At 40.3% G+C, this 111540-nt stretch overlaps 4 protein-coding genes and 1 pseudogene across 8 annotated transcripts; 2 read left to right on the forward strand and 3 right to left on the reverse strand.

Annotated features, from left to right (window-relative positions):
• Positions 1-645: 645 nt before the first annotated feature.
• On the forward strand, positions 646-1702 carry LOC129547545 (ribonuclease H2 subunit B-like; annotated as a pseudogene).
• Positions 1703-6071: 4369 nt separating this feature from the next.
• On the reverse strand, positions 6072-62391 carry KIF15 (kinesin family member 15). Of its 2 annotated transcripts, none has more exons than XM_088831693.1 (35): positions 62310-62391; positions 54770-54812; positions 54084-54267; positions 51131-51207; positions 47377-47414; positions 43891-43988; positions 42443-42622; positions 40818-41027; positions 38951-39076; positions 38491-38613; positions 35335-35458; positions 34714-34790; positions 34280-34489; positions 33064-33241; positions 31453-31594; positions 30582-30723; positions 28878-29075; positions 27967-28074; positions 27595-27700; positions 25547-25712; positions 22909-23059; positions 22662-22747; positions 21611-21680; positions 21146-21232; positions 20219-20323; positions 19272-19394; positions 16338-16484; positions 15720-15821; positions 15256-15420; positions 13283-13392; positions 12161-12233; positions 11058-11095; positions 7326-7491; positions 6955-7086; positions 6072-6684 (listed from the first exon to the last, which is right to left on the reverse strand). In XM_088831693.1, exons 1-35 carry the CDS (start codon positions 62329-62331, stop codon positions 6622-6624), a joined length of 4170 nt encoding a protein of 1389 aa, XP_088687819.1. In that variant the 5' UTR covers positions 62332-62391; the 3' UTR covers positions 6072-6621. The 2 variants fall into 2 exon arrangements, with proteins under 2 accessions (XP_088687819.1, XP_088687818.1); XM_088831692.1 differs by having other exon boundaries at positions 31453-31618.
• Positions 62392-62515: 124 nt separating this feature from the next.
• Positions 62516-67026, forward strand: KIAA1143 (KIAA1143 ortholog). Its single transcript, XM_055414467.2, has 3 exons — positions 62516-62697; positions 65753-65897; positions 66783-67026. Exons 1-3 carry the CDS (start codon positions 62590-62592, stop codon positions 66998-67000), a joined length of 471 nt encoding a protein of 156 aa, XP_055270442.1. The 5' UTR covers positions 62516-62589; the 3' UTR covers positions 67001-67026.
• A 9199-nt stretch (positions 67027-76225) lies between these two features.
• Positions 76226-82204, reverse strand: ZNF501 (zinc finger protein 501). Its single transcript, XM_088831981.1, is given in 3 exon segments — positions 76226-77370; positions 77373-77988; positions 77990-82204. Coding segments are annotated over 3 exon segments (810 nt in total). The 5' UTR covers positions 78032-82204; the 3' UTR covers positions 76226-77218.
• A 398-nt stretch (positions 82205-82602) lies between these two features.
• ZNF502 (zinc finger protein 502) lies at positions 82603-100232 on the reverse strand. 4 transcript variants are annotated; one of them, XM_088831979.1, is made up of 3 exons: positions 100098-100232; positions 93041-93153; positions 82603-92549 (listed from the first exon to the last, which is right to left on the reverse strand). In XM_088831979.1, exons 2-3 carry the CDS (start codon positions 93093-93095, stop codon positions 90997-90999), a joined length of 1608 nt encoding a protein of 535 aa, XP_088688105.1. In that variant the 5' UTR covers positions 93096-93153; positions 100098-100232; the 3' UTR covers positions 82603-90996. The 4 variants fall into 4 exon arrangements, with proteins under 4 accessions (XP_088688105.1, XP_088688104.1, XP_088688103.1 ...); XM_088831978.1 differs by having other exon boundaries at positions 100022-100157; XM_088831977.1 differs by lacking the exon at positions 100098-100232 and adding an exon at positions 99515-99649.
• Between the last annotated feature and the right edge of the window lie 11308 nt (positions 100233-111540).

Raw genomic sequence — 111540 nt, forward strand, 5'->3', positions numbered from 1 at the left:
AGTTCCAGGCTGCAGCAGTAACATTCATGGTAGTTTGAATCACTTTTACGGGGCATTTCTTCTGGCTTTTTTCCAATCATCTTGCTTTGCCTGAAATGAATATATACCAGGCAGAGCAGGGTATGTACCTGGTGTATCTCAGGGGCCTCCCATATGTGAGCACAAATCTCTTAGCCAAGATGGATTCTAGTGAAGAGGCCTATGGGTAGGTTGATATCACTTAACATGAGGTGACGCCCCCTCCCTTTTGGCCTCCAAGGAAACTTTATGTGCATGTATAGTTGGGAAGGTCTCACTGACCTTGAGAATGAGAAATACGAGGTCTCTTATCTGGGCAGGGCTCAACTCTTCTCTAGATCTTGCTACTTTAGAGTATCTGTCAACAGGGAACAATTCCAGCTGCTGAACCTGGGGCCCATCTATCTCTTGCCTCAGAGTCATTGCAAATGTAGTCAAATTAAGGTCATTAGAGTGAGTCCTACTCTGACTAATGTTCTTAGAAGGACATATGTACACCTGTGGCTGATTCATGTTGATGTTTGACAGAAACAAAATTGTATAAAGCAATTACCCTTCAATTAAAAAAAAGGAGACAGAGGTGGGAGAAAGTCACGTGGCCATGGAAGCAGAGACTGGAATCATACATCAAAAAACAAAGGGACCTTCTCCCGCCATTTGCCACCGAGCCCGCACTCCGAGGGCTGAGGCCTGCAGCCACTGGGAGCAGAGCAGCAGCATGGTCAGCGGCACAGACAGCAGGGACGGGGCTCACACCTGGCAGCACGTGTTCCTGCTCCCTGCATTCTCAAAACAGATTAGCAGTTGCCCGGGATTAGAGAATATTTAAAGGATGCTTCAAAGAAGATGAAAAGTGGGCTTGTGTTTGTAAAACTGGCTAACCCATGTTCAGGGGAAGGAGCCATTTACTTGTTTGATATGTGTCTACTGCAGCTTTTGAAATAAAAGTTTTCAAGGAAAAAAAAAACTTTCTTGGTTTATAAATGAATCTGTTCCATCAGGAGGTCGTCTTCACTTTGCCACACCTATGGACCCGCTGTTTCTGCTTCCCCACTACCTTATAAAGGGCTGATAAAAAGGGGACGTTTCAGCCCCTGGATCAAGTTGTGATGGATGACATGTTCCCAGATTGCATCTTGTTGCTGAAATTTCCTGAACTTGAGAAGTTACTTTGACACGTGACAGAAGAAAAAGAAATAGATATGAAGAAATACAAGTACAGCAAAGAGAAGACATTAAAATGGCTAGAAAACAAGGTTAATCAGACTATGGCAGCATTAAAAACCAATAAGGTAAATGTCAGTGCCCGGTACAGTCTACTGCATTTCTCTCTGGTGGCCAAGTCTCCAGTGACAAGGACGAGGATTATGTTTGTTCTGCCCATGGTCTGATATCTGATTACATCCCTAAACAATTAAGTGATGACATCTAAATATTTAAAGCTTCCAGAACCTCCAGCTTCAGTGCCGAACCCTCCATCAAAGAAAGCAAAGTTATCACATGAGCCTGTAAAGGCAAAAGAAGATTACACTAAGTTTAACTCCAAAGATTTCAAGACTGTAAAAGAAAATAGCAAAATGACTGCAGCTCAGAAGGCTCTGGCTAAAGTTGACAAGAGTGGAATGAAAGTATTGATTCCTTTTTTGGTGCAAAACATGTTAAAAAATTAGATTTGAACCTCTGAAAGTGAAATTGAGCAAAAATACCTGCCTTCTTCATGTCCCACTTTCTTCCTTCTTCCTTGCTACTGTACTTCCGAACCCTTAATTACCACCTTTTGAAAAAAGATAGGATGAGGGCAATTTTCAGGTTCACTCAAACATTTCTTTGTATTTGAATTTTGTGTTTCCTGAATATGGGAAAAGTAATTGTGAAACATCGTGGCTTATAGCCTTTAGAGTTTATTTGACATCATGAAAAGTAATCACGTGAGTAGAATTAACTTTTAGCATCATAAATTCCTCAATAAACTGACATGTGACAATGAAAAAAAAAACAAAAAACCAAGGGATGCCAAGGGTTGCTAGCAAAACCACAAGAGAGGAATGAAACATTCTCCTCGGGTGCCCTCAGTCTTGACAACACCCTGACTTTGAATCTCCCGTTTTCAGAACTGTGCAAGAATAAATTTGTTGTTTTAAGCCATCCAGTCTATGATACTTTGTTGCAGCAGCCCTAGGGAACTCATACAGATTGTTGATGAATAACTAAATCAATATAGAAAAGAAATGGAAAATTTTGTTTGAGCCAAAATTGAGGATTTATAATGCGGTAAAAACATCTCAGAATGCTAAGAATTGTTCTACCTGTTAAAAGTCAAGGCACAGTTATAGGTTTTTGAAGAAAGAGGGCTGTACATCAAATGATGTATTATTGACAGTTTAACCCAGAACTAAACACCATGTGATCCCTTATGAAATCAAGAAGGAATATTATTTCAAGGAGTTGTCTTCCTGATGCTAGAATATTGGCTTTTTATGGTTGAGCAGCCATTTCTGACAATAGGGAAGGTTCGGCTGACACACAATGCAGAATCAAGGCAAAAGATGTCAAAGAACAAAGATGTTTTTGTTTATTGTTATTTTTCTCGTCTTGCTGTAAAATGTGAATTTTATTTCAGGAGGTGGTAAGGTCCAAGTTTCTTTACTGCCAGCCTCACTACACTACGTTCTCCCACCTCCAGGGCCGTCAGTGTCTGTATGTTACCTTACACTGAATTTTTGTTCGCTTCTCATTTCTGTCGCTTGGGGATTTACTAGTATTATCCGTTGAGAATTCACCATGCATCAGTCTTCTATTTTTTTATTTATTATTTTTGCTGCATCAGGACTTAGTTGCAGCACACAAGGTCTTCCTTGGGGCATACAGGATCTTTCATTTTAGTGCACGGGCTCCAGAGCTCGTGGGTTCACTAGTTGTGGCACACAGGCTTAGCTGCCCCACAACATGTGGATCTTAGTTCTCTGACCCTGGTTTGAACTAACATCCCCTACATTGGAAGGCGGATTTTTAACCACTGGACCACTAGAGAAGTCCCTGCATTAATTTTCTAGAATTGTTTTTCTGTAGCATGACTGAGATATAATTTACAAACCATAAAATTAACCTATGGTGCAGGTAGTTGCATTTTTAGCAATTTTATGGAGTTGTACAATCAGCTCCAAAAACCACGTTTACAACATTTCCATAATATCACAGAGTTTCCTTGTGCCCATACAGAAATTCCCACTTCCACCTCCAAGCAACCAATTATTTGCTTTCTGTCACTTTTCTGGGCATTTCACATAAATAGAATCATACAATATGTGGTCTTTGGGGTCCCTCTTCTTTCACTTAGTATTTTTTTCCCCAAGGTTCATGCATATTATAGTATGTATCAGGTTTTTTTATTTTCTATCATATGTAAAAAGTGTTCAATATCGTTAGTCTTTAGGAAAATATAATTGATACGCTACTTCACACCTGAGAAGATGACAACAGTAGAAACCTGACAATAACAAGTGTGGGTGGAGATGTGGAGAAACTGGGACACACTACTGGTGGAAACGTAAAAAAGCACAGTCAAACGGGACATTTAGAAAACAGGCAGTATCTTTAAAAGTTAAACACACACTCACCACATGACCCAGCAATTTCACCCCTAGGTATCTCCTCAAGAGATGTGAAATGTATTATAGCAGCATTATTCTTCGTAGCTTCCAACTGCCAGCAGTTCAAATTGTAACTGAGCAGGACTCTAAAGGGCCTTCTGGGAATAGACCCTTCCTCTGCTTTAGCTCCTCCCTAAGTCCCTAGATAATAGGATCTGCTGGCATATTTCCTGAGGTGTTTTATAGATACCAAACCCCCTGCTAAATGGAAGGAATTAATGACCATGAGTGCATAGTCCCCGACCTTCTGGCACCTAAGGATTGATAATGTGATGTGATACCACCCTGTTATCTCACTATCAGCCAATGAGAGTTCAGTTCAGTTCAGTTGCTCAGTTGTGTCTGACTCTTTGCGACCCCATGAACCGAAGCACACCAGGCCTCCCTGTCCATCAACAACTCCCGAAGTTTACCCAAACTCATATCCATTGAGTTGGTGATGCAATCCAACCATCTCATCCTCTGTCGTCTTCTCCTCCTGCCCTCAATCCTTCCTAGCATCAGGGTCTTTTCAAATGAGTCAGCTCTTCGCATCAGGTGGCCAAAGGATTGGAGTTTCAGCTTCAGCATCAGTCCTTCCAATGATCACCCAGGACTGATCTTGCAGTCCAAGGGACTCTCAAGAGTCTTCTCCAACACCACAGTTCAAAAGCATCAATTCTTCGGCGCTCAGCTCTCTTTATAGTCCTACTCTCACATCCATACATGACCACTGGAAAAACCATAGCCTTGACTAGATGGGCCTTTGTTGACAAAGTAATGTCTCTGCTTTTTAATATGCTGTCTAGGTTGGTCATAACTTTGCTTCCAAGGAGTAAGCGTCTTTTAATTTCATGGCTGCGATCACCATCTGCAGTGATTTTGGAGCCCCCCAAAAAATAAAGTCTGCCACTGCTTCCCCATGTATTTGCCATGAAGTGATGGGACCAGATGCCATGATCTTAGTTTTCTGAATGTTGAGCTTTAAGCCAACTTTTTCACTCTCCTCTTTCAACTTTCATCAAGTGGCTCTTTAGTTCTTCTTTACTTTCTGCCATAAGGGTGGTGTCATCTGCATATCTGATGTTATTGATATTTCTCCTGGCAATCTTGAGTTCAGTTTGTGCTTCCTCCAGCCCAGCATTCCTCATGATGTACTCTGCATATAAGTTAAATAAGCAGGGTGACAATATACAACCTTGACGTACTCCTTTTCCTATTTGGAACCAGTTTGTTGTTCCATGTCTACCTCAAACTGTTGCTTCCTGACCTGCATACAGGTTTCTCAAGAGGCAGCTCAGGAGGTCTGGTATTCCCATCTCTTTCAGAATTTTCCAGTTTATTGGGATCCACACAGTCAAAGGCTTTGGCATAGTCAATGAAGCAGAAATAGATGTTTTCCTGGAACTCTTTTGCTTTTTCAATGATTCAGTGGATGTTAATTACTTGATCTCCGGTTCCTCTGCCTTTTCTAAAAAGCCAATCAGAGAATGGGGCACAAACTGACCAGAAACCCTGGGACACCTCTCCCTCACCTTACCTTTAAAAATGCTTTGCTGAAATCTGTAGGGGAGTTGGGCTTTTTGAGCACTAGCTGTCCTGAACTCTTTACTTGGTGCCCTGCAATGAACCCTGCACCTTTCTTCACCACAATCTGGTGTCAGTGGATTAGCTTTACTGCGTATGGAGATGTGGGTGAGCTAACTCGTTTGGTTTGGTAACAAAATGTCCAGTGAGAGGTAAGTAAATAAAATGTGGCATGTCTACAAAATGGAATATTACTCCCAATAAATAAAAAGTGCTGATACACATAAGTTCTTTAAGGGTGTTACAGAGTCCAAGCTTGTTCTGCTCGCTGCATGACAGAACAATTAACCAAGAGACGATGTGTTGAGGCAAGGAATATGACTTTATTTGGAAAGCCAGCAGACTGAGATGATGGTAGACTAACATCTCAAAGTAACCATCTTATTGGGCTCTGGATGCCAGGTTCTTTTATAGAACACAGAGTGGGGGAGGTGAAGAAGTAAAGTAAAAAGGCCATTATTCTGGCAAATATCTTCTGGAATGGCCAGCCCCGGGAGGGGATGTGTTAATTCCTTCCTTTCTGTAGTCATCCACAGGTAGACAGGATCCTGAACAAAGGCATTTTGGTTTAACATTCAGGCCAGAGGGACAGGGTTCTCTGAGGCAGGCTATTATGTATGGACAATATCCTTTCAGTGAACAAAACTAACGGGAAGCAAAGGTTAAAGTGAAAGGAACAGATCCAACATGGAGTCAATTCTTCCCTGTAACAAGGGCAGGGTTTCTGTTTGCTTTGATCACTGATGACCAGTGCCTGGAATATAGTAGCTGCTCAATAAATATATATACTCAATAAGTATATGATGAATGAACACTATAAATTACATTATTAAAATGTATATTTTTAAAGTATTTTATTATATTTTAAAAAAGGCCATATTTACAGTCACAAAAAAGACTCCTGAGAACACTTCAAGGAATATAAAAATAACCTATATTAACAAGTTTGCTATCCATACACACTGCAGAGTCACTAACTTCACTGGAAGTTTTGAAACCCCTGTATATTGTTGGAGTTTCTGATGCAAGACTCAAAGGAGATTATGGCAGTATAGAAGGAAAAAATTAAATCTGGCCAACATCCCTGTTTCCTTGTAAAGCCTCAGTTACAGGCTTTTATTTTAAAAAGGAAAAGGTTTTCCAATATTTACAGGTAACTTAAAAGCTTTGAAATGGCAGCCTCTAACTGCAGACTGCCAGTTGCCACAGGTATGTAAAGATTTGGTGTTCAGAAACTTGAGGGTCAGCCACCCCACCCCCCTGCCCCCACATACACAATTAATAGTCATGGCTCTTAATTCAGCTCTGCTAAGTAGGCATGGGTAGCTCTTACTTTTATAAGAGGGGAAAAAAGTCTCCCAACAAGGTAGGCAGTTGATCAGGATCTTTATGGCTCATTCTTTTTCCTTTCTTTCAAAAACAAATTTTCAGCACGCAACTTTTCTGACTCCTGGTAATTTTTAAGAAAAAGAAAAGAAAAAAAAAATTTAGGCTCTAATTCTTACAGGAAGAAGTAGTCTCAGTATTCATTAAGTTTAAATTTCCACTGATAAACTACTTAACAGTAAACAAGAATCTCATGGGTATGATCACCGAATTACGCTTGGACTAGCAATGGCCAATTTTTTCTTCAAGCAGTTAAGTGATTCAATAATTAAATTTTAATTAAATAATCATTTAAAAATCATAATGAGCTTATTTAGAACAATCAGGAGTTTACCTCAGTAAGCCTGACGTTTTCCTTCTTCAACCGCACTACGTACTGGATCTTCTGGTGGAGGTTTTGGTGACCCACCAACTTTCCATTCTCCTCGGCCAGACATTCCACCTGTTTCCTTAACATTTCCATCTCCTGTAGGGAGATCAATCCAGGCAAGGTAAAAATGAGCTGCTTTGAATTTTTCATTTAAAATAACATTATTGCATGCCTTCCAGGAGGAGAGGGAGGGAGAGACAGAGCCCAGGCTCCCAGCTTTCATGACCACACCATCTCTACGTGCTCTAAGCAAATCTCAACTACAGGGTGCCCAATCGCAGCCAGCACCCTTATGCTGATCGGCTCTGTTCATAAAAACCAACACATAAATGCACCTGGCATGTTCTCTCTTTTTCTTCATACAGCTCTTCCAACTTTGATCTCAGCTGTTCCTTTTCTTGGAATGCTTTAGACTCCAACATTCTGACTCGTTCGACTTCCTCAGTCATTGTCAGGTAGTCAGTCTCTTTGTTCTGAAGGGTGCTCTGGAGCTGCTCCAGGCTGTAATGGTAACTATCGAGTTATAATATTCCAAAGGGACACAAGTATAAGACAGTACTCAAATCAGACATTTGTCACCCAAGCCCAGGATTTTGATTTGAAAGTATCACTAATATTCAGTCCTCCCCTTCTGACAGAGAACAGGAAGATAGCAAGAGCTGCATATAAGCTTTTTTTTTTTTTAATGCTTGCTTACCCCAAACTTACATTTTGGAAAGTTCCATAATCCATTTTTTTATACAACAAAAAGTTAGAATGCATATTTTTAGATGTAGCTCTTGGAGGAAACTGTTACTTAAGTATTATTAGCGTCTGCAAGATTTACTCAGTGCCCCTTAGAGTAATCATTTCTGGTTTCAAAAACTGGTTCTCAGACGATGGGAGAGTAGTCATTTCTTCAAGGATGTGCACTTTATGCAACTATCACTTGAAAATAAACATTAAAAAGAAGGGTTACCCTGGATAGACCTAAAGATTGTCATACTGAGTGAAATAAGCCAGACAGAGAAAGACCAATAACCTATGATATTGCTTATAATGTGGAATCTAAAAAAAAAAAAATTATACAAATGAACTTACTTATAAAACAGAAACAGACTGATAGACTTGAAGAATGAACTTATGGTTACCAGGAGGAAAGAGTGGCAGAGAGAAATAGACAGGGAGTGGATGGACATGTATACACCACTGTATTTAAAATAGATAACCAAGAAGGGCCTACTGTATAGCACAGGAACTCTGCTCAGTATTGTGTAATAATCTAAATGGGAAAAGAATTTGAAAAAGAATAGAAACATGTATAACTGAATCACTTTACTGGACACTTGAAACTAACATAACATTGTTAATCAACTATACTCCAATATAAAAAAAAGTTGAAGAAAAAGTGTTCAAAAACAACTAAGTGTTCAAAAAGGAAAGAAAAAAGGATTACCAAAAAATTATACAGAATTTCACAAAACTAACTTAATCCTATAACTTTCCCAAAGAAACAAATACTTTATTTTACAATGCATACGGAATACAACACTGATAACTTAAATGACGTAATACACAGAATACATAACACTAGGGCAGTGTTTTCAGACGACATTCCATGGAACCTCAGGAGGACAGTGTGGGGGTGGCACTGATGTTTTCCTAATTCACCTGGAGCTGTTCTGCATTTGTCTTATGTATTTTGCTTTTGTTTGATCAAAAGGCTTTGTGGCATGGCAGATACTACAGTCTCCTACCCATTTAATTTTTATAAAAACTCAGTTTGGGAGAAGAAAGGCAAAGGAGAAACAGACCCAGTTCCCCAAAATTAGTAAATGATAACTGGTCTGAGCTGAGCATGGTTATCTCTATGCCACTGCCAGATACTGGTTTTCTCAACTTGCCCTGCAGGCATGCTAATTTTGGCTAAGGAGACACAATCTTGAGCACTCCTGTGAGTATTTTTCCCCTGATAAAGTCCTTTTGAACCCACCACATTGCAAACTGTGATCCTCCTGTGTATGTTGTTTGGAGCTGCAGCAGCCGCCTTGCAGCCAAGAGGTCACAAGCAAGGGTACCAAACGCAGAAGAGTGGAAAGAGTCAACGATGGCATCACTGAGTCAGTGCAACTCCAGAAATACTGCCTACACCACTGTTGGCTTGGTATTCAGTTCTCTGTTGCTTTTTAAAAACATTCTCACATACACATACGGATAACACAATATTTAAAATCACTGCTGTCAGTTGGGACTGATAAAACTGTGTGTGCCATTTTCTGAAGACTGCATCACTTGCCACAGTTTGGGCTCCTATAGTTCCAGGGACAGTGTATCACTGGAAACCCTTGGTTACTAGATCATGAAATAAATTACACATCAGCTTAGATGCTTTTATTCTTTTTAGCTAGAAGGTCTCAATTGGGTATTATTTCTAAAATAGCTACACTTTTACAAACTATACAGCTGGATTATCATAGAGCTAGTAAGGGATCCAGATCTTTGTCCTAGCCCTGCAACTAACTGGCTGGGAACCAGTTGCCAAACTGCTCATATATAGATAAAAGTGTTGAACAAAGCTCCATTCCAAATCTATACTCTGTTAAGTATATGATTCTATGAAGCAAATGACTCAACAACTGAGTCACAAATCTTTAACAAGTTAAGTGGGCTTTGTCAGCTGATCATTAAAAAGAATTTTTGATGAGAAATCACTATGTAATTTTTGGCATATTAACTTGAACTAGCTCAAATAATTGAATAAAAATATTCTAACAAAACTTCTTCCATTGACATTTAGTTACTATGTGAATAAGATTTCTCAACATTTATATCAATAGATACAAAAAGTAGAACTAGAACTGATAGTGAATACTGTCCGATTCCAAAATTAAGTGTAACAGAATGAGCTAAATAAAGAAAAAGCATCAAGATAAAATTCATCCAGCGATGAAGTTCCAACAAAATTTTAACAGTATAAGAATTATTTGTACAAATTTATAATAAATTCAGGATACTTTAATAATTATAATGAAAACCCAATCCATAAAAAATATAACTCTTAGAACCATATGAATATGATCCACTTTTACAAATTACTTATAATTTCCATACATATTTTCATTGCTAACTTATATGATTGGGCCGTCAACAAAAAGTTTTCCAAAGACTGTATTAAATTAGCATATAATTCTGCATGGGAACAGAATGGAAATAATTTCAGAGGAAAAAAAAATGTAAAATTTTAGATTCAGGAATTTCTTCATGTATTTTTTAAATGGAGAGAAAGTATCAAATCATTTGAATAACTTTTAAAAGAAATCAACAAGAGCTTTATTTCTAAATATCATTATTTTCTGTGCTGAAACTTCTATCCTTTGCAATAATTTAAACTTAAAATGAAAAATTTTAAAGTCAACTCCAAAAATGTGCAAGAGGGTAGATAATATTTCAAATGTTTGAGAACCTCTGTTCCTGATGAGATTTATTATATTCAGAGCACACAATAGCTTTCTAACGTTTTATCATTTTGTTAGTAGGAACTGGTTTACATATTTTGAACCTGATTTAACAAATGCCCTTTATCATATTTAGCAAAGAATGAGGCAGTTTATAAGATTACATAAGTTAAAACATGAAACTATATGAATAAAATAAAATTATGTCCATAGAGAACATATGAAGAGATACAAAGTCAAGACCAGAAGAATTCGGAGTATTGATCTATGGGTCTGAGAGGGCCTCAAGGTTTTAAATGAAGTGAGAAGGAAATCTGGTCGGTTCTCATTGCTCACACTGTCCAAGAAGCGAAAACCCATCAATTGCCCCAGGGAAACTAAAGTTTTCCTGGCACTTACTTCTTTAAGATATGTATATATTTTTAATGGCTTCACACGAGGAACCCCTTTAGCAAGAGGCATTTAAGGCAAGAATTTGTAACCATCTACTGTGTTCACATACTATGTTCACTATTAAAGAAAGGCAAGAATTTTCTTACCTTGTGGTTATAATAATTATCTCTTCCTTTAGAGGAATACTGCTTGGTATTAAGAAAAGGTCAAGAACAACTTGAATTACAAGAGTGTACTTACTCTCCTTTCATTTTCAGCATTTCTTCCACCAGTTTATTCTATAAGAGGATTAAAGAAAGAAAAAAGAGAAAATGGCTTAAGTTCTTAACATTGCTAAACAAAACACTGCAAGTAACCAGTCCACTCATGGTAATAAAACCATGATAATAACAAAATATTATTTTATAATAATATAAAATACTGATAAATAATAAAATAATAATAAAAGCAACATCCTCTTTAATATAACCATACCTCAGTGTTTATAGGAGCACTATTTACAATAACCAAGACACAAAGCAACCAAATGTCCATCAATAGAGGAATGGATAAAGAAGATATGGTACATATAGACAATGGAAATTACTCAGTCATAGAAAAAGGACAAAATAATGCCATTTGCAGCAACATGGATGGACTAGAGATTATCATATTAAGTGAAGTAAGTCAAACAAAGACAAATATGGTATCACTTATGATAGAATCTAAAAAAATGATACAAATGAGCTTATTTATGAAACAGAAACAGACTTAGAGACATAGAAAACAAATTTATGGTTACCAAAAAAGAAAGGGGGAGAGGGATAAATTAGGAATTTTGGATTAGCAGATATAGACTACTATGTGTAAAGTAGATAACAACAAAGTCCTACTGTATAGTATAGGACCTATATTCAATATCTTATAATAAAACACAACGGAAAAGAATACGAAAAAGAATATACATACAGACATAACAATCACTTTGCTGTATACCAGCAACTAACACAATACTGTAAATCAACTATACCTCAAATCAAAAAACATGGGGGGGGATATCCCTTTCCATAATCCCAAATACACACATGTACTGTGCCCTTTAATGCTTCAAATAGAATACTTTCTTTTAAACAAGAACTCTATGTTAACAATATGCTTACTATTTAGGCATGAAGACTACTTCACTCTCAATTTTCAACTATAGCCAAAAAATGATGGTAAATATCAAACTTAACAGTTGGAATATAAAAAAGACAAAATTTCAATAATAAAATGATTTCTAAAATATATAACCATGAATGCTAACTATAAAAGCATGTCTCAGACAAGGAAAACAACTATTATGTAAAAAAAAAAATTCATACTTTAGCAAGTCTTTCTTTGATCACTTCTTCTTGTTCATTCTTCAGCTGTTGACTGTCTGAATGATTCTGTTTGCTGCATAGATTCGGAAGGGAGGATGGGAAAACACTGTCAAATTTATTCAAATTTATCAATTTCACATCTACTAACATACAACAATGCCAAAGTTTATGGTATCTGAATGAAGGAATCTGACTGCTCCAGTGAAACATCAGTTATCAAACAGGCTGACCCCTGGGCTGTAACTTTCCTCTAATCTTTCAACAAGAAGGTTCTGTATGGCTCCTCATATAAGGAACACAAGGCTATGAAGTATTTTAAATTGTGGTTTTATAAATGATCTGAAAATGTTCTATGTTCCATGCTTAAACTAACTCTTGATAAAAGACAGTATACGATGCATAATGCTTTTCTTTAATATGCCTGGACAAGAGGGTGGAGCATATGAAAACTAGGTGAGCAGACTATGAGCTACCTGCACCAGAATCACTCAGAAGGGGAAGGTAAATCCCTAGAAGAGGATGCTTAATAAAATGATCATCTCCTTTGCTCACTAAAACTTGAAAGAACCATCTAGGAGGAACTCCCTGGTGGTCTAGTAGTTAGGACTCTCTGCTTTCAGTGCTAAAGACTCAGGTTTAGTCCAATATCACACAACTTTCAAGCAACAGAGAGAACATAGCCTGGGTGTGGCTGCCCCAACAAGATGCTGGGCCATTAGCAGATACAACTAGAAAACTGCCCGAGTCAAAACCCACACACACACACACGCACCTACCCAGACCTAAGAGAACACCCCTCTATAAAGTTCTTCCCAGAAGCTTTCTCTCCACTGGAAGCCATGAAGCAAAACCAAGGAAATTCTTTTTCTGCAGGCAGAACCTTGAGCCTTGTCTTGTTGACATATCTGCTCCCTGAGCTCCAACCCCTCTTTCAGATACAAGTAGACAGTGTGTTGATGGAAAACCCCCTAATTAGACCTGATGGAGAAGCAAATGATGAAGCAGCTCCTGGATCATCGAGAAACATCACACATGCTGTGAAACCTACTCTGACCTCATTCACTCACCAGTACCCAGGCAGGCCAAGATTCAACCCACAGAGTTCCTGAGGCTCTTTCTTACCTGTTGTCCTTCTGTCTTTTGATATCGTCCAGTTGACCCTGCAGGAGCCAGTTTTTCTCTCTTAACTGCTCAGCCTCCAGGCGTAGGTTTTCCATTTCACACAACTGCTCCTAAAAACATCAAATCAGGTCTTTTCAGAAAACACATGATAGTAGACATTATTTTCCTCCCCAGGCCATATTAAGACAAGTATTCTGTTTTAAGTTCCCTCCACGCACTGAACACTGTTCTGCATATCACTAGATTAAAAAGCAGACGATGAGAAGCTCTTGGGGGCTCAGAATGTGACTGATTTTCATACCCCTACTTGTCTTAAACATAGTCCTTTATCAATATCACATAAATCAGATTTCCCTAGTGGTCTAGTGGTTAAGACTCTGCAGTTCCATTGCAGGGGGCATGGGTTTGATCCCTGATCGAGGAACAAAGATCCCACATGCCATGGGGCAATTAAGCCTGTGAGCCACCACAACTAAACATAAGGACTCTGGAGCCTGCATGACACAACAAGAGATCGCGCATGCTGCAAGGAAGATCTTGTGTGAGGCACCAAAAAAAAAAAAATCACATTAAAATTCATTAAAATTCCTTTATGAGAAAAGATGAACAAAAGTTATCTACTTTGGTAAATATTCTATTTGATTCTATTTCATAGATTCTAATTTTTAAAAAAACTGACGTGCCACAGCCTCAAAATACTTAACTGTATTCTAACTTGAAAATCATGAGCACAACCATCCAGAAGAAATAAATACTTGTCTGTAACGAGTGTTCTTTTTTATTTTATTTAGCTATTTTTGGCTGCGCTGGGTCTTCATTGCTAAGCAAGGGCTTTCTCTAGTTGCGGCAAACAGCTCCCTAGTTGCGGTGCCTGGGCTTTTCACGGTGGAAGTTTCTCTTGTTGCAGGGCATGGGCTCGAGGTCACATGGACTCAGCAGTTGTGGTGCATGGGCTTAGTTGCTCCGCAGCATGTGGGATCTTCCCAGACCAGGGATCCAACTTGTGTCCCCTGCATTGGCAGGGGGATTCTTAACCACCGGACTACCAGGTTAAATCCTGGAGCAACCATTTTGATTTACTTCTGCTTATCTATTTTTTTTATTTCTTTTAACCTGACCCAATTTCTTCTAAGTACCAAGATTTTATCAATCTGGGTAATAAAAATGATCCCTTCTATCCTATTCATATAGTAAGGTAATTTTGTTCTAAAACAAATACTCACTGCAGAGCGATGAGCTCACAGACGATCTTCTATGGAGCATCACACCCTCCCTACCCGCCGCCCCCCACACCCACACTACACTTACCCAGGCACTCCTTCACACACCTTCCAGCCCTAACATCGCCCCAAACACACTCTTCCACACACAAAAGCCATACCCTCCACAAGTGAGGTGAAAAACCTTAGAAAGAAGTTTAAAGAAATGGCAGACAAGAGAAAAGCACTTTTTCACTATCACAAAAGCAAATCTCTCTAATATATAAAGAACCCCAATAGCTCATTAAGAAAAAGTTCAACAACAGAAAAATGGGTAAAGGATATAGACCACAGAAACAAAAAACCAAAAGATGCTCAATCTGACTCCTAATAATATAACCACAAATTAAAAAATACGAGATAATGTGTTCCAGCTATTAAACTGGCAAAGATCTAAAAGTCTCACAGCACTGTCATGAGAGTAGCTGGTACAGCCTGTATGATATGACACCATCACAAGGGAAAAAAAAAAAGGGACAGGGAGACTGTGTTTAAACACTTGGCTAGGGATGCATTGAAAAGCTCTCAGAAACTGACTACACCCAGAGCTTTCTGGGAAGCAAACCAGGTAGCTTGGAGTTGGGCTGAGAGGAAAGCTTTTCTGCATCTTACACTTCAGTTTTGTTCCTTTTGAACTGTGGATCCTCAGTCACCATGAAAGATACTGCTTATTTTGCAACATTAAATTCATTGAAAAAAAAATTACCCAGTTACCTTTATCCTGAGAATCTCAGCATTTTTGACTTCTCTCTCTTCATTGAGTTTTGTTATAAGGTGTTGCAAAGAAATCTTAGAGGCTCTCCAATCTTCTATCTCTTGTTCTTGTGTTTCCAGGAGTTTTGCCAAATGTGTTTGAAAATGTGGTGGTGTTTTAGGGCTCTAAAATAAAATCAAATTTCATCCAAATACCTGACGAAGTAGTTACAAAGATTTCATGGTAAATGTATATGCCACCCATGAAGAAAATACACAGGCCACACATAGTTTGTTATCCTAATTCTTGTCCAGGTAAAACAAATAAAAACACTGGTACCTTTTCATCAAAAACAAAAAAACAGAGAAGGTGTTAGTGACAATCTTTTTCTATAAAGACAAAGCTAGTCTTAGCAATTTTCAGCTTTCATCGTTGACAAAATTGCTTATTCCTCCTGAAATGCACTCTTGTTTATGAATAGTACCTGGGGATAATTGGCAGCAGAATCCATCACATGTTCTAGTTGCCTCATTTTGAAGTTATATTCATTCTTCTTCTGTTCTACTTCCTCTTTCTTTTGGTTTAGCTGAGGAAAATTGAACAGGAGGTTACAAATTAGAAAACAACATGGGGACATGATCCAATTAGAATAGACAATCTTCCCTGGGCATGTGGAAATGGACTTCTTATGTTATTTTTTTCATGACCTGTTTGATAATTTGAAATTTCTCTCACAAATTTATTTCCACTTTAAAAGAAACTTTCTTTTTAAGCTTCACAAGTAATCACAGGGTCATCTGAGGAAAACTACAAAATATAAAACCACAATAGCCAAAATGAGGATGGAAGTCAGCCATAACCTTCTGCCATAGTAGTCAGAACTTGCTGGCATGTGTCAAGGGTCGAGGATGGGTAGGAAGACAGCCATGCAAGTCTGAACACAAAGAAGCAACCTGTTAAGAGCCCACCTACACACCCTGCTAGCCTGCTTTTCTGAATGTGGAGAATTACCAAGGCGGGGACCTCATGAGCCCAACCACCATGCAGCCCTGCTTCCCCCACCCCCATGCCCATCCCAAGTAATGCTCCCCCTGCATCTCACCTCGTGCTGAAGTTCCTGGATGAGGGCATCCTTCCTGGTCAGCTCCTCCTGGGCCGACTGCAGAAGCCCTGAGTGCTTTTTCGAGGCCTCGGTAAGCATGTTCAGTTGCTCAGTGGCATGAGCCAGGTCCTCGCAGAGCATGTCTTTCTGTTAGGGGACAAGGCCCATGGAAGAAGACTCTCTAAGAGAGTGTGCTGCTCCAATACCAATTTACAAATCATTACTATGCAGGATTTTTAAAGTGCTAGGAAAGTTTTAAGTGAGAATTTTTTTTGGCTTGTATGCTAATCCATTATAAGACAAACCCAGCAGTTAATATTTAAGTCATCAGGTCTAGAGATAAATATTACAGTAAATTAATTTAAGTACCCAGACTGAAGTCTCACTGCTCTCTGCTCCTCTCTCTCCTCACCCCCATGTAATCAAAGCTGATCTCTCTTGCCTCGGGAGGACTCCAGGCATTGGTCTCTAGTTTACCTGTTGTCTCTCCAACAGATTCTGTTTATACATGGGAAGGTAAACAGTTATAAAGACAAACACCCCTCAGTTAACTGTTAGAATGTCACAGGCCATCAAAGTTTCAGGGGAGCAGCTTGATAGAAAATGGCAGAGAGGATTAGAAGTCCCATAGGTTGCATGCACAATTCCTACGTCCACAGTGTATGTAATCTCTACCAAATTCGAACAGAATCTGTCCCACCTAACTTTCCAAATGTGCATGTATGAAAGTGAAAGTGGTACTTGCTCAGTTCTGTCCGACTCTTTGGGACCCCATGGACTGTAGTCTGCTAGATTCTGTCCATGGGATTCTCCAGGCAAGACTACTGGGGTGGTTAACCATTCCCTTCTTCAGTGGATCTTCCCAACCCAGATATCAAACGTGGGTCTCCCACATTGCAGGTGGATTCTTTACCGTCTGAGCCACCAGGGAAGCCCTGTGCATATATGTGTGTGTGTGTATAATAGTATGTATTACATATATATTAAACATAAAATATTACATATACATCATAGTATGCACACATATACTTGGTAGATCACAGTATCTCCCCATACACTTATTTTTATGATAGTTCCCTACATATGAACAGTCAAGTTGCGACCTTTCAAAGGTGTAAATGTATATTTGCGTGTCCAGTCATGGAAGTTAGTTCAGGTGTCTGGCATACACTGTCACATGTATGCATCCTCTGCAAGTGGCTGTGTTTTTGTGTACTTCACTGTATACTCCCGTATATAGTAGTAGTACACTATCTTTATTTCAAGCCCAGGATGTCCAGAAGCAAGTGTGAAAGCAGGAGTGATGCTCATGTGCAACAATTACTGAAGCCCAAACACCCTAGAGCTCAGGCTCTGCAACAAGAGAAGCCACTGCAATGAGAAGCCCAAGCATCGCAACTAGAGAGTAGCCACTATTCGCCGCAACTACAGAAAGCCACATGAAGCAATAAAGACACAGCACAGCCAAAAAGTCTTTGTTGTCCTTAAAAACGCACTCTCGAAACGGAGCTCATTCATATGTAGGTGACTTACTGTGTATCATTTTCATTGAGTGGGCTCTATTTCATCTTATAGATGTAACATTTAACCCTCCACTACATATTTCAATTGATCTGAATTTCTTACTATTATATGCATCTTATTCTCATATCTAGATTATTTTGTGCTGTGCTTAGTCACTCAGTCGTGTCCGACCTCTTTTCGACCCCATGGACTATAGCCCGGCTCTTCTGTCCATGGTGATTTTCCAGGCAAGAATACTGGAGTGGGGTGCCATGCCCCACTCCAGATCTAGAGTATTACTTTAGACTAAATTTCTAACTGCAAATTTGAAGCATATGCAAAAAATTAAAGGCTACATGTTATTACCAGATCACCTCCCAAAAGGCTGAACTTAAACTTCACCAAAAGTTCAAGTGATCCTCTTTCTCTGCATATCTTCAAGTCTTAATATTCACCAGTTATAACATCAAAAAATAATTCTTATTTCAATTTGCATTTTGCTGACTTCAGAGCAGTTCCTGGGTCACTATAGTTCCCCTTTGGGAAACTACTTCACCTAAGCTCTTGCATCTCTAGCCACTCATAACTATTCCCCTTGATGGGGATCCTCCACAAACATTCACAACTGCCACGATTCCCTCCCTAGCAAAGTCTTGTACAAATACTATCTCCTTCTGGAAGCTCTGAGGAATTCTCCAGGCATAACTGCTTCCTTTTCTGGGTTCCCAAGTCTTTTATTACCTCATAACACATCTACCTCTTAAGCTAGACTGCATGCTTCATGGTAAATAACTGTGTTTCAATCTTTCTTCTATTCCAAATGCAAAACAAGTACAGGATGTATGACAGGTGGGTTCAATAAATAACTCGTTGAATTTGTTTCATGGGTAGCAAGAAAACTATTTGTAAATCAAGTGCAAAGCAGTATACATAGTGGGCTCCCATCAAGGTATATAGGACTAACCAAAAATATTTCTGGAAGGATACACAAGGATATTGCTTTATATAATTTGAAGTTTGAACCACATGACAGTACTGCTTAATTTTTAAAAAAATACATTTACATCAATAACAAAACAAAATCTGTTTTAGCTAAAACACAAGAAGTCACTCTGAGGTTAATCAGCCCTTTCTTTGATCCCTGTTGCTGCCATTACATCCACGTAAGTGTAATTTCCACTCTGCTTCCTTTTTAGAAGCGGGTCAGTTATAAGAACTTAGCATGGTGTTAGCACAAATGAATGAAGATAAATCAATTAAACAAAATATAACAAGCTTAGTGTTATCTACCAATTGCGTAACTACCTTAGGGAAAATGGTCCTAATTTTGACTTATTCCTTTTAAAAAGTCTTACATTTATTCATGAATATACACATAAACATATTGACAACTAAAAAAAGCAAATAGAGTCATGATGTGTTAATATCTACCTCTATGTCCTCAGAGAGTATTCTCAGTCTCAGGGCTTCTTTGAGATCCAGAATGTCCGCTTCCTGTCTGTTAATCAATGCTTTGCTCTCTTCTTTGTCAGCCAAAGCAGAGTTGTATTTGCCCTACAGAAAAGAAAATTATGATACAAGATCTGTCTGCCTTATTATCAGTTTATTTTTAAAGGAATAATACTCTAGTGACTGAAGAATTTGAGTCTGAGTTCTAAGATGTTGACCAGATTAACACAAATTAGTTTAATAACTACTTGTTGAATGAAGGAATGGAACAGTAAATGTATTAATTCCAAAAGAAGTGGGAAAGTCCTGCAGGTATCAGTGAAAATACATCTGGTTCTGTAGTCTTTATCAGAAATCAGTATGGAGCTCAACAAGGTCCCTTTGGAGCAGAGGAGTGAGGGACATTAACAAAAAAACTTTACCTTGACCCAAGGCATTGAGGAAGCATCACCATTTATATGCAGAAAGATTAAGTATTTACTTTAGGAAATGATAAAGTCCAATAATAGAAAAGCAAACTCATTTTTCAAGTCACTGACATTTCTGAACATCACTAAAATATACTTTTTTTTTTAAGCAATTAAGGAACATCACATACGCTTAACCATCAGAGACAACAGCCAATCTGTTTTTGATCTGGTCTGGATCAGCAATTCCCTAATGTGCAGAGAGTGCACTCTCTCCAGGTCAGTGAGGTCTGAGAAACACTACAAGTGACTTTGCTTCCCTGAGAAGCACACAGCATGTCAGCATACTAAAGGCTCTGCAGGTTCTGCAGATACCCAAGCATGCTGAGCTTCCACCAGTACATATTTCCAAACCTGGGTGAACACAGAACATTGCTTTTGTGTGAAGCATTTGTTAACCTTTTGAGTCTGTGAACTGTGTCGTGTGCTCAATTTTAATACCTTGATGGCGAAAGAACTTACATTGATGTCCTCCAGTTCTTGCCTGAGGGTATCTATTGTTTCTGTTTTCTCAGAGACTGAGGTTCTTAGCTCCTGGATCTGGCTCATGAGGTCAGTTACAACTTCCTGACAAGTACAGAAAGGTATCTTTATACCAAGTGACAGCAAAGAGATCATTCTTTAATGATAAATAGTTTACCTTTCCAAAGGACAACAGAAGTCAATTTTATTTTAGCAGAATATCATATATCACATTATATTATTAATATCATCACATTATATTATCAATTTCAGTTCAGTTCAGTCGCTCAGTCGTGACTAACTCTTTGCGACCCCATGAATCACAGCACGCCAGGCCTCCCTGTCCATCACCAACTCCCGGAGTTCACTCAAACTCATGTCCATCGAGTCTGTGATGTCATCCAGCCATCTCATTCTCTGTCGTCCCCTTCTCCTCCCGCCCCCAATCCTTCCCAGCATCAGTCTTTTCCAGTGAGTCAACTCTTCGCAATTTATATTCTAATTATTTTCTAATATTTTCATCATTTGCATTGGTTTTATGAATGAATAAGAGCTAGACATAAAAGGGATGTATATCTAATTATACGTTCAGGCATACATACTCTAGTTAAAGCCAACACCAGGGATTTGAGTATTCACATCAGGGGACTGACAATCAATGAGAAAAGGCTGCATTAATGGTATCTTAGTTAAAGGGGGTAGGGATGTGTTCTACAAACACTGCAGTTGTGACGTAACAGTTGGCACTTCAAGTTATGAGGAAAGTTAACTTAAAAGACCTCATTCTCCAGGAACTTTGGAAGATGAGCACAGCCTAAATGCATAGAGAAATGCTGGCTACCCATTAGCTTGGGAGCAAGAAACCAAAATGTGAAGGCAGCATTTATAAGGAATACACAGGGGGCTATAACCTTAACCTCTACCTACCTTGTCAGCGTCTCTAGACTTCTCCAGAGAACTGATTACTTTTTCATTAGCACACAAACTCTCTTTTAGTTTCTGTACTTTTGCCATCTATGGGGGGAAATTAATATTTTTAGAAAGATAATTAAATCACAAAGTTAACCATGCACATATATATATATATATAAAAAAGTTGAAATCTTCTTTTCATATTAAACAGTAAACACTAAGGTGTAATATTTGAAAATAAAAAGTTGAGCCAAAAGATAATAATTTTGTGGTCTCCATCAGGAAGCCACCAACAAATTAATATTACAGCCATCTGGGGTTAGAAAAAAAAGAGCTGAAAATAATACAACCAACTCCATCTTTTTATTACCAATATTCAATATCTGAAACCTGGAACAATTTTTATAACAAAACTATTTAGATATCAGGAATAAAAGGTACAAACTTCAAACTTCATAGCTAAGAGTATAGGATACTCACCTGCTGCTCACACTTGGCCATCTCTTTCTGTTTCTCCTGACGTACAGCTTCAAGTACTTCTAAGATTTCTCTGGAAAAAGAATTATCTTCTAGTCATGACGCATTCAATGGAAACGGGAACTGAGTCCATTCATGAAAAAGACATTCAATGCAACTGAACTTCCTACACAGTGTTAGGAATTGCATTCCACTAGGATCAGAAATTTGAACTAGTTTCTTCAGTAGTTATTTAACGAGAAGCCAGTTTTGTGCCAGGACAGTTTATTTTTCTCCAGAGTACTTAGGACTCCCTAATATAACATGAAGCATTTATTTATCATCTATCTCTCATTTAAACCTCCTAAGGGTGGGGATATTTTGTTCACTGTCTTACCTCTAAATGTCCTGGCATTTACTAGATAGAATAGTGCCTGGCTTGCTGGCTATCACTAAGCATCTGAATGAATGACTAAATGTTAACTGTCTTTCCCAAATAGGTAAGAGTCACTATTGTATACCAGGAACTAGAAAAGAATCTGTCTCACAGTAAGAACTCTACCAGTATCTGCTGAATAAACTAACACAAATTCTTCTTACTAGAGTAATTATCCTACTGTTGGCGGAAACGAAGAGACTGAGAGAGATCGCCAAGGAGAAGGACTCTGAGAGAGGGAAGAAAGACAACGGCATTCATTTTAAGGACCAGAAGAATAAAGAACAGAGAGAGAAAGAATAGTAGAAAAGCACAGAAATAATTTCTACTGGTTTATAGTAGAAATAAACCAGTTCCCATCTTCCAATAATAAATACCGTGATTTATTTACAGAAGGTCCCGAGTTCTGATCACCACCAATTGCTATTCATTTAAAAAATACTGTAGACAGTTATTAAATGTTTTGAAAAATTTTCTCTACATAGCTATTTATACAAAAGAATCTGATATTCATTTTGAAATAAAAAAAAAAAGATAACCTAACAGGCTATAGCAATTTAAAAAAAAGGCCCCACAAGATAAAGAATGTAGTAGCAAATGATATTTTAGTCAACCATGGGAAAGATAAATAGCACTCACTTAGAACTGTTTTCTTTATCTTCTTCAAATTGTAATAATAATTTGTTATTGCGTTCTTTTTCTGCCTCAAAAAGCTCCATCAAATTCTAAAAGACAATGTTACATTAGATTTTAACGTGTAGTCAACAAACACACAGAGTATCTTCCACGTGGTAGCCACAATGGGCCATTACACAAGTCAGGAATAGTTCAAATAGTCATACATCCAGGACAAATTCATCAATAACCAGTACCTTTCTTAACTTACATTCAGATCAGATTTCAGAGTTTCATTTTCTTTTTTGCAGTTTTGGAGGCTTTTTGAAAGTTGGTCAATTTCAAACTTCATTACTTCTTGTAAGTTGTCATAGGAATCCTGTAGGCAGGTTTTGCTCTCAAGCAGTTTTTCATTTTCTAATCTTTATCAGGAAAACATTTTTACAAATGTAAATAGAAACGTTAAATGTAGTTCTGCTCACCAGACTTATTTGCAGTTCACTGATCCCATTTACAGACCATTCCCAACTTATAGAAGCCTGACTGATGTAAAGCTTCTCACAGTCTTGTGTGAAATGGTCATGATGCACAAACATTAGTGTGAGGGGGATGGAGAAGACAGGGTGAGTGTGTCAGCCTGCAGCCACCTATTTCCTCATTTCTTCTCCCATGGAGTCAACCAGACATGCTTAATTGATTGGTAATTTCGGGTGATGAGACTCATTTAGGGAGGTCCAGATCTAACCCCTTTGTAAGCCAAAGACTGGCCACTGACTTAATTTTGTTGCTAGCTCAACTCTATTCACTCAGCACATATTCTCCAATTCCAGGAAGACTTTTCAAGATGACAAATGTGGCTTCGACCTGAACAAGAGAATAAATTCCTTCAGGATAAAACTATCTTTTTAAGTCACATGATTATTATTTACTGATTTTTAGGTTTTCACCCTCTTATTCTGCTTTGCAACATACTGTGACACACTCAAACATCAAGAGTTCATCCAAGAACTAGTAAACAATGAACTAATCTCTGGACCACTCAAAACAGATGTCCCAGCTTGTATACAGAAGGCTAACAGATCTGGAACTGTCTGGTTCCACAAACTCCAAGCAGAGCAGAAAGAGCAAATTATAAATTGCTAAAGACCATACATGATAGGGAAGGGGAACATATGTGTTTATGATACAAATTATATATATAAAACAGATCAAATAATTCAAGAAATATATGGCAGTTGTGCTGTTTCACTTTGAGTTCTCAACAACCTGTGAGAGCCATGATGGTGTTTAAGCAGCTCAGTAAGTGACATACTCAATGTACAACACATTGAGTGCAAAAACAGCACATAAAATTAATTGATGGCAGAGCCAAGATAAGCTTTTGTGATTTAGATGTTCAAAACAAATGCCAGGTCTAAGAAAAAGGAACAAGTGCACCAGTGTTGATAAATGGCCACTGATCACCAGCCTTGGTGCTGGCAGATAGTGCAGGGGAGTGGAGGTAGCACTAACTCAGCACAGGGTCCCACTCCATTAAAAGATAGCTGCCAGGCAAGAATGTGGGCCCAGCATCACCCACTTGTTGGATTTTTAAAAAAGTCACACTGAGGAACTTTCCTGGTGGCCCAGTGGTTTGGACTCAGCTACAATCCTTGGTTGGGAAACTAAGATCCCACATGCTGTGCAGAGTGACCAAAAAAAAAGAAGTTAAAAATTAAAAAAAAAGACCTGACCACCACACTGGTTAGGTCCAACAAAAACATGTCCAACAAAAACATGATTTGGCCTGCAGGCCTCAAGTATTTGTCCTCTATTTTTAATTCCTTATTGTATATTCAGAAACTACTCAAGCATTACAGATTTTAGTCTTTGCAAAGTCTATAAAAATTAAATTCAAGTTTGTCTATTAGTAGCCTTTCTCGAGTGAGGGGTTACACTCATACCACACTCAGAGTATCATGATCAAAATGTCCACTACTAAATTATTGCCATACTCAGGAAGTAGCATCAAAACCATAGGATAGCTTTAAGTTATATTTTGCAAAAGGCTGAAATTAGTTAAAAAAAAAAAAAAAAAAAAACACAGTGGAAACAAGCAGTTTACATCTTTAAGATTACTTTGTTTCAAGATGACCAGCACTTGACTAACTAGCCAGCCTCTGGCGTTCTGGTGAACAATGGGGACTACTACTGATCTGGTCTACCTTGTACTGTCCAGTAAGAGCACACCCTTCCCTCTCGAGAGGGAACAGGCACATCACCCAGGCTGGGCCAACCCTTGGCAAATGACTGCTCCAAAAGTAAGCAGATGACTCCAGCAAGAATAACCGCAATTTTCTCTGGGATTGATATATGGCAATTGAGAGACACTATTTCTTTGCAGGGATTGTTACACTAGAAGACAGAAGATGGAGCTGTCTGAGGCAGTCTGTTTCCTGTCAAAAAGAGGAAGGTTCTCAACAGTAGAAGAGAATGAGGGTGATACACAGAGGGAAACGGAGCACCGAAGGAGGGAGGAAGAGAGGAAGAAAAGCTTGGCAGGGCTGGCGGGCAGAGAACGGATGCATACCGACAATACTGTTTGAGACTCAATCTAGTCTGTCCCTGAGACCAAAATCACCTCTGGGCCTTCCCAGTATTAATAAATTACCATTTTCCCCCTCTGTGGCCCCACATGCTGGGCCCCATCTGGAACAGATTGCTGGGCTTAGTTCTCTGAGCAGGTGTCAATCCTGGGCCCTCGGCAGTGAAGGCACAGAGTCCTAACCACTGGACAGCCAGGGGAGTCCCAGTAAATTACCCCTGGATTTTGTAAACTAGCCTGAGTTGGGTAAACAGCACTTGTACTTTAAGTAGTCCTAAGTGACAAGCCAATCAGGCAACTAGAAAGCAGAACAGAACAACTCTACCTGACATTATCCAGTTGAAGCTGGACCTGCATGTGTCTTTCGGAAAGGCTGTTGAGTTCTTTCTCTTGACTCTCTCTGAATAAACTGTACTCCATTTTCACTGAGGAGAGCTCCTTGTCTGCAGAATGAAGAACGACTCGCAGGTCATGTACCTCACTTTTCAAAACTAAAACAAAGAAACACAAAATAAATCTTAACAGGCTTTTTGTCACATGCGATTTTACAAAATAGGCAAATAAATTTGATAGGTACCCTTCACACAATCAGCAAAAACAAGCTGAAGAGACCATTTTGAGTGTAAAAATGCTGAACTACTAAAGTGGGAGTTATCCAGGAACACTGAGATTTCTATTTTCTTCCTCTCCCTCACCCATGGAGTTTGATATGTTGTCGTTTTAGTTGCTAAGATGCATCCGACTCTTGTGACCCCGTGGACTGTAGACAGCCAGGGTCCTCTGTCCATGGAATTTCCCAGCCAAGAATACTGGAGTGGGTTGCCATTTCCTTCTCCAGAGCATCTTCCTGACCCAGGGATCGAACCTGCATCACCTGCATTGGCAGGTGTACTCTACCACGGAGCCACCAGGGAAGCCCGAATTTTGATATATTCCTACCCCAAAAAAAGCTAGTATCTGATCCTCACATGTAGGTCATTTGATTTTTCTACATTTCTCCTATAGAATGTGCATCAAAATTCTTAATATAAGAAAAAATGCAAGAGATTTTAATGTACTTTAGGTGACCTAATCTTTACTTATTGAAAACCCTTTGGAGATGTACTAGAACTTTCCAACATAGGTTAAACACTCTGGTCTTCTAAAGAAACTCCAAATGGAATTAAAACTGGGCAACTTTTTAATAGATCAAACAAAAGAGAATGGTTCTTTTTTGTCTTAGTAAACTACTGTAAATACTTTGATAAAAGGAGGCATAAACTGGAAAAACTGGGAATTAAATGACATTCCCACATCTACAAATACATACAAATATATAATTTATGCTTTTTCTGTCACTCCTAAAACTCTTAAAACATTTGTCATATGCATTTAAGACACTGCATTTTCAAAGTGGTCTTAAAACTTCAAACAAACATTTGTATCATTTTTTTGAGAGCTGTCTTGGAGAAAATGACCCTTTATATTACTATTACTCATCTAGTCTAATTTAAAACAATTACCAGCTACTTCATCTGAGGGGGTTATTTTACTTTTCATTTCCATTTTGTTACCTATAAAACTGGCTCATAAGGGAGGCTAGCTCAAAGGGTTGTTGTGCTAAGTGGTCAAGAAGTGTTATGAAGTATAAGATATTATTTACAGGATCACTTAGATATTGTTGGGGCTTCCCAGGAAGGGTCAATGGTAAAGAACCTGCCTGCCCATGCAGGGAAAGTGGGTTCAATCCCTGGGTCAAGAAGATCCCCTGGAGTAGGAGATGACAACCCACTCCACTATTCTTGCCGGGAGAATCCCAAGGACAGGATAGCTGGTAGGCTACTGTCCATGAGGTCGCAGAGAGTCAGGCATGACTGAGCATGCATAGGGATTGTCAGGTCACAAAGTAGAAGTGACCTCTAGTGAAAAGAACTGTGACCCATAAGAGCTAGAAGATAAAAGATGACTAGTGGGTTAGTAATGGAAGGAATGCCCTAAGGATTTGGATTAATGAAACCTTGTCCATGCTGAGAGACCAGCTGTAATGACATGCTACAGGTACCCTGTCTATCCTATTCACGTTTTAGTCAACCTGGATGAATGCTCATGAAATTTGTAAATGGCACGACACTGGAGGAGCTGTGATGACTTGGGTTGCTATTTTTCAGCATCCAACTGATGTTGATTGGCTAGCTGAAACAAATTCCTTATATTTGACAACACAAAATTTCAATTTGAGCATGAAGAGTATAAAGTTCTAAAAAATAAAAAAATAAAACAAACAGGACCAAAGGGCCAACCAACTAAACACACAGACACAACACTAAGCCATATCAGTAAAAAGCTACTGAGTTACAGCATTCAGATTAGGAAGCTCCCAGTGTTCAGACTCACAGTCATTCTTGGTCTGTGTGTCTTGAAGCTGCTTTTCAAGGACGTTCAACTGAGAGAGATGCTCCAGCTGCTGTTTGGTCCAATCAGTTCTTTCTGATGAGAAAAGCTTTGGGAAAGAGATCAATTTACTGGAGGAGGAATACTGACAAGCTAAAACACACACCAAACAATCATTTTGTTTCTGTTTTTCAAACGCAGTTTTAAATTCAGACTAGGGGTGTGTGTCTCCTTATCAGAGGAGTTGCTGAAATAACAAAGTAAGAGAATACAACTCAAATAGACCTTGGCCCAAACTTCCTAAAGTCACTTCCTTCCTGGCAGGTTCTTTCTCAGAGGTTCAGACATTTTCGGAGGTCATGCTTGCAATCTCACCTCCTGCATCTGAGTAGAATGATGTTCCAGTTTGTCAATCTGCTGCTGAAGCTTTACATTTTTATGCTCTTCTTCATCCAACTTGACTTGAAGGGCACTCATTTGTTCCTGCAACACAAGAACTTCAGGGGTCAAAAATTCTTTTAATGAACATCCCAAACATTCCATCATTTCTCCTGCATTAAAAAATACACAACACAAAACCTCATACAGACAAAGGTATCAAAAGCCAGTATGGAGTCAAAAAACAGACTATACTGATGATTTCTCACAGTTCAGAATTATACTCGTGGGCTGTCAAAGTCGGTAATTTGAAGCACAAAGGAAAGAAGCGATTAAAATTAAAATCAAAGACTAAATCAGAGCCATCTTAGGATTTCTTTGATGCTTCCTCAAGCCTATATCGAGTGACCTCACCAGAAAGGCCTCCATATCCGTGAAAGGTAAACTTTCAGAATTTGGGGTGATGTAGCTTCAGGTCTTACTAGACAGTAGAAAAACTTGTACAAAAAATAAATCACTGAATTCTGAGGTAAACAAACTTCATGTGTTATTTCAAATATACGGAAAACTGTCTAAAATTTGAACTATCATAAGATTCTTTCAAACTATTTCATCTTCTTTAGCATATATAACAGGGTGTCTTATAAATCAGTTCTGGAACTAGAAGCTAGACGCAAATTGGTCTTATACACAAGAGAACCAAACCCCAAGGAGAGCAGAAGGTGACTTGCTAAATGCTGGATTAAAAGAACAAGAGTAGGCCGATTTCTAACCCAAGGACCTCACATCCTTAAAAAGATATGATTTTGATATTAAACAGGTTCAAACTCGGCAGATTACCAAAAGTTAAAATGATAAAGAAAATTTATTGAAGTGAAGGTCTATTTGTTTCTAAAACTGAACATTACCTGCACCATTCTCAGCTCTTCGGAAATGGCTTCAAAAGCTTGCTCACTCATCTCGGGAGGCACTGGTTCATTTAAGATATCATTATCCAAGCTGCTAGAATTCTGGGTTTGTGCAGAGCCAAAGTTCTCTGGTTCAGGGCTAAACTTCGGCAGTGGTCGAGACCTAAGTTGATAAGCCTTGGTTGGTGTTGTTATGATCTGCAGCAAAAAAATTATTAGGAAAACAACATTAGCACACATGAAAAGAATAACTTATTTAGTAATTGTGTGAACAAACGATAAAATTAAAATCTATTCATCAAGAGAAAAGAAAAAGTATCCTGGAGAGCCGGCACAGAAGAAAGGCCCATGTGGAAACAAATTTATCAATTCAAAGCAGTCTCAAGCATAACTGTCATTAGATTTTTAAAAATAAAACTTGAAAAGTCAACACAAAAACTTCATACAAAAAAATACATGTGCAACAAGTCACTATTAAAAAGAACAATTTAGGAAGACTTCCCTGGTCAATATAAAAATAAAAGGGTATGGTCATTAAAACAATGCATCATTATCATGTGAACAGTCAGAACTCTGGAAGAAAATACAAAGCCCAGAAATAGAACCAGTTATATATGCAAAGTTCAAATTAGTGAGGAAAGTAAGGTTGATTTAAAAAAAGGTAAACCCAGAGGTTATGCCACTTTAAAATAGCAGGGACATTTACAAGAAACTTCACAACAACTTACTAATGTAAATATTTTCATTTGTTATCATTAATTTTTGGCTAATTTGGTAAGCCAAATTGATGGTGAGCCAAAAAAGATATGTTGTTTTTATTTTAATTATTGGTAAAGAGAATTAATTTCTCGTTTGTACTTGAATTAACACTATATATTACTAAAGCATGAAACCATTTATAGTTTATGACCAAGCAATTTTACTCATTAAATTTAGTTTGAACAAATGGCCCATACTTAGAAGAACTGAAGAACTATACTTAAATCAGAAGATAGGTATGGAAGTATTTTTTTTCTGGAGTTATTATAACATTGGAAAACTGGAACCAATGTTGAATGAATGGAGACTTATTGTCTAATTATAATAAATTTATTTATTAACTTTATTGCTGGCCCTCCCATGGCTGCTATATTAAGTTTATATGCCATCATGGGTAACAGGGCAGGAGGAAGGGGTGAGAAGACTAATAAGTGTAAAAAAGGTTTAAAAAAAATGCACTTTGAGTATATTAAGATTTTTAAAAATGCATTAAAAAGGCCAGAAGGAAATTCATCAAAATGTTGATCTTGGTTATATTAGGGTCACAAGATTACAAGTACAATTTTTCTTCTTTAATTGCTTTTTTTGCTTTAATTGCTTTATAGAAAAACTTTTTCTATAAAGAGGTTATATAACTTTTTCCTTGTAAAGAAAAGTGAAAAAATAATTTCATATATTCCACTAAAACTTTTGAACTCATTAAAAATTCTTCATTATTCAGAGCTAAAAATAAATAAATAAATAAATAAAATAGCAGGGACATCCCTGGCGGTCCAGTGGCTAAGAGTCAGCCCTCTCAATGAAAGGGGCCCAGGTTCATTCCCTGCTTGAGGAACTAGATCCCACATGCTGAAACTAAGAGTACAAATGCTGCAACTAACACCTCCAACAGTGAATAAATAAATGTAAATTAGACACCACTGATTTAAGCTTCAGATTACCTACCTTCAGTGTTTCAGCATGAATTTTACTCAGTTGAGAAACTTCTTGCCGCTTGCAGACTTTTGTTGCTTCCAAAAGGTTTTCAAGATTAAGGTTAGCTTTTTGCAAAGACTGAATCTCTGATTCTAATTCCACCTGCCTTTTTCTAATAGATAAGATAAAATGGGAGTATTTCAGGTAATAAGTAATGTCATACATGTGTAGAGTAGTTTATACGCTCACATAACTTTATAATTATCCCTTTAGTCAGAGACTTTGGCAGATTATTACCCTCATTTTCCAATTGGGTGAGGTACAATTCAGAGATTGATGACTGTTTAAAGTATTCAGCTAGCAAATGGTATGCTCCAACTCAAAGCCCAAATAATTCAACAATTCCATGTGACACATTATTTTTAAAACAGATATTTCTTTATCTTTTAGAACAGGATTAGTCTTAGTTACATATAATATGAAGGTGGTTTATCTGTTTTCTTTTACACAGTATATCAAGAATATTAACAAAACTGTAATTTCTAAAAATACCAATATAATTCTTAACAGCAATGATTTAAATTTTGTGGTGAGATAAAGAATTCACAAATACTCATCTCAATAGGTATATCCCTCAAAAGATTTGTATCATCTAGCTTACTAAATATATTATTAAAAACTAGAAGTTTAGGTCAATTGTACCTCAGTTTTTAAAAAATGAGTGAAGAAAAAGAAAAGAGCAAGATGCAAGCCCATTTGCTTCATGTCAAAACAAGTTAGCCGCTATATTAGACTATTTAAGGTAAATGCTCAACTAAAATCCTAACCATGCTAAACACTTAGACAATCCAACGTTAAAGGCTATTGAAACAGTAAGTATGAATGTGTATTTATACTTTACCTAGTTAGCTCTTTGAATTCTTCGTACTCTTGCTTTGAATTATTCAGCTCTGTGTGAACTTGCAGGAGTTGTGCTTTTAACTTCTCAGTGTTCGCTAATGAACACGGCTCTTTCAGAGCTTTTGGGGAGAATCCTTGCTGACCTGATAATAAGGAAACAACCTGGCCTTTGAAAGACAGAAAATGACAGAATACAATTTCTAAGTTCAATGCCAAGTATCAATTTTGAAGCACAAGGAGGAAAAACGAGAAATCATTGGAAAATGAACCCTAAAAAACAAGAGCCTGTACCTCAAGAAGAGACTATAAGACACAGCAGGGTGTATTGAAGAGTATTAAAAGTTGTTTTTGTGAAGTTGTGAAGCAACAGGATGAAGAGGCATATTTAAAGCAACACTTTTTTTTTAAGAGAAAAGAACAAATAATGACTGAAGTAAAACACCCACACTGCTGGATAGAGAAGCATCACCAGTTGAATTTTGCATGAATTAGTGTCAACAGTCAATGAATTTTTAGCAAAGGAGATAAACAGCAAAGGCAGCCAGTTCAAAGAACTTGGTATCATCTACCAGATAGAAAATACTAATTTTTAGGAATTTCTTGGATGACTGAATTTGTTGAAGACAGTGCCGCTGAGTTTCAGTATGGGAAAATACTACATACAAATTGTTCAGAGAATGATGTTTAGAAGATAGTGAGGTCCAGAAATTACCATTAGTATCTTTGGAAGACGGTAAGTTAAGGTACTATTGAGGCCAAAATGGCCAGTGAAATACAGAGCACTGTAGGATATATAACATAAAAAAATCTGATTTTAACTTTGCATCTAAAATCACGATCTCTCTACAAGCCATATTCCAAGAATTTTACTCTTTTGTTAATTCATAAGAGAACGGAAAAAAGGCTTGGAAAAGGAAATTTAAAAAACATTTTTTTCTTTATCACTGCAGTATAAAAAGATTAGAAGTATCTTCATTTCAACTAAATTCATTTCAGTCTAAAAAGAAGCAAGGACTGAAACAGTGTATGATAAAAGGCCACGAAAATACTCAAAGAATGAGCAAACACAGACTGTCACCAAATCCCACAGCATTAACACCAATAGCTGCCAAGCCTGTAAGTTAGATTAGTACTAACTAAACCACTTTTCAGACAGTAACAGTAAACTTAAAGAAGTAATGTATAACTAACAGAACCAACAGTGGCAAGGTGACCCACAAACAAGACATCAGGATCAAAAACTGTGCTGGCTGGACCGTGAGTCTGACCGCTCTGACCAATCTCTCATACTGTATAGTTGTTCATCGGGGGAGAAGCATCTCACCTCTACAGTCATTCAGACTGTCATTAGTTAAGTACTTTGCAAATACTTAACACAGGAAAATTCCATTTAATAAAAATATAAAGTATCAAGATCTGCAAGACAGAGTTATAGGAGTATTCCCTTGCTCATGGGTATCTATTAGCCTACAGGAAAATAAGTATGTATATAGGAAATTTGCACACCAAGTCTGGAGGTTAAAGTGCAAACCCTCAGGGGAAGGCAATATCAAGGTCCTTATAAACAATCTCCCTGCCCCTAGAAGACATGTTTACAACAGTCATGTCTTACTTTTGTCATTTTTCTCTGTTCCAGATACTTCGAAGAAGGCTTTTTCCAGGATTGCAATGGTCTGGGCATCCATCTCGTGGGCTCTTTTCACAGGCTCTAACAGTCTCAGTCTTCTGTTCTCCTCCCTGAGGGAGTGGTTTTCCATAGCGTATTTTGCCACTCTGGGGTGGTGCTCTATCTGTGACATGGAAGAATTAAGAGACATGTATTTACAAACGTGACCATTTTAGGGAACAAGTTTTTCTGAAAACCAACAGAAAACACTGGACACCACAGGAACTATGGAGAGCACCTCAGTTTTTACGATCAGACTGAATAGGTGCATATCCTACAACTCTCAAGTCTACGTCTGGGTCTGAAAATTTGAAACTTCTCCATCTACTCTTGACACTCACCCAGACACCTTCGATAAGCATATGGGGTGTACCCTGTGGCAGACTCCTCATGCAAGGGAGACTGCTTCAATTAACACACTGAAAATAGTAAGAAAACTCTCTACTGACGACAGTGGAATGCCCCTCAAGATATAGTAAATGAAAAGGGGGAGGCACAGAAAAGTATATATGGTCAGCTGTCTTTTGTGCACAAAAGGAAAAAAAGCCAAAGTATCTGTATTGCTTTGAAAATGCATAAAAACTTCTTGAAAAATGTACACTCTTATAAGAGATTATCTTTGTTTCTTAATAATGTGCCTGGTGTCAACTATCCATCCTCCCAGGGAAAAGGAAAAACAACAAAACCTTGATGAGCTCAACTGCAAACTGACTCTGATAACCACAACTGCCCCCTGGAAGGAACTTCACCTGGCCTGCCAGGGCTGAATGCCATGGCAGCAACATCACAACTTCCTCCCTTTTCCCTTCAGGCTTTACTATTTTAGAAAAATGGTGTGTGTGGGTGTGTATGTGTGTGTCAGGTTTTACTATTTTAGAAAAATGGTGTGTGTGTGTGTGAGGTTTTACTATTTTAGAAAAATGGTGTGTGTGTGTGGTTTTACTATTTTAGAAAAATGGTGTGTGTGTGTGTGTGTGCGCGCGTGTGCGCATATGTAGTGGGGTGGGGGGGGTGTTTGAATTATATAATGATACTGTCAGTTCATTTAAAACACTTTCTCTTGCATTACATCACAAGAATTTGCTGACCAGTCTGGTGACTGATTTTTACTTGTCCTGAATCTCTTTTATTTTTAGAATTACTGTGAATGCCAGGTACTCACTTGTTCTCGCAGAGTTTGAATCTCATCCCTCAGTTCCGACAGCAAACGGTCCTGCTCCTCAGGCAGAAAACTTCCCCGGGATTCCTTGTGGAGCCTTTCCAGGCGCATTATTTGATCCTCTCGGAATTTCACGATCATTTTATTCGACTGAATGAATTTTTCTTTTTTGAGGGTGAGATCTTCCAATTGCGTAACTTTTTCTACCAGAGACTTAAGAAGTCAAAATTTGATTAGACATAAAAAAATAACTGGGCTTCCCTAAATTTTCACAAACCAAGCAACAAACACAAACTTCACATTTAATCTCAAAGTCAAAATTTAAGTGTTTCAGTCTTCCTTTGTTTTACTGACTTTGCCATTTATTTCACTGAGAAAAGTTCCATACAGTGAAAGCCTAAAATATCTTGAATCCCCTTTATAGTAAAGTTTCCTACCTTCTTTTCCTGTTCAGATTTCTTAAAGAATAACATTGCCTCTTGGAAATACTTGATGTAGTTAGTCTCATCTTTATCTGCAATGGTCCAGTAAAAAAGAAAAGGAAACAGGAAAAATGTTTTATCTCTCAAATTTTAAGAATAAGCAATGAAAAAAAAAAGAATAAGCAATGAGCTGGAATAGGCTTTGATGGACTGCTCTCTATTACTTTAAAAGAATCAGACTCTCATCACCACATGAAGAATTTCAAATTAACTCTGTCTACAAATTAGCTATTCTTTGAAGAAAAATAAGTCTCAGATATCCAATTTAGTAAACATATAAAGATTACATATGACAGAATCTGGAAGTGGATCTGAGTGATTTACTAGTATCTCTTTTTTTAGCACTTATGAGGGATGCATTTTCAAAATTACTTCTACACCTCTGTCCCACATCTCACCGAACTCCGCACCTGCAGGAACTGTGAATTCAATATCTGTAGTAACCACGTCTGGTTTCTATGCAGGTGAAATAAACAGGAACAGATACTTGTGGGAAATCTGGATAGCCAGACAGTGCGGTCATACTACATCCACACCTAGATCTCCTCAGCTTAAAGGACACTGAGCTCATCTTACCTACAGTGCGCAAGCTTTCTGGTAGCATCTGCCCTGCAGTAAGCTGGGCCAGTTGCTCTTTGAGTCTCTTCACTTCAGCTTGGAGCTGGGTCACGTTTCCTTGTGTGTCTTCATTTACCACTGCCTGTTCAAGAATTTTTTTTTTTTAACCATTAAAAGAATGCTTTTTGAGTCATATAATCTTGTGTTTATATTTGTTTGTATGGTTTGGAGTGATGAAGACCAAACAAATTGACATTTGCATCTCATCAAGAGTCCGAAGGCTTCCAGAATTGGTGTGCTGGAGGGGAGGGGAGGCTTCTTTTCCCTGTGCCATCAGGCCTAGAACCAGAGACTCTTTCCCTACCCTCCCTATGCCCCATTTAGGTCTGTAATCTGTTTACTAGCCCTGGGCCCTGCTGGGCTGGTTCTCTCATGAAGTGAAGTGAAGTGAAAGTTGCTCAGTCGTGTCTTGACTCTTTGCGACCCCATGAACTATACAGTCCATGGAATTCTTCAGGCCAGAATACCGGAGTGGGTAGCCTTTCCCTTCTCCGAGGGATCTTCCCAACCCAGGGATCGAACCGGGATCTCCTGCATTGCAGTTGGATTCTTTACCAACTGAGTTATCAGGGAATCCTGGTTCACTACTGGAGTCAGCATATATGCACCTAACACTGCTTCTTCCTGCGACTGACAGCCCCAACCCATGAAGAAGGGCAAACACCTCCCTTGGTGTCACCTCCCCCTGTCTTTGCTCACTAAAGAGGGGTGAGGAACTGCAGGGCTGGCCTGAGCTCCCCTAGCTCCACCCTCTCCAGAGAAATTCAACCCTGTGTCTTCCTAACAGTCCTCATAGAAGGGGGAGGTGTTTTGACAACTCCATTTGTGTTTTATTATCACAGTAAATGCTCTTTCAAAGAAGTGTCTTCTATCAGAAGACTTCTAAGGAGTTCACAGTCTCAAAAAACCCACACGGTGTTAACAAGACTCAAGAGCTAACGGGGACTTCGCTGGTGGTCCAGCGACTAAGACACAGTACTCCCAATGCAGGGGGCCTGGGTTTTATCCCTGATTAGGGAACTAGATCCCACGTGCCACAACTAGGACTTGGCAGAGTCAAAAAAAATTTTTCAATAATAATAAAAAAAAGGCCAAGAGCTGAGTACTAACCAAATCAAATACCCAATACTCCAGAGTGAGGCGGAAATCTCTGACAGCCCCAAGCTTCCCGTATTCCTCTCTTAGGCTGGGTCTTCCCACTGGGAAGGAATGTTCACTCTTAAGTCCCCAATATCTGAGTCACTTTCCCCTCGGAGGCTGCAGCAGAGGACTTACCATTGATAGTGACTAGTATAAGGTTCCTAGTTTTCTAATTTCATATGTTAAGAAGTCATTTCCAGTTGCTTCTGCCTAAGGACAGCCTCATCACAAGGCACTCCTATACACTATGACATCACAATCTCACATTGGTGATGTCATAATTCTAATTATCCCTGCAGCTTTCCATTCTCCAAAAACTTTAAGTAAGTCCCAAGAGATAGGGTCAGGAAATGCTAATGATTTCTCCTCCTTGTATTACAGATATCCTACAAAGAGGTCGTAATCCAATAAAAGGAATGAATAACCAGACCCATACTCTTCTGACTTACCCAAGGGAAGAGGCATCATGAACCTCTTTGCTTTTACCACGATGATATGATCAGGGAGTCTATTTTGTGGGGAAAGAATAACCACTGTCTCCTTTGAAAGAAAGAGGAAATTAATTTGCCAATATATGCATTTTGATTCTTCTGTTCAGAAACAAAGAGGCCTCCAACCAACCTCTCCAAAACAAGTAGGGAACTCCTTGGTCTTTTGACAGTCTGCACCAGGGGTTAGCCAAGTGCTGCTTGACCACAGCCGTGCTCATGTGTTTACATCTACAGCTCCTTTCTTACTAAAAAAAGCAGAGATGAGTAGTTGGGGCAGAGACCATACAATCCACAGTCCAAGAAGCTGGAATTATTTATCACTTCGACCCTTTACATGAAAACTTTTTGGACCACCGATGTACAAGAATATCAAATAAACTTTTTTTTTTTTCTCCTTTCTTTTTGGCCATGCTGTGCAGCATGTGGGATCTGGTTCCCGAACCAGGTATCAAACCTACATCCCCTGCAATGGAAGCAGAGTCTTAACCACTGGACTGCCAGGGAAGTCCCAGAAACTTCTGGTATAGAAAGAAAAACAAGGAATCCCTGGAGTTACAGACAACTTGAAAGACAAAGTTTGTCAAGGTCATCAAAATTATTTTCATAGTGGATCCTCTCACCCTTAGCACCCAGCTCTGTCAGCATGGTTTAGGTACATAAATTTAGTCTCCAACTTAATTACAAAGGAAAAACTTTCCCTTCCCTTAAGAAAAAACAGGCCAAACAACAATGACCATAAGACCTAATCTAGGTCTCAAATTACATGATCTATACAGAAGGCTAGGAAAGATGAAAACAGAAACCTTGCTTACAGTTAGGCTTTCACAACAGAGAAATAAACAAAAGCTAATCATGAAATTAAAAGACGCTTACTCCTTGGAAGGAAAGTTATGACCAACCTAGATAGCATATTAAAAAGCAGAGACATTACTTTGCCAACAAAGGTCCGTCTAGTCAAGGCTATGGTTTTTCCAGTGGTCATGTATGGATGTGAGAGTTGGGACTGTGAAAAAGGCTGAGCGCCGAAGAATTGATGCTTTTAAACTGTGGTGTTGGAGAAGACTCTTAAGAGTCCCTTGGCTGCAAGGAGATCCAACCAGTCCATTCTAAAGGAGATCAATCCTGGGTGTTCATTGGAAGGACTGATGCTGAAGCTCCAATACTTTGGCCACCTCATGCAAAGAGTTGACTCACTGGAAAAGACTCTGATGCTGGGAGGGATTGGGGGCAGGAGGAGAAGGGGACGACAGAGAATGAGATGGCTGGATGGCATCACCGACTCAATGGAGGTGAGTTTGAGTGAACTCTGGGAGTTGGTGATGGACAGGGAGGCCTGGCGTGCTGTGATTCATGAGGTCGCAAAGAGTCGGACATGACTGAGTGACTGAACTGAACTGAATGTTCATTTCAGGGCAATTACAAAAGTGAGATACTGCAAGCTTCCATATATTTTAAATTTACTTAAATATACTCAGTATTTTACCTTATTTTTAATCAGCTTGGCTCTATGAGCAAAATTAAGCGTTGACAAGGTTTCACCAAAACACCTAGATCCAGGATGAACATTTGCAATTATGACTGTTTTGGCGTTACCTCCAAGGGAATCCTGTTTAATGATATAAATGGCACACATTTCAGGGGAGAAACCAAAAGATATGGCATAAATGAACCTATCTATGAAACATAAACAGACTCTCAGACATAGAGAACAGACTTGTGATTGTCAAAGGGGAGGGGGTGGGGGAGGGAAGGACTGGGAGTTTGGTATCACCAGATGTAAACTACTATACGTAAGATGGATAAATAACAAGATTCTACTATACAACACAGGCAACTATATTCAATACCCTGTGATGAACCATAAAGCAAAAGAATATAAAAAAAAGAATGCCATAGTGAGCATAACCAAAAAAGGGGCTCAGGAACCCAATGATCTACTTTACCCGGAGTAAGAAGGTAAGTTTGGAGTCTCTGTAGCAAATATGTCTCTGTTTTCCATTACCCACATCAACAAGCGCAGTAATCACCTGGCCCAGGCAGCTCAATGATCGGTTTATGTTACCTGCTTCCTAGGGTGTTAAGGAAAAAGAACAAAAATTGAGGTGCACTGATTTCTTTTTAGTCTTTTGAATTAAAATATACCTAGCAGGGTGGTAAGTTTGAATGGAAAGGCAAAACAGGGACAACATTAGTTAAGGGTAAGTAACTTTTCAGCAAAAAGATGTCCTCAACTGTCCCCTAACCTTTTCCTATTGAGGCACACACTGCAATTCTAATACTATTCAAATTCAAACACAAAAATCACTGAAAGAAAAAAATACTGTTATCAACTCATGATTGTAATAGTTTTCAACTGATTTATAGGTAGGGATAAAACCAAGAGGAGAATAGAGGAAAACACGTTAAAGTAGTAAATTATAAGCATATTTTTCAAGCCTTTTATGTTAAAATGTTTGCTACATTATAAAGGTATGGTAACTAATGTCCCACTCCCATGTCCCACAAAGGTATTAATGAACATATTATAGATAAGAGAACACTCACTCTAATTCTGTAAATTAGAATTTACATTTATCAAATATAAATTAGAATTTACATTTATTATATGTAAACATAAAATTTCTTTAAAAGAGTGGTTTGGGGAGAAAAATGTTTGGGTTAAACCTTTTACTTTAGGCAGCGTATTTTTGGTAACTGAGTCTGCAGAGATGGGAGTATAGAAAAATGAGAGGAGAAATGGAAATTATTAAGCAAGATGCACTGAGTTCAGAGTTGCCACTGTTACCATCCTTAAAAGTGGTTTAGGGCCACAGTTGTGAGCACAGTCTGTGGAGCTGGACTACTGCCTGAATCTCAGCTCAACTCAATCACATGCCCCTGGAAAATTTACTTCTGTTTCTTCAAAATAGAAAGGATAATAGAATCATGTCCTAGAATTCTTAGGAAGGTTAAATAGTTTTATATGAAGCATTCAGAATAGACCCAGCATATATCCTATTATGAACATGTGCTATTTTTCTTTGCTTTATGTCACCATAGAAACACAAATGTGTGCCAACCTGAAGCTGTCTGAGAGCTCAGGAGGCTCAAATCCTTGTTTTCAAGGCAAACAGCACATTCTCCTCTACCATTTCTGACTCTTCGCTATCTGTACCCATATATCCTAACATGTAGAATCCACACATTTTGTTGACAGTACATGTTACAATACATATGCATATGTGCTCAGTCGCTTCAGTTGTGTCCAACTCTTTGCGACTGTATGGACTATAGCCTGCCAGGCTCCTCAATCCAATGGAATTCTCCAAGCAAGAATACTGGAGTGGGTTGCTGTACCCTCCTCCAGGGGATCTTCCCTGACCCAGGGACTGAACCCATGTCTGCATTGCAAGCAGATTCTTTAACCACTGAGCCACCTGGGAAGACCACAATACGTATATACATTAATAATTCATATTACCGAGAACCTCTGGTAATGCCTTAGCCTAGAATGAAGTCCTTAACCCTTAACTCAAGAACTACTTCTTTCCCACGCTTCCCCCAAGTAAGGGGCATGTCATATTCTTCTTCCTCTGAACCCTGCTACCACTCATACCATCGGCCGTTTGGGTGACAGTGAATTCAAATACTCTTGCTCCTGACACCTGTCATATCCCATGTATGTTTACTGTCCTTACACAACAACAAAATTTTCTATACCTTTAGGATAGAACCAATTTCTTAATGCTTTGTACCCATCAAAATACTGAGCTTGGTATTGACTTCTAATTCTCAGTCAAGTTGAACTGAAGACCATAATTCCAATCTTACCTTTAATCTCATGCCTTCTGCATGGGTGTCCTTTTGCCTTTCAGATCCTGCCAAATCCACTAGATTGAGAAGGGAGGTCCGTATATTCACAGTTTCATGGCTTTTCTCCATTGACTCTATTGTAATTGTAAAGACTGCATGAGACCTAGAGGATTCTCTATTCATCGACGTTGAGGCAACACGTCTGTTTCTCCACCCTCCAGACAACACCTAGGCAAAAGGAAAATACATGATCACAACTTTCACATTTTCACAACAGCTACAAATATCAGCAGGAAATCTGTAAAGGGTGGCGTGAGACTACTGGTCTACTGAGGAACGTACGCAAGCAAATTTTCCTTTCCCTTTCCTTTTTTGTTTCTTCTCTAGGTCATGAGACCGAAAAAGCAGGAAATCAGAAGGCATAGGATCTATGATGGGTTTTGCCATTTCTCTACTTGTATTAATGCAAGTCGTAAAATCTCTCTAAACCCTTTTCTTAACCAAAACTATGAAAGTCAGATAAAGTAAATCTCAAAATTACCTTCAAGCCCAAAGCTTTGTCAGTCCTTCTGGTCTACAGAGTATTTGTTTTTACTTCCTATTCCCTGTGGCAGGCAGGCTACATGATGGTACAGATAGCAGACTCTAAAATCAGATGAATACCAGTACAACCCTTGGCTCCACTATCTACCAGCTGTGTGGTCTGGGGCCACATGACCTTTTCAAGGCTTGGTCCCATATGTGTAAAATGGGGATGTGGGTACCTCCCGCACAGTGCAGAAGACCTCAAACGGTAATATGCATGCTAACCACCTAGTCCCATTAAAATTCAGATTCTGATTCAGTAGACGTGAAGTACAGGCTGAGATCCTGCATTTCTAACAAGCTCCCAGGTGACACTGATAATATGAGAACTATATTTTTGAGTGGTAAGGTCGTAATATGTATTGGATAAATAAAGAAATTAGTAGCTGACCTCAAAAAGCAGATAAAAAATTAAATGAAATAATGTACACAAAGAAGTTAGTATAGGCTTCAGCACATATACTCAATGAATAGAGCTGTTATAACCCTATTAACCAGTCACAGCATAAAAATGAAATTGTTTATATCTTTTATTTTTTGGTTAATAATTCATGCTTCCTTTTCATAAGACAAAATAGTGTATATTAAATATTAGATAAATACTGACATTTACACAGCTGCAAAGAGAAAGAGCAATCCTCATTCAAACATGAGACAAATTCAAAATACTATTAGCTTAAAAAAAGTGTGGGACGTCCCTGGTGGTCTAGCGGTTAAGACTCTGCACTCCCAGTGCAAGGTGCCCAGGTTCAATCCTTGGTCAGGGAACTAGATTCTGCATGCCACAACTAAGACCCGGTGCAGACAGATAGATAGATGGTGAATGAATGGAATGAACAATACCAAGCTAACCCAACATCAAGGGGTCAAACATCTCTTTTAACAAAGGGGAAATTTATAAAATATGGTCACACTCTTTTTTCTCTCCTTCTCATGAACATCCTGGCTATGGCTTTACAAAATATCTTTAGTAACACAATTCTTTCTTTTTTTGAGGTCAAGGCATTCTTCACAGCATGCTATGTTGTCTACGGATCAAATCATTCAAAGTAGGGTACCTGATAGGCTTCAGCCGCTGAGGTCACCACCTGTTCTACTGCACCAACAACAAAGACCCCCTTCTTAATATGCTCCCTTATGTACAGTCCAGCCGATGCAGAGTCCAGCAGGTCATAGATGTGCTCGTTGTAGATCTCAATAAATGAACACTTACAAAGAAAACTCTTTCCAACTCCAGCCTGTAAAAGAGAAGCCTGGTTTAGTGATACTGTTTTCATGAGTTCATCTCTACCTTTCATGAGCACTCATCTTTCACTCACTTCACAATATATAAATTTCCTACAATATTATCCTTTACACAGATACTTAAAAGTCAGTTTAAAAACATAGGTTACTAGTTTCAACACATCATAACAGTTTTAAGCAGCATCAAACTGTGGTCCCAGGAGCCCTGACGCTTCCAACCAAGACAGGGCAGGAGGACTTGAGCATGCCAAATGGGCAATTCCATTTTTTGCTTAATTGAGGTATAATTGATATAGAGCATTATACTAGTTTCAGGCATACAACATAATGATTTGATATTTGTATATACTGCAAAATGGTCATAAGTCTAGTTAACATCCATCAGCATACATAGTTATGTAACTTTTTTTCCTTGTGATGACAACAGCAATTCCATTTTCATCTGTCATATACTGGACTTCCTCATAAGTGTATCTGAATCAAGTGTTATATTTTTCAAATGACAGAAAATAAGGCATTTTAAAAGCCTCTCGCAAAAAAATAAACAAAAAGCCTTGCTATAGGATTTTTAACCACAGAAATGCATGTCACTAAATCTATTTCACTGGCATGTAATATGCTTATCTAACTGCAATGGTAAAAGAGAGTTTCTGCAAAAGGGGTTAAGTGGTAACTCAATGTTATATATCAGTCTCCCTGGCACATAGGTAATAGAATACAGAACACTACAGGCTCTTAAGCCTGGAATTCACTAAGGTAATGATGCACAATAAAGAGAATGGCCCAATCTGGGAGCTAATGCAAAATGGAAGCCCACGGAGCCAGGACAACAGAGCCATGTCAAGTGTGAAGCAAGATCGTGGTCAGATGGCAGCGGGTAAAGGAGGTCAAGTTGGCCCGTTACTACTGCCAGCCTAGGTGCAGGCAGGTGATATGGCTTCACCAATCTGTTTTCCTTGGTTATGATTTTCTTTACACTTTCTCTTTTGTAAAATCTGAGTGTCTAAGAAGCACTACTTTCTACTTTCTTTTAATGTCAGATCAAGGAAGATGCATATTTTATAGACTAAAAGCCTTTAGAAACAGAAAACTCAGAATCCTTAATTTTATCTTGAGAACTAAAGGACTTTTTTATACCACTCTAGCCTATCCATGTGTAGATGACCAATTACACCCCTCCATGTATCATGAACTATTAGTAGTTAACTACTCAAAACTAGATATTGCATAGAATTCCCTTTATTTTTACAATAAGTTTTACCTTCTCTTTTTCACGTTCAATTAAGGAAAACAAATATTCAAAACTTCGAGGGATTACACCTCTCAGATTATGAGAAAAATTATCAGATTCAGATGGTCCTAAAGAAAAACAAAAAACACAGATATGAAACTGTTCATCTTTATTCTGTAACAGGAGTCCTTCAAAATGGCAACAGTGAAAGACAATTTAACAGAAGACACATTGTATAATCAATTTCTTCTGGGCTCCCAAACAAGTTAATTTGTGGTAAGAGATGGCATAAGAGAACCAGCCTATCAACAGGTGCATGATAGTCACTAAGCCATTTGAAAAAGTAGCTGCTGTTTGATAAATTTAAAAATCCATTGAAGTCCCAAGCTTGAAATGTTTCCTTCTGCAGATATCAAAATTAGCAGAAATAACAAACAATTATACTTTACTGTTGCATAAGACATTCAGTCGTCTAGGATAACCTTTATACACTGGCAATGTGGCCAAGGGCTAATTAAATACTTAATCTCTTTGAGTTTTTCACTATAAAATGGAGATAATAATGGAAATAACTATCTCACAGGGTATAAAAATTAGCTGCTGCTGCTACTGCTGCTAAGTCACTTCAGTCGTGTCCGACTCTGTGTGACCCCATAGATGGAAGCACACCAGGCTCCCCTGTCCCTGGGATTTTCCAGGCAAGAACACTGGAGTGGGTTGCCATTTCCTTCTCCAATGTGTGGAAGTGAAAAGTGAAAGTGAAGTCGCTCAGTCGTGTCCGACCCTTAGCGACCCCACGGACTGCAGCCTACCAGGCTCCTCCATCCATGGGATTTTCTAGGCAATAGTACTGGAGTGGCTTGCCATTGCCTGCTCCGATAAAAATTAGCATTAGCTAGCATTTTCTTAATTGGGCAATAAAAGCCAGCGTGGTAACAAAGATACTGTAGGAATACGTCACAAGATTTCTATACAGAGAGAAAACTGAAGAGGAATTCTACCCTTATTTTGTTAACACTGGAGAAAGGGGGAAATGTAGTAGATATGTATGTAGTAGGAGTTTTTGGAATATTAATTCAAACCAGCTATATTTACCAGAAAAAAGAATATAGCTAGAAAAGATCTAAAAGTTACTATATGTATTAGTTAATTATACCTTACAGACCAAAGGAACTAAGAAAATGCTGGTGTATGCAAGAAAGCTACAGAAAATAAATTTTAAAATATTATCATCATCTTGATGTGCTATATCTAAAATATATTAAATGGACTTTGTAAACTGTACCTTAAATGTGTGTGTGTGTGTGTGTGTGTGTATGCATATATACACAAACAGCAGAAAAATGGAAGTAGAGTACACAGAGGACAGAATATTAGAGTATGTGCAGATCATTTAACATTTTCCTGCTAAATCCTATACAAAGATATTTAGCACACTCGTTACAGTTACTTTATCATCTCTTGCCTAGTCTCCTGACTCGGTTCGCAATCCTGCTTCTGTTCTAACCCCTTCTTATAGTCTCTACTCCATTCAGCTGCCTGAGTGGTACTTTTAATTTAACATCACTTCGTGCAATGCTTCTTAAAAAAACACAAAAAACAAACCTTCCCATGACTTCACATCCCCTCATAAAAAAAAAATCCAAAATCCATGACTTGCCCTCTGGCTACAGTTCCAACCTGCCCGTAATTCTGGAAAATTCCACTCCAGCCCCATGTGTCTTCTTACTGTTCCTGAATACTTTTCCGCATACTCCCAACTCGGGGCTTGCCTGTGAGTTTGCAGGGACAGCCCCTCTGCAGAAGATTCTTCTCCTACAGTCTCAAGGTTCCTTCTCATTTCATTCATTAAGTCTCTTCAAATGTCACCCCAAGAGGCCTCTCTGACTCACCAACCTAAAACAGTACCCCCTGCTCTTTTTTATCCCCTTATTTTTCTTCACAGCACTTATTACTGCAGCTGTTTAGTCACTAAGTCGTGTCCAACTCTGCAACTCCATGGGCTGTAGCCCACAGGATCCTCTGTCCTTGGGATTTCCCAGACAAGAATATTGCAGTGGGTTGCCAATTCCTCTTCCAGAGGATCTTCCTGACCCAAGGACTGAACCCACATCTCCTGCTCGGCAGGCAGATTCTTTACCAATGAGCCACTAGGGGAGTCCATAGTACTCATTACCTCTTGCATTACTAGATATTTGTTTGCTTTCAATTGTACATCCCCCCCATGAGAATTATAAGCTCCAAGAGAGCCTTGACATTGCCTTTTATTTGAACAGACCACCAGAGCCTTGAAGAGTGCCTGGCGTATTTTCAGTACTCACTTATATGTATGTTGCTGTAATTTCAGAGAAAGGAAGACCTTTCTTACTAAAACTCACAATTCAGAAACCATTAAAAAAAAAACAACCCTGAAATTCAACCATATAATAATAAAAATTTTAGCGTAAGAAATACTTAAGTAAGCCAATAGAAAAAAACTAGAGACAAATCTGTCATCTATATCATAGACAAAGAGCTAATCTATTTTATGAATCCCCACAAATGAGTAAGAAAATAATAAGCTAATTTTTAAATAAGAAAAAAAGCTTGAATGTGCATTTAACAGTGAGGCTATTTAAACGTTCAATAAATGTATAAAAGGTGGTCAATGGAAATCAAGGAAGTGCAAATAAAAACATAATGAATCAGTACTACACACACTCCAGAACAACTAAAATTTTTAAAAAGGACAATACGAAGTGTGGACATGGACATAGAGCGCTGGGAAATTCCACGTTTACACATCTCTATCACGGCCCTATCTACAAAAGCTGAACGTACACAAACTATGACCCAGCAAGTCCGCTCCCGGAAGTTTAAAGTTCAATAGAAATGAATTTTAAAAGACACATACAAGAAAAAAATGTCCATAACACCATTATTCATGGGGTCTAAAACTCTATAGCAACAGCAGAATGGAAAATGTGATCTATTCATACAATAATGTATTATACAGTAACAGAAATAAACTACTACTACATGCAATAACATGAGTGAATCTCAGAAACTTTATGCTGACAGAAAGACTCCAGACATAAAAGAGTAAACACAGTAAAATGTCATTCATGGAAGTGCAAAAACAAGCGAAACTAGTGATGACAGAAGTCAGAGTAATACATACATCATGGGGTGGAGTGGGAGTAGATACTGATTAAGAATCTTGGTCAGAAGAGTGGTTATACGGGTATATAAATATGTAAAATTTCATTAAACCCTCTTCAAAAGTTGTTAGTTAAGCACATATTCTGTGCTAAGCTTTGAACTGGAAACAGCCAAAAACACAGATTACACTGTTATATAATGGAAGTTGCACTCTGACAAGAACGTGGGAAATGACCCTAATTTCATGAGTTCAACATCATACACAGAAAGTATGACTTTCCAAAAAACATGCCAAGTTCTGTTATCACAAAAGAGTAGACTAAAAAAAAAAAAGACTAGACTAAGCCAGTAAATGTTAATCTCTAGTTTACTTACCCATCATGGTAAATGTTTTCCCTGAACCAGTCTGGCCACTGTAAAAAAAAGAATGTTTTACATATTATTTTCACACATGAAATTCAGAAGACTACCTAATTTTAATACGGTCTGCTAGTATATAAATTTTCCCCACAAAGAACTAATTTTCTTTCTAAAATTTATACCAGGTAAAAAGTGAATGATCCATTTTCTTTCTCTCCTATTCTACTACTAAGAGCTCACTGCTCTTAATTGTCTGATAAGTCCTTCCAGAGTAAACAAGCACAGCCATCAGAGTTTTCATTTAATTTTTATTTACAAAATTGGAATGTCATTCATACTTCTCTGCAACCTGTTCCCCCCCCTTTTTTGTGTGTGTACACATTTAGTTTTATTGTAACAAAGCAACTTGTACACTTTTAACGTTTAAAACTGAGCATCATCTTTCCTTTCCAGTGAAACAAAAAGAAAAATTTAAAAATAAACAGGAACAAAATTACAAGAGAGAATGTCAATTGCAAATAAGATCCTACAGGTTCTGCTGATTCTCCCATCGAGTCCCCCTTAATTTTATTTCAGATATTTTTCTACATGGGTAAATAGAAATCTACCTCTTAATGTTTAATGGCTACACAGTATTCCATGAAGGTATCATAATTTATTGAACCAGAACCAATTAGGATTTTTGTCCTAATTTTTTCTGTTCTAAATAATGCAGCAATTCTCCTCCTAAATTCTGCCTTTAAAAGATACTAAGACATCGTCATACTAAAAATAAAACAATTAAAAACATCCTTATGCGGTAGGCTTATTTTGGGTAGTGTCATAATTTCTCAGGTACCCTGAGAAACAGGGGTATCAAAAAAAATACAAAAATAAAAATTTAAGTTGAATATAGTTGTCAGGATGATAAATGTGTTTAGCTTGGATTCATAGCACAAACATACAATTTTGAGTTTACTTTTTGGTTCAATGCCCCAGGAGCTAGAAAACAGCATAATCTACTTGTTACCTATTTCTTTTGGAAGCAGGTTGGAAATAAGTTCTTTAGTTAACTCAGAATGAGAAATAGATATTGCTGAGTGCCCTACTTGAAAGTGAAGGGGACACTATTAACAATAACTTTAGGAACTTCCTTGGCAGTCCAGTGGCTAAGACTTCATGTTTCCAATTCTGGGAGCTCACGTTTGATCCCTGGTCAGGAAACAAGATCCCACATGTCGCAACTGACAACTGGTGCTGCCAAATGTATTAAATAAACAAATATCTTTTAAAATAGCTCATAAACCAGAAAGTATGCTCATTCAACCAAAAAATCAATGCTCACTTCTCTCCATGTACTTCTCCTTTCTACCCTCAACTACCAAAAGTAATTTCCAAAGTAAATACTATGATTAGTATGCCTATAGGATCTTCAAAGAAAACACTTTGAAGATACATAATCTCTGGTTACTGGGGATTTCATTTTCGAGCTTTACAACTCAAAATATTCTGTGAGGAAAAAAATCCTTTCTTCTCTTGAGAAGAAATATGAGAAAATGGTTAAGAGCTTCACTGATGAAGAGAAAACATTTAGTTCTGCTGAACACAACTGAAAACCAAGCATGAACAGCAAAGGAAATTTTCAAGCAAGAAAGTGTGTGCAAGATGAACTCAAGCTTCAGACTTTTGGATTTTTATTTTTATTTTGAGCCTGGCAAGCCACTCCAGTACTCTTGCCTGGAAAATCCCATGGATGGAGAAGCCTGGTAGGCTGCAATCCGTGGGGTCGCTGAGGGTCGGACACGACTGAGCGACTTCACTTTCACACATTGGAGAAGGAAATGGCAACCCACTCCAGTGTTCTTGCCTGGAGAATCCCAGGGACGGGGGAACCTGGTGGGCTTCCGTCTGTGGGGTCACACAGAGTCGGACACGACTGAAGTGACTTAGCAGCAGCAGCAGCAGCAACATATACACACACAAAAATCAGCTATTCAAAATGAACTATATAATTCACTAAATTCACTGTATTCTATTAAAAACTTCTGGTTCTAGATAAAATTAGGAAGTCTGTTGCTAGAAGAAAGGGAAAAAATAATTATAAAATCCACCTTGTATACCTGCCAAGATTGTCAGCTTACATTCTAATATTAAATCTAAAACAATATTTGAAGGCTGCCAATATTTAGAAACTCCAATACTTTGGCCACCTTATGCGACGAGTTGACTCACTGGAAAACAGTCTGATGCTGGGAGGGACTGGGGGTGGGAGGAGACGGGGACGACAGAGAATGAGATGGCTGGATGGCATCACTGACTCGATGGACATGAGTTTGAGTGAACTCCGGGAATTGGTGATGGACAGGGAGGCCTGGCGTGCTGTGATTCATGGGGTCGCAAAGAGTCGGACACGACTGAGCGACTGAACTGAAATGAATATTTAGAAATTCACAATCATTGTGCACTTCATTTATTTTGGTCACACTGAGGGGTTTACAGTATCTTAGTTCCCTTTCCCAGGCCACTGCAGTGAAAGCACCAAGTCCAAATAACAGGCCCACCAGGGAATTCCCATCATCATGCACTTTCAATACATGTCGTGAAGACGTCTGATAGTTTCTTATACTACAGGACCCAGCAACTGTATCTCTAGGTATTTACTCAAGTGATTTGAAAACTTATGTTCACTTAAAACCCTATATTCAAATGTATGTACTAACTTATTCATAATCACTAAAAACCGGAAGCAATCAGAGAAAGAGAGAAAGAAAAAGCTATTGATGCATGCAACAACACAGAGAAATCCCAAATACACTTTACTAAGCAAAAAAGCCAGATCCAAAAGGCTACATATTGCGTGATTTCTTTGGAAAAGGCAAAACAACAGCAATGGAAAATATATTAGTGTATCCAGCGGTTGGGAGAAAAAGAAGTGGTTTACTATGAATGCAACAAGAGGAACTTTGAAGAGGAAGGGGCTGTTCTCTTCTGTAGGCATGCCAAAAACATGACTCTGCAACTGTCAATACACTATGCAACCGTACATCACAAAGGGTGACTAACAAACAAGCAAAACACATCAAACTAGGATGTCAGAGACCCCGGGATGAAATGCATCTAACTGAATTACAAGTTCATGACACACTGCAATGAAGGCAGTAGGCAGAAAAGGAGCTGACCTAAGTTGACAAAATGAGGTTTTGATTAGAAATTGTAGGATTTAAGGGGAAAAAAAGGATCTGTGCATCAACAATGTACTCAGTAAAATTGTTTCTCACAGGGATCCAGGCTAACAACTTGGAAACTGCTTTACATGTGTACTGAGGCTGAACAAATACATAAATGGATGATAGCAGCAGGAATCCAGGTTTCTGTCAGCTAGGAAGTTACAGATAAAAAAGAAAGGAAGGTTAGAACGAACCCACGTGGATTCTCAACCCTTGGATTAGTCAGACAGTAGCATGAACTCAAGTTTAGCTTACTATATATATTCAAAAGAAACAGATAGGAACAGAAACAATTGTAGATATGTCTCCACATGACCTAGCATATGTGCATATATTATCAAGCTCTGTCTGCTGAGATGGCCTAGAAGCAAAACACAGTCCTGCTGACACCTTTATTTTAGCTCAGAGAGCCCTGTCGGACTTCTGACTCACAAAACTATAAGATAATAAATTTGTGTTGTTTCAAGCCACTAAGTATGTGGTTATTTGTTACAGCAGCCATAGGAAACAAATAGAAGCACTTACTATTGTAACCTTGTATAAGAACACAGGGAAACACTTACTATGCAAAGATGGTACCATTGTAACCGCTCATGCAAGACTCCACAATGCTTTTGGCCACAGTTGAGAACATAGACTCCTATAAATGTAAGCACCAAATATGTTAACATTTCACAAAAATGAAAACATTTTTCCTAAACTACATTCTAAAACAGAATAACACTTGTGTGCAAATTTTCATTTGCAATGTGAAAATTATATCCACTATACAAAAAAGGGCTAAAATATTTAAGATGATAAAATGGTAAACATAATTATATCCATTAATCTGCTATGCAATTATAGATTTAAACCCCACGGCTAGACATTATATAGAAATTAGCATGCTGCACACAATATTATACTGGTATTAGCATAAAATACATACCCCTATATGTTCTTCAGTACTTTCCCCACAAACTTTTATCTGATTTTTACTTTAATTTTTATACACAAGTAGATGCATCATTAGAAAAGATCCTGATGTTGGGAAAGACTGAAGCTGGGAGAAGGGGACAACGAGGATGAGATGGTTGGATGACATCAATGACTCAATGGACATGAGTTTGAGCAAATTCCGGGAGATGGTGAAGGACAGGGAAGCCCGGCGAGTTGCAGTTCATGGGGTCGCAAAGAGTTGGACACGACTAAGTGACTGAAAACAACAGATGCACTTGTATTAACAGAGCAAGAATTCAGATACCTGCACTGTCCGGTATTAGTAGCCATGAGTCACATGTGGCTACAGAGCACCTGAAATGTGTCTAGTTCAATTTGAGATGTAAATATAAAATGTGTTGTAAATATAAAACAATCATCAGTTTTGAAAGGCTGAACATGAAAAAAAGAAAGGAAAATATCTCATTAATAACTTACTTTATGTTCATTACATGTTGAAATGTATTTTAGAAATACAAGGTCAAATAAGATATAGAATTAAAATCAATTTTACCCATTTCTTTTTAATTTTTTAAGCATGTAGTTACTAGGGAATTCCTTGGTGCTCCAGTGGTTAGGACTCGGTGTTCTCACTGCTGAGGGCCCAGGTTCAATCCCTGGTCAGGGAACTAAGATCCTGCAAGGTGTGCAGAACGGCCAAAATTGTAGCTATTAAAAATTTTTTAATTATTTATATGTGACTCACTTTCTATATCCATTTTTCAGACATGTCCTAGATGAAAAAAAGATCTAAAAATCTATGTCTCACCAAAAACGCAAATCATGTGTATTACAAGGGAACAATCAATATGTGTGATGTCCAATGCAATAAACATTAGCCATATGTGGCTATTAAAGTCAGGTCCTCAGACACACTATTCATATTTCACATGTGGCTAGGACATCTGAGAAACTAATAAACTGAAAAGGTGAGTTTTAAATTTTAATTAAATAACCATGTGTGGCTAGAGGCTAATGCAATGGACAGCACAGATACAGAACATTTCCATCACCACAGAAAGTCCCAGTGAACAGTGCTGACTAGATTTTAACCAAATTGTTCTTAATTAGAAAAAATTATTGAAAGCATAGTAATTATTTTTTGGCTATGCCCTGCAACATGTGGGATCTTAGTTCCCCCACGAGGGATCAAACCCACACACCCTGCAATGGAAGTGCAGAATCTTAACCATTGGACCATCAAGGAAGTCCCAACACCATAGTAATCTTACATTGATCACTCTCAAAGTGGTTTTAGTTGCTAAGTCATGCCCAATTCATTCTCAACCCAATGAACTGTAGCCCACCAGGCTCCTCTGTCCATGAGATTTCCCAGGCAAGAATACTGGAGTGGGTTGCCATTTCCTTCTCCAGGGGATCTTCCCAACCAAGGCAGGCAGATTCTTTACCAGTGAGCCACGTGGGAAGCCCTTGAATGTCTGTATCCTCCCTAATATTCCCACATTGAAATACTAAGCCCCAGTGTGATGGTATTTGGAGATGGGGTCGTTGCGAAGTAATTAATCATGAGAGTGGAGCCCTGCCCTCATGATGGCGGTATGGCCACACCTTGGAGATACTGTAGGTTCATTTCCAGACGAGCTCAATAAAGTGAATATAGCAGCAAAGCGAGTCACATGAACTTCTTGGTTTTCCAGTCCATATCAAAGTTAAATTTATACTATACTATAGTCTATGAAGTGCGGGACAGGTTATTTCTAAGAAAACAATGTATTTGTCTTAACATAAAAATACTTTATTGCTAAAAAATGCCAAGAGTTACAACAGTAACATCAAAGATTTCTGATCACAGATCACCATAACAAATATATAGTCCATGGGGTCGCAAAGGAAAAAGTACGAAATATTTCAAGAAATATTGACCACAGTGTGACAGAGACGTGAAGTGAGCAATGCTGTTGGAAAAACGATGGTAATGGAGCTGCTCAATGCAGAGCTGCCTGCCACAAACCTTCAACTGTATATAAATAAACCTAGTATCTGCAAAGTGCAATAAAACAAGGTATGCCTGAGTTCATTTATAAGAAGACACACACAGAATTCTCTCTTTCCACCATGTGAGAACACAGTGGAAGGAATCTAGGGAGTCCTCACCAGACACTGGATCTCTAGCACTTGCTCTTGGATTTCCCAACCTCCAGAACTTTGAGAAATAAATGTTTATTGTTTAAACCATCCAGTCTCCTATTTGTGTAACAGCAGTCAGAACTAAGATATTCTTCTTAAACTAGGCAGTTCAACTTTACTTATTAATCATCCAGGGGCTCTCAAAAGTATACCTTCAATAATCTCCATCACTGGTTGGAGAGGGAAAGCAAAACCGGCTTGTCATTCTGTTGCAAACTTTGACGGAGGCAGAAAAATATTTAATGAAATTAAATCTAAAATGCTAATGGAATATTTGAGCTTCCTTACTTATTTGAGATCTATCAAGCTGATGAAATCAGAAATGAAATTCTCCCAAGTAACAGAATCTTGTATCCAAATGAAAAGTGGAGTTCCCCAAATTATCATTACCTGAGTGGTGTCCATGTTGGCCACATGATCAAAGACAAAGGTCTTAGGCTCAGGGTTGGAGTGCAGCCGGAGAGTCGTAGAAGAGAGCACAGATAAGCATAAGCTTTGCTCTCCATCAGCTGATCCAGAACCCTCTGGAGGTGGGCGTATTCGTACGAAAACTTTGATAGCATCACCTTCATTACTAAAGACAAAAGACGTAGCAGCTGAAGTTACAGGAGAAAAAGAATCTGAGCCTCATATTGCCTCTAGCGTTCCTATATCAAGTTTCCCCACAAGTCCAAAATCTGTCAATTGACACTGACCTCTTTTCAAGAGTCACACATGACCCAAACCCTTTACTGATCTATAACTTCCTCTGATCTCTTCACAATTGCCACTTTCAAGACTTTACTACTTGAAACTAACTGAAAGGTAGTTCCAAACTCTGCTTATCTCTGGTTTCCCTCTTAAAAGCAATAAACTAAGTCATTCTAAAGGAGAATTATGTTATTGATTCCATCTTTTAACCCGGAAAGTGAGAAGACAGGGCTAGAGAGGAGACGTGATTTTTCTGTATTTCCAAGTAGCTGAAGACAAAGGTTAACGCTGAAACAAGGATCCCTTACTTACTATGCTAAATGGTTTCTTTTGGAATACTACATCCTTAATTCTTTTGGCCTCATTCTTAATATTTTTTTCCTTACCTTGGTTGGTTAGACTGACAGTTTGTCACACTGCGTAACTCAGCTAGAAAAAAAGATAAGAAGTCATTAAAGATTTTTTAGAGTGCAACATAAAAACCCCATTCTTCTAGCCTGTTCTTCAGTTGCTCACATTCATCAATCTCCAGATTCCCTGGCCTGGGCATGACAGGGGACAGGCCTCGATCTTCCTACCTATTCTAACTGTGAGCAGGCTGGTTAAGGGGTCCCTAGAGAAAGTGAACCAAGAATGGCTTTCTCAACATAAGAGAACTCATTGTGGCTTAAGCCATTTTGTGATCTAAGCCTGGCCCAATGTTTGCCTTTCAACAGGTCTCAGTAATTAATGATCTTAAGGGAGGGAATGTAGAAACACGGGAGGAGCAGTCAAGAAACAATAGTGCAGTCTTGGGGCACCCTCCTGGCTACTCAAGGGATACACATAATATACATTTGAGTTCTTGAGGAACTAAGGCCCCTACCCAGGGAGAGGATGGAATGATGTTGATCCTCCAGACTTCAGTCAACTAAAGCTTGGACTTTGTTGACCTCTGCCCTAACTCTATGCTAAATTTCATCTGTTCAATCAAGTGCTTTCATGAATATACATACACCCTTAGCTTAAAATCTCCCCAATTTTGCTGTTCAGAGAGACTGCTTTGGAAAGATTCTGGTGTTCTTATTTACTTATTTGAGACAGCTTACATGTTGGTATCAGGAAAAAGACTTTAAAGCAGCCATTACAAAGATGCCTGGAACTAAAGGAAATCATAATTACATTAACTTTGAGCTGAAAGAAAAAAAGAACAACCAAGCTCTAAGACAGATCAATAGAGATTATGAAGGCCAAAGAATACAGAGAGAAAAGAATGAAAAGTGAAGTGAACCTTGCAAAAATGTAGGCCCACATTAAGCATACCAAAACGCATAAATGGGGAGAAGAGAGAACAGAAAACAGTCAAAGAAATAATGGCCCAAACTTCCCAAAAATCCATTAAAAAATGATCTATATATCCAGGAAGTTAAACAAATCCCAAAAAGGATAAAAACAAACAGACCAACTGACGCATCCCAGTAGAAGTGTTGGAAGTCATTACTGAAGAGAGAACCTAATTTAGATTAACTGACTTCTCAGTCAGACAGGAGGGAAGGGGGCAGGGCACAGCCTCTGACAGAATGACAGACACTGGACGTGACAAAAGCTGGTTAGAACAAACTCAGTCAACGATGGTGGGAGGTCTGGCTTCCGGTGGACCTTGATGCTCTTTCTATGCTTCCTGTAATAAACCAGCATAAGCTAACTGACACACCAACCAGCACCATGGTCTTTGAGGCCAATCATCAAACAAGGAGGGCAAAGTGCTCATCTGAGGAGGCCTTACAGGTAGCTGAGGAAAGAAGAAAAGCAAAAGGCAAGGGAGAAAGGAAAAGAATACTCAACTGAATGCAGAGTTCAGGGAACAGCAAGGAGAGATAAGAAGGCCTTCTTCGATGAACCATGCAGAGAAATAGAGGAAAACAATACAACGGGAAAGATCAGAGATGTCTTCAAGAAAATTGAACACATCAAGGGAACATTTCATTGCTTGCAATGAATTTCACACCCATTTCAAGGATGGGCAGCATAAAGGACAGAAATGGTATGGACCTAATAGAAGCAGAAGAGATTAAGAAGAGGTAGCAAGAATACACACAAGAACTGTACAAAAAAGATCTTAATGACCCGATAACCATGATGGTGCGGTCACTCACCTAGAGCCTGATATCCTGGAGTCTGAAGTCAAGTGGGCCTTAGGAAGCATTACTAGAAACAAAGTTAGGGGAGGTGACGGAATTCCATATGAGCTATTTCAAACCCTAAAAGATGATACTGTCAAAGTGCTAAACACAGTATGTCAGCAAATTTGGAAAACTCAGCAGTGCCCACGAGACTGGAAAAAGTCAGTTTTCACTTCAATCCGAAAGAAGGGCAAGGCCAAAGAATACTCAAACTACCACACAACTGTGCTCATTTCACATGCAAGCAATGTTACGTTCAAAATCCTTCAAGCTAGGCTTCAGCAGTACATGAAATGAGATCTTCCAGATGTACAAGCTGGGTTTCGGAGAGGCAGAGGAACCAGAGATCAAATTGCCAACATTCGTTGGATCACAGAGAAAGCAAGAATTCCAGAAAACACCTGCTTTACTGACTACAAGGAAGCCTTTGACTATGTGGATCACACCAACTGTGAAAAATTCTCAAAGGGATGGGAATACCAGATCATCTTACCTATCTCCTGAGAAATTTGTAGGCAGGTCAAGAAGCAACAGTGAGAACCCTACACAGAACAACTGACTGACTGAAAATTGGGAAAGGAATACATCAAGGCTGCATATTGTCACCCAGCTTATTTAACTTCCATGCAGCACAAGCTGGAATCAAGACTGCTGGGAGAAATATCAACAGCCTCAGATATGCAGATGATACCAACTCTAATGGCAGAAAGTGAAGAGGAATTAAAGACTCTCTTCATGAGGGTGAAAGAGGAGAGTGAAAAAGCTGGATTGAAACACAACATTCAAAATACTAAGTCCCATCTGGTCCCATCACTTCATGGCAAATAGAAGAAAAAGTGGAGATAGTGACAGGTTTTTATTTTCTTGGGCTCCAAAATCACTACAGATGGTGACTGGAGCCATGCAATTAAAGACACCTGCTCCTTGGAAGAAAAGCTATGACCAACCTAGACAGCATATTAAAAAGCAGAGACATCACTTTGCCTATAAAGGTCCATATAGTCAAAGCTACAGTTTTTCCAATAGTCATGTATGGATGTGAGAGTTGGACCATAAAGATGACTGAGCGCTGAAGAACTGATGCTTCTGAATGGTGGTGCTGGAGAAGACTCTTGAGAGTCCCTTGGACTACAAGAATATCAAACCAGTCAATCGTAAAGGAAATCAACCCTGAATATTCATTGGAAGGACTGATGCTGAACCTGAAGCTCCAATACTTTGGCCACTTGATGCAACCTGATGTGAAGAGCTGACTCACTGGAAAACACCCTGATGCTGGGAAAGATTGAAGGCAAAAGGAGAAGGGGGCAGCAGAGAATGAGATGGTTGGTAGCATCATTGACTCAATGGACATGAATTTTAGCAAACTTCGGGAGATAGTGAAGGACAGGGAAGCCCAGGGTGCCACAGTCCAGGAGATGGCAAAGAGTCTTGGCAGACTTAGTAACTGAACAACAGCCATAATCAAAGAACAAACAGTGGGCAGTGGCCCAGTTCATGGAAATCTCCACCCTTTCTGTGAAGTAACTGAAATAATCCTCCCACTCAATAGACTATGAAATTACCCTGCCCGTAAAAACTAACCACATGCCACATTTCGAGGCCCCTCACCTTCTGAGATGGTCCACACTCCATTTGTGGAGTGTGCTTGTATTTAAATAAATTCAATTCTTACCTATCACTTTGTCTTTCACTGAATTCTTTCTGTGACAAGACATCAAGAACCTGAGCTTCATTAAGTCCTAAGACCAGGTAAGTAATCACAGACAATAAAATTCAAATTCACATGGAAAAAAAATCAAAAAGCATCAAGTTACAGTATAATTATAAAAAAAAGAAAAAAGTAGAAATGTTTCTTTTCTCCTGTTTATTTTTAAAAACTGTAAACAAAAATGTATAAAATAATATGTATAAAAGGTATCAGGCTTCCCAGGTGGCGCCAGTGGTAAAGAACCTGCGTGCCAATGCAGGAGATGTAAAAGAAGTGGGTTTGATCCCTATCAGGAAGATCCCTTGGAGAAGTATTTTTCACTTCACTCCAGATTCCCACTGGATCCCATGGGGATCCCCAAGATCCCCACTCCAGTATTCTTGCCTGGAATATCCCATGGACAGAGGAGTCTGGCAGGCTACAGTTGGTAGGCTGCAAATAGTCAGACACTACTGAAGCAATTTAGCATAGCATATAAAGAATCATAAGCCTTTGACTGTGTGGATCACAACAAACTGTGGAACATTCTGAAAGAGATGGGAATACCAGACCACCTGACCTGCCTCTTGAGAAATCTGTATGCAGGTCAAGAAGAAACAGTTAGAACTGGACATGGAACAGCAGCCTGGTTCCAAATCAGGAAAGGAGTACGTCAAGGCTGTATATTGTCACCCTGCTTATTTAACTTATGTGCAGAGGACATCATGAGAAATGCTGGACTGGATGAAGCACAAGCTGGAATCAAGATTGCTGGGAGAAATATCAATAACCTCAGATATGCAGATGACACCACCTCAGGGCAGAAAGTGAAGAAGAACTAAAGAGCCTCTTGATGAAAGTGAAAGAAGAGAGTGAAAAAGTTAGCTTAAAACTCAACAATCAGGAAACAAAGATCATGACATCTGGTCCCATCACTTCATGGCAAATAGATGGGGAAACAGTGGAAACAGTGACAGACTTTATTTTCTGGGCTCCAAAATTACTGCAGATGGTTACTGCAGCCATGAAATTAAAGGATGCTTGCTCCCTGGAAGAAAAGCTATGACCAACCTAGACAGCATATTAAAAAGAAGACATTAGTTTGCCAACTGGTCAAAGCTAGTCCATCTAGTCAAAGCTATGGTTTTTCCAGTAGTCATGTATGAATGTGAGAGTTGGACTATAAAGAAAGCTGAGTGCTGAAGAAGTGATGCTTTTGAACTATGGTGTTGGAGAAGACTCTTGAGAGTCCCGTGGACAGCAAGGAGATCCAACCAGTCCATCCTAAAGGAGGTCAGTCCTGAGTATTCATTGGAATGACTGATGCTAAAGCTGAAACTCCAGTACTTTGACCACCTGATGCGAGGAACTGACTCACTGGAAAAGACCCTGATGCTGGGAAAGATTGAAGTTGGGAGGAGGAGTGGACGACAGAGGATGAGATGGTTGGATGGCATCACCAACTCAATGGACATGAGTTTGAGTAAGCTCTGGGAGCTGGCGATGGACAGAGAAGCCTGGCGTACTGCAGTCCATGGGGTCACAAATAATCAGACAAGACTGAGCGACTGAACTGATAAGGTATCATTGGATGTATAACATATAGAAACGTAATATATGTATATTTGCCAAAATATCACAAAGAAGGTGAGTAGGAACAAACCTGTAATAGACTAAGGAAATGAATGAGATGTAAAGTAACATACTGTTGAGTTTGTAACAATACACATTAATGTGTTTAACAATAATACCAGGAATTCCCTGGCAGACCAGTGGGTAGGACTCTGTGCTCTCAAAACAGTGGCTGGGGTTCTATCCCTGGTCAAGGAACTAACATCCCACAAGACATTACAGCCAGATAATAACAATAGTAATAACACCAAAAAAGAGGATAAAAGGGACTAGATCTACACAGGAATAATGTTTATATCACTGGAATTAAGCTAGTATAAATCCGAAGCTGACATTGTTAAGATGGATATGTTAAACACTAGAGCAACCGTTAAACAAAAACACAGTGAATGAAGAACAGAGGAACATAAAAGACATGAGACACACAGAAAATGAAAAGTAAAACAGCAGATGTGAATCCAACCAAGTCAATAACAACACATGAGTAGATTAAACAACCCAGTGAAAAGGCAAAGATTGTCAGACTAGAGATTGTCAGACCCAATCAAAAGGCACAGATTGTCAGACTCTGTATTCAGGAAAACACCCTTTAGATTCAAAGATACACTTTCACTTTGAGAGTGAAAGGATGAAAAAAAGATTATCTCATGCAAACAGCCATCATAAGAAAGTGGGAGTGGCCACACAGGTCTCAGACAAAAAAGACTTTAAAACAAAGATACTAGAGATAAAGAGGAACATTTTATAATGATAAAAGGGTCAAACCACCAGGAAAATAACGCAGATAAAAACATATCTACCTAATAACAAAGCACCAAAATATAAGAAGAACTGACAAGAAATGAACAGAAAACAGACAATTTTAGTTGGAGACTTCACCAATAATAGTTGGAGACTTCAACATGCCACTTTGAATAATGACGACAACTAGACAAGATAGCAAGCCAATTAGCTGTTGCTTAGGGCAGGTGGGGGTTGGGGAGGTAGAGGGTGAGCGCTCAAGGATATGTGATTTCTTTTTGAGGCGATGAAAAGATTCTAAGATTGACTACAATCATAGTTGCACATATCTGAAAATATATTAAAAAACCACTGAATTTCACATTTTATATGAAATACTGTATGAGATAATATGTGACCTATCTCAATTATGTAGCTAAAAAAATTCTTTTAAAGAGGTCAGAGATGAGTACTAATGCAGTGAAACTGCAATGAGAAATCTGGTATCAGCTCTGGTTCTAGGGGAAAACAACTATAAAAATACATCACTGGAACATCTAACAAATGTAAAATATGGGCTGTAGATTCGACAACAATATATTTCCATTAAAGAAACAGATGCTCTAACTATAGCACAGGCATCAATTCTCTTGCTTGAGTCCAGATTTACTGAACAAACACTGTGATTGTGCAGAAAGCACAAGGAACATTTTGGCCCAATAATATACCAATTTGTGTGCTAATATCCCCTGAGCGCTGAAAATGGTAGAGGAAAAGGAACATTTTAGATGGGAAAAGAGAGCATAATGATGTTTTAATGGTACGAGCGACCTAAAAAGTAAGTGAAACAACATATTAGAAAAGAATTGCAATTGACAGCTAAAAGCATTAACGTTACTGGAAGACTCAAACACCAAAAATTCACCGTTTCTTTTATATTCTAACATAGGCATCGCCTCCTTTACCATTCATACCATTCACTAAGATTCATCAAATTAGACCAAAATCCAGTCCCTTGGCTTTAAAAACCAAGATTTCTTAAAGGGTTAGGCAATGTAACAGGCGGGGCACGTAGACAGGAACAGCAAAGGACAATGGAAAGGTTTATCAAAAGCAAAATCGACAGGCTTCCCTCCGTGAGAAAAAGGAAGAACTTCCAGGGGTCTCCTTGAGAATAAAAAAAACGGGACTGTGAGAATGTAAAGACACCACTGAATTCTATGCTTTCAAAGTCTCCTATCTAAGAAGAGTCCGCAGCGGACCCTCCAAAAGAGTACGAGGTGCATAGAATAATATAGTAGTTTCTCCCCTTCAGAAAAGTCAGTAATGTAGAATTAAGCAGAAAATGGGGAGAGTGTGAGCCGACCCTCAAGTGAGGATACTAAAGAGGCAGCCCCGACTGGGACTCGGGAAGGGACCAGCGGCGAATGGAAGGTCCGAGAACGGGAGGGAAGAATCAGCACGTCGCTTAGGAGCGCCTGGATGACAGCTCTCCGTTTCGCTTTGCAGCTCAGCCCCAGTACCTAGAACTGCGCCAGGCTCTTAGCGTGCGCCCAATACCCAGATGGGAAGACAGCCGTTCCATTAATGTATTGTCTTGAAGAGACAGCGACGCCAAACACCCTCCCTCGCCGTTCTGTGCGCTCCCGCCCTTCACGGCCAGCAGGAAACCTTATACTTGTGGGAGGGAACGGGGTCACGAAGCTGGGGCTCCTCACTTACTTTTGCAGCCGGGCGCCATCATGCCCTCAGCCCTCGGTCCCGAGACCGACAGAGCGAATGCGCTCACTTCCACCCGCGCAACGCGCGGGGATTCCGCCCACTCAAGATGGCCGCGAATTTAAATTTGGCGCTCAGGTCTGACGTTGACGCCAGCGTGAAGGCCGCCATGTTGCCCGGCCTTGAATCAGGGGGCGGGTCCCATGTGACGTCACGAGAAGGCGCCGTCGCCTCTGTACATTCTCCAGGCGCTCGGGAAGGCCTGTTTTCCCCCAGAACAGCTATGAGCAAGCGGAACCAGGTGTCGTATGTGCGGCCAGCCGAGCCGGCCTTCCTGGCCCGCTTCAAGGAACGGGTCGGCTACAAGGAAGGGCCCACCGTAGACACCAAGGTGAGCCCGGGCCTATCGGGTTACCGCAGAAACCCGGCCGGCTCCGCTACTTTCCGCTTCTGCCTTGGAAAGGCAAAAGGGTCCCACTTACCACCCATGCTGGGCCCTCAGTCCGAGTGTCATCGGACCCCAAGCTGGTCCTCTTCAAACAACTACAGCCTCTTGCGCCCAGAAAGCCGTTTGTCGTTTTCATAGTGTTGCTGTGTTCTGAAAATGACTTGACGCAGGTAAAGCGCCCCATCCTTGGTAGATAGTACTTTAGGAAAGATCATTTTTCTATCTCTTCATTTTCACTTGCTCATTCCAAAACCTGTAGTTAACAGTGTAGGTGATAGTGTCGTCCCACCTTCCAGGTAAAGAGACTGAGCACTTAATCAAATGACCTAATATACTTCCCTGGTGGCTCAGACGATAAAGCGTCTGCTTACAATCTGGGGAGACCCAGGTTCGATCCCTGGGTTGGAAAGATCCCCTGGGGAAGGAAATGGCAACCCACTCCAGTACTCTTGCCTGGAAAATCCTATGGATGGAGGAGCCTGGTGGGCTACAGTCCATGGGGTCCTGAAGAATTGGACACAACTGAGCGACTTCACTTTCTTTCTTTTTATAGCCTAAGCCTCGAATCTAGAACATCTTTAAGAATGTCTTAGATCTACTTCTGTCCTTTGTTCTTACCAAAAAAAAAGAAAAAAAGATGGAAAGCAAATACTTTTCATATCCTAGATCTGAATATAATCATGAGAGTCAATTTCTGTGCCCTCCCAAGCTCCTTCCTGAACTGATTCACGTCAAAACCTGCCATCTCTCTTCTAATAGAAAGAGACATGCCCTTATGCTTAGACATGTGTGGAGAAATAATTTATTTAGCACTTTATCTAGCTTTTGCAGTAAGACCCACTCCCATGTCACCTAGTAGGACCCAAGATTGACTTAAGTGCAGTTAGTTCAGTGAGTATGCATTAACTCCAGGCTCTGGGCCAGACTTTGAAAGGACAAAGAGCTGGATTTCCAAAATGCTATGTTCTTTAATTTTTAAATATTTATTTGACTGCATTGGGTCTTAATTGTGGGACACAGGATCTTTGTTGTGGCATGCTAGCTTCTCTCTAGTTGTGGTGCTGCAGCTCCAGGGTGCGCAGGCTCAGTAGTTGCCTCTAGTGGACTTAGTTGCCCTGCATGGCATGTGGGATCTTAGTTCCCAGACTAGGGATTGAACCCACATCCCTTCTGTTGGAAGGCAGATTCTTAACCACTGGACCACCAGGGAAGTCTCTGCCATGTACTTTAAACACCTTCCTGCCTGCTTTACTGCAGCCTTCACAGGTCACCATCCCAGTGAAGCCCTTTGAACCTCCCCTTCAACAGTTACTCCTCTGTTCTCTTCACTCTATCCATATCTTATCTGTAGTACTTACCATTCTGCATTGCAACTGCTTGCTCTCCTGTATATCTCCATCACTAAATCTAATTCTTTAAGTATCTTAATCCATCTATATTTTCCTAGTACAGTGTCTGTGACCTCCACTAGTGTGTGAGAAGTTACAATGGTTAGATGACTGTGCTTATCATCCTGTTGGTCATTCATGAGTAGATTGACAGATGTTTCTTGTCCCTGCTGTTTGCCAGGCTCTGTGCCTTTAGATACAGAGAAGAAACACATACTGTGTTGCCTAGTAGAGTCAGGAAAACATTGATGACACGGTGTGGTACATGCCACCTATGAGCTACAAACTGTTTGAAAAGAACAAGTGAGATCTCGAAAGCACTGCTGAAGGATCTGAGTCTAGAAGGCAGATTGATTAGGAGTTGGCCAGGGTCAGTGGGGCCTTCTAGGCCCTGGGAATTTATTCAGTGACAGGGGAGACAGAGGAGCTAATATGTTCAGGGATCTGCAATACTCAAACCAGTCTGGAGCCCAGAGGCCATGAGCATGGCAAGAAGATAAGACTGTGCTTATAGCTGTGGTTATTGACTCAGGCCAGTTCCTGCAGGGCTTTCTTGCCCTGTTTGGGGGACAAGGAAGGCTCTGTGAGAGGTGGACTAACCAGCTGTTTGAATACTGTGTGGTGAGTGTGCAAGCCTTGAAACCTAGCATTTCCATTCAGGGAATTCCATCTATAAGTTTGGAAAAGTGAACAAAAACATGCAAAAATTTTATCATAGTAGAAAAAACTAGAAACAACGAAAATTTTTGCTTACAAAGAACTGATCAAATAAACCATGAGATAACCATATATAGAGTTAAATGATAGTAATTTAAAAAAATAGATGATGCCATATGTATCTCAGGGTATTGTGCAAAGCGTTTTGTTTTTCTTTGAGTAAAAAAGTTGGGCAAGTGGAGCTTTTATGGTGTCTGATATTTTTCTTAAAAATCTCAGTCAATTGGCCAAATGTCACCATGTGTTATGTGTATAAAGTGAGTACATGGTTTCTGTTACATTATTCTCAGTACTTTTTTATGTTTGGGAAATTTAATAATTTAAAAAGAAAAAAGAAAGTAAGTCATATAGTAGTATGTTTAGTGTCTTGTTTGTATATAAAATGTTTTCTATCCCTCCACATTTTTATACGCTTAGAACAGCTGATGGGATACCCAGCAAACAAGCTGCTGGGAGGGAAGAAAGATCAGCAGAGAAGGAGGACCTTTTACTTGCTGTTTCCTGTACTTTGGTGTTTTTTTGTTTTTGTTACGCTTTGAGAAGAGATGGAAGTGAAAAGTGTTGATAAAGAGCAGCGAGAGCTGGCGCAGTCCAGCACTTCCCTGAGTAGACTGGACATGGAACAGAGGGCCCCTGACATCAGGAACTGCAAGCTGAGGTCCTGCTGGGATGGAAACTGGTTCCTCTGGATAGGCACCCCAGAATAACTGGCAGGTGGACCTCTTCCCTACTCTGACGAGGTTAGATTCTTAAGAGTTAACTTGAACGTTCACTGCCAAACACAGTCAATAAGGCTACCCTTCTCACTCTACTGATTACAGTTTCTCACAGACACAGTGGTTGTATTTAGTTCAGGGTCAGAACTTAAATGTTGTGTTTGTGGTTTTTCCTAGAGAATCCAGCCTCAGCTCCCAGAAGAAGACGGTGATCACAGTGACAAAGAAGATGAACAGCCCCAAGTGGTGGTTTTAAAAAAGGGAGATCTGTCAGCTGAAGAAGTCATGAAAATTAAGGCAGAAATAAAGGCTGCCAAAGCAGGTATGTCTGAAAGTAAGCTGGTTTTCCCACCAATTTAACGTTAGGTATGAAATCATTTTATATAATGGTATGGTATGTTTGAAGGAGATAGTCCTAGTTCAGACTTCATTTACCAGATTTGTGACTCCGAACAAGTTATTTCACCTCTTAGTCTCAGTTACCTCATCAGTAAAATGGGGACAATAATTGTGCCCACCTTACTGGGTTGTTATAAGGATTAAATGCAAATTTAAGTTAAAACATCCTGTTTTTTTTTTTTTTAAATAGCTGGTTAGGTTTACAAACTAGTCAGCAGAGGTCTATTTAGTGCCTGAAGTGTGGTATGCTATATAGCATTTTATTCATTATTTGTAAGTTTTTATTAGATTGCTTTAGAAGGAAATGCTGAAGTTTCAAACAATCACTTTTCAAAATACTTAAAAATATAGCATGATTATGGATAACCAACAAGGACCTACTGTATAGCATAGTAGTATCTGCCCAATGGTATGTGGCAGCCTGGATGAGAGGGGAGTTTGGTGGAGAATGGAAACATGTATATGTACGCCTGAGTCATTCTGCTGTCCACCTGAAACTATCACAATATTGCTAATCAGCTGTACTCCAATATAAAGTAAAAAGTTTAAAATGTGTGTGTGTGTGTATCCTGATTGTTTTGAATTGGGGACTGCCTATATTACAGTATACTTCAGTAAATGAGTTTTTATTAGTTTTTTTTATTAAGTGACTGCATGTCTTATGGGTACATAGCTAGAGGGAGCAGAGAAGAGGCTGAATTGACTCAAGGACATCCATAAATACAGTATGAGGTTTTCTTGCCATCTGACTGTCCAATAAAGTCAAAATGAGAGAAAGAAAGTGTTTTAACTTTGTTTTTTGGTGCAGATGAAGAGCCAGCTTCAGCTGATGGAAGAATTATGTATCGAAAACCAGTCAAGCGTTCCTCAGATGAAAAATATTCGGGTTTATCAGCAAGCTCAAAAAAGAAAAAGACAAAAGAAGATGATGAAATAAATAAACAGGACTTAGTTAAAAAGAACTCACAAAAGCAAATCAAAAACAGTAGCCTCCTTTCTTTTGACAATGAAGATGAAAATGAATAAATACATATTTTGGACTTCTTTAAGAATATATGGGATTTTTTAAAAATAACATCTTTTTTCCTATTATAAAGTAATATAAGTTCACTGAAGAAAATTTAGAAAATTCAGAAAACATTCAGCAAGATAAAAACTGTATCTATCCATCAATACCCTTTTGACCTGAACTGCTAATTCTCTAACATTAGCTACCACTAACATTTTATTTCCTGATGTGGAATGTGTGTGTATGTAAATTATATTTTTGTAATCAAATTTTTACTGTATTCTGTATGTTCTCTGTCCTGCTTCTCACTTGATGTTGTATCATGAGCATTTTTCCAGGTCAGTAAAATTCAAAATCCTGACACTAATAACTACAGAGGATTTTGTAATTAAACAGGTCCCATGTTTTATCTTCCTCTTCAGCAGAACCTCACTTTGGATGAGGGAAATGATCATGGGCCTAGTTACCAATATTTCCCCAGCTCTTGCTAAGGACAGCCTTGTGACAGCTCCGATAAATTAAGAGATACAAGTAGATCTTGAACAAGGATCTAATACAGGGGACCATGATACAAGTTCGGATACAATACTGTATCACATGGTGACTATAGTTGTTAGATGATTTTTTAAAAAAAGGTACAAGTGGAAATCTGCTTCCTGTGTATCTGATACAAAAGGACAGATTTGGCAAGCAAGTTTTCCTCTCTCCATCCTGCCTGGAGCACAAACATACAACCAAGAAGTTCCAGAGCCATTTGGGGGCATGAAAAAGACAGCCACTTGTTCGGCTGGTACACTGGACAGACAGACACAGGAGCTTGGATCATGATGGCATGCCTGGAGGATCTGCTATACCAGCCTTGGACTTACTGATCCATGAGGATAAACACCTCCATAGTTAAACTTCAGTCAGGTTTCTGTGACATGCAGCCTAATGATACAATGGTAGAATGTGTGTGTGTATAGAAACCTCCAAGTGTATTTCTGATGCTTTCCTTAGAATGAGTTGCTAGAAACAGAATTACTGGATCAAAGTATTTGAATATTTCTAAAGCTTTTGATGCCTTCTTTCAAATTGCTTTCTAGGTAGGTTTTACCATTTTATTCATACCACCTACAAGAACCCACATCACCTCATCTCTGGTAACAGTGCACCACCACTGGACTGGCACCTTTACATTTTTGTCAGTTTGATGTATTGAAAATGGTGTTTAATAGTTCTGTTTGACCAGTATTTTCTTTGACTGACCAGAGAAGCTCAACTGTTTTTCATGTTACCTAAACATTTTCCTCATTACAGCAAGTCCACCACAACTGGAGACTTATCAAGATCCCATTCTTCACCAGCCAGAAATTAGGAATTTCAGAGCTTCCATGTTACAAATTTGGTGCTGCATTTGTCTTTCAGTCATTTTAAGACCTAATGTAAAGAGTCTCAAAAGTGATTCATGTGAGTGGGCTCGCAAGTCCTGAAATAGGCTCCGTAAGTTACACAGACTAGTCCCAAAGCCATTCTGCAGTGCTATCTTTAATGTGTACCCAACTTGTTATATAAACCAGGGTTTTCCTAGTCTGTATCATTGCTATACCTATTCATGTACCAATACCCCACTGCTTTAATTACTGTAAATCTTAATATGTCTTAGGATCTACAGGTGGGAGTCTTGAGGACAGGGACCTCGTCTTACTTATCTATCTTCAGTACCCAGAACAGTACCCAACATATTAAGAGCAAAATAAATACAGTGAGAATGACTGGTTCTCTAGTTTTTCAATAGGCCGGTGATTCTCAAAGTATAGATCCTGGACAGGCAGCATCAGCACCTCTAGGAACCTAAAGATGCAAATTTGTATGTCTTGCCTGAGAACCAGAAATTTAAGGTGTAGGGCCCAGCATTCTCTGTAACAAGCCCACTCGAAGGTTCTGATGCTCACTCAAATTTGAGAAACACTGATAAAGCCGCCTTGGAAGGAAAGTTATGACCAACCTTGATAATATATTAAAAAGCAGAGACATTACTTTGCCAACAAAGGTCCGTCTAGTCAAGGCTGTGGTTTTTCCTGTGGTCATGTATGGATGTGAGAGTTGGACTGTGAAGAAAGCTGATCGCCGAAGAATTGATGCTTTTGAACTGTGGTGTTGGAGAAGACTCTTGAGAGTCCCTTGTACCGCAAGGAGATCCAACCAGTCCATTCTAAAGGAGATCGATCCTGGGTGTTCATTGGAGGGACTGATGCTGAAGCTGAAACTGCAATAATACTTTGGCCACCTCATGCGACGAGTTGACTTACTGGAAAAGACTCTGATGCTGGGAAAGTTTGGGGGCGGGAGGAGAAGGGGACGACCGAGAATGAGATGACTGGATGGCATCACCGACTCTGTGGACATGAGTTTGAGTGAACTCCGGGAGTTGGTGATGGACAGGGAGGCCTGGCGTGCTGTGATTCATGGGGTCACGGAGAGTCGGACACGACTGAGCGACTGAACTGAACTAAACTGAAGGGAGGTAAAGCCAAAAATTTAAACAAGTAACATGGAAGACTGTTTAAAAGATCTTAAATTTTTAAATTTATCATACTGATGAAGTCCTGACTGTAGGTGATACTTCTGACAATGTAAGTGGCACCAGCCAGGAAGCACATCTGACAAAAAAGCCCAAGATCAAGGTAGAGTGGCAGGTGAGATCTGGTGAGCAGCCTTCACAACACTGTTTCACCTCTGTAAACTGCTTTCTAAGAACAGTGGGTCCTGTTAACTGCAGAGTCTAGTTTTCTGAGAAAGATGAGTGAGTTCGGGGCCAGAGGGGACAGGATAATCCTTCCCCCCCACCAGCCCCAGACTGCCTCCTTGCTGCTCATGAATGGACCATATACACAGGTTAGACAGTTAGGCCAATAAAGTGATCCCAAGGTTGAGGCAGGAATCATATTAATAAAAAGACAAGCCTGGGAACTTCCCTGGTGGTCTAGTGGCTAAGCCTCCACATTCCCAATGCAAGGCACCGAAGTTTGATCCCTGGTCAGGGAACTGGATCCTGCATGCTGCAAGTAAGACTTAGTGCATCCAAGTTAGTTAACAAAGGACAAGCCTGGAGCAGCTTGTGCCGCAAAGTAAGGAGGTCCTCGGAATAATGGGGGTGTGTCAAAAGGATGTAAGGGGAAGAGAAGGGATAGGTCTTCCTTGCTAAAGAATCCTAATTAATCAGTGTAGGAGGAATGATGGAAATAGAAAAATCACAGGTCTTCCTGGTGGTCCAGTGGTTAAGACTCCAGTCTCAGTGCAGGGGACACTGGTTTGATCCCTGGTTGGGGAACTAAAATCTTATGTGCTGTGTGGTGTGGCCACCAAAAAAAAAATTGACAAATTCCACAGTAATAAGTTCCAGTGGGCTGAATGGCAGCCTCCAAAGAGTTTGGTCCTAATCCCTCGGAACCTGGGAATGTTACCTTATGTGGTAAAGTTTTTGCAGGTATGGTTAAGGTTCTCAAGAGAGTCCTGGATTATCTGGGTAGGCTCTAAAAACCATCACACATCTCTTTACAAGAGAGAGGCAGACAGATTTAGACATAGACAAAAAACTACAAAGAGGCTGAGAATGCTCACAGCCACCAGGAGCTATAAGAAGAAGCTGTAAGAAGACAACTCCCCCTGAAGTCTTCAGAGAGAGCAGACCTGCCAACACCGTGACTTCAGCCTAACAAAACTGATTTCAAACTTCTGACTTCTAGAACTCTAAGAGAATACATTTCTGTTCTTTTAAGCCACTGAGTTTGTGACAGTTTGTTACAGTGGCCTTGGAAAACTAACACATGGTCTTGGCAAGATTCATCAAAAGATATCAAAATTAGGGACTTCCCTGGTGGTCTGGTAATATGCTTCTACTACAGGGGGCTCAGGTTCGATTCCTGTTCAGGGAACTAAGATCCCACATGCCACATGTCATAGCCAAGAAAAAAAAAAAGGAAATTAGTGGCTAGAAGTATGCTGTAAAACAATATTTGCATAGTATCAAAGTATAGTTCCACCAGAGACTGATTAATTACAAAAGGAAAACTAGTCACAGTGGAGAACCAGGCAGATGCCACATTATCTAAATGATCAAAGTAACATCACCAGTATACTGACATCATGACTTCCTGACATGATGAACTGAGAAAGGCATATCACTTGCCAAAAGCCAGGAAGAGCCCCCTAGGGCCTTCCTGATGCCCTTTTGATGCCCTTTTCAAAGACAGAGCTCAAGTCTTAATACCGAAGAGACCCAAATCCTAGCAGCTGACAAAGCACAGAATGTCAATACAGACACCAGAGCTTCTCTGCCAGTGTCAGTGCAAAGATGCCAGCTTATACTTTCTTCTTAGAGAAGGAAATGGCAACTCACTCCAGTACTCTTGCCTGGAAAATTCCATGGATGGAGGAGCCTGGTAGGCTACAGTCCATGGGGTTGCAAAGAGTCATACACAACTGATTGACTTCACTTTCTATAGTTTCTTTTGGAGAAGGAAATGGCAACCCACTCGTGTTCTTGCCTGGAGAATCCCATGGACGAAGGGGCCTAGTGCTGCGGTCTATAGGTTGCAAAGAGTTGGACACAACTAAGCAACTAACACACCCACATACACTTTCTTTTGAAGAAGTCCTTTATTCTGAGATTATAGGTTTCTTATCTCTGGTGTTTCTTCTATGAAACAATGTTTATAATAAATGGTAGGTTAATTTAATATGCTTACTCTTCAGATTAAAAGGCCAATAAATCTGTATCAGCTTCCAAAAAATATTTTGGAGTTTATGGCCAAGGAAAGCCAAACATCAAGGTCAGCTGTTTGATAGAATATTCCACAGTAACAGAAATGTTTTATATAGAAATAATAGCTTTGCTGTCCTCAGCCACAGGTCCACTGAGCACTTGGAATGTGACTAGAGTGAGAAACAAGTTTTCCTTCTGTTAATTTTAATTAGTTTAAATACTCACATATAGGAAATTCCCTGGTGGTCCACTGGTTAGGACTCAGCACTTTCACTACCAAGGGCTAGGGTTCAATCCCTGATCAGGGAACTAAAATCCCATAAGCCAAAGTATTCACATGTAATTAGCAGCCACTGTATTGGACAGTACAGTTTTAGGTATTACTGGGGTAGACAGGAATTTTTTAACTCATTAGGAGTCCTGCAGCTCATGAGGAAGACTCTCCCACTTTGTAAGGGTCAGAGATGTTTTTACATTTACCATGAAACAGTGCAAAATGCAATTATATCTGACTGCGTGGCTCAAGATAACCAGGCCCATTCAGTCAAATCAGGCAGCAGGCTCCCATTTCTGTGACCCTTTCCCCAGTCCTGGGCCCTGTCTCTCCGGAGGTTGTTGCTTTCAGAGCCTCACACTGCTATGGAAACAGTCTTCACTGTATCTACTCTCACCAACCTACTGCTTCTCCGGAGACATACATGAGGTCTTTCAGATAGGAGAAAGGCTAGACAGAAGGCATCTGTCCCAAGTCTCAGGTTAGGAACTCTCCACTGCCCCACAATCATTCGAGGCTAATGGCAGCCCCAAGTTTAATGTGATTTAGGCATATGTGGTCCCAGAAGCTGGCACAGAAGGACCATTTAGTTATCATCATTGATTTGAATGTTTCCTTAGAGACTGGCAACAGTGACAGCACAGACCTGGTCCCAGGAGCTGCTGGCGAAGAGCTGAACAACTTCGTCAGCTGCAGGATGGGACCATGAACTTTGTATCCATGTAGCTGATTCCCCAAATTCTCCAAGTCTAGTCATACCTTCTCATGCTACTCATCCCATCACAGCCTCCATTCTCCCCAGAGCCTGGATCCTTCTGTATCTGCAGTGTTGGGTCTGAGAACACAAACTCTCTGTCCTACCACCTTGACACGGAGTCCTTCCCAGCCTTCTCCTCCCTACACTAATCCAGCCGTGCACCACTACACTCTTCCCCTCCTAGCTGGTGCCCTGAGGAGATGGTAGCAGAGAGGCAGTTTTCCCATTACCCCTACCTCTCCCTAGGTCAACACGTCAAGCCGGGTCTCTGGTCCAACTGTGGCAGTATTATCCACCTCCTGGAGATAGTTCTCTATAAACTTGTATGCAATAGAAGTTGGACTCCAATTAAAAGTGAGGAAACATCCTGAACAGATACCTCACCAAAGAAGCTATACAGATGGCAAACAGGCATAGAAAGATGCCCCACCTTGTATGTTATCGAAACACAAAACAATGAGCTACCACTACATACATATTAAAATTACTAAAATCCAGAGCGCTGACAACACCAAGTGCTAACAAGAATGTGGAGCAATAGGCACTCTCATTCATTGCCGGTGGGAAACGCAAAATGGTATAGCCACTTTGGAAGACAGTTTGGCCCTTTCTTACAAAACTAAACGTGATCCAGCAATTACACCCCAGGGTATGTACCCAAAGAACTTGAAAACTTATGTCCACACACAGACCTGAACACAGATGTTCACTGCAGCTATAACTGCCAAACTCTGAAAACCACCAAGATATACTTGAGTAGGTGAATGGATCCAGACAGTGGAATGTTATTCAGCACTAAAAAGAAATGAGCTGTCAAGCCATGAAAAGACATGGAGAAAATTAAATGCATATTACTAAGTGAAAATAACTAATTCAAAAATTACAAAACTGTACAATTCCAACTACATGACATTCTGGAAAAAGCACAACTATAAAGACAATAAAAAGATAAGTGGTTTCCAGGGATGGGGAGGATGTGGGGATAAACATGTGGAGCACAGAAGACTTATAGGGCAGTGAAACTGTTCTGTATGAAACAACAGTGGTGCATACATGTCATTATATATTTATCCAAACCCTTAGGATACATGACTCTTAAGAACCCTTATGTGCAGAGAAAAGAGAACCCTCCTATACTGTTGGTGAGAATGTAAATTGGTACAGCCACTATGGAGAACAGTATGGAAGTTTCTCAAAACCCTAAAAATAGAGTTGCCATATGAACTAGCAATTCCACTCCAGACAAAACTACAATTCCAAAAGATACACACATCCCTATGTTCATAGAAAAACCGTAATAGCCAAGACATGGAAACAACCTAAATGTCCAAAAGGAGATGGATGGATAAAGAAGATGTGGTACATATACACAATGGAATTTTACTCAGTCATAAAAGAGAACAAAGTAATGCCATTTGCAGCAGCATGGATGAACCTAGATATTGTTATACTGAGTGAAGTAAGACAGAGAAAGACAAGTATCATATGATATCACTTATATGTGGGATCCAATAAAAAATGATACAAATGAACTTATTTACAAAACAGGAACAAATAGAGAACAGACTTGTGGTTGCAGTGGGAGTGGGGGAGAAAGGGGAGGGTTCGATTGGGAGTTTGGGGCTATCATATTCAAACTATTAGATACAGAATGGATAAACAACAAGATCCTACTGCACAACACAGGGAAATATATTCAATATCTTGTGATAAGCCATAATGGAAAATGGAAAAGAATATGTATATACATATGTGTTGTCTTTGTTATTTAGTCCCTCAGTCATGTCTGACTCTTCTGTGTCCCCTGGACTGTAACCCACCAGACTCCTCTGTCCATGTAATTTCCCAGGCAAGAATATTGGAGTGGGTTACCATTTCCCTCTCCAGAGGATCTTCCCAACCCAGGGATCAAACCCAAGTCTCCTGCATTGGCAGGTGGATTCTTTACCACTGAGCCACCTGGGAAGCCCATACATATGTGTATATATGTTTATACACACACACACACACACACACACACACATATGTGGGCTTCCCAGGTGGAAATGGTAACCCACTCCAGTATTCTTGCCTGGGAAATCATATGCCAGAGGAGCCTGGTGGGTTACAGTCCAGGGGACATAGAAGAGTCGGACATGACTGAGTGACTGAGCACATATGTACATATCTATATATATATATCTGAATTATTTTGCTGTACACCAGAAACTAACACAACGTTGTAAATCAACTATACTTCAATTTTTTTTTTAAAGAGTCAACCCTAACTTAAAACTATGAACTTTTAGTTCATGGTATGTAGGTTCATGACTGTAACGACTGTATCACCCAGATGCAGGACACTGAGAGTAGGGAGATTTTACATGTGTGGGAACTCCATGTATTTTCTATTCAGTCTTGCTGTGAACTCAAAACTGTTCCTTAAAAGTCTATTTTCAGAGACTTGCCTGGTAATCTAATGGGTAAGACTCCGTGGTTGGGAATCCATGCCTCCACTGCAGGGGGCATGGATTTGATCCTTGGTTGGGGAACTAAAAATCTGCATGCAGCATGGTACAGCCAAAAGAAAAAATAAAAAAAGGTCTGTTTCCAAAAAAGGAAGAAAACATATTTCCTTGCTTATAATCATCTATCTCTGGAAGGAAAACAAGAAACTGATAATATTGGTTATCTGGAGTGGCTGGCAAAAAGGCTTTTCACTATTTACTTTTGTACTTTTAAAACTTTAACCCATAAGCTTGTATCATCCAGTCCAAAAAATTAATGAAATTTTTAAAATAAAATTAAATCCTAAGGCAATAACTTTAAATGATGAAAAAGCTTTATATACAAACATGTTTCACCAGTGAATTAATAATATTACTAACAAGAGAATATACCATGTGTCAGGCAATGCACTAAGTGGACGAATGGATTTATAAGAAAAAAATGGCATTAATTTAAATATCACACAAGAGAAACAAGTCAGTAAATTATGAATAATTCAGTAAAATGTTAGGCAGCCATTGAAACAAGGTTTAAAGGAAGTCTTTAATAGTATGGCTGAATCTTTATGTTAAATCAATAGTAAGATATAACACAATGATCATAGTTACTTTTTTTTTCTTGCCATGCAGCTTGTGGGATCCTAGTTCCCTGACCAGGGATTGAACCTGGGCCCACAGCAGTGGACATGAAGAGACCTAACCACTGGATCACTAGGGAATCCCTGAGTTACTTTTTTTAAATGAAAGAAAGAAAAACTAAGCAGAGAAGAAAGGCTAGAATATACTAAAGTAACTATTTTAGTATATTTATTTGATAAAAGCATATAATTTTAATTTTCCACTCTTATAATTATGTTTCAATAAGTATACACTACTGTAAGTTGAAAAAAATAACCCCTTTTTTTTCTTTATTGGTTTTTCACAATTTTTGCATCTTACATAATGGAAAGGTTCAGTGATGGAAAATTAACTGCAAGTTTGGTACTATCAAAACCAGGATCTAGACTGAAATTCAACTCTAACATTACCTATTTGACTTCAAGGAAATCAAGTTCCTTTCTCTTTTTTCTTGACTCTGGAATTTGGAAAATAGCTCCTACTTTTCTTACAAGGGTACATTTCAGTGTCAGATATGCTTGTTTACATTGAGCACATTGCATGAAGCACAATCAAAAGTATCCTTTTATTTCTTTGCTTCTTTTGAGCTTTAAGAAGCCATTCATTGTGTGAGGCACTCCCATCCACATACCTGTGTATCTACAGTATTCTTTCCTGGAGACTCCCACAGACAGAGACTGGCAGGCTGCAGTCCACAGGTTTGTGAAGTCGGACACGACTGAAGCAACTTAGCACAGCATGCAATGGATCTAAAAGTCTACATAAAGCTCTTCAGAGTACCCAAAATGTTCACTCAAGTCCCAGTAATTTCTTCCTTCTCTGATTAAATTTGAATATTTTTCAAGGAGAAACTGGTCTTAAATGTGTTCTCCTATTTAAATCTTCACATCATAGCTTAAATAGCCTTCTGTAAATTAAGTATGAAATCACAATCCAATTAAAGAATATTCTTTAGAAAAAGTACATTATGGAACCAAAAGAAAAGATGTTGAACTTTGTTTTCAATAACAAGATTTATTAACTTCTGGAACATCTATCATTCAAAATCAACTAATGGCAGTTAGTTATTATATACAATTCATTTTATTCTCAAGATAACCGTAGTATCATCATTATTTTTTAGGGGGGATGGGAAAAACTGAGACTCAGACAGGTAAGGTCAGACACCCATTAAGTAGCAGAGAAGCCATCAAACTCAAGACTGTCTAGTTCTATTTTCTTAACTTTTAGGACACAATTGCCTCTTGTGCAACACACGAAATATTCATTCCAGCCAAAGACTGAATCCTAATCTCCTAAGAATTTTGAAAACAAAAATTTGTTTTCATATTTCACCCTGGTTGTATCTCGAGTTTATTCTCCAGCATGAAGTCTCTGATGTTGCACAAGTGCTGAGCTGTGCCTGAAGGATTTCCCACAGTCAGCACACTCGTAAGGTTTCTCTCCAGTGTGAATTCTGTAATGTTCACTAAGGTGTGCTTGCTTGCGGAAGGTTTTTTCACACTACACTTATAAAGTTTCTCTCCAGTGTGAGTCCTCTCGTGTTCAAATAGCGAAGAGTTCTGAGTGAAAGCTTTACCACATTTGGTACATGTACAGGGCTTCTCTCCTGAGTGGATCCTCCAATGCTGCATGAGGCATGCACTCTGATTAAAGGCTTTCCCACAGTCACTACACTTATAAGGTCTATCTCCAGAATGACTTCTCTGATGACGAGTAAGGCATATACTCTGACTGAAGGCTTTGCCACACTCACTACATTTATAGGGTTTCTCTCCAGTGTGAACTTGCAGATGTTTAATAAGGGATGGACTCTGACAAAAGGCTTTGCCACATTCACTGCATTTATATGGTTTTTCCCCAGTATGAATTCTCAGATGCTGGATGAGGACTGCTTTTGTTTGAAAAGCTTTCTCACATTCATTACATTTATAAGGTTTCTCTCCTGTATGAATCTGAAGATGTTGAGTAAAATTTGACTGTTTACAGAAACAAGTTCCACATTCAGTCCATACATAGGGCTTCTCTCCTGTGTGAATCCTCTCATGCTGGGTAAGAGATGATCTCTGAGTAAAACACTTTCCACATTCACTACATTCTGAAGGTTTCTTCTGCCTGTTAAAATCTCTGATGTTTCATGTGCAGTGAAATCTGGCTGGAACTCATGCTGTCTGTAACAATAAAAGGACATCTGTCTGATAGGCTCCAGTTTACAAGAAATTTTCTGTCAAATTCATAATATTTACAAGGAACTTTCTCAAAGATGATTATCTTTAGAGTAACACTGCTCTCCTGTTAAAGGGCTGTGTGCATGTGGTGTCCTCCCAGTCATTCCTCACAATTTCCCCTCCCAGTCCTTGTTCAGCATGCATCTTCAACTTCTCCTAATGCAAACCTCTGACGACCAGGCTCTCTAATCTTCCACATCTTTTCAAGTCATTTAACACTGTGCCATCAGGCTTGGTTTTCTCACCTGAAAAAAATCCACAAAGGAAAATAGCCTACGTGCAGAACAGAGGACCTGCATTGTAGAGCCCTGATTTTTATCCTCCTGTCAATAACAGAGGAAGATTACAATGTTGGGGGGAAAGATTAGAATAGGTGATTGGCAGAGATTAAGTAATGACAGGTCTTGGGAAATCTATAAACTTCCCTATTGTGATTTATTCTGAAACACACAAATACTAAAACCTGATCCAGTAATTTAGGATTATCCAGGCTGATAAATAGAACAATAAGATACTAATATGGGGTAACTTAAGTGTTGGGGAAAATTACTACTCACCTAGTCTCTAGTCCTCAAAAAATGGGTGAAAATTAATGATATTTCCTTTGGTTGCCTATAAGTAGTATCTTCACAGACTAGTGATAACTGAAGAGTTTCTCTGTCAAGATTTCAAAGGTGATCCAGGCTGTAACGTTTGCTAGGTCCATCTCACCAATCCTTCCCTATTCACTCACCTTAATCGTGTTTCTTTGGACCTCTCTCTCTCCAAAACATTCAGCATCCATTGCTCTCCCCCTACATACAGCTGGGAAATCTCACAGGTTTGGAAACTAAGCTCTGCTCAATGAAAGAAACTAATATACCACTGTTTTGTTTACAGAAAAATAAGAGTAACTTCACTACAGCCAGGATCTGACCCTCACCTTTGAAGCCAAAAAAATTCTTCATTATTTGACATGTACTAATCAAATTCACAAGGAGAATGATGTAGCAAACACAAAGTCACTTTACTAGTTTACAGTGAAAATTTTTTATGCTTAACATCCAGCTGGTTAACACATTCTCCCCACTATAGAAAAACTGTATGACAACCAAATTGTTGTCATCAGGACACGCCTCAGGAAGCACAGAAGTGGAGAAAGAGTGGACTACTTAGACAATCTTAACAGCATCAAACTGAATCTGATGTACTCATAAAGCTGCAGAATCAGAGAACAAATGTTCAGGCACCCCACCATCAGAGCAATCTCTTCTCTAGATGGTCTGGAGACACAAACACATTCTTATTTCCTGAGGCCACCTTCTATTTTAATTATACAAGTTACACATGAATGTATCCTCACTTTAAAATATTATAATAACATGAAGGTATATAGGATAAAACTGTAATTTGTATAACCACCACCACCCCACTCTACCAGAACAAACCCATCTCCTTCCCAGAGATCATTTGGAGTATATACTTTCAGTCTTTTTTCTACATATTTTTTACACATATAGCATTGGATTTTTTACATAAATAAAATCGTTCTATAGATGCTGCTATGCAATTTGATGCTTTTTTAACTAAGGAATGTGTCTTTGAGATCATATCATGTTGATACATACAGATCTACTGGGGCTGAGAGTCAACTGGCATAGACTGGTATATCTGCACAAATGGTTTACAGTCATAATCTCCAATATATACAAATGGATCATGCAGTTCTATGTCAAAAAAATCAAAAAATAGGCAGAAGATCTAAATAGACATTTCTTCAAAGAAGAATTACAGATGGACAATAAGTACATGAAAAGATCTCAACATCACTAATTAGAGAAACCAAATCAAAACTACAATGATGAGGTATAGCCTCATATTGGTCAGAATGGTCATCATCAAAATACAATTAATGCTGGAGAGGGTGTGGAGAAAAGGGTGCCTTCCTATACTGTTGGTGAGAATGGAAATTGGTAACAGCCACTATGAAGAACAGTAGGGAAGTTTCTTAAAGAACTAAATGTAGACCTATCATATGATCCAGCAATCTCACTCTTGGGTATATCCAGAGAAAGCCATAATCGGAAAAGATACATACACTCCAGTGTTCACTGCAGCACAATTTACAATAGCCAAGACATGGAAGCAACCTAAATGTCCATCAACAGAAGAATGGATAAAGAAGATATGATACATATATACAGTGGAATATTACTCAGTCCTAAAAGAGAACAAAATAATTCCTTTTGCAGTAACATGTTTGGACTTAAAGATGAACTAAGTGAAGTAAAGTAGACAGAGAAAGACAAATACCATATGATATCACTCATATGTGGACTCTAATTTTAAAAAATGATACAAATGAACTTATTTACAAAACAGAAACAGACTTACAGATTTTGAAAACAGATGTATGGTTACCAAAAGGGAAAGTGGGCAGACGGGATAAATCAGGAGCTTGGAATTAACATACACACACTACTATTTATAAGATTGATAACCAACAAAGACCTACTCTACAGCACAGGGAATTCTATTAAGTATTCTTTGGTAACCTATATGAGAAAAGAATCTGAAAAAGACTGAATATATGTATATGTATAACTGAATATCTTTGCTGTACACCTGAAATTAATATAACATTGTAAGTCAACTATCATACAATAATTTTTTTTAATGATTTATGGTCAGAGACTGATCTGATTGGGCAGTCTTGTACCACAATGGTTGTTAATAAAGTGACTATTTTGTGAGTTTATCTTTATATGCCGTATAAACTTCCATTATGGACATACTATACACAAAAATAAACTCTTAAGTGGTTCACACAGCTAAATAGAAAACCAAAACTCTAAGCACATCTTTATTTGCTCTAATTTTATTGTCCCCAAATAAATTATTTTCTTAATTATATAGAATGAAACAGATCATAAAAAATGATTAGACCAAAAATGAAATTACTAAAAAACCATCCAGAAGAAACTGTTGATATTTTTCTTCTAGGATCTCTCAGTGCACACACAGACACATATGTATACATGTATTATGTGTACATGTTAGACTAGAATGAATTCTTCAGGAAATACATAGTCATATCTATTCACAGAGTTCCCATTACCTAAAAATCCAGTTCACCTAGTACTATTCTTACTGAGTTTAACAGATACCCAGGCTCCACATTGCCTTCTGATGACCAATAACAATAGTTGTGATTACTCTAGCTCTTGTTCCAAACGAGGCTAGGAACCCATTGCATACCCTCTGGGGAAACATTTAATTCACCTTTACAATGTGTCTTCCAATAATTTACTATCAGTTTCTTTTTATTTACTTATTTGGCTGTGCCATATCTAAGCTTTGGCATGTGGGATCTTGAGCTGTGGCATGGAAACTCTTAGTTGCACTATGTGAGATCTATTTCCTTGACCAGGAATGGAACCTGGGCCCCCTGCATTGGGAACGAAGCGTCTTAGCCACTGGACCAACCAGGGATGTCCTTACTATCAGTTTCTGACCACTGCGTGATTAGACCATCAGACTTAGCAATTCAGTGAGTGGTTTCAGGGTGTTCCACCTGACTTCGGTTTAAGTATACATGATAAGAAATTACTGCACACTCTGATCTATCCTGTAACCAATTACTCTAGAGCCTTCTTTCACAACAAGCCACTTGCACTCTGACTTGAGTAAGATGGTCCCATTTCTGGAGAGTTCTATGTTTTCAGTCTGAAAGGTCTAGGTTTAGTGGTCATTGGTGGTTGCCACCTTAAATCTGCCTAATGATGGCCCATAACACTCCCATAACAACCCATCCTGGGCTCTAGTTAGATTTCACTTACCCAGAGACAAGTTGTTAGGAACGCAAACCACACTGGTTTGCCTCCTGAACACACTTGCCATGAGGAAGAGTAGTAATCTGAGGTGCACAGGGAGGAGAAAGACCACCCATAAACTATTAGCTTACTTTACTTCCTTCATACTCAGATTCAGAGGAATCCAGGAATAGCCCATCCATACCCAAATGACCATTTTAAGTCTGAATGAAAGCATGTCGTTCTCCTGGGAGAGTATCACTAATGACGAAAAGTTAGGGAGAGGTGACAATGCACAAAAAAAGAGGGCTGGTGCTCTTAAGGACCAAGCATCCTGGGGTAAAATTTCTCCACCAGGAATAAGATTGGAGCCCACCAACCCCCCCACCCCATACACACACTCCAAACCTAATGGAGAAGCCACTGATTTCAAAAATCAAAGACTGTGGGGCAATAGTGAACGGCAATGAGACAAGCGCTAGACTGAGTCAAAATGTCTGGGTTCTAGTCTCTGCTGTTCCACTCTCTCATTCGGTAACCTGAAACAAGTCACTCAGCTTCAATTGTGATTTCATTTGTTTTTAATCTGTGAAATGAAAAATTAGATTTTTTTTAATCTGTGAAAAAAAAAATATTTAAACCTTCCTCAACATTTTGTGATCCTTTGACTCCAAAGATAGATGGGGAAAAAGCAAAAATCTCAAATCCTTTCAGTCCCTCTTTGATTGAAGCTGGTTATTCATTTATACGAAAAGTACTAAGTGAGCAGCCACTATTTGTCAAGCAGTGAGATGGCCTCTTGTTAAGAATAAGTTGAGGGACTTCCCTCCAGCCCAGTGGTTAAGACTCTGGGCTTCCACAGCAGGGAGCAAGGGTGTGATCCCTGCTCAGGGAACTAAGAGCCTGCATGCTGCCTGGCATGGCCAAAATAAATAAATAAGCTAAGTGTGATAGGGCCCACATGGGGTATCATTGATAAGATGGCTCGTTATGTCAACCTCGAAAACCGATAATAAATCAGGTGATCTGTGAGACTGACCAAATTGCTCAAATGGCATCCTGTTATCTCACTGGTGCCTATCTTCTCAAAGCTGTGAGACCACCAGATTCCAGATCTCTGACTGCATGACATCCCTTCAGAGAACTTTTCATTGGTGGGGTATAAGAAAGACTCCATCAGAAAGAATGCTGGTTCTCCTTAAAAGCCAGTCATCCTCTCTTTTCCCTCTAATAAATCTCTTTTTCTTGCCTGACTGCCCGGCTTGCTTCTTTTTCTCTGCACTTGTCTTACAAAGTGAACAACAGGGCAACACCCCAGCACTTGAGTCTCTCACAATCAGAGGCTGATGAATTTCAGGAAAATAAGACAGTCCCAGTGTGAAGCAGAATCTCCCAACAAAAGATAGGGGGAGCCTATTGGAAGATGTTAGGGACCTCTCCTAAGAGGAAAGGTTTTAGGAACCCCTATGAGGCAACGGCAAGCCACTCCAGTACTCTTGCCTGGAAAATCCCATGGATGGAGGAGCCTGGTAGGCTGCAGTCCTTGGGGTCGCTAAGGGTCGGACACGACTGAGCGACTTCACTTTCACTTTTCACTTTCACACATTGGAGAAGGAAATGGCAACCCACTCCAGTGTTCTTGCCTGGAGAATCCCAGGGACGGGGGAGCCTGGTGGGCTTCTGTCTATGGGGTCACACAGAGTCGGATACGACTGAAGTGACTTAGCAGCAGCATGAATAAAAAGTAAAGAATACTGTATCAAAAGACAGTGACAGAGTTTCCAGTCTAATCTGTCCCAATCCACTAGCACCTCTTGACACAAGCATTTCTAATTAGATTAAATCACACCTCTAAAGAATTTTAAAATTCAGGTCAAGTATGAAGCACATTTCTTCCTCTAGAAAAGTTTTCTTCACCTTTCCAAGGCACTTTCTCAACATTCTAAAAGAATGTCACACGTATCTACTGTGGTACTTTCCATTCTGTGTTTAACACTGATTACATTCCATCTCCCTCCACTAAACTTTGAAGATAAGTATATAACATGAGCTCGAAGCTGGCAGTCTCTTGGGTTTGAATCCACGTTCCATCAGTTATTAGCCAATAAGCGGTATTGTGTAAGTTACTTTACCTTTTCTGTGTTTCATTCTTAACAAATGTTAAATGGAGCTGATAATTACCTTCATAGGGTTGTGATGATGTATAAATGAATTAATGCATGGACCGTATTTAGAATAATACCGGCTGATAAGCATACAATACATAGTACCTGCTGTTAAAATATTGAGTCTGGATGTCTTCACACAGCACCTACCCTGTTGCTATTAGGAATAAAAACGTAATGAAAGGAAAGAGATAACTTGCACATTTACTTATTCAACCTGCACAACTTTGTGAAGTGGCAAAATGAGGGATAGTATTCGTTTCTCGGACACAGAAAACGGAGTTCGCTCACTCAAGTACAAATAAGTGAAACCCAGACTCTGGTACAGCCTTCCCTCCCTCCCTCTCCAAGGGAGCCGGTCCCAACCCCCCGGCCTGTGTTCCAAAGGCCTGGCTCGCCCGGAAAGAGGCGTTGAGGCCAGCTCAACTGCTGGGACCAGCCGCAGCCGGGGACGGCCAAGTCTGCTCACCAAGCGGACCGCGAGGCACCGCCCGCCGCACTTCTGCGCCCTCTGGCGTGTGCGGGTTCCCAGGCAGCCGGCAGGTCCTCCCGCTCTCCGGCCCAGCCTGACGCCAACAATACGCGCCGCGCCAGCAAATGCAGCCGTCTCCTCCTTGGCGAGCCGCCGGGCTTCCTCTCCCGCCCCAAAACAGTCGCAAACGAACCTCAGTATACCTCTTCCCCGGATAAGGATGCTGAAGTCAAGTGAGAGTAGGGGTTGTCCCCGGGAACTCATACCCCAGGTTAATTCACCCGGCAATCGGACCACATTTATCTTTCCCAAAATTCTGTTCCAGTTCACCATCCTTTGAAGGTTTTCTGAAAGTTTCCCTAAACCTGGCTTCAACCTTCCTGCTGCTGCTAACTCGCTTCGGCCTCAACTGTCAGATAATTGGTCTCCTCATAGGAACCAAAAACACCCTACTGCTTCCAGCTGTTTGATCAACAATTGGTCAAAAGACAAGAGCTCTGCTTTGCGTTGAAGTCCCAGGTTCTCACTGTGTGAACCTGGGCAAGTTACCCCTCTGTAAAGATATTAATTTCAAAGATACCAAATTTGATAGTGTTGCTGCCAGGATTAGATGAAGTTAATCTGTGTAATTTACCAAGAATTTCTGGTACTTAAAAATGGTCAATAATGTTTGCGGAACATTACCATGCTCCCCAAATCCCAGCTCCAAGCCCCATTGACTGCAATGACTTACAGGACTTTCCTGCCTTCGAGGCAGCACCCCTGTCCCCCTTCTGAGAAACTTGAGAGCTTGCTGATCTTCATTCAGGCAGTATTTGCATATTCCAGGAATGAAGCTATGGGCAGCAGGGCCCCTGACCCACTTCCAGGCATTTCCAATGTTCTGCAAGCTCAGGAAAATAGGGCTGTCACCCAGGTTCGATTCCTGGGTGGGGAAGATTCCCTGGAAGGGGAATGGCAACCCACTCCAGTGTTCTTGCCTGGAGAATACCACTGACAGAGGAGACTGGCAGGCTACGGTTCATGAGGTCGCAAAGAGTCTGACACAACTGAGCAACTAACACTTCTTAACATCATATCCCTAGTGTGCCGTAGTAGACTTTCAGGAAGCACTTGAGTGAATGAGATGCAACAAAGTTATCTGCTCAAACTTCCAGATGGACAATACTGTAATTAGCCTCCAATTAAAATAAATTTTTAAAAATTCCCAGATGGACCATTTTCACAAAACGGAGTCCATTGATGATGCTGAAAACAGAAGTGGAAATGCCAGACTGAAACCATCGCTATCTTCAGCTAAAAGGGGACCCTTTTCAGAACTGTTAGCTGACAGACCAGAGAACAACATTGGGCTTGCCTTTTTACCCAGTGTCTCAGCCTCACAATTCTTTTGAATTAGATAGCATCTTCTTCCTTCATAGCCCTAACATTCCACGTGCCAGAGATCCTAATCCTACACATTTTTTCCCTTTTAGACGTCAAAGAATCTCTTATCAAGGGGCTCTGCTGGGTGGAAACTAACCCTGCAGTGGGGTGCCCTAGGCAGAGCAGGTTACTAGAAACAGGAATCTGGGGCTTAGCTGCAATTTGTGATGAGCTTCTTCAATGAGAGGTGGAAAATGGATTGGAGGAATGGGCACCAAAAAATCCCACTGAACTAAGATGACCTTAGCCCTGCTCAAGCAGCTGCAAGAAAGTGAAACTAGAGCTACCGGGGGTCTAGACTAGATTTCTGCATGATGTAGGGAAAAAGATGGGGTTAAAATGCAGAATCAACTTATTTCTCCTCCTCACTTACATGCAATAAGGTCTTACTCTACAGGCCAAAAAGCTTCTTGATCTAAAGTGAGCTTCTCCCTTTCTCAGAATTAGGGCATAACAGACACAAGGAAAGAGGCATCATGGAGCAGAGGTACAACCAATGAAGAGAAATCAGAGGGAAAAGCAAGGACACTGGACTTTCAATTTCACCTGAGAATAGCTGTGTGACCTCAGGCAAGTTCAACCATCCTTCTGTCTTCCCTTCTCTCCTTTTGTGGATCTCCTGCGGTCTCATCTCATGTTCTTCTAAAGTCACAAATTACATTTTGATGCACTGAATATAAGCAACACATTCTAATTCTTCATCATTCCAGAGCCCCAAGAAAAGCCATGAGTTCAGGAAGGGCTTCCATGTTTGGGTTTTCAAGCTCAACTACTCTCCTGCCAAGCCAGCATCACTGCTCAGCTTGTCTCTCACTGCAAGGATATTCCAGTTGACATAGCTGCACTTCTACACCTGCATGCATTTTCCTCTTCCTGTTGACCATGACATCAGTATGTCTGAAAACACTTTTGTAAACTATAATGGGACATTTAAATGCCTTATTTGTAACAGAAACACCGCCCCCCAAATTTTTTGCTACATATTACTTTTGCTTACGAGATCCTCTCTGTATCAGTGTGGACCACACACTCTGTACCATGGGGGAAGTTTCAGAATTCTTACTTCTGGCAAACACTTCATGACATACTCTTGTATTCACTGTACCTTTCTGATAGTAACTGTGGACTTAAGTCACAACCTGCATTTGGGCATGGAGAATTGTCTGACTCAATTTTAATTGAGCTCAATAGGTATTTACTGAGCACCTACTAAAGGCCAGAGACTGTGGATACAAAGATGAATAAATTTCACATGGCTCCTGCCCTGATGGAGCTGACAGTGAGAAGAGAAAGATTTGTAAACTAGCCATTATGAACTGAAGTGAAAGTCGCTCAGTCGTGTCTGACTCTTTGCAACCCCATGGACTGTTCAGTCCATGGAATTCTCCAGGCCAGAATATTGAAGTGGGTAGCCATTCCCTTCTCCAGGGGATCTTCCCAACCCAGGGATCAAACCCAGGTCTCCTGCATTGCAGGCAGATTCTTTGCCAGCTGAGCCACAAGGGAAGCCCAAGAATACTGGAGTGGGTAGCCTATCCCTTCTCCAGTGGATCTTCCTGACCCAGGAATTGAACTGGGGTCTCCTGCGTTGCAGGTGGATTCTTTACCAACTGAGCTATCAGGGAAGTCCTCTAAATAACATTTCTATATTTTCCTTAGATTGCAAGTGTTGCCTTTGGACTTTTTCTGTACCTAAGAAACTCTAGTTGGTCAACCAGGCCACCAGGAAGGTGTTTGTGCAATGATACAGGAGTTGAGTAGTATGAAGATTTTGGGACTGTTGGGCCAGATAAAGAGCCAGGCTTGGGTAGGACATAGGCTGCCCCACGGCTTCCCTGTCCAACTCTTTGCAACCCCATGGACTATACAGCCCGTGGAATTCTCCAGGCCAGAATACTGGAGTGGGCCTTTCCCTTCTCCAGCCTTTCCTAACCCAGGGATCAAACCAGGTCTCCCACATTGCAGGCAGATTCTTTGCCAGCTGAGCTGCAAGGGAAGCCCAAGAATACTGGAGTGGATAGCCTATCCCTTCTCCAGTGATCTTCCTGACCCAGGGATTGAACTGAGGTCTCCTGCATTGCAGGTAGGTTCTTTACCAACTGAGCTATCAGCCATTATAACCTGATACATAAAATGATGAAGTAAAAAAATACAGAAATACATGTGTCATCAGAGACAGCTTTGAAGAGTTGTTGCCCGAGTACATTCACAAGTGACAAATGAGAGCCTCCCAAGCAAGCAGAAGCAGGGAAGGGAAGCAGGCGATAGCAAGAGAATGTGCAAAGGTGCCAAACTAGAGTCCAATGATGAGTCACAGGAATTTGCACTATGGAGCAGAACATGCAAGGAATGCCCTCTGAAATGATGAAGCAGGAGCGGGCCAGATGAGGAGACTCAGGTACCCCTGGAGGCTAACACTTTATTCAGAGAGAGAACCACAGAGCTGCCACAGTGTGTCTTGCAAAGACCATCCAGAAGACACGTGAAAGATGGCCCAGTGGTACAAGAAACTGCAAGACTGGTTGGGAAAATGGGAAAAAAAGCCTAGGAAATAAATCAGGGAGCTTGGATAAAGCACCATCAGTGGGGGTGGCTTCCTAGTTTAGGAGTTATAAGTCAATTGGATATAGTGGTTGATTTGGATATGCTGAGGGAAGGCTGAGGAAGAAGCTAGACTTGAGGCCACGCTGGAGTGACTTAATACATGGTGGGCCAGCAACTGACACAAAGTCAGGAGTAAATATCTGCGTGTGTGAGAATATGGGATGAGGGTAAAGCTGATGAGCTCTTTTTCTTTCTGCTTCTCCAGGAAGTAAAAATGGTACCAGACTCTCAGCCTGAAGATTAAAATCTCGGTTTGTCCATTCCATTTTAGAAAGCCTTTCTCACAACTGAGGCATCCTTCACCCTTAAGGTTTTCCGACTTCTTTCTCAAGAAAACTCTCCCTTTCCTCTCTAACCTCCAGTCAAGACTCCAAAGACAGTAACACAAATATCACTCTAAATGTCAAGAAGTTCCTGGTAAGCAGAGTTTGATTAAAATATACTAACTCAACAAATAAACATTTACTGAGCATTTACTATGTGCAAGCAATGAATGTTTTAGTGTTTGAAAAAAATACAGACATTTGCTTTCTGTAGACTTTTTTCCATGAACATAAAATACAGTTTTCCTGGGTTATTTTTTCCCCTAAGACATTAATTTACTCAATTATGAACTGCCCTATGGCAGGCTTGAGAACATTATCTTTATAGCTGGAGAGGGAAAAGTACGTTATTTCTGTCACATTCCTATTATTGGTAGGTAACAGCTCAAACTAATGCTTGTAAGACAGTTGCTGTGGAAAAAAAAAAAATTAATGCTGAGTTCCAAATAACCATTCCAGAATTAACTTACTTTAGTTGTGTTTAATGGTCATATTTTTTTTAAAACTATATAAACTTCAGAGCATAGAAAACTATTTCAAATACCAGTCAAAGGCTATCCTCTTATAATATTCCACAGCTGACTCTCTGGGTTGCAACTAAGAACAAGAAAGAGAATGGAGAATTAAAGGGGAAACATGCCCTTCTTTTCACTCAAAAAATAAAATGCCATCAGTCATGGCATTTGATTTTCAGAGTTGAAAAATAGGTAATTCTCTTTAGAATTCTTTCCAAATGCATCCCATGAGAAGTGTTTCCTTCGATAGCTCTAGATCTCAAAGAATGATAAACATCCTGGAATAAGAAAGTCCCAGTAAAAGAAAACATCTGACTCTCATGAATCTATGATTATCTCCAGTGCCGGGACTTCCCTGATAGCCCAGTGATTAAGACTCCACGCTTCCGCTGCAACGGGCACGGGTTTGATCTTGGTCAGGAAACTCGGATTCCTTTGTGCCAAGTGGCACAGTCAAAACAAAGCAAAAAACAAACCTCCAATGTCGTGATTACACAAAACCTAGCCTTCTCCAATACAGTGACTTTATCACTGAAGCTTTCTCTCTTAAGGACTGGTCCACCAAAGCCCAAGTCCAGCCAACCTGAAAGGGGCTGCCTTCCTTTATCATTAATGCTTCCTCACCCCAAGAGCTAACAAACCAAGTCCCAAGCTGATCCTAGCGGGCTCCTACTCCCTGGTGCCTGTGTACTAGTTGCCCAGCCAAACTGATAAGGACAGGAATATGCCCTAGTCCAGGTCAGGAATATGTGGGTGGCTTGCTCAGTCACAGGCAAGCTTCCTGTTCTGAGGCCTCTTACCACTGGTAACCCAGCAAAAACCATTTCCTTTCTGGGGAAGCCAATAATTCCACAGGGATAGAAGATAGGTCTTCCTCTCTGTGACTCTCTGAGCAGATCTGACTTCTTCCCACAAACTGACAGCATTTGAGAAAAGCTTTGACTTATTTCCTTCTTAGCCCCAAGAGACCCTCCAGCTTTAAAGGATTGGGAAAGATCTCCCTCACTCTGATAAAAAGACTTCACCATTCCTGTAGCAATCAGCCCAGTTCTTGCCATATATCCTGATATTTCTTGAATAAATGAATGAATAAGGATTCTGTTTTCGTTTGTCTAACCTTCATGGGACCATGTCCACAGATGGGCAGCCTTCCCACAGTAGCCACCTCAGTCATTTGGAAGCTATCCAGCACCACCTCAGAACAGCTGTCACTTTCACATTGAGCATCAGTTTGGAAAAGCCACCCAGCCTAGTGAGCAGTGAACACAGGTGACAAGTTAGGGAGGTAAGGCAGGAGTGTAATCAGGGAAACACAGTGTTAACTTAATGAATGGCACCTCCAGCTATCAGAGTACCCTACGGAGAGGAATGGCAAGGAGGCAAGATTTCTCTGAAAAGTAGGAACTTCCTTCCTATCCTGTATTCCCAGATGTCCACCTGGAGTAGGCTCTGCATTCTCCAAATTCCCACCTCCATGTCTGGAAATATTCTTCTGAGTGTGGTGTCCAAGGCTCCTTTATCCTTCCCTCTAGGAACTCTTCCTGTGCCTCTCCCTTGGGCCAGATTCCTAGCACTCTCCCTAGAGAAACCGTCACATGAATGCCACGTTTATTCAGCACTGTGCAGTTTCTGATGTCTGAAAAGGACTGAACTATGTCTGAAGAATTTTCCACATTCAACACACTCGTAAGGCTTCTCCCCAGTGTGAATCCTGTAATGTTCACTGAGGTGTGCATACTTGCGGAAGGTTTTCTCACACTCACTACATTTGTAGAGCTTCTCACCAGTGTGAGTTCTGTGATGTTCAGTAAGAGATGTGTTGTGAGCAAAGGCTTTCCCACATTCTTGACATTGATAGGGCTTCTCTCCGGTATGAATCCTCATGTGCTGGGTGAGGCAGGTGTTCTGGTTAAAGCCCTTCCCACACTCGCTGCATTTATAGGGTTTTTCTCCAGTGTGACTTCTCTGATGCCGAACAAGGCAAATGCCCTGAATGAAGGCTTTACCGCATTCGCCGCATTTGTAGGGCCTTTCTCCTGTGTGGATTCTCTGGTGTTTAGTGAGTGGGGTGCTCTGCGCAAACGCTTTGCCACATTCCTTACATTGATAGGGTTTTTCTCCAGTGTGAATTCGCTGGTGTTTAACAAGGGATGGGCTCTGACAAAAGGTTTTCCCACAGTCCTTACATTTATAGGGTTTCTCTCCAGTATGAATTCTCTGATGCTGAGAGAGGTTTGCCTTTGTATGGAAAGTTTTCCCACACTCGTCACATTTATACGGTTTTTCCCCAGTGTGAATTCTCTGATGCTGTGTAAGATTTGAGTGTTTGCGAAAAGAAGAGCCACATTCGTTGCATAAATAAGGTCTCTCACCAGTGTGAATTCTCTGATGATGAGTGAGGTGTGTGTTCTGACTGAAGGCCTTCCCACATCTATCACACCGGTAAGGTTTCTCTCCAGTATGAGTTCTCTGGTGTTCGGTGAGATGCGAATGATTGCGGAAGGCATTCCCACATGCGTTACACCTATACGGTTTCTCTCCAGTGTGGATTCTCTGATGCTGAGTGAGAAACGACCGACATCTGAATGCTTTCCCACACTGCTCACACTCATACGGCTTCACTCCAGTGTGGATTCTTTCATGTCGAATAAGGAACGAGCTGCGACTGAACCTTTTCCCACATTCCTCACACGTGTAGGGGCGTGTGTGAGTCCTCTGATGCTGCGTAAAGGATGAGCGCTGAGTAAAGGTTTTCCCACATTCACCACATTTCCAAGATTTTTTCTGTGTAGAGAGGGTCAAACATTTACTTTGGCCTGAAATCTCATTGGTGTCTCTGCTACTTGTCTCCCATTTATGTAGGCTCTCTTCCGTAGAAACCCTGAGATGTGTAACAAGACTTGAGGTCAAAAGCAAGCTTCTCTCAAAATGATATTCTGGGCTAATCATTTCTGGAGGTGCTTCTTTATGGATAAAAGTTATTGCTCCAAAACCTTCTCGGAAAAAGCGTGGTCCAGGAGCCTCTCTGGGAGGGTTTTCCTTCATGTCCTCACATATATGTTTTTCTTCAAATGTAGACTCCTCTCGGGATCTCTTTGATGCTACCCCAGGCAACTCAATATCAGTGCCATCCTGCTCTGGAGCAGGCTTGTTCATCCAACCTGAAAAAAACCACCACAGTGAATGTCTCCTGTGTAGGGCAGAGTGCAAGTCCCTTAACTTAGAGGGACCTCATTTTGACAGGTCTCAATACTGGCCTATGAGTAAGGGTCAATAAGAGCAAGTGAGCACGTAATTCAGAGTTATAAGCGGTGGAACAGATCTGCACCAGGGTAACGTGATAATCATTAATGAGAAATGGGCAGCTGCAGACACAAGGAAGTGAGGCAATCAGAGACAAGGGAGATAAAAGGAAAAAGACAAATAACAGACTAAGATTAGGGCAAAACGGTGGGAGAATATAAACGAGCCAAATAGTGGGAATGAGATCAAATGAGTACCAGGGAAAAGCTGGCCCCAAGAGATTTCACTCACATTCATCCCAACATCCCAAAAGAGAGGGCAATTTTCTCTTTTGAGCTTCATTCAGTTTCTCTTTGAAAATTTCCAAAGCCCTCCTATTTCTTCCACTGGTGAACACTTGCTCACTCACCTGGACAAATCTCTCTTCCAATCTCTCTCTCTTCAGCTCCTTGCATATTCAACATCCACAAACCTTCTCTTTGCTTTGATTGTAAAAGACTTCAAGGCTGGAAAAGTGGAGCCCTGCTCATAGAGGAAAAAAAGGTGGGGGAGGGGATATCACTGTCCCAGTAAACAGAAAAATGAGAAAGAGCTGTTTTCTGAGGATACTGTCTGATAACGCACACAAAACCTGTCAGGATAGCAATATGCCTGCATCACCAAGTGTTAGGGATGGCTTCCAGCTTTCTGGATTCACAAACTCCATCTGTCAGCTGTTAAAGTGACAGCAAGACAGACTAACATATTAGGAAATACTCAAGCACTTGATAAATACATCAGAATGTTATTTATAAAGGTAAAAATAACTATGAATGGGAATACACATGTCAATTAGTCCACTCTTTCCATTATACAATAATCTAAAGAAAAGGCAATTAATAAATCAAAATTTAAGTGGGGGAAATGGCCTCATTGCAAGGCTAATGCATTACGTCTGATCCACCCACCTCCCCTATATGTCGAGGAGCTGGATAGTAGTTAGGGATTTCTCTTTATTTGAAACAACATAGAGATACACTTAGTTTTCTGAATGTTGAACTTTAAGCCAACTTTTTCACTCTCTGGATGGCATCACCGACTTGATGGACATGACTCTGAGTGAACTGTGGGAGTTGGTGATGGACAGGGAGGTCTGGCATGCTGTGATTCATGGGGTCGCATAGAGTTGGACGCGACTGAGCTGAACTGAGCTGTACTGAGCTGAACTGAACTGAACTGAGAGATACACTGATTGTCCTTTCTTCAAGATGTCTTATCAGTGAAAATTTTTTTCTTCGGGCACAACTCAATATAAGACTGCAGGCTGCAGTTAAAAGAAAACACTCTGTGAAATAATTTTTGACTTATAAAGGGTTGCAAAAATAGTAGAGTTTCTGGTTTTTGCAAAGTCAAAATTGTAACTGTTCATCAAAAAATATCTCTCCATATAACCTTGAAGTGAGAAGTAAAACTGGAAACATCTCAAGAAAAACAGAAGGCAGAGAGATGGTTTATCATAATCAAGACCTCAAAAAACATGAAAGAATAGGATGTCTGGTGAAGTAATTAATAAGACCAGCTCTGTGGCCTTCTCATCAAGGTCTGTGCCTCAGTGTTGAGTTTTAGAGGTTTAGGAGGATTCTAGGTGGGATTTCCTGATCCTCTTCCATAACAGGGACATAACGTGGACCCACTGCAGAATCCTACAGATATTCATGAGGTAGAGTGGGGTCTGGGTATAATCAGAGCTAGAAAGTGCAGAAAAAGTCAGACATGACCCTGCCCACCCAGAGCTTACATCACAGCTCAACAAAGAAATTACACCAGTAGTTGCAAATAAGGGGATTAAAAAAGCAGAAATATTGGGCACTGTGGAATGTAGAGTAGAGGGGACCTAATCTAACCTGGGAAAGAAAGCCTCGCTGAAGAAGAGATAAGCAAGGATTAGATGGGTGAAGAGGGAAAAGAAGATATCAAGAGAAGTGAAATGGAATATATAAAAGGAATCAAGCCCCATGTTTCAGAAGAATGAACAAGATCTAGTAAGGCCAAAGTATGAAACACTAGAAATAAGCCATGAAGCCTGAGGCAAGTAAATACAATCCTGCAGGTCATTTTAAGGAATTAACCCTAAACTGAGCAGAAAGCCACAAAAATGACCGGAAAAGGTTTGAAAAAAAGATGTAACATGATTAGATCTGCTATTACACACACACATCCTTTTGTCCATAGTACAAGAGAAGTCTGTACAGGGGTGAAAGGTAGGAGGCAAGGTGAAGGCTGGAGTACCCCTGAGAGGTTGTTTCAGCAGTCCAATAAGGGGACTGGGCTGACGGAGAGAAAACAACAGGACAAGAGGAATATTAGAGGGAGATGTAAGGAGAAAAAGTTTATGATAATTTGCAGGTTTGAAGCTTGAGTGATGACAGTAACCTTTAATGAGAATGGGAACACTGGTTTGGGAGGGAAAAGATACATTCAGTTTGAAATATCAGGCATACATGGATATTAGAGAAGAGAGGTATGGGCAGAAAAGTTATATCTAGAATTTTTGTCATAAAGAGAGTAATTGAAATTCTCGGGGTAACAGATAAAATCATCAAGAGTATATAGCTAGGGGATCTCCCCAGCAGTTCAGTGGTTAAGACTCTGCCATTCCAATGCAGGGAGTGGGGGTTCAATCCCTGGTGGGGGAACTAAGATTCTGCATACTGTGTGGCACAGCTTTAAAAAAAAGAGAGAGAGAGCGTAACTAGGAAAACTTAATGGTGAGTTTACACATTTACAAGGAAGTTAAACTCTGGCTTTTGACTTTATAGACTCTTAATCCCCTAAACCTGGTTCCAAATAGGAAAAGGAGTACATCAAGGTTGTATATTGTCACCCTGCTTATTTAACTTATATGCAGAGTACATCATGAGGAACACTGGGCTGGAAGAAGCACCAGCTGGAATCAAGATTGCCGGGAGAAATATCAATAACCTCAGATATGCAGATGACACCACCCTTATGGCAGAAAGTGAAGAGGAACTCAAAAGCCTCTTGATGAAAGTGAAAGAGGAGAGTGAAAAGGTTGGCTTGAAGCTCAACATTCAGAAAACAAAGATCATGGCATCTGGTCCCTTCACTTCATGGGAAATAGATGGAAAAACAGTGGAAACAGTGTCAGACTTTATTTTTTTGGGCTCCAAAATCACTGCGGATGCTGATTGCAGCCATGAAATTAAAAGACGCTTACTCCTTGGAAGGAAAGTTATGACCAACCTTGATAGCATATTAAAAAGCAGAGACATTACTTTGCCAACAAAGGTCCGTCTAGTCAAGGCTATGGTTTTTCCCATGGTCATGTATGGACGTGAGAGTTGGACTGTGAAGAAAGCTGATCGCCGAAGAATTGATGCTTTTGAACTGTGGTGTTGGAGAAGACTCTTGAGAGTCCCTTGGACTGTAAGGAGATCCAACCAGTCCATTCTAAAGGAGATCAATCCTGGGTGTTCATTGGAAGGACTGATGCTAAAGCTGAAACTGCAATACTTTGGCCAGCTCATGCGACGAGCTAACTCAATGGAAAAGAGTCTGATGCTTGGAAGGATTGGGGGCAGGAGGAGAAGGGGATGACAGAGAATGAGATGGCTGGATGGCATCACCGACTTGATGGACATGAGTTTGAGTGAGCTCCGGGATTTGGTGATGGACAGGGAGGCCTGGCATGCTGTGATTCATGGGGTCGCAAAGAGTCGGACACAACTGAGCGACTGAACTGAACTGAATCCCCTAAGAGAAATATGTAAAATAATTTAATATGATACAAATTGGCATTTCTAATCATAAAAAATCAATTTCTCCCAAATTATGCTGACATTGTTTATCTGGAAAAAACACTTAGTGAGATTCCTATTTCATACCACATACCAAAATAAATACATTTTTTTAAACCCTTTACTCAATTTAAAACAAATCTAAACTGAGTAAAGGGTTAAAAAAATGTATTTTTTAAATTTACACATCAAAAGAGCAGATGGACCTGATAAATAAAAAGATTCTTATTAATGAGTAAAGAAAAAAGATGAACTGACAGAAAAATGGGTAGTATAACAAATACTCCAAGAATTACAAAAAGCCAATAAACATATCAAAACAAAGCTCCACCTCCATGGTAATCAAACAGAGAACTGAAAGAATAAAGAATTAATTTTTATATCAAATTGGAAATTTTCTCTTTAATGCTAAAACTCAAAAACTGGCAAAGGTCAGGAAAAGAGCCTCTCACACACAACCGGTGGGAATGTAACCTGGTACCATCTTTCTAGAGATAATCTAGTTATATATATTAGGTCTTAAAGTTGTATGCTGAGTGGCAATTGGGACACCATGATCACCATTTTGTAGGTACAGGAACTCAGAACAAAATTCTCAGTCTATACTATATACACCTGCAATGTATCTCAGAAGATCCTCAAATTTTTCAGTATGTCATAATTTCAGATACAAATGTAGCATCATATATGTATGTTAAAATATTTCCTCAATTATTTATATTCTGCCTTATTTTTTAAAAACTAACTTAAGGAATTCTCTGGTGGTCCAGTGGTTAGTACTCTGCACTTTCACTGCTGAGGGCCTGGCTCAATCCCTGGTTGGGGAACTAAGGTCACAGAAGCTGCACAGCATGGCCTAAATAAATAAATAACTTAAATCTCTCAGAATAGCTATCAATTTGTTAGGGATGATCATCTCTGAGGAATAAGATTATGGTATACTTTTTTCTTTTTTCTGGCTGTACCACGTGGCATGCAGGATCTTCTCCAATAAGGGATTGAACCTTTGGCTCCTGGGTTGGGAGCACAGAGTCTTAACCATTGGACCACCAGAGAAATCTGAAACTTGTTGTCTTAAGGCCTTTCTTTTTGTAATGCTTGAAAGTTTTCCTGTAGAAATAAATAAATAACTCTGTAATCAAAAAAACAAAAAAAACTCTGTAATCAGAGAAAAAAGTGAAAAAATATAATCAGAGATGAGCACAGAGACTTAAGTGCAAGGATCACATTGTTTCTATAATTTTAAGACAATAAAGGCAAGTAAAAATTGATGGTATATCAATATGACAGATTATGAAATTATGAAGACTCATGTTTTCAAAGAATACTCATGAGAATATGAGTTAAATATGTTAAAATGTTTAAATATGTTAAAACAGGAGACTACAAAACACTAAAAACAAAAAATATACACATATATACCAGTACTAAAGTAAGCATTCAATAGACAGAAATAATTATCAACTATACAGATATACACAAAACACACACATAAAAAAGGACAGGGGAGGACCCTCCAAAATGTCAACAACTGATCTCTAGATCATTTAATGGGTTACTTTATTTTGTCCTTTATATTCTTCTACATATTTCATTTTTCCTGCAATAAACATGAATTACTGTTATAATCAGAAAAATATCTTAAAGTGAAAGATCTGGCTCAGAGTTTTAAACCTCCGCAAAACCCCCCCCCCTTTTTTTTAAATGCCACATCTAATGAATATGGTATAGGTATCCCATTCAGAATAAGATCAAAGTGGCAAAGTGGTGTACTGAAACTCAAGAAACTTTGCTCTGCCATAGTCCGTGTGAACAGACTATTTGTCTGAAAAAGGTGACAAATCAGGTAATATTCCAAGTCCTTCCAGCTCCAAGACTCTGTGAAACCCTTGACTAAATGAGTTAATTCACATAAAGCACTTATAAAGATATATGCCACACAGCAAGCACTCAACAGAAGTCCGGAAATATCACATTTAAGAAGGACAAGTCTGTTACATCTACTCTCTAGTTGTGGATCATCTAAGCTGTTTGTCTACATCAAAAGTTAGCAAGCATTGCCTTTGTCGTTTGAAACAGAACTAGACAATATGTAAACAAGTGAGCTTGTTTGTTTCAACATTTTTTTTTTAAACAAAAACAGGTGGTAGACCAAAATTTAGCCCATGGGTCACACTTTGCTGACACCTGGCTTCCAAGTCGGCCAGAATGGAATGCTTACACAAATAAGATAATGTGAAATATCTGTTCATGATTTTAAGATGCTAAAAGGATCAAACTTAATCCAGATTTGGGGAAAACAGGTATATACGCACACACACACTTATATATATCCAATTTCATCTTGCTAAAATTTACAGGGACCTAGCATCCTCCTCCGGAGAAGGCAATGGCAAGCCACTCCAGTGTTCTTGTCTGGAGAATCCCAGGGACGGGGGAGCCTGGTGGGCTTCCGTCTGTGGGGTCACACAAGTCGGATACGACTGAAGTGACTTAGCAGCAGCAGCAGCAGCATCCTCCTCATGTCTTGTAAGGTTTCTCCCTGCTGCCACTTTGCTACTCCTCTAGAAGCGGTTGAAGGATTCTGGGAAGCCAGGTGTTTTTCAAGAACCGAAACCACAATTCCTTACATAAGACCACACTTAAACGTACTGTCTTGTGAAGCCCTTCCTGATTTGCTTGTTGGCCTCAAGTAAAGTATTCCTCCAGGCTGCAACAGCACCCTGGACCTACATTTTCTGCAGCACTGGGTCACTTAATAGCAGTGCGTCCTCGGATAAGTCATCTATTCTCTACGGACCTCGATTTCCTCATTAAAAATTAGATGCTGTGAAGCCTAAATAAATGCACAACTGTTTCAAACAGTGCCTGGTACCCGTTAAGTGCCAAATAAACGCGGTTTAAAATATTATCACAGATCTGCTCACATATATATCTTCCAGTACTACACTGGGAAGCGACTTCCCACTTGGCAAGGCTCCGAGGTCACTCACTCTTGTAGTCCCGCCTCTAAATTCTACGTAATCTTTGGCAAGTAATGGATAGTAAACTTTTGTTGTTAGACATAAACGTTTCAGCGTACATACTGTCAACTGAGCTTTGTAGAGAAAAGAAGGCAGTGACAATTCAACATTAGAGATCAAGAAACCGGTTCGGTATCCCAGGGAATTACAGCTCAGGTCTCCAAACTCTCTCGCTAGTGCGTTTCATACTGTTTGCTTTCTCCTCTTAAGTCCCTTCAAATTTTTTAAGTTTGAGCTGCAGGACTGTTGGGGGAAACAGCTGTACCCAAACGGAGAACTCTTGCCCCCAGGATTTCGTTTCCGAACCCGAGTCCGAGGTATCGGTCATTTCGTTACTCAATCATCATTCACGCCAGCATCTTCTTAGGCGTGTTCTGTGTGCCAGGCCCTGGTGATGCAGTGCTGAAGCTGCAAGCGGGGATGGGCTGCCAGGAGCTCGGGGCCGTCCCGGTACGCAAATATTCGGGGAGAACGAGGCCCGGGCTGGTTTCCACATAAACCAGGGCCGCCGCCACCGCCGAGAGGCGTGCGGTGTCCGTCTTTCCCTTCCCCTGGGTCCCGCCCGCTCACCGTGATGTCCGGGGGCTCCCCACAGGGCAGCGACCACAGTCCGTGAGGTACACGGAGACCCAGGGATTAGAGTCACCTGCCGAGGCCGGAAGAACAGCGGCGCGGCCGGTAGTGCGTCATCAGAGGCCGGCGGCTCCTGTCTGGCGCAGCCCTCGGCTGTCTAGGAATTGAGAGGGGCCTCTCGATAGCGGCCTCGTAGAAGGCTTCCCCGTCGGTTTCCCTCCGAGCCCAGTGGAATGCCTGATGTCCCATGAAAGACTGCCTTGCCTCGGGAAAACTGTAGATGGGGGCGTTAGGGTTGGAAAAAGTACAAGGTGGGTGTCAGAACGGGCCATCTCAGCAAGGGAGTAATAAATTGCATCTGCTACAGAATAGCTCCTGGCACTTCCCTACTGGTCCAGTGGCTAAGACTCCGTCCTCCCATTGCAGGGGGCCCAAGTTCCATCCCTGGTCAGGGAACCAGATCCCACATGCTGCAACTGATCCCGTGTGCTCAACTAAGACCTGTGACAGCCAAATAAGTAGTTGTTTTTTTTTTTTTTAAGTGCTGGCCCTAACTTCTCCCCGTCCCTTGGCTTATAAGCAATGGGGATAGCCCATAAATGCTGGCTCCTTCCTCAGCATAATGGTTCTTTGGACTCTCATCTAACTTTTGGGAACTGAGTTATAACTTCACATCTCCCCTCTCTGACCTGTTTCCTCTCAACAGCCAAGACCTCTCTGCTTCTTACTCTCAAGCTTCAAGTAGATTTGCTGTAACTCCCAGCAGCGGTGATGGGAAATCCAGACCAGCTCCAGGGGCAGGACTGAGCCTGACTAAGGGCTTTGCTGGGCCCAGTCTGCCCAGTTGAAGGCTCACCACCACCAGGGGACAAAAAAACAGTGGCTCAGCAGCTCCTGCCATTTGACGTCTATACCTGAGGCAGTCAGCCAGCACTGTACTCCATGTTGAACTGTGAAAGTAAAAGTTTTCCCAGTCAAGTTAGGGTTGGTTTCTCTCATCCACACCTATCCACAGGAATGGGCTTCCCTGGTGAGTCCATGGTAAAGAACCCGCCTGCCAATGCAGGAAACACAGGAGACTCCGGTTTGATTCCTGGGTCCGGAAGATCCCCCGGAGAAGAAAATGGCAACCCACTCCAGTATTCTTGCTTGGGAAATCCCATGGATAGAGGAGCCCGGAAGGCTACAGCCCAGGGGTTGCAAGAGTTGGACACAACTTAGCGACTAAACAACAACATCCACAGGACTATGGCAGGCTTCTGCAACCACTCAACCTTTAAATAAAGAGTTACAAATCCCTTTCAATCGCCTCATTTCATCCCAACCGCCTAACCCTCAGTGGAAGAGAGGATTTACGTTCAGAGAAGTTAGGGATTTGTCCTGGGTTGGAGGTAAGTGAGCAGCAGGGCCAGAGTAGAATACTCTCAAGAACTTTGGGAAAATAATCTTGTCCGCAGTGGCACGTCTAACTTGTTTCCAGCGGTCCGAGGAGAAAGAAGTCAGCTCGGCAGGACCGGAGTCCCAGGGACTGGAGAAGCTGTCCCTGCGCTGGTATGAGCCCCTCCTCCAACCCATTCCCCTCACCCTCCCACCCCGTCTATTCCTTCCGCCGCCCCGCCCCCTTCGCCTGTAAGTCTCTGCTCTTCCCCACCCTCATACGTATTCTTTCCCTGCCTGCCCTGGCCCCATCCCCGGCTCCCAGCACAGCGCCCACTCCCCGGTGGCAGCCTCCTCCTCTCCGTAGCTGACCTCAGGCTGCAGCCTCTCCTCCGCTTTCCTTCCCAACGCACCCCCTCCCAGCGCCTGACTATAGCTAGATCCTCCCTTGGCCAAACTGCCGATCCCTCCTTCCCCTCCATCCTCCTGACTCACCCCGCCCCTTCCCGCTCTTCCCCCTTCCCCGTGCAATTACCCCTCCCCAGGACCCTCACCTCCGGGTCTTCCAGGCGCCAGCCAATCCAACCCAGATCCGGGACCCTCAGTCAGCGCGCGAGCGCGGCTCAGTGAACCGGCCGGGAAGAGAGTGCCAGGCTGCAGCCTCTTGCCTCGCAGCTCCAGGAAGCGAGGAGGGGTCACCATCTTTGCGGTTCTCCCGCTCGGTTCCTCCTGCTGGAACCCGGGGAAAAGCGGCCGGCTGTGGGGCCAGGACCCAACTCGGTCCCTACTGTAAAATGGATTTCCAATAAACCTGTCTCAAAGGACTAGGAGAAATCATGGAAGAATGAATCATCTTGAAGAGGGCAAGTCTTTGATCTGACAATAAATGGTAAATATGCAAACAGCAAAGATCACAGTAAAGGGACTGATTGTAAACTGGGGGAAATACTTGCAGCACATATGGCAGATGAGAAGAGTCATTTCTTTACTACAGAATTGATAGAAATTCTTAGGGCTTTCCTTGTGGCTCAGCTGGTCAAGAATCCGCCTGCAGTGCAGGAGACCTGGGTTTGATCCCTGGCTTGGGAAGATCCCCTGGAGAAGAGAAAGACTGCTGCTGCTGCTAAGCCACTTCAGTCGTGTCCGACTCTGTGTGACCCCATAGACGGAAGCCCACCAGGCTCCCCCGTCCCTGGGATTCTCCAGGCAAGAACACTGGAGTGGGTTGCCATTTCCTTCTCCAATGTGTGAAAGTGAAAAGTGAAAGTGAAGTCGCTCAGTCGTGTCCGACCCTTAGCGACCCCACAGACTGCAGCCTACCAGGCTCCTCCATCCATGGGATTTTCTAGGCAAGGGTACTGGAGTGGCTTGCCATTGCCTTCTCCGAAGAGAAAGACTACCCACTTCCATATTCTGGCCTGGAGAATTCCATGGACTGTATGGTCTATGGGGTCGCAAAGAGTCGGACTCAACTGAGCGACTTTCGCTTTCACTTTAGAAATAAATTCTTAAGAGGATTAACAACCCAACAGGAAAAAAAAAAATGCTTAAAGAACATGTAAAGGCAATTCACACACAAAAAGAAATACACATGGCTTTTAAACACAAGACATGATATTCAGGTTCACTCATAACTGTAAACTAAAATATGAGAGCATTTTTCATTTATCAGAGCAGAAAAGATAACAATAACAGGATTCAGGGAAGTGAGCATTTTCACACATACTGGGAACTGCTTTTGCAATTTCTATCTAAATATCAAATGCACATACCCTTTATCAATTTATCCTGCAAACAAAATTGTATGCATACAACTTTGCAGGATAAACTGATATAGGACAGTATGCTGGGATATTCATCATGGCATTGTTTGTAAAAGCAAAAGATAGAAAAGAACCTACCTGACCACCAGTAGGGCACTTGCTCCATGAATCATGGTACCTCCATGTAACAGAATATCACACAGCAGTGAAAAAGAATGAGATAGATCTTACAGGCAAACGAACCATCTCCAAGACACACTGAGTTAAAAAAAAAAAGTATCCTAAGCTCGTGTGTGTGTGTGTGTGATATATGACTATAAATGCATGTCTGAGAGGATCCCCAAGAAATTGACAACAGTTATCTCAGTGATGCACATACTGGAGTACTCTGGGCTGGGAGGGACACAACTTCTTTGTTGTCTGCTCTTGTACCACTGAACTTCTTACCACAGGCAAGGACTGTTGTTCCAATTAAACAAAGCACTTTTAGATGAGGAGAGGGGTTCTTGGAGGCACACTGAGAAGATTGCTTGGGCGAGGGGATAATGGTCTTTAGCCTCAGTTATCTTAATCCTGACTGTGACTACTGACTATGAAAATGTAGATAATCCAAAAAAGCAGGGGCATATGTATACCTATACCTGATTCACTTTGCTGTACAGTAGAAACTAACACAACATTGTAAAGCAACCATGCTCCAATAAAAGCTTATTTCAAAAAAAAAAAAAAAGAATAAAGAGAATGTAGATAATAAGAGAACTTCCCTCCTCAGGTGAAGTCTAAATGAGATAAAAAACATTTGGCACTTAGTAGAATGCCTAGCATATAGGAAACCCCTCCAACTAACAGAGCAGTTGCTGCTGCTGCTGCTAAGTCACTTCAGTCGTGTCTGACTCTGTGCGACCCCACAGACTGCAGCCCACCAGGCTCCCCTGTCCCTGGGATTCTCCAGGCAAGAACACTGGAGTGGGTTGCCATTTCCTTCTCCAATGCATGAAAGTGAAAAGTGAAAGTGAAGTCACTCAGTCGTGTCTGACCCTCAGTGACCCCGTGGACTGCAGCCTTCCAGGCTCCTCTGTCCATGAGATTTTCCAGCAAGAGTACTGGAGTGGGGTGCCATTGCCTTACAACCTTGCTATTGGCCCAGCATGGGGACCTGGGTAGCCAAGTAGCCCGCTAGGACTTAGGTTGCCTCCTCACACCCAGGGTGACACAGGGCAGCCCCAGAGAGGCAAAAAGAAACCAGGACCTCTTGGGTCTGGGCTAGGCCCCAGTTCGCAGAGATCATGTGTCATAGGGTGTGGAGGACTGGATTGATCCTCCGTGCCCCGAAGGCCTGCTCATTCCATCTGTCTCTTCTCCTCTGGCCTCTGCTGCTGCCTGGGTTAGAATCCAGGGTCTCTCCTGGACTCTGACAGAAGTGGTCTGCATGGTCTCCAGAGTCATTTCTCCCCTCACCAGCCCAGCCTCCACTCTCCACAGCTATAACTGCATGTCACAAACAGTGAGGTTACATATATTCTCCAGCTGAATCCCTTCACCTGCCATAAGGTCCTTGATAACTGACCACTGTATTTCCCCTGACTCTTATTTTGCTGTTCCCCACTACCCATTCCACACCCCACAAGAACATCTTACCACTCCTAACAAGCCATAATCTTTTTTTTAGTTTTTCCCTTCTGATCTTGAAAGTAATTTAGGCTCACTGTAGAAAATGTACACAATGCAGGAAAATTTAACCACTATTAATACCTCAGATATTTATTTCCTTCCAGTCTTTGCTAGGCATGTGTTAATACATTTAAGAAAACTGAAGTGTCTATACACACCACTGAATTTTATACTTTGCATGTTTCATTTAATATTATTGAGAATATTTGATCCTATCACTAAAGATTCCTTAAATTATGATATTTAGTGGTTGCAGAACATTCCACCACATATAATCATTCTACTATTGTTAGTCACTTGGATTGTTTTCATTTTTTCTAAAATATTAACACTGACAAGTATATAAACCATTGTCAAAATAATTAGTTTTAGTTTTCTAAAAGTGGTACTACTGTATCAAAGGATTATCAACATTCTTTTAAAAATCATTTAGCTTCCAATAAAACAATAATGGGTTAAAATGGTTTAAAATATATGAACAACAATGATGGGACAGGGAAACAAATTTCTAGCGGATAGAAAATGGATGAAATGGTGGTTTCATCCACAATAAAATTAGATGGAGGGAGTGACAGCTTGAAATACTTGTTGAGGGCAATTCAGTGAAAGGAGGCAGCTGTCTACCTCCCAAACTCCAGATGACTCGGGATTTGGAAACCCCTGGTGCAATGAAGGGTAAGGTGGAATAGGGCTAAAAATAAGTGCATCAGGGGTTTTTGGTGGTCCAGTGGCTAAGAATCCAAGCTTCCACTGCAGGGGGATGGGTTCAGTCCCTGGTTGGGGAACTAAGATCCATGCATGCAGTGCAAGCACCGCCAAAAATATTTTCTTTCTTAAATTTAAGAATAAAAAATAAGAGCATCAACTGAAAACCTGTAGTAACACTTGATCCCCTCCTCTCTCACTCTAGTCACTTACATCATCCAAACCCCAGACAAAAACATGAGCTGATTTTTTGCCAAAAGATCTCTGCATCCTGGCATTTAGAGTCTTCAGGGAAACAACTTGTTCACTACCAACCACTCTAGAGGGAAGCCTTTTACTGAGCCAAGCCCACTACCTGCCTCCACACCACACAAATATATGCATGTTTATATATGAGTGTGTAGGAATCACAACATATTTGAGGAAATCCTCCAGAGAGTCAACAAGATAAACAAAACAAAACAAAAAGGACCCAGAGCAGGGGAATGAAGGTGGTGAGGCAGTTCAGTGATAGAAGAGACTTTAAGGAAAGTCTAATTAGAATTAGAATTCTAATTAGCATTCTAGTTAGAATACTCAGATTTAAGCGGCATCTGTAAAATGAGAATAGTATGCTACACAAAAGGAACAAACTGAGAACAAGAACAGGCTCTTACAAGTTAATTACTGCCAAAATGCTCACTAGAAAAGTTGAAAAATAATCAAGGTACTCTCCCAGAAAATGGTACAAGACAAGGAAAGTAATATAGTAAGTAGTTGAGGATCAATCCAGAAGTTACATTTGATTGCCAGGAACTGCAGAAACAGTGAAAATAGAAAAAAAAAATATGGAAAGGGAAAACTGTCACATAAATAACATGAGAAAATTCCCTAGAAGTACTTGAGTCACTAGATTGAAACATTTCACTGAGTCTATTAGGGAATTGAGTATATCAAGGACAAACAGGAGACTAAGGGCTTGAAAAGGGTGGGGAAAGAGATCACAAAAATGTGAGTTCTATTTATTGTCAAAGAAATAAGAATCAGACTGCAATCAGGCATCTAATTAGCAGTGTCGGACACTATACATCAGTGAAGCAATGCCTACAAGCTCTGGGGGTAAATTTTCAACCTAGAATTCCACAGCCAGTCAAACTACCAAGCAAGTGTGAGGGCAGAGAAAGTTGTTTTACATACATAGGCATCCAACATACTCTTTTGCCTTCCACATACTCTTTTTGGTAAGTGACTTGACGCTCTGCAGTGAAATGACAGTGGAGACAAAAGGTAGATGTGGAATTTAGGATGCTATGTACCAATGTAACGCTGGACAGCAGGCATAAAGAATACCAAGGACTGGGCCTTCCCTGGTGGTCCAGTGGTTAAGACCCTGCATTTCCACTGCATGGAGGATGGGTTTGATCCCTGGTCAGGAAGCTAAGATCCCATGGGCTTCGTAGTGTGGCCAAAAAAATTTTTTAATTAAAAACAAACAAACAAACATCATAGACAGACTAAAGCAGGAGGCTGGAGGTCTCCGGAAGGGATATATACAGGAGAAAGGGGGACTCAAAGAACGTCTAATTGGATGGAGAATTTGGAAATAACTGAGGATGTGTTAAAAGCAACCAGCACAAGGGGAGAAGAAAGACAACTAGAAACTTCAATAAAAACAAAATGCTGCCCCAAAAAGGAAAGAGAATCACAATAAATTACTTACATCTGCAGTGAACATGTATACAGTCATAACAACATTCATGCTGTTTATTTCAACTTTCAGAACAAATCAATAAAGCATAAAAGACTATGGTTACAGAACAGAATTTAAGAATTGTCAGACTTGACACTTTCAGAGGCAGAGAGGTGGACAAAGGGAGGAGATGGAACATCCCACATTCTACCAAATGGAGAATTAGACATAGTTTATAGTTAATACAATAAAACTAAGTTTGTGATTATAATAAATATTTTTCCTGATTATAAAATTTTTGTTCCTTATAAAAAATATGAAAATTACTTTAAAAATTTTTAATCACCTATAATTCCATTATCCCGTCGACCTGGGTTTGAGCCCAAGCTCTGGAATTCACCATTTGTATGGCTCGAAAAAAGTCACTTAAACATTTATAACTTTTTAATATTTCCTTCATGTATTTTATCTATATACTTTTAAAGAGTAAACAGTGTATGTAACAAACAACATTTTATGAGAACTGCACTATATACACAATTTTGAATCCAGATGCTTTTCACTTTAAAGCCCAAAGTAAAACTCTGGATACAAGTATCAAGCACTTCTACACTTGTAAATATACTTCTTGGCCATGGGGAGGTCAGAGGTTTCCCAGAGATGGGCCTGAGCGAAATGTTAAAAGAAACCAAATAATAGGCAAAGCAGAAGGGGGCTGTGGGGCGTGGTGATGAGAGATCACAGGCACAAGAGCAAGCTGCCTCCAGGTCGCAGTAAACGTGCATGAGAAACAAAACCAATAGGCTGGAAAGAGATGATGAAGAGCTTGGTAAATAAATCATGTTAAAGGATCCAGTGGATGAGAGATGAAAAGGGGGAAATGCAGGCCTTGCTTGGTTTGGTACCCCAGGACCTAGCACCATGTCTGCCACAAAGAAAGTGTATAACTATTTTTGTCATCAATGCCTGATACACTGGAAGCCAGAAATGGCTCCTGGGTCTCTGGTCTGGGTGCTGGATGATGCCACCATTTGCTGAGGGGGACGGGGGGGAATCCAGGAGGAGCAAGATTGAAAAGGTTATGTGTCTGGGCAACATCCCTAGAGATTCCGTAGTCTGATGTTGATTTTGAAAAATGTCACTGGGAATTCTCTGGCAGTCTAGTGGTTAGGATTCAGCACTTTCACTGCAGGGGCTGGTGTTCAATCCCTGGTCAGGGAACTAAGACCCCACAAGTCACACACAGCCAAAAAAATAAAGTCACCATTCTGTAGCAGGTGTGGGTGATTACATAGTACATCCCCAGGTTTGACTTGAGACCCCAAAGGATCCTTGGATTGGCCTCAGGGAGTTTATATGCCTCCACAAATGAACACAAAACTAAGTGTGCAATCTGAGTTTCTCCTGAAGAGGATCCACAACCTCCACCAGATTCTCAAATGGACCATGACCCCAGAAAGGTTAGGCACACAGGTGGGGAAGTGACAGAAGTGGGAGGTCAGCCACCTAGAGGAGAGAGGCGACCCACAGCATGGTGGAAGGGCTAGCTTCCTGAGCCTGGAGGATTCACAGCCAATTGTGTTTGAGAGGGGGGTGTGTATGCTTATGTGCATGTATGCTGATGAGGAATCTCTCCCCCAGGCCCCCAAAGCACCCGTACATAATTCACTTTTGCATCCCTTTGCTCCATGTAACATATATCTGTTGGTCTCACTTAAGGGTAAAAACAGACTTCTGCATTCTACCCTTAATGCTCATCATTAGGCCTAGCTCTCTGTCTGAGAGCTGAAAGAATGATAGTTCTCAGCAACTTAAGAAAATGGGGCTTCAGAGTTCCCATCTACTTCTGTCAAGACCAGCCTAGGAAGAAGGGAGATGAAGAAACTGCCCTGGCAGTGCAGTGGTTAAGACTGTGAGCTTCCACTGCAGGGAGGATTCGATTCTTGGTGGGGGATCTAAGTTTGCATTAAAAAAAAAAAAAAAAAAAGAGCGATGACTCCAAGGAAAAGGACAACCTAAGCCACGTTTGATAACAAAGGGTAGTCTTTGATAACAAAGAAACCCTACTGGAAAAAGTAGGCGGTAACTTATTTTGAGGGTTGGAATTGAATTGGGAGGGAAAGTTATGAGGTGGGGAAGGATCTGATCTAATTAGCAACCTACTAGGCTCACATGATTTGTATAGGATCAGGGGTCCTGAACCTGGGTACGATTTGTGGAAACCCAGATTTGGAGATGAAATACAAACAAAAATGTAAAAAGTCACTTTGTAGAATGGAACAGAAAAGCATGTTATATAGAACTTGTTTTGCTCATATAAATAAACTGTTTGGTATATTCACTTGAAACACAAAGTCAGGTCAGAGTCTCAGCAGCCAGGGGTCGTTAGAGGCACAGAAGCCGATGCAGTTAGTGTCCTTTTCTGCTGAAGCAGAGCACCGCCTTATACTGGAGTTCCCCTCCACCTCTGATCACACGCATCTGTGACCTGCAGGTTTTACTTGCCTACAGTGGTTCACTCCCTTCCAAAGTTTTAAAAGATACTGAGGCCTAAAACAGAAAAAATTTCAAGTGTCTCAGATAATTCTAACATGCAAACGAGATTAAAAAACCACTGCTGTAAAACACTGGGTCAGTGATTCCCAAACCTAGCTTTACATGATAATCATCTGGATAGCTCTTCTGAACTCCCTGTGAATGGAGGAGATCACAATCAGCCATGACTCAGTGTTCAGTTAGTTACAAGGATAAAAACACAACGTGAGGCTCTGTTTAACCATCTTAATGGTCACAAATCTTGGCTCTCTTTCAGGAAAGCACACTTTTGGCCTCTTAGTGTGTTAGTGTCACCGATTTACCCTGAATCTTCAGACTTGCTCACCCTCTCTGAGCCTCCTGATCACTCAGGGAGGAAGATACCTAACTTGTTCCTAATCTCAGCAGAGACATGTGGTGTTATTTTTGAGTCTTCCCACTTCCAGACTGGGAACAGAAAGAGTCACTATCAGGGTCTATGAGGGCATGAGCACTTTTGGTTCTTACTTGTGACTTGCATTGATTTTTTGTGTCTATATGATTCAGAGTGAAACTCGGAAGAGAAGTCATGCATACTTTGATGAAAGACTGTGGTTAAAGGGGAAAACAAGTTAAGAAGTTAATAACCTCTTTGTGTATGCCTTTTGTATGGCAAAGTACTCTGTAAACTATAAAACGCTGTGTAACTAATATTTCCATTCCATTCCATTCCGTCGCTCAGTCGTGTCCGACTCTATGCGGCCCCGTGGACCGTAGCCTACCAGGCTTCTCCATCCACGGGATTCTCCAGGCAAGAATACTGGAGTGGGTTACCGGTTCCATCTCCAGGGGATCTTCCCGACCCAGGGATCGAACCCGGGTCTCCCACATTGGAGGCAGACGCTTTAACCTCTGAGCCACCAGGGAAGCCCAACTAATATTTAGTCCTGTAGAAATGAGACAATAAATGCATGGACTTATGCACAAGAGCTGCCCCCAAGTGCTTTCACCAGGTATAGCATTTACAATAAATGCTTGCATGCTGAGAGTAGGATGACCCAGAAATCAAGAGAAGAGACTTAAGCCCTATCTTAAATTTGTTGTTTGCTGGTCACTCTAAGGCACACCCCCAAATCTGTCAGCTCTGCTTCTTCACCTAAAAATGAGACTATCTACCCCTTTCTCAGACTCTCCCACAGATTCAGGTGGGGTTACATGTGTAAGACATAGAATGAACATGGCAGAACAAAGGGAACCTGGATTTAGGACCTGGGTCTGAACACAAGCTTGTTACTTAGTCTTGGCTAAATGAACTCTCTCAGGTAAAGGGAACAAACAGCTCTTTCAGTGTAACAGGGATTAAGGTAATGATCTCTGTGAAAACACAATGTAAGTGCCAGGTATTTTGACTCTACACAAGAAGGTACACAAGGAATCAGGTTCTATATAAATACAAGGCAATATTATTACACGACTCTACCTATTGCATAGTTGTACAAATTGTTTTTCCAGGAATAAAGGCTCAAATGGTAACAAAGGTATCTTACCTTAGCCAGTTTCTTCCTCCTCCTAAAAGTTTTCCTATGCCAATACCTCTGAATTTCTAAAAAAAAACAAATTAAGACCTTAGGAATCCCACTCTGCCCCCTCCCTCTCTGTTCATTTTCCTCTTGGGTCCTCTCAGAATTACAAGGGCTCCATTATTTCTTCTAATGACCAGATCATTCAGAAAGTGACAATGACGCCCAAACTGAGCCCTCTGGCTGGCCTGGGCGGAATGAGAACAGACTAAGTGAGCATGCCTCCAGCTTTATCCT

This window comes from Moschus berezovskii, chromosome 24 (assembly GCF_049115385.1).
Source record: "Moschus berezovskii isolate FMDL1 chromosome 24, NW_MosBer_1.0, whole genome shotgun sequence".
NCBI lineage: Eukaryota > Metazoa > Chordata > Mammalia > Artiodactyla > Moschidae > Moschus > Moschus berezovskii.

Excerpts from the sequence above, each read along its gene's own strand:
- KIF15 (XM_088831692.1), bottom strand. The coding sequence starts at position 62,331 with ATGATGGCGCCCGGCTGCAAAA. Across the intron at positions 34,791-35,334 it reads AGAAAGCTTGCGCACTGTAG|ATAAAGATGAGACTAACTAC; the intron begins GTAAGATGAGCT and ends GGACCATTGCAG. Across the intron at positions 13,393-15,255 it reads CTGAGATTCTCAGGATAAAG|GAGCAGTTGTGTGAAATGGA; the intron begins GTAACTGGGTAA and ends TGATGTTTTTAG.
- ZNF502 (XM_088831979.1), bottom strand. The coding sequence starts at position 93,095 with ATGTTGAATATGCAAGGAGCTGAAGAGAGAGAGATTGGAAGAGAGATT. Across the intron at positions 92,550-93,040 it reads TGGAAGAGAGATTTGTCCAG|GTTGGATGAACAAGCCTGCT; the intron begins GTGAGTGAGCAA and ends GGTTTTTTTCAG.
- KIAA1143 (XM_055414467.2), top strand. The coding sequence starts at position 62,590 with ATGAGCAAGCGGAACCAGGTGTCGTATGTGCGGCCAGCCGAGCCGGCC. Across the intron at positions 62,698-65,752 it reads GGCCCACCGTAGACACCAAG|AGAATCCAGCCTCAGCTCCC; the intron begins GTGAGCCCGGGC and ends GGTTTTTCCTAG. Across the intron at positions 65,898-66,782 it reads AATAAAGGCTGCCAAAGCAG|ATGAAGAGCCAGCTTCAGCT; the intron begins GTATGTCTGAAA and ends TTTTTGGTGCAG.